Here is a 144179-nt window from a genome sequence, read left to right as displayed (position 1 = left end):
GGAGCTATTAGTCCCTAAGGATGAGCTTCAAGATGTGGATCAGCCACAAGATGAAGTTCATGGAGTGGAAGAGACCACTCATGCAGTGCTAACCATCAGAGGGCAAAAGCGCACTACAGAAGTTGAGCCACTGGCTCAAGATGCAGAGAAGGTTGTAGGACCACCTATAGCACAGCGCAAACAAAGACAGTCACCTAATCGGTACACTGGATACATGGCTCTTGTGAGAAAATGTGTCATGACTGAGCCATCCTCTTTCAAGGAAGCTGTGGAGGATCCCACATGGGTAGATGCCATGGTGGAAGAGTATGATTCGATTGTCAGAAACAATGCATGGGAGATTGTCCCAAGACCGGAGGGGAAGTCAGTGGTGGGTTCGAGATGGATCTACAAAGTGAAGCAGGCAGCTGACGGGAGTGTGGAGAAGTACAAGGCAAGATTTGTTGCCCAAGGCTTCTCACAGATAGAGGGGATCGATTATGAGGAGACCTTTGCAACTGTCGCAAGGTATTCTTCCATATGGAAGATTCTTGCTCTCTCAGTGCAGATGGGGTGGCACATCCATCAGATGGATGTGAAGACTGCATTCCTCAATGGAGTCATTGAGGAGGAGGTGTACATAGAGCAGCCCGAAGGTTTAGAGATATTCAGCAGTGAGTCACATGTGTGCAGGCTCAAGAGAGCGTTGTATGGGTTGAAACAAGCACCTCGTGCTTGGTACACACGGATAAACAATTATTTCACTGGACTTGGATTCTCCAAGAGTGAGGCAGATCCTAACTTATACCAGATTGTGGTGGAGGGTAAGTTGTTGATCATTGTACTTTATGTAGATGATTTGATTTTGACGGGAGATGAGCTGTTGATACTTTCATGCAAGGAGGATCTTGCTAGAGAGTTTGAGATGAAGGACTTGGGCCTCCTTCATTATTTCCTGGGATTGGAAATTTGGCAACACAGTGATGGACTATTTGTTTCTCAGGGTAAGTATGCCCGGGAGATACTGGAGAAGTTCAAAATGCATGGCTGCAAGCCTGTTGATACTCCTCTTCCTGGAGGTTGGAGGAAGGAGGATGCTACTTTAGTGGAGGTAGTGGATGCCACTGTTTATCGACAGTTGGTGGGGTCGCTTATGTATCTGGTCAATACACGACCTGATATATGGTATGTTATTAACCAGCTTTCGCAAGCTATGGTTAAGCCAACCAAGCTCTTCTGGAAGGTAGGCAAGCATGTATTTTGTTATCTCAGAGGCACATCGGGATATGGATTGTGGTACAGACAGGAGGATGAGGTAAAGCTATGTGGCTTCATGGATGCAGATTGGGTAGGGAGCCCAACTGATAGAAAGAGCACATCTAGAGGGATCTTTAGTATTGGGTCGACAGTAGTTTCTTGGTACAACAAGATGTAGAGATCCGTGGCACTCAGTTCAGCAGAGGCCGAGTATATGGTAGCAAGTTTGGATGCATGCGAGGCTATATGGATGAGGAAGATCCTGGTTGGGTTTTTCGGGTCACACTTGGAGCCTACTGTGATTTATTGTGATAACTAGAGTTGCATTAAACTCTCGGCTAATCCAGTATTTCATGATAGATCCAAGCACATCGACATCAGGTACCATCATATCAAAGGTTGTGTGCAGCGGAGAATCATGTTACTTTCATACATACCCACAAAGGATCAGGATGCTGATATCTTGACGAAGGCGCTCACCAGGAGAAAATTTGAATGCCACAGAGATAGGATAGGGGTTTCAGATAATCCATATCTTGTTGAGAGGAAGTGTTGAAAATGCAACAAGATGATGGAGCTTAGTGAAAAGAAGTCGCCTTCACTAAGTGGGCCCGCAAGCTATTTTTGGCGCAAAGTCTATTTTTAGACTATGTCTATTTTTAGACATATGGATCATGGTCTATGAGTTGCAGGATGCTTTTCATGGATGATTGGTCATGTTGGTAAAAATATATGGACCTCTATTTTTAGACATATGGGCGAAGTCTATTTTTAGACTGCCAGTGAAAAAAATAGAACAGTCGAATATTATTAACTCTTAATAATATTTGGACTCTAAACATTATCTTATCCTCTTGCAGCACTTCAGTTCGAGCTACGGATGTGGCACATGCAACTACCAGAAGGAAATACACTTTTCCTATGTGTTAGTTGAGCTATTGCATGATGGACTTCAGTTAGAACTCAAGTGATTGAGTTTGGTGGAGTTGATTAAGGAGTTGATGGAGTTGTGTTCAGTTTGACTTAGTTGAACTAGTTGTATTTAGTCTAACTGCCAAATACACTAGTGATGAGTGATAGGAATTAATTATTAATTAATTCACAAATTATTAGCTCATAAATCAACTAAATAATACATCAATTAACTCAATGCATAGACAGTTCAGTGGAGACAAGTGTTAGAGGTGGGTGAAAGGGTGAGACTACTATCAGTTGTGACTATAGTTGTGCATGAGATTTTCACAATCATTGATTGAGATTGCCAATGAGGATTGTGCAGTACAAGCCAAAAGGAATTTGAACTTGGATCTGATCTATTCTCAACTTGGATTGCGCAGTAGAGGCAGGAAAAACAGTGGAGGAGATTTGAACCCGTGACTTTTTCAAATTTGAGCTAGTTTTGTGTGTAGCATGTGGAGATAGTACTGAGTACTTGTGAGGAGTATTGTACTATGTATTGTTACATGTTCTCTATCATTATAATATACAGATAGTTGGGGGTTTTTGGCTGTATGCTTCCCCCATTACATACTGTGTTGATATGTGTGATTGATGTTTCAATGTGCACATGCGATTGTTTTTTTAATTCCGCAAATTGATGATCAATGGTAGAGGAGGTTATGTATTATGCATGCATTCCAAAAATAGTGTATAATTAGGATAATCTCTATGAATAGGTGTTATATTATTCAAATTTCTACAATATTGAGTGATAGACTTGATTAAATCTATCTGAAAATTGCTATACCGTTTCATCTGGATGTCTTTTTAACTGATTATATTCTTCTATGATCATGAGGAGATTGACTTTGATTATCCATCTATCAAGGAAGAGTTTGAGAAAATGCTCAAGATTTGAGATGCTTGCCTCAGGCAGGGTTTTGAACCACCTCCTGACTTTGCCTTGAAGAGAAAGAGCAAAAATCCTAATACTAACATCCTCTTCATCCACTTCAAATAAGTTAAGATAATCTTCAAAAACTTGGATATGCTTTTGGGCAGTGACACCATTCTCTCCATCAAATCTAGGGAGATACTTGGGATAATTGTTAGGGAAAGCATGGAGTGTAGGAGGTAAAATGAGTGTTTTATACCTATCAGGAACTTTATGAGGTACCAGAATATGTTCAGGGATTAGCTAATTAGTCTCAATTTTTGGGTTCTCCTTAATTAAAAAATGATCTTCATAAGAATTAGAAGTCTGTTGTTCAAATGTGTAAGGAGGCTTTTCATCTACATTTTTGGAAGGAAAATAATAAAAATTTAATCTAAAATCATCTCTAAAATACAATATACATTGAAAAATCTTATCAATGAGAAAGAACATAATGTCTTGGATAACAATCCAAGTTAAAAGCCTGATCTTTTCATACAGTTCTTTCAGGTTCATTTTCTCCATTGGAGTCTTGATTGTGAAATTGATATGGAGTCACCAGGTGGATAATTTTAACTTTTGTGTGTCTGATCCTTGTCCACCATCATAGATCAGATCTAAACCTGTAAAATAATTCTGAAGACAAGGTTTAGTTCTCCAGGAGACCGAATTTTTTGAGTATTTTCTGATTATTTCGATTTTTTATGATTTTTTAAAACAATTTTTATAATTTCTTTAAGAGGCTTTAGATATGAGATTTAAACTTTCTTAAAGACTTTATTTGACAAGAGGAACTGATCAAGCATTTGAAACCAACTGTTCAAACCATAAGCTAGACCGGAGATAGACTGAAGTAGCATTTATTTACTTCTGCAGTTGCAAAGTAAAAGTAGTTTCAAAGGCTACTTGGCTAACTTCAGGCTCCATCTGTAGCTTATACAGAAAACAGTAGCAACAAACAATTATTCAGGTCCCCAGTGGAGTCGCCAATGATGTTATCACTCAGGTTGTTCCAAAAAGTTGTAAGAAAGGGAATACGGCCAAGGTAACCACAAACCAATCTTTTAGATACAGATTCTAGCCAATCTGCATCGAGAGAGGGCTCTCTCTTTATGTTTTAGCTTTGTGTTTAAGGTATTAGGCTAGTTATGAAGTTCAAGGGTTTTGTTTTTGGTGGTAAGATTCAATAGAACAATGAGGTAAAACAAAATAGTTCAGTCCATTGGGCATGGAGTCAAAGAAGATGGATTTCTGGATTTGGTTTCTCAATAGAGGATGGCATCACATAGCAAGGTACTCAAACATGGAACAATTAAAAGGCTGGAATCAGATGGAATGGACTCAAATGGATGAAGGGCAGTTAAGAATATTTCAACATATTGAAAGAGGGAAAATTGATGCTTACCGACAAGGAACAACTAAGAATTCTTTATCAAATAATCAACATGAGAGAATCAGGAAATAGGAGCAATTAAGAATTCACTGTTTATGCTAATTCTGAAGAAAACACAGAGAATAATAAAGACTGAAAACAGAGTGTAGTTAAGCAAATTCTGAGTTAATCCTTTTCTTTATCATTCAGATTATGAAACACAGATGATATAAAAACTTATAAAACTGTAAAACATAAGATATAGGGGACTCATTGATCCAGAGTTTGATTCAAGAATTCTATGAAAAGTCCTCTACATCAATTCTTCATCTAGTAGACCAGACAACAGTTTGTTTCCAACAGCTCTTTATTCTAAAGTTTCAGTATTACAACAGAGTCTAAGAAATATACACATACCCAACCTCTTTAAAAATCTGATGAAGGGGGTATTTATACAACAAAATATGTCATAATAGTTGTGAGATAATATCTAGATTTAACCTAAAGTGACTTACAAGTAACATATAAGCGGCTAACTTATGCTGTGCTGGAGGCTGGCTCTTTAGGGTTCGACTTGCAACTGTCCTGTGTAGTAGTTCTGTGTGCTTGATACTCTTTAATGCTACTCTGCCCCTTTTTAATGTTGATCTGCTTTGCCTTTAATTCTTTGATACACTTTGACTTATGATCTGATACACTTTAACGTTTGAACTGATACTCTTTTAATTCTGATCTGACCCTTGCTCACCACTGTTTGATAAAACGCCCAAAATTTCCCTTTTCCCAAGGGTAACAGTGCACCGGGAAGAACACCTGTTTGTTGGGGCATTGGAGGTTGTTCTGCACCTTTTGATTCATTTCCTTTAGATCTTTATGTGGCTGCGGAGAATGCTGAGAAGTTTTGGCATTTGATGTGCTGATAGCCATGTTTTAAGAATTTTTACAGGAACCTGTGTCAAAGAGGAGTAAACTGTACACTGGAGGGTCGGTTGACAGGCGGAGGAGCTCGTCGATGGAGCTTTTTTCTGGTCAGAGGCGGTCGAAACACCTAAAATGTGAACTTAGTGATCTTACTTTGCAGGAGAGCGCGGAGCGCTATATGCTGAAGAACATAACAAAAATGGTCTTTTTCCCTTCTTTTTGACAAAATGAAGCTTGGCGGGAAATGTTGGTTCGAAGGACGGATGACGTCAGCATGACGTACATGATAGATGACATGGCAGTGACATGGCAGGTGATGTGGCAAGTGATGTTAGCAGAAGGCGATGTGGTAGGGTGACATCAACAAATGACAGCTGACATCAGCGGATGACGTCAGAGGGGGGAGGGCGGTAAGTGGTTTTTCCCACACCACTTTTAGGCTTGGGCAATTTCAAGCGGAGGCGCAATGAACACCCCGGGCACGCGACGCGTGTCCATGGTATGGAGGTAATACCGCCAGTTCCACGGGAGGTAACTTTCGGAAGCAGAGGGGGTCGCGAAATAATCATAGACCGTTGGATGTGAGGACAAAGATCTAACGGCAGATGGTTTATGAACAAGGCGGAGGTTTAATGCTGTGCGGGTCCAATATAAACCAAAGTTTTTAAGGGTATCGGGCGGGTTTTGATGGGTTGACAGGCTTGGTTTAATTAACCTGGATGGCTAATTAACCCATGTTTTACGCGACGAAGGTTATTAACAAGCTCCGAATGAACTTATTAATCCTCGACTTTCAAAATAGTGAATATGGTCGTTTTTCGACTGGGGAGGGGATATTAAAATATCGGGATTTATTATATATTTACATACGAGGATGGGGAAATAGCAAAGGATTTGTATAATAAAAGTTAATGTTAATATGAAAAGATGCAATGAACCTGCACTAAGTCAATATGTAAAAAAACTTAAGCAAAAGGGGAAAAAAGTTTAAATGCGGAATGTAGCCATTTTCCTAAGTTCAATAAAGTTTTACTTAGGCAAATGTTATGAAATGAAATGAGTTTTTAAGAGGGATATTAAGCAGATCTTAATATCTTTGGGGGAAGATTAGTAAGTGATTGGGGAGAAGTGTGAAGGGGAATTAGTCATGCCTTGCTTGAGCTGCTCCGAGTGTAATGTCCACCAAAAACTTGTGATAAGAGTGAACTTTTAACACATTTTTTAGAGACAAAACTAGCACAAGTCTCATTCTGCAACAACAATCTACTTACCCAACCTACTTTGCCTAACATTTTTTCCTTCTTTCACTTGGGTGCACTTAGACTAGCAAACCCTTTTCAACTTTTCTTTTCTTTTCATGGTAAGCCTACCTGAGTCTGCACTTATTACTTCCAAGGGCTCAGATTAAACTATTGAGCTCCTTTGCTTCTCTAACTATCTACTTATCTACCAAGATTAAATAGTTTGGACAAATTTTTATTCTCTATCTCTAAAATATGAAATTCAAACATGCACTAGCCAAGATTAAGCTATTTGGCCATTCATTAATTGTGGCAAAACGTTCAACAAGTTATACATGATACTTTATTTACAGAAAATGAAATAGTAGTGGGCATTTGGACTTGCACACTTTTTTGGTCTTTCTTTTTTGGGGTTCATTTTTTCTCATTTTTTTTTTTGACCATCTATTTTTTTTTCACCCTTTGATTTTTCTTTTAGGGTATACCCTCTTTACATTTTTTACATTTTATTTTTTATTTTTTTTGATAATATGGAAACCTTTACAACAAGGAAAGGTATGAACATATTACAGAGCTCAACCAGTCAATCATGAAATATGACACCTTGTTAACGGGAAAAGTGTCTATTCAGAACGACCCTATCCCACTGAGGTGTGATAGTGACCTCAGAAACAAACAGGGAAAACTACTTTCGTATTCTCCTTTATGAACTATAAACGAAGAGGAATAGGATAAACCAACCCGTGTCTTGCGCTAGTCCTTTGATCCAATCTCTCTCCTCTTTGACAGCTTCTAGCTACCTGCTCCCTTACTTGCCCAGCTTCACCAAGTTCCTGTAAGGTCACAGATAAGGAAACTACACAAAGACATGGATTTATATTCATAAATAGCTTAGGATCAGATTTAAGCTAAACATACAAATGTAAACAACATCAATGATATACGAGCATGTAGGAGAAACTAAAATAGTTTTATTGATAAAACAAGAAGATCCAGGAGGAGTTACAACCGATGATTCCTGATCCAGCATCAACCTCCCAGCATAGAATCCCCTCTTCACCTCCAACAAAGCATAAATCACCCAATACTCTGATATCTATCTCAAAACCAACAACAATTCTCTGCAATGTACAAAATTCCAGCCTCTGGATCTCTTGGTGAGGGATCCATATATAGATGTATGCAAAGAGGATGAGTCAGCTCATGAATTGATTAGTGGCTTCTCTCTGTCAGTTCTTGCTTCCACTTGGAGACTAAGAGCCTCTTACTCATCACTGGTCGAATTCAGTGAGGAAAGTGTCATTGGGGAAGATTCTGGAAGCTTCCATTGTCTCTCCACCTCGTGGAATGACTCTGCCACTTGTCATTTCCCGCTCAACGCACCCTGGTAGTGCATTTAGGTGCAGTGCAACACACCTAGCTAGTGTATTTGGGTGCTTTGCAACGCAGCTAGCTAGTGGAGCAGCTGAAATGATCCTAATTTGACTAGTTCTGAGCAGTTTCTGGTGGAGAACTTCTGGGAGAAGCTGTAATTTGTTGACCTTGTTTCTTTAGGAGCTGGAACAACACTTTTAGGGACTTAGGATCCCTTGGTTTATGGACATTTCATGCTTAGAGCTGTAAGGCACAAAAATGTCTATAACAGTTTCCCCCTAAAGTATGAGGCCGTTTATCGGGTGAAATGCTTTATTAGGAGGATCTGAAGTTCTTTCAATGTTGGGAGGAGACCTGTAATAAGATACAATACAATACATTATCTTCATACTGTTTTCATGATCTAGCTGAGGCGGGCATTCCCATGCTCAGCTTTATAAATTCATTTTCATGTACATAGGACAGACAATCGTCTAATGGTAGACTGATGATTCTGATGGAGTCATCATCCTTTTGGTAGGATGATTATCTGTGCTGCAATGCTGTACATTTCAATGTCTTTATTTTTCCTGAATATATATCGCAGCCCGGATGGATGAAACTAGATCCGGGGTCTTTAATCTCGTCCGATCTTCACTCGAAGTACAAGTCGATCCATGTGAGAAATGTTTTGAAGTCGAACATGGAAAGACATTGCTTGATTACCAGTCAATGATGTAAACTGTTAACAAGCGCGAGAGGAATCACCGATAATGATAATGACCCTCAAGGTACTGCAGTACAATTCACGTGGCGTGAATAAAGGACTTGGCGTCGAACACCACGCAAAATCTTTCGGTCGAAGGTCATTGATGTATACCTGTCGCCGGAAGTGAGAAACTTGCCATTGAGGCATGCAAGCTTCAAAGTACTGAATGGGGTGTTCCTAGATCAACTTCTTGGATAATGAGCTCATGTCGACAAGAAGCGATCCGTCAAAGGAGGGCCTTAATGAATCCCACATCAATGACACGGAACAGAGCAAATGATTTTGATGGAGGTGAAAATAATCTAATGATATATGGTTCAGGGTGGCGGTCATGAAGGAATGAAGTATAATGTATGGTAGTGGATGGGACACGGGTGACTTCTTTGGATGACTTCTCTTGAACATGTCGGCGACACTTATGTGATGGATTGGTAGCATTTACCCCAAATGTGGATGGTATGGCGTGACCATGGTGATGTGACCGGTGAATGAAACAACCCAACCCGACTCAGGCACGGAGTGGAAGTGTCATGTTCAAGAGCGACTTGCTACTAATAAAGTTTCTTTGAGTTTTCTTCCCAACTTTTCCCCAGTCATTGCTGACCAGTGCCTCTTTATTTTTGTCAAGCTTGAGGAGGATAACATATGCTTGTTCTATAATTTTCCCTTCGGGCAAACCCATCGCTATGTTTTAACGAGCCTAGCGATAGTGAAACTCGTTCTCGCCTAAAGACAAGTTTGTCGCTATTAATCTTTTTAACGAGTCTAACGACAAAGATAACTCGGTCCTTTTCATTTTTTGAGAGTCTGAAAAGGTACGTAAAGGTAACTCCAAAATTCCTTTTTCGTCATCTAATCCCTTAAGTCCGAAAAAGTATAAAACAATATAGAAGGGATGAATTTTCGATCGCTTTAACAAACCGAACAAAACAAACGCTCGATCTTTTTGTGCAATAATCCCTCAGGTCCAAAAAGATTAAATCTAGAGGAGGGATAGCACTTCCCGTCGCTTTAACAAGCTGGAAGGCCAGAACTTGGCAATCTTTTCATATTTTACGAGTCAGAAAAGAGCTTAAAGAAGACTCGTCTTTTGAGGAACGAGTGATAAAATGGGTAGCAGCTGATTCCAGGTAAGGATTGAAATTTTCCAATCACGGCAGTGTCACAAGGATGGCTAGTGAAATCACTCTTCGTAGCTGTTCCTCAAAATGGGTAAACAATCAAATGGAGGTGAATGATCGGCCAATGGAAAAGTGGAGGTGACGATGCAAACACGACCAAGGCTTTAATGGCTGAAAATGCTTCATTCACGGTGGTTATTTACCGGGGGATAGTTCATTTTTTAACGAGCTTAAACGCGGGTGGAAACATTTTCTCGGTCTTATGTTTATTTTTTAACGAGCTTGAACTATGTGCTAAAACTGCTCGATTAATCCAGTCATATGATAAGAATGTCTCATAAAAACGGCAAACTTTTAGATTTTTGCCCCACATCCTTTCTTAATGCAAGTTAGGAAATGAATAATCCAAAAAACGGATAAATAATCGATCTTTGCTTGCACGCCAAAAGGTTTGCATGCCCCCAGGTATAAAACAGAGTTTCAAAGTTACCTCTCAATTTTCAGACAAACATTTGTTCCATCGGGAGAGGCCTACCACTTACAGGTTACCCAAAGATTGTTCTATTCGCACAGCAAATAAAACACTTCTTCAGCGATGTCTACCGAGATAAAAAAAGGTGAGTGACGATGCCCGCCAACTCACATAACTTTGACAAGAGAATCTTATTCTAGAATAACCCCTCTTCTAATCACGGACGGGGTACAGACTAGTCATATTCTCCCGCAGAAACCTACTCTATACCCGAAGTTCTCCTGCTGAAGCAGACCAGGATGCATACCCCCTGGGTTTCAGTCATATCCCTCCGAATTACTCGTGCTCATCGGGAGGACAGACTGGGGATTGAGACATTTCTTGTGTGAAAAGACCATTTAGGGACGGTATATGACTATTTGCTATGTGTCATCCGGGAAATGAATGCTGGTCCATGAGCTTGACCACTCTTCCTTCGTGCGGAAAACACATTACTCTAAAGAGTGAGGATACGATGGCTCCCATGCAATAAATATAGTCTCTTCCAAGGAGTAGGTTATAATCCAAGGGTCCTTGAACTACCATGACGTTCATGCGAACTATCTTCCCTCTCAATGTTATGGGCACATCGGGAAGGATCCCTAAAGGTCGACTGGTTCCTTTATCAAAGCCTGTCAGATTTCTCATTTCAGGCAACAATGATGGAGAACCAAGCGCTTTCCAAGAAATAGAGGAAAGGATACTCACAGAAGCCCCCTCATCTATGATGGTACCAGCCATGACCATTCTATATATTTGAACGATAATTCGGAATGGTATGCTTGCTGGCAAACGGGGTCTGCCTAGTTGATTCCAGTCGAAGGATACAACTAGGTTTCTTGGAGGTGGGACCGAGTAGACGACCGGGTATGGCTCTGACGAGCTTCCTTCCTACGGTAAAGGAATGGGTGGATTGCCCCCATGTTCATCGGAGTCTGTGTTGATGAAAATAATTTGGACGGTGTCATCCTTGTTCTCTTCAGTGACTGTATCATCTGAAGATAAAACCTCTGAAGGCAAGACCGGGTCAATTGCCGCCTCGACCTTTTGACTTTTGTCTGGTATGGATTCAGTTGGTTTATCTTCAATGACAGGCGGTTCAGCCGACCACCTAGCGGGCCAGCTGGGTTCTCAACTAGTGACGAGCTCGGCAAGAGTTTTTTATATCCAGGAGGAAGTCGTAACGGTGAAACCGGACGATCATCCAAAACTCTTTTAGCCTCGTCTAAGAACGGACAACGGTGGAGGGCATGGTCGCCTTCACACAGTTTACAAGGAAATCTAACTTTCCCTTTTCGTCCTGGGGCTTCACTTTCACTAGTTGACGGTGTGCTTTCAACATGATCTCCAGAGAATGATGACACTGGATTGTGCAAACGAGGAGACCAGTCCCTTAGTATCCGGGGGATGCAAGGACAATCTCTGTGAAAGTGGTCTCCTCTGCAAATGACACATGGCGATTTAGGCCTGGTCGGTGCTGTGTGTGGATTTTCGTTAGACGACACTCATTTTCCCCCATTCGCCTTTGGCTCCTTCTTCTTTTTCTTTTTCTTCTTCTTTTCCTTCTTCTCCTTAGGAACTTGGCTTTTAGCTTTACCAGTCCCGTCAAGCGAAGAGGAAGGAGGAGAGGAAGAATTAGAGGATGTAGAAGGCTGGTGGGTAACTCTGGACTCGTCTAATTGCTGATTCGATTGTTCAGGAATAGTGGTGTTCTGAACGACATTGGTTGAGAAGAGCCATACTGGCAAGCCAATTGTCAGTCCTAGAAGCGACAATGTGGCCATATGGGGCGCACCAGCATCTCCCCAAGAGGAGAAGGAACTAGGATTTCCACCAAGGGGAATTCCTTGGTTGGTAGGCTCCATTTTCTCAACCCAAAGATCAACGTAGGAAAAGGGGATGAATATTCCGTTTAAAATAAATTTTAACACGCTTTGACACAACTTGTTTTTTCAGTTTTAAAGAGTCGAGAAAAAACAAAAGATGACTATAGTCTCCTTCAATTTTTAATGAGCCTGAAGTGACAAGTGCTCAGATGTACCTTTTCCGTTAAGGAGTCTGAAAAGGAACGAAAGGGACTACTCTGGAGATCTAGGTAGAGGGAGTACCAAACCAATCACAAAACTGCAGAATACTTTTTACGGTACGACAATCAATCTTCCCGAATGCTGTGTTCGGTGCATTGCGATCAGTAAGGCGGCCAACACGGCTTCCTATGGATAAAGGTTTTATGCCTATAGGGGTCTCCCAATATATACTCGACGGTACGTGGGAGCACAAGTCCGTACTGACACTTATCGTCTCAAAGTGGAGGAATCGCCCAACCATCAGTGAGGACAACAGTTACCAGGCTTTACAACGCCGGAATACGTCTCTAGCCTAGACCTCTAAATGTTGTGCGTTAAGTTACAAAGCGTTGTTAAGTTCATTGAATTTATTTTAGGTTGATCTTTCTTATGAAGTTTTCCTTTTGGGTTCACCACGAGATGTAGATGTAATTCCTAAAATGCAATCTAAAGATGATAAGCAAGCTTTTATCTCTTTTCAGCAATGAAAATCCTAGCTACAAGGGGAAAAGAAAGACACAATCTTTTCTCAAAGAGCAAAGAGCACACTGTAAATGCACTTTTCCTAAATCAAGCCAAACATATTGTCAATATGCAAATGCACATGTGCATGTATTTGTTTTTCACTTTCTTAATATTGATGCCTAAAAAGAAAGTTGTTGTACAAATTTGAATTCATTTTCAAGTGAAAAACACAAACAAGCTTCTTTTCGAAATCAAAAGGTAGAGACGATTACGACACTTTATGATTTTGAAATAAACACTTGTTTCGACACTAGAAATTCACAAATTCAAGCCAAAGGCAAAAGTAAAAGCATAATCAACTGCCAACGGCAAATAAACTTTCTCCTAAGATCAAAATCGACACTTACGACAGATCTAAATCAAAGGACGACAGTATGACTATTCTACTTTTGCAATGGGAAACTGTAAATGACGCAACAAACACACAAAAACACATACAGTTTCTTTTATACAACTGAGGTGGAATTAAGGCAAAGAAAAGGGGCTTTTAAACAGACACACACACTGATCACAGGCTGCAAAAATCAGAGACAAAACTGAAAAATTGAGCAAAGAACCTCAGCTGCACAAGGCTAGGCTGATCAATGCACCTGCTACACAAAGAAACTAGATTGCAACGCAAGTTGCCCTCTCGGGAACTGCGCTGAAATGCAGGATCTCTTCACAGAGCTTGCGCTGGGGCAGAAACGAAAATTCTATCCGGGTTCTGGGTCACGGTTTGTAGTTTAATCTATGGTTTTTGGCCGAGTAAAAGCAATCAGTAATGCACAATCAGAGGGTAGATTTAAAAGAGGTTTAAGAGCTATCACAAAGGGTAATCAGATCATTTGTGAATCAGCTGTTCAAATCATAAACAGATCCAGTGAATGGATTGAAGTAGTAGATGTCTACTTTGCATTTGTTAATGGCAAATGCAGTTCGATTCGCTACTTCTAAGTTTATGAGACGAACAACAAGAGAAACACAAACAAACTAACTAGACACGATCCCCAACGGAGTCGCCATTTTGTTAACGGGAAAAGTGTCTATTTAGAACGACCCTATCCCACTGAGGTGTGATAGTGACCTTAGAAACAAACAGGGAAAACTACTTTCATATTCTCCTTTATGAACTATAAACGAAGAGGAATAGGATGAACCAACTTGTGTCTTGCACTAGTCCTTTGATCCAATCTCTCTCCTCTTTGACAGCTTCCAGCTACCTGCTCCCTTACTTGCCTAGCTTCACCAAGTTCCTGTAAGGTCACAGAAGAAGGAAACTACACAAAGACATGGATTTATATTCATAAATAGCTTAGGATCAGATTTAAGCTAAACATACAAATGTAAACAACATCAATGATATACAAGCATGTAGGAGAAACTCAAATAGTTTTATTGATAAAACAAGAAGATCCAGGAGGAGTTACAACCGATGATTCCTGATCCAGAATCAACCTCCCAGCATAGAATCCCCTCTTCACCTCCAACAAAGCATAAATCACCCAATACTCTGATATCTATCTCAAAACCAATAGCAATTCTCTGCAATGTACAAAATTCTAGCCTCTGGATCTCTTGGTGAGGGATCCATATATAGATGTATGCAAAGAGGATGAGTCAGCTCATGAATTGATTAGTGGCTTCTCTCTGTCAGTTCTTGCTTCCACTTGGAGACTGAGAGCCTCTTACTCATCACTGGTCGAATTCAGTGAAGCAAGTGTCATTGGGGAAGATTCTGGAAGCTTCCATTGTCTCTCCACCTCGTGGAATGACTCTGCCACTTGTCATTTCCCGCTCAACGCACCCTGGTAGTGCATTTAGGTGCATTGCAACGCACCTAGCTAGTGTATTTGGGTGCTTTGCAACGCAGCTAGCTAGTGGAGCAGCTGAAATGATCCTGATTTGACTAGTTCTGAGCAGTTTCTGGTGGAGAACTTCTGGGAGAAGCTGTAATTTGTTGACCTTGTTTCTTTAGGAGCTGGAACAACACTTTTAGGGACTTAGGATCCCTTGGTTTATGGACATTTCATGCTTAGAGCTGTAAGGCACAAAAATTTCTATAACACACCTATTACTATAGGAGTATAACAGATCCCAATTTCATTTTATCGTTATAATAGAAAGTAGTAAAACATTTAGAGTTTGGTTATCTGCTTTCACACTTCTAATCATTATGGTTTAAGTGATGTCTTAAATTTGAGTTTTGGTGTAACTCCACTTTGGTGTGGATCTTGAGATTATTGCAAAACTCTTGAGTCTTAATATTATTGTAGAACTATTTACACAGTTAATAATATTAGGAAAATGGATTTTATATGCTCTTAGGAATTTCAATCTTTCTATAAAACCAATAGAAACCATTGAACACGGTATAAGTCATTCTTAACTGACAAACAAGTTCACAAAATCATATAGCTCTAGCATGTTACATAGGAAATATAATCCCCTCGACAAAATTAAGGTAACAAATATTTTTTCATGACCAACAATGTTGATTTCATGACAATACACTTTGCTAAAGTTATAGTAAGTCATTTTTTTGCAAATAATTAAAGCCATATAATGCACATAGTTAGAAAACTGCTCAAACTTATGAAAAAGGATAAATATAAAATCCCGAAGTCATCACCTAAAATCCTAAAATTATAGAAAGCCTAAAATTGCATAACTTATTATCGAGGAAGAAATAAAAGTATTCCAAAATTTAGTTAAAACAAAACCAAATCTAACTATGACCTACTCATTGATGTCGAATGTCATCAATTGACAAGCTTATTACTAAGAGAAGAAGACTCTAGAAGCAATGTGAATCTTTCTTATGGAAGGTTCCCAAGTTTTGGTTAACTATTTGATATTTTATTTTTTGGAACATTCTTGTTAACTTATTTTTGTTTGGAAAATTCTCATTAGCTATATTATTTTGTTTTATGTAGCTTGATTGAGTATTTTATAATGTTTACATGATAGGACGTGACAATACATTACAGCTCTTATAAAGTGGGCTGGAGAGCACCTATGGGCACAACTATAACCAACATGGATCCATCTTAACCTGGATCTATCAAGCACCAAGAGGGATCTAATCTCTCGAGGCGCAAACCTCTTTTTTCAGCGCAAAACATGAGGAAAGGTTTGCACCTCAAAAGATTTGACCCCTCTCGGTGCTTCATAGCTCCGAGTTAAGATGGATCTAGGTTGGTTATATAATACTATATAATATTTATATTTGTATCTAGGTGTGTATTCGTCATTCCCTCTCTCTATCTCACCCCCCAAACATATGCACTCTCTCTCCATATCTCTCTCTCTCTCTCTCCCCCTCCCTCTTCCTCTTCGCCTCTTTCTCTTCCCTCCCACTCTCCTCTCTCCCTCATTCTCTCTCCACCACTCCCTTGTCACTCCCTCTCTCTCTCTATCTTTCTCCCTCTATGTCTTTCTTCATCCTTCCCTCACTCTCCCCGTCCAACTCCATCTCTCTATCTCTCCAACTTTATCACTATCTCCCTCCCTGTCCCCTTCTCTTTCTCCCTTCCATATTTGTGCCTCCCTCTCTCCCTCTCACCCTTCTCTCCCTATCTCTCTCCCCTCATCTTCTCTTTCTTCCCTCCTCTCCTCTCCCCACCACTCTCTCTATGTCTCTCCCTTGTCACTCCCTCTCTTTCTCCACCTCCATCTCTCTATGTCCTTTTTTTCCTCCTTCTCTCTGCCCCCCAAATTCATCTCTCTCCCTCTCTCTCTCTCTCTCTCTCCCAACTCCCTCTCTTCGTCTCCCCCCATCTCTCTCTCTCTCTCTCTCTTTCTCTCTATGAAAATATTTTTAGTAGTTGTGAGGATAGAGGGTTTAGATATATCTCAAAATTAATTATAACTTTTTTCTTATTAGCTTCAATTAAAAAAATGTTATAAAATTAAATTAAAATAAAATATTTTTATTGTGAATAAGTTATAGTTTTGGGCATGTGGTATTGATAAGCCATGGTATTGAGAACAAAGCCTATTTACAATTTAATAATATCCATGGTAAAGTGGGGGTGAATATCCATGGTTAGGAATCTTGTCATATTGTTATAAAATATTTTGATTGTGAAATAAGTTATGTTTTTTTGGCATGCTGTATTGATAATTGTAACAAAACCTATTCACAACTTCATAATGTCAATGGCAAAGTCGGTTGAATATCCATGATTAAGAATCTTGTCATACTGTTAAAAAATATTTTAATTGTGAAATAAGTTATGCTTTTTGGGCACGTGGTATTGATAAGCCATGGTTTTGGCCCATGGTATTGTAACAAACCCTGATTTTTACAAGTTAATAATATCCACAATAGAGTGGAGGTGAATATCCATGGTTAAGAATGTTGTCATATTGTTAAAAAATATTTTGGTTGTGAAATAAGTTATGGTTATTGCCCATGGGGTATTGATAATTCATGGTATTATTTCATGGTATTGTAACAAAGTCTATTCACAAATTAATAACAAAATCAAAATATAACAAATTGAATTTTAGTGTTTTTATTATTAATTGAGCCAATATTTAAATATTTGTACTCATGCCTAATCACTTTTTTTTTTTTTAATTAAGCTGACATTTAAAATTGTTTATATACTTACATTACACCTACACATATACTCTATGTAAAAGAAACACAATATTAAAAAAACATAACAAGCAATTATATCCATAAATTATGAGAAAAAAAAACTGTGAAAAAATTTATTTGTAAAAATGAACCATAACATTATCTTATATAAATATTGCAATGAAACTTTTAAATCATAATCAAACAAATATTTGGAAAATATTTATTTTTAATAATATTAAGAAAATATTAAACATTTTAAGTTCCATTTCTTCCATAAAACTTTTACCTAAGATTTTCAAACTGATGGTATCCCTTTTTTTGCAAAATTAGTGGGATCATAGATTCCAAACGGATCGTATCATTTTTTTTCCCAAGATTAGTGGGATCAGATATTCCCACACCGAACGTTCACTCCAAGTTAAAGAAAGCATTATACCGTAGTGAATAAACCAACCGAAGTCTTAATATTTGTGATTCCGCGGCAACGTCCCAGTCGATTGACATCTTCTCTTTCCGCGTCCCAGTCGATTGACATCTTCTCTTTCTCTTTTTTTTTCTATGTTATCCAATTATTGCCCGTTTAGTCGATTGGCGTCTTCTCTTTCTCTGATTTTTGTATGTTACCCAATTATTTTGTACGTTTTATTTTTCCATTCACAACATAAATGGGTACCTAGTACGCAAGCAATGAACATACAATATAAAGGAACTACAAATTTTTTAATTGTAGTATTGGCTCATGGTATTGTATTACAAATTAATAATATTCACAGTAAAATGGAGGTGGAGGTGAATATCCATGGTTAAGAATGTAGTCATATTGTTATAAAATATTTGGCTGTGAAATAAGTTATGATTTTTTCTCATGTGGTATTGATAAGCCATGGTATTAGTTCATGGTATTGCAGCGAAGTCTATTCACAAGTTAATAACAAAATCAAAATATAACAAATTAAATTTTAGTGTTTTTATTACTTTAAATTTTTATTACTAATTAAGCCAATATTTAAATATTTGCACTCATCCCCAATCATTTTTTTATTTATTAACCTTACATTTAGAATTGTTTACATACTTACATTACACCTACACATCTACTCTATGGACAAAGACAAAATTATTTTTTATTTTTTAATTAAATTGATATCTAGAATTGTTTACATACTTACATTACACCTACACATCTGCGCTATGCAAAAAAATAAAATATTAAAAACCATGACATGAATATGGCAATTATATCCATAGAAAAAAAAAAATTAAGACTTATGGATAACATTATCTTATGCAAATGTTACAATAAAACTTTTAAATAATAACCCTATCAAATATTTGGAAACTATTTATTTTAATAATATTGGAAAAAAATTAAACATTTTAACTCGCATTTCTTCCATAAAACTTTTACCTTAAATTTTCAAACTGATGGTCTCCCTTTTTTTCCCAAAATTCGTGGGATCCTGGATTCCCTCATTTTTTTTCCCAAGATTAGTGGGGTCAGATATTCCAACACCGAACATTCACTCCAAGTTAAAGAAAGTTGTATACCGTAGTGAATAAGCCAACCAAGTTTTAATATTTGTGATTCTGCGGCAACGTCCCTGTCGATTGACGTCTTCTCTTTCTCTGATTTTTCTATGTTACCCAATTATTCATGCACGCGACATGTATAAATGGACATACAACATAAGAGAGTTCGCAGGCTTTCCAAACGTTGGAACTACAAATCTTTTAATTGTGTGATCTCTGTGACGCCAGAAATGGATAAAGGTGTTACATTGCTTCTGTGGTTTGTGACGGCAACCATACTAGCGCTGGCCACCGTAAGTGCCACCACAACTACTCATTATTAGTTGAGAATAATTAATATTATTTTGTTATTAATGGAGAAAATAGTTACGTTGTTGTAACTTTCTCCCTAGTTTAGGATTAGTTCCTATAATTATGGGGTTTGGGTGCAACTTCTTATTTCTTAGTATTGTATTTAATGATGTAATCTTTGATTGATTGCATATAGAGTGGACGAGAGTGATCTCTCAAGTTTTGTGAGTGTAGTCTCCAGGTGCAGGCCACACCTGAGAGCTACATCTCTTTCTTTTCAATTATGTTCACATTTTATCTTGGTATCAGAGCTCAGATTGAGTGAGCCTGATCTTTTGTCACCTGTGAGGCTGAAGTGCCTGTAGTAGCTAGCTTGCCTGTGTGGCTGGAATAGCCTGTGTGGCTTGAAGTGCCTTTGTGGCTGTGTGTACACGAAAGCTCTGTGCTCGATTGAGCAGGTGGACTACAGAACACCTGGCTCGGACTCGAAAATTTTGGCACGGATTTTGCGCGGATTGGCGCGGATTTTGCGCTGACAGTCGCGCCAGAAGAGGAATTAGCGCAGATTTTGAGGGATAAATCACGCCAAAACGCCAGAAAGCTCGATTAGCGCAGGATTTTACCAGGAAAGTCGTGCCAATTAAAATACTCTAAGCGATTTTTAATTAGCGCGGATTTTTCTCTCGGGGTAGCGCCAAGGAGATCTGCGAATAGCGTGAACTTAGTTTGGCGGTTTGCAAACGGTGCAAATCAGCGGGGTTGCAGATCCGTCTGGGAGAGACAGATCGAGAAAGCGCCAAAGGAGATCTGCGGGAAACCTCGACTTCGTTTGGCGATCTGCAGGGAGAACAAGATCGGCGAAGTGGCAGATCAATCCGGGAGAGTTGGATCAGATCAATTGTGATCAGATCATTGTTTCGGCTGTGTTGGAAACACCGAATTTGCTCATTGGAGCGGGAGTGCCAGACACTGCAGATCGGTGGCAGAGGTGACAGATCGATCTGACAGGTATTGTTTTTTGTTGTTGTTAAGTAGATTCACAATGAGTAATACGATGGAATCTTACCTTAACGAGTCTGGTAAACTCAACGGGTCTAACTTCACGAATTGGAAGTTTAAGATTCAGACCCTGCTTGAAGGTGCGAATGGTTGGACTATAGTGACAGGCGATGAGTAGAAGCCGACTGCAACCACACAAAAGGAATATTGGGAAAAACGAGAAAACAAGGCCAAAGTCTTGTTGAAGATGTCTGTGAAAGACAATGTCATTGCACACATCAGAGATTGTAAAACGTCCGCAGAGATTTGGACGAAAATCAAGAATCTGTATGAGACCCAGAATACAAACAGAGTTTTGGCTCTGAAAAGCAAGCTATTTTCAATGAGGATGGACGAAAGGGAGTCTGCTATTGCATTTGTCGCGCGAATTAAGGATGTTAGAGACGGATTGGTGGCCATTGGAGTGGCAGTGGCTGATGAAGATCTTGTTGCAATTACAATGAATGGGATGCGAGATGATTTCCAAACCTTCATCACTGGAGTCTCAGCAAGGGAGAAAACACCCACATTTGATGATCTCACTGCGATCTTGCAGCAAGAGGAAGTGCGACGACAAAACCTGAATCTGAACCCCCAAAGTGACGATCTCACGCTGGTGGCAAAACGACGACTATCTAAAGGGAAGCAGTCACAACAGCAATCAGTCCAGAAAGGAGGAACAACACATAAACATCATTGTCATAAAGGTATGCTTGCAAGTCATTCTGAAAAGAAATGCTTTTATTGTGGAAAGAAGGGTCATATACGGAGAGATTGTTATTATAAGAAGCAGGCTGATGAGGCAAGGAGGAGACAGGTAAATCCAAAACACAGAGGATATTTTGTTGAAGAAGAAGACTTCAGTCATGAATTTCGATTGTTCACAGTCGACTGTGCCCTTTCTGCATCAAATGAAGATGACATCTGGTATGTCGATTCCGGAGCATCCTCTCACATGACAGGTAATAAAGAATTTTTCGACAGTCTTGAAGAAATTATAAATGGATCAAAAATATATCTAGGGGATGATAATGGATATCAGATTAAAGGTCATGGGGTGATTTCAGTTAAGTTACCAAATGGAAAAATTAGTCACCTTTCAAATGTTTTATATGTACCTAGAATAAAGAAAAACCTGATATTTGTATCCATGATGGCTGATCAAGCTATGCATGTCGAATTCTTCAAGACTCAATGTGTGATAAAGGATTGCAGGAATGAAATTGTTGCAACAGGCATGCGAGTTGGAAGCCTATACAGATTGGATGAAAAAAGTATATCAAAGCAAGCCATGGTTGCAGGAGAGTCGACAGCTGAACAACTCTGGCATCAGAGGTTTGGTCATCTGAATCTGCAGGATCTCATGTTGTTACAAAAGAAAGGTATGGTCGAAGGTCTTCCCATCTTTCGTAACATTCAGTTAAACTGTGATGGTTGTGCCTTAGGAAAGATGCACAGAGAACAGTTCCCTGTGCATGATAGGAGGAGGCAAACAGAAATCTTAGAGCTAGTGCACACTGATGTATGTGGTCCCAGGCAGACAAGGTCGCTAGGGGGAGCATACTATTTTTTGTTGTTTACTGATGACTGCACTAGGTATTCATGGGTTTATTTTTTAAACAAGAAAAGTCATAGTTTCCAATGTTTTATAGATTTCAAAACCCTGGTGGAAAAACAGTTTGGAAAAAGTATTAAAATTCTCCGATCTGATCAAGGAGGAGAATACAAGTTAAAGGAATTCATGAAATACTGCAAATCTCACGGGATTGTTCAGCAGTATACAGTGCCTCACACACCACAGAAAAACGGAGTTGCAGAGTGTAAAAACAGGACCTTGGTGGAGTGTGCAAGGAGCATGCTGCAAGGTAAGGGTCTATCTAATACCTTTTGGGCAGAAGAGATAAATATTGTTGTATATTTAAAAAATAAAAGTCCTACTAGGTTTCTTGGCTTCAAAACCCCTTTTGAAACCTTATATGGATTTAAACCAGTAGTAAACCACTTAAGAGTCTTTGGGTCAAAGGAATTTGCACATGTACCCAAAGCTGATAGAAAGAAACTAGACCCTAAGGCAGTCAAATGCATCTTTGTTGGTTATGGCACAGAGTTTAAAGCATACAAACTGTTCAATCCTGAGTCTCGTAAGACATTTGCAAGTAGATATGTAGTCTTTCATGAACAGGTACAGGAAAGAAAAGCTGATGTTGGAGATGATTGGCACATTCCATTTCTGTTGGAGGAAAGCAGCGAGGATGAAAGGGAGCAGGAACAGGAGCAGAAAGAAGAGAATGAAGAAGAACTGCAAGAAGGTGAAAAAGCAGGCCCAGTTATTGCAGAGGAAAACAAATTTGAGGTAAGTCCCCTACCAAGGAGGTCAGGTAGGAAGACTCAATTACCATTGAAGTTGAGAAACTATGCTTTGATGTCAAAAGTTTTGAACATTATAGAGCCCTCTAATTATAAAGAAGCTAGTCAATTTGAGGAATGGAGAGTTGCAATGAATGAGGAGATGGAATCAATTCTTAGAAATAATACTTGGGAATTAGTAGAGGTGCCTAAAAATAAAACACCTATAGGGAGTAAATGGTTGTTTAAACCCAAAATTAATGCAGATGGAAGTATAGATAAGTTAAAAGCTAGGTTGGTAGCAAAAGGATACTCGCAGCAGGAAGGTATTGATTTTGATGATACTTTTGCACCTGTAGCAAAGCTAAATACAATCAGATTACTCATTGCTTTAGCTACTAAATGTAATTGGGAATTACACCAACTAGATGTTAAATCTGCATTTTTAAATGGTGATTTAAAAGAAGAAATTTACTTAGTACAGCCAGAAGGATTTGTGAAGCAGGGGCAGGAACAACTTGTTTGTAGATTGAAAAAGGCTTTATATGGTTTAAAGCAAGCTCCCAGGTCATGGTATGAAAAAGTTGATTCTTTCTTTATAGAGCATGGTTTCCATAGAAGCTTAAATGACCCAAATTTGTATACCAAGTACAATAATCAGGGGCAGATTATTTTGATTTCTCTATATGTGGATGATATGATTTTAACAGGAAATGCAGAGGATTTAATTAGAGGAATCAAAAGGCTCATGGCACAAGTTTTTGAGATGAAAAATCTCGGAAACCTTAACTATTGTCTGGGATTAGAAGTATTCAGAGATACTGGGCAAACTTTCCTTACTCAAGGGAAGTATGCGAGAAATCTGTTGGAAAAGTTTGGGATGGATCGGTCTAGATCAGCAGCGAAATCTTTGCAGCAAAATTTGAAATTGAGCAGTGACGATGGAACTAAGGAGGTAGATGCCACAATGTACAGACAGCTGGTTGGAAACCTTATATATCTTACAACAACCAGACCCGACTTGGCATACTCAGTTAGTGTATTAAGCCAATTCATGTCAAAACCGCGTGAAAGTCACTGGACAACAACAAAAAGCGTGTTGAGGTATCTTTGTGGTACTGTTCATTTTGGTAGTTTATACACTGATGTATCTGATGTTACTCTAGCAGGTTTTCAGACTCAGACTGGGCAGGTAACCTGGATGATCGGAGGTCCATCACAGGTTATGCATTTAACATAGGTTCCGGGGTAATTGCATGGAGCAGCAAGAAACAAAGTACTGTAGCTTTGTCTTCATGTGAAGCTGAATATCAAGCATTGTGTGCAACAACATGTGAAGCAATCTGGTTGAGGAGACTTCTTAACGATGCAGGAAAAGAACAGAAGCAACCCACTTCTATCAAAAGCGACAACCAGAGCACTATCAAATTAGCATACAATCCAGTGTTTCATAAAAACACCAAACACATAGACACCTAGTTTCAATTTGTTAGAGAAAAAATACAGTCAAAAGAAATTGCTGTCAAATATTGTAAAACTTGTGACAATGTGGCTGATATTTTTACAAAGCCTCTTGCATGAGTGAAATTTGAATTGTTTAGAAAGATGCTAGGAGTTCAGGAGAATCCTTTCTCCATTAAGGGGGGGAGTTGAGAATAATTAATATTATTTTGTTATTAATGGAGAAAATAGTTACGTTGTTGTAACTTTCTCCCTAGTTTAGGATTAGTTCCTATAATTATGGGGTTTGGGTGCAACTTCCTCTTTCCTAGTATTGTATTTGATGATGTAATCTTTGATTGATTGCATATAGAGTGGACGAGAGTGATCTCTCAAGTTTTGTGAGTGTAGTCTCCAAGTGCAGGCCACACCTGAGAGCTACATCTCTTTCTTTTCAATTTTGTTCACATTTTATCTTTATTCCCATCAACATGAAGATCCGTATGACCGCGTGGGTGGGAATTCAGATTTCAATGACTATTTTGGTTTCAATGAAGGCGATTTGGGCGAAGCTTAATTTGGGAAATTTTCATCATCAACCATGGATGCCGAAAATAGAGACGTGGAAGCTCTTTTGTCTTTCAAAGATGCCATCATAGATGATCCAACTGATTCTCTGTACGGCTGGACAGCTGACAATGCAGAAAACGTATGCCAGTGGACGGGGATTTCTTGCACGTACACAGAGAGAGTTGTTGCCATAATACTTCCTGGATTAATATTGTCAGGTGCCCTTCACCCATCTCTATGTAACCTCTCTTTACTGAGGACTTTGGATCTTTCTCATAATTATTTGAGAGGTGTGCTCCCCCCATCTCTATGTAACCTCTCTTTGCTGAGGACTTTGGATCTTTCTCAAAATCATTTGATAGGTGTGCTCCCCCCATCTCTATGTAACCTCTCTTTACTGAAGACTTTGAATCTTTCTCAAAATCATTTGACAGGAAGAATTCCGCCAGAATTTGGGCAACTTAAAGTGCTCTAAATGCTCGACTTGTCGCGTCAACGGGTGCTCATGTTTGACTCAAGGGAGGGATCCCATTCGCTCTCGGGACTCAATAGAGAGATCGCACCAGGACTCAGTGGAGAGATCCCATCAGCTTTCGGGAATTGCAGTCAATTACGGTTCATCGACTTTAGCTATAACAACTTCAGCGGGAGAATTCCATTGGAACTTGGCTATCTGCGCGACTTAGAGTACCTGATCCTGGGTTCCAACAATTTGGAGAATAGCATACCTGCATCTCTCGGAAACTGTAGCAATATTGTGTACCTCTATTTAAATAACAACAAGTTGGAGGGATCCGTACCCATGAGCATATTTCGGCTTCCCCTTTCCACTTTATGTCTTAGTTATAATATGTTGACAGGGACCTTACCAGAAACCATTGGCAATCTGACCCACTTGAACTACTTATATCTTAGTGGAAATCGCTTCACTGGGAAATTACCTGAAGCTATTGGAAATTTGAGCTCCCTCACCGGCTTAGGTCTTTCTGCATTATTTTCAAATGGTTCGACAGGAAGGATACCTGACTTCATTAATAGATTAAGTGAATTGACCTACCTATCATACTGTAGAAATGATCTCAGAGGACGGATACCAGAATCCATTACTGGATTGAGTCAATTGACCTACCTATACCTTTCTTCTAATCTTCTCACAGGGGGCATACCTGAATCCATTACCAACTTGACTAAATTGACCCACCTAGACCTTAGCACAAATAAACTCAGTAGCAGCATACCACATTTCATTAGCAACTTGAGTTACTTGACCGTCTTAAATCTGGGAGACAATGCCTTCACCGGGAGCTTATCTGAAGCCATTGGCCATTTAAGTACTTTGATCCAGGAGTTAAATTTAAGCTCAAATAGCCTCGTAGGGAAAATCCCTGAATCCATTGCCGGTTTGAGTCAATTGCAGGACCTATATCTTGATAACAATAGCTTGACAGGGAGCTTGACTCAAGCAATTAGCAATTTGACCAACCTCCAATGGCTTGACCTCCATGACAACAATTTCACAGGGACAATTCAAGCAATTGGCAATTTGACACATCCAATTGACGGAGTATATCTATCAGGCAACAATTTTAACGGCAGTATCCCAAAACGTTTCTGTGAGTTAAAGTGGCTTGAAAGTTTAGATTTATCAGAAAACAGGTTAGAGGGATCCATTCCCCCCTGTTTTGGCAATCTTCAATATCTCTCTAACTTGGTATTAAGCAACAATTTGTTGTCAAGCGTGCTACCACGAACATTAAATAACATCACTTATTTAGCGAGGTTGAAGGTCCACAATAATTTGTTTAATGGAAATTTGGACATAGGTTGTCCAATTTATATGGAAATTTTCTCTGCATATTCAAATAGTTTTTCTGGAGATCTACCGACATCTTTATTTAATTGTGGTCAACTTCAGCTGTTGGATTTAAGAAGAAACAGATTGACAGGTACACTCCCAGAATATCTAGTCTCTCTTCCTGAGTTAAAGGTTTTAAGCCTAGGTTATAATAATCTTCAAGGTGTTTTACCTTCATGGATTACAAATCTCGCCAAATTGCAAGTGTTGGAATTATCCAACAATAAATTTAGTGGAACAATACCATCTAATCTTTTTAGACTAGAGGGATTCCAAATCAATGGATCTTCACAATTATTTTCCAACACATTATATGCAGAGGTGGAGATGGATATGAAAGGACATCAATATATCTACAATTACATATTGCTGACAAACACAGTAATTGACTTGTCTAGCAATGATTTTGTAGGGGAAATACCAGCAAGCATTGGAAGCTTACATGGCTTAAGATTGTTGAATGTATCAAGAAACCATTTAGAGGGAGAAATCCCTAAATCTATTAGTGAGATATCTTTTTTGGAGCAGTTGGACTTGTCTGTAAATAACCTCAGCGGGATGATTCCTCAAGAATTGTCTAAATTATCCATGTTGGCATCTTTCAATTTTTCATGGAACAACCTATGTGGGCAAATCCCAATAGGAACTCAGTTTGACAACTTGGATGTCACTATATATGAAAGCAACAAGTGTCTATGTGGCAATCCTTTACAGCCATGTAAGAGAAAGCAAGTGACACCAGTAAGAGTGGCTAAACAGGTTCCAATGAGATCAAAATGGTTTGATCAAGTGGATGAGAAAATTTCTCTAAATGCATTGGGGTTGGGATTCATAATTGGATTCGTAGGAGTTTATTTTGTGATACTCACATGGGAGAGAGCTAGGCATTGGGTAGTGCCTCCTAATAGACGACCCTTCTATGGTGTGTATAGATTTCCTACATAAAATTCCCATCATGCCAAATAGATAGTTGATAAATAAAAATATATAAAGATAGTGCTTCAATAGAGGGACTTCAGGATTGAGATGAAACCCTCCCTCACTCTTGATGTATGTTTGCATAATTAAAACAGTTTGATGCTATAATTTTCTAGTTAGGGTTGCTTATTCCATGTTAGAAGGTTATTTTAGGTAATGAAAAAGATTAAATGTCGAACATTTTGGTTCTATTCATGTTATGAGGAAATAAGATTTGAATATATGATGTATTATTGATATTATGTTCAATGTATACTTAATATATGGTTTCATATATGAAAATTCCTTTATTATTCATGGTTACATGCTATTAGTTGGTAGTGATTCCATGGTTTTATATAAGTGATCTTACTTATTATCACACATTTGAAAAAAAATGGACTAATTTAGGTGAATCAGTGAATGTATTTTTTTTTCCCCTAGGAAAAAATCGTAATTTTATTCATAATTGATAAAATTACATTTTGTAGATGCCATAGGCATATGCAGATGGCTGAACCTGTAATAACAGGCAGCAAAACAAAGAAAGAAACACTAAATAGCAAATGAACAATTCCTGTAAGGACAGGATCCAACAGAGTAACAGAAAAAGAAATTATGTTCCAGCAAGCCTATTCTTTTCTTCCCTTCTTCTTCTCCACCCGGCGCCATCCTCCCGAATCAGCTGTGGGTGTAATTGTAGCTAGCTGGTTTTCCATTGTGATCATTTGTTGTTCTTTGTCTGATTCTGAGCCCTCCGATCCATGGGTTCTCTTTATGCCGCTTATTTCCATTTTCAACTCTTGATGTAGATCTGTAATGATCAGCCCCGTATGAGTAGAAAGGGTATTCGCTTCCTGATTTTGTTTCTGTCCCATTTGAGATTCTGGTTCCATCTGGTTCTCTGTGGGTTCCTCCTTTATGCCCTCTTCTTCCGGTGGTTCTGTGTGTTGCCAGCCTTTGGGCTTTTTTTGTTGTTTTTTCCTAGGGTCCTTTCGAGCTGTTGGGCAATCATATTGAAGATGCCCTGTCTGCATACAGTTCCTGCAACGGAATGTTGTGTTTTCGTAGTCAAGCTGCTGTATCCATTGAGTATTATTGAAGTTTAGCGCGATGTGGTCAGGTAGCCCCTGACTCAAATCCACTTCTACACATATTCTGGCAAATGTGAAGATTCCCCTGATTGCTCTGTCTTCATCCGTTTTTAGGAATTTCCCTAGAGAATTCCCAATGGCGATTAACACTTTTTGATGCCAGAAGTGCAATGGGAGCCCATGTAGCCTCACCCATACTGGCATGGTTGAGACTATCATTGTAGTAGCATCAAAGTCCGAGAACCAGGGTGTGGTGAAGAGGCCAGCACTGCCCCAGAACCAAGGCCCCTGTTTGATAATGCTGTCCCTTTCCTGTTCTGTATCAAATCTAACTATGAAAAACCCTTTAGGGCAGAGATAAATTTCACAGTTAGGTGTCCATGTTGAGTAGATCCATTGATGCAGGGCATCTGATTTTGGCCAGAAGCCATTGAATCTACATATAACTGCAGTATTAGATAAATCAGTGTATAGTTCATTTACCTCCGGCATAGATACTTGCAGAGTTGGTGATTCTGGCTTTTGTTCGACGATGTAGGGTCCTGGCAATTCTGATGTTGGTGCTGCTTTATTTTTCATTTTTTCTCCCTTTCCTTTTACTGCATCCCGAAAGGAACCTGTATTTTTAGAGCTGGTTCCAGAGCTTCCGCCACGCAGTCGGAGAGTTAGATTAATAGTTGAATCATTGGCTATGCCATAATGCTGCAGGGTTTTGTTGTCTTGCAGACTGAACCCTGAGTAAATGAGGTTTTGTAGTCGTTCTGGGATTCCATGGCGACCCTGTATTTCCTTTTTTAATTCATGGATGCTTGTTGTCGTTCTGAGCCGCACGCAGTAGTGTTTTCCTTCAATCAATTTGATGAAGATCTGAATCAGATCTGCATCTGTATGAATTAGATCGGTGCTGTGGAGTCTTTTTTGAGCCAGATCTGTACCCCTGCACAGTGGATTGCTCTTATACAACCCTGTCTTTGCAGGATCTGGTCGGTTGGGAGGCGTGTCGATCTGTGCGGCGTTTGTTGGAGCGGTCGTTCCCAACCAGGGCGCTTTGTCTTGTTGCATGACTGAAACTAGATAGGTTTGTAGATCTGATCGAAGGCGTGTTGAAACCCCTACGCCATATCGAAGTTTGTTTGGTTCTGGCAATACCTGGGAGAAAAAACCTTGGGGCAGAGGATGCGCCTGAGACCTGTAAGAAGGTCGATCTGTCGTCAGGAGCCGATTTGCCATGAAGAATTTGTTTTTTGGCCCGCCGCGGAGCCGACTCCATCTCTGCGCAGTTGATTTCGGCAGCCCTTCATTCGATTTCCTTTGCGGGCTAGCTGCTCTCGCGCCCCCAACCTCTGCCTTCACCGTGGCTGCGTCGCTCAGATCTCCGGGAACCCTCGCCATTGTTTCAGTTCCCGTCCATGACTTGTGAACAAACCGTTTTCCATCCGCGGCTTGATTCGTTGCAGAGGGTTTATGTTCTCGACCTCTGCTGTACCAGATCCGTTTCGGCGTGTTTAGTTGGGCTGGTCCGGTGATTAACCTCCATGAAAGCTCGGTCGATTCTGCCTCTGTGCTGCGCAGTATGTCGGCGGCGTCCAATACCCTAGCCATCTTGCTTCAGAGCTCAGTTCCCAAATTAACTACCTTCCAAAACTGAATCAGTGAATGTATTAATTACATGTTCTCCAAAATATTCAATTCATCTTGTTTTTATATCTCAATTCAATTTCCCAATTGAATATGCATGAGGCTTGGTAATCCACCAACCCATTATTTCTAAAGAATATCAAAAATATTTTTGTAAATTTCTCTACTTATAACATAAATAAATTTTAAGTAATTGAATATCTTTAAGTGTAGGTCCAAGAGGTAAAAACTTGACACCATTGTGAGGGACAAAGTCAAATTGTTGAGATTTAGTAGATTGACTAAAATGACTTGAACAGGGAATTTATATGAAGATCTCATTCTCATTTGGGGACTCCACAATCTCATTCTCATTTGGGGACTCCACAAAGGAATGAAACAATGTTCTTAAGTATTTTTAAGTCACATGTTGTATGTATATGTGTGGAATCAAGATTGAATGCATTTTAATACTAACTTGGTGAATCCAATGGTATTTAAATAGGGTACCATTGTAATATGTTTTAAAATTTCCATATCAATAATTTATGTTGAAGAATTGAATCTGAAGAAACATGTTATTTCCCCACAGGAGGCCAAGTGATATCCCTTATCTAATTTCTTGAGTATCTTAAGATTTTTGAATGAGATCCTATCTCATTATTGGGATGATAACATTGCAAAATTCCATGGACATGTCCATTCAACTACATTGTATAAACATTCCGCATAAAAATTATTTCATATATTGATGTTTTCCACTAGGATTTCATGATGAGAATGTTTGTATGTACCTTCGAAGTTTTTTCCAAAACATGGTTTGAAAGGCTTGGTGGAAAGGAAATGTGCTCATTTGAAATTTTATTCAAATCATTGCATAGACATTTGGATCTTAGTTATGAAGAAGAGGAAATGATTGAAAAGCTTGTTGATGAGCCATCTATGTATGAGATTTTGATTGTAGGTGAGAAGAAGTTTGATGAAGTTCTTAACGGAAAATAATACATTGAATACTATGCATTTCATATTGATTCAAAAGAAACATACTTTGATGATGATGTACACTTACCTAAGGACATTCTAGTAGCCATTACAACTTTGAGGGACAAGGCTTTGGTAAGTTACGTTGAAACTTCCTTCAAAATTGATAAAAATGATGAAATTTTTGAAATTTTAAAGGAATTGATCTTGTGGAAAAACCACTGGAGGATGAATAATTACACGTTCTTTTTCTAGCTCATGTTATGAACAATATGGTACCCAAGAGGATGATGATATTATCATTCATTTTGTGATTGCTAGATATAAATGAGATGTGAATTTCTAGTTTTTTATGGAGACATTATCTATGACATGGATGGTGAGAGTTTGATAGGTGAAGCCATGAATTGGAACCTTTCTTTCCCGACCCTTGAGAACCGCCTAAGGAAGAACAAAGAGAAAATTGCTAATCCATTTTTTTTTTTTTTAATACTAGGAAACCAAACTATGTTGAGCTATAAGATGCATTATATATTTTTAATCAACATCTAAGTGTCTTTTTCCTTGGGAACTTTTTTTTGTATTGAAAGGAGAATTTTCATCACACTATACAAGCATAAACTTTCCATTAATAAGCATCTTCATCTTGTTACGCCGTAAGGCGTTTCCCTTTGAAATGAATTACCTCAGCCTTCGCGGTGTCATATTGTTCACCGTAGATCTGTGGTGTTAGACAATTTAACAAAATTTGATCGTTGATCCAACACTGAAACGGTTCGGTTCATGAGACTGAAACGGTTCATGAATTTTCGTCCTCGCCGTTCACCCTGAGATCTCGCTCATGGCAATGGCGGTCAGCAAGGGCACTCCAGTTCACAGACGAGACGATCAATGGACACAAGAATTTATCCTCCATCTGAGTTCCATGGTGCCCTTCACTTTGCTGGATCATGCAGACCAAACCCTGGTCGTGGCAGCATTGGCTTCCTTATCTATAGCGACCTTGATGGAGCTACTTTGGAGAGGTTCAACGCGTATGTCAATGATCGCTTCAGAATATGCAGCACTTCTGCTCATTACAAAGCCTTAATTGCTGGCCTCCAACATGCTCTGCGGCTTGGAATCACCCACATCACCGCCATTGGAAATTGTGATGTCGTTCTCAATCAGGTAACAAGCCCTGTCCTCTCTTTGCCGTTAGAATTCATATATTAGCGTTGATTTCAAGAGACAATTGTTTCACTTCATGGCAATCACTGTATGTTCTGTAGGTAATGGGTACGTGGACTGTGAAGAAACCCTGGCTGAACAGGTACTATGGCAGAGTCAGGAGTCTGGCTTCACAGTTTAGGAGTTTTAAATTGCAGTATACACATCGTAAATATAATCTTACCGCGCGTGTCTTAGCCGAGCAAGGGTTTGACAGATCTGTTATACTCTGGAGTAATAGTGCAAAGGATGAGATGTTGCGAAGGTGCAGCGATCCAGAAAATGCCAACAATTATGTGATGGAGCAGAGCTGCGATGGTTACAACAAGATCAAAGAAATCCTAGACATGATTCAATATCACTTACCTGAATCCTATGCAGCCATTCAAGAGATGTGTCTTGATTTAAGTAAGGAGACAGGTGGGTGACGTGTGTTACGGGATAACAGAATTAGGGCTTCTTTGTTAGCTATATACTAGGGTTTCTTTATCTGGCTATGAAGCCAGGGTTGAAGCTAGGGCTTCTTTCCCATTTTGGAGCAGATGTGGTTACCAGTTAACGAGCAGTTTCCCTTTCTAATCAAACTAAATGCATACATCATTGAAATAAGTGGAAACAGAGTTAGCCCTAAGGGTTTGCTTTAAAGTTAGCCCTTTATTATTGCTAATGACCCATCCCAGTATCTAACTTAGACTAGGCCCTTAATCTGAGGGACGATTTACAGTTATGTTGTTTTGTTTCTCCTATACATTGTTGGAATAATTGGGGGCCTCGATCTGTAAAGATTATAATGGTCAAAATATAGTGGTTTCCAAGGACAACTCTTGGCTGATTAAAAGCATAATTCAGATTTTATACTTGACTAAATCATGTTTTAATAGATACTGGAATTTGATATATGAACAGTGTAAAGATAACATTTTTGTTGGGAGAGGCCTATGTTCATGAATGTGATATCAAGGCAGAGTATAAATTCATGATATTTTTGTGGGATGGCCTCGGGGAGAATTTGTCTGACAATGAAGCTGTGCAAATTGTGCACAGGTATAGTTTCAATGGAAAAGCCAGGTTGTTAGATTGAGCTGCTCTTGACAGGAGAAAAACTGGGTGGTTAGATCGAGCTGCTCTTGACAATGCAGCCAAAATGCATGGTTTTATCAGCTATGATGATCATGGAAAATATGAAACATATACGCGGAAGCAGCCTGTTATTTCTTGTCAGTGTATATATATGCATGTGTACTACTGGTTTGGTTGCTGCTGAAGGTTTAAGTTTGGCGCTTGCATCTCTGATGTTGTTAGCCTCATTCCTGTTTAGGTGCAATGAATTCATGCTACTTGGAACAGATCCCTCAATGGGAAGAAGAGGTTGACTCACGTCCACAGAAACTATTGAAGGTACAATGATCCCATACATACTGTTCCATCCAGAAATAGTCGTGGAATAACATTTCATGAAGACTTTACAAATAGTGGATATGAGAAGGTTGCTGCAACATCTACTGATGCAATAGAAGCAAGGGTAAGACGTTTGATTGTTTCATCCGAGACTTTTAGCGGGTAGATGTCCTGTGTGATGAAGAATTTCACTCCATAGACATGATGCTGGAAATGAGTTGTTCTCCATTGCAGTTATATATAGACTTCCTTAAATTCAACATATTCCTGTCAAGTTGCAATTAAATGCATCAGTAATTAACACTATTAATGTTATAATGGAGTTGGGAGTTGCATGTGAAGATATTGAATTATTTCTCTAATGTTTTATTTTATAACGGAGCAGTTGGCTAACAAAAGGATACCAAACTGCTTATCCCTTCTCGTTTTGGTACCGATCTTAAAAGGTGATGAAGGGGAAAGAGGGACAGGTTGGTCCACAAGGACATTGGAAAATCACAAATTGCACATTCCGGATTCCTGGAGACACGGGTTTTTTTCCAGAGGACTCCGTTTGCATTGTGCATTTTTATATTTCTTTTTACTTAAATATTCTCATTGCTGGATCAAAATGGGAAGTAACTTGTGTTTTGTAACAGTGGCAATGCTACTGGCCGGATTTTCTATGTTTATCTATTATTTTATTGAATGAAATAACATTTGAGTATCATTATTATGCTATCTTTATTCTTGAAATCCTTAACATTTCGGTTAGCTCTCAGGACTATAAAATTGTTCTGTTATTAAATCAGTTGGTTGATCAAATGCATTTTCGTGTTCCTATCTTTAAATTCATGGGCAAGTAAATACATAATAATGTGACTTTATAAAGTCCCCCCCTTGTTCTCCTGACCACATTTAAATCTAATCAGATCAATTGTTCTCCTACAGTGATTACTCGGAAAAGAGACATGGCATTACATGAATTCTGAAAGCAAATGGCTACCATCCATGACTATTGACTCGTGCATCAGTGAATTTTGGCCCTAGAGAAATAAATGCTCTTGCTTTTGAAGAGTATGGTATAAAATCAGATTCATCAAGCACTCTTGGAGTATCTCAAGTTATTGAGTGGGAGGGCCAATCTTTTGGTACAATCAGTGCAATGGCATTGTTTTTCTATGGGGCAGGATCTGATTTTATTAAGCAACATGTCTCGGTTCAGAGTGAAAGTAATGTCCCATTTGAGAATTTGGTCAGAACCTACTGCACAATGGCAGGCCATGCAAAACATAAGGCTAATGAAGGAAAATGCAACTTTTTTGGAGAGGCATGTATTCATGCTGGTACAGTAGGGCTTACAGATTTGATTGGTCCACCATTTGATTCTCCCAGCTCGGAAACACAAGTGGATTATAACAGCCCTCATGCTGATCCACTTTCAGAGACTGGAGGTATGGCATAAGTTTGGATTGCAAGCAAAATAAACAAAATACAGTGCACCATATGGAGAGAGGAGTGTGACCACTACTGTATGCTCAGCAGAATCAATCATTCATGTAAATGCATTAGCTACAGAAGACTTGAGGTATGGCATAAGATTGTATTGCAGACAAAATGTGCAAAATACAAACCATTCATGTAATGTTTTAGCTACAGAAGACTTGAGGTATGGCATAAGATTGGATTGCAAACAAAATGTGCAAAATACAAACAGTGGGCGTTATGAAACGAGGAGTGTGATCAGTGCCATTTCTTCAGCAGAATCAATTATTCATGTTGTTGTATGGTCAGTTACATAACTAGCAAAATTGTATTTTATGGCAAACATTGGCAACTGCAGGGCTGTTTTAGGGATTTCTGGAAACAAATCAATCAAGGCAGAATGATTGACTAAAGATCACAGTGCAGCCATGGAGGAGACTCATAAGGGCTTCAAGCACTCCATCCAGTTGATCAAAATATAGTGGTTTCCAAGGACAACTCTTGGCTGGTTAAAAGAAAATGTGCAAAATACAAACAGTGCACGTTATGAAGCAAAGAGTGTGATCAGTGCCATTTCTTCAGCAGAATCAATCATTCATGTTTCTGTGTGGTCAGTTACATAAATAGCAAAATTGTATTTAATGGCAAACATTGGCAAAATCTGGGCTGGTTTTAGGGATTTCTGGAAACAAATCAATAAGGGCAGAATGATTGGTTAGAGATCACAGTGCAGCCATGGAGGAGATTTGCAAAGAGCTTCAAGCACTCCATCCATATGGTCAAAATATAGTGGTTTCCAAGGACAACTCTTGGCTGATTAAAGGCATAATTCAGATTTTATACTTGAGTAAATCATGTTTTAATAGATACTGGAATTTGATATATGAACAGTGTAAAGATAACATTTTTGTTGGGAGAGGCCTATGTTCATGAATGTGATATCAAAGCAGAGTATAAATTCATGATATTTTTGTGGGATGGCCTCAGGGAGCATTTGTCTGACAATGAAGCTGTGCAAATTGTGCACAGGTATAGTTTCAATGGAAAAGCCAGGTTGTTAGATTGAGCTGCTCTTGACAAGAGAAAAACTGGGTGGTTAGATCGAGCTGCTCTTGACAATGCAGCCAAAATGCATGGTTTTATCAACTATGATGATCATGGAAAATATGAAACATATACGCGGAAGCAGCCTGTTACTTCTTGTCAGTGTATATATATGCATGTGTACTACTGGTTTGGTTGCTGCTGAAGGTTTAAGTTTGGCGCTTGCATCTCTGATGTTGTTAGCCTCATTCCTGTGTAGGTGCAATGAATTCATGCTACCTGGAACAGATCCCTCAATGGGAAGAAGAGGTTGACTCACGTCCAGAGAAACTGTTGAAGGTACAATGATCCCATACACACTGTTCCATCCAGAAATAGTCATGGAATAACATTTCATGAAGACTTTACAAATAGTGGATATGAGAAGGTTGCTGCAACATCTACTGATGCAATAGAAGCAAGGGTAAGACATTTGATTGTTTCATCCGAGACTTTTAGCAGGTAAATGTCCTGTGTGATGAAGAATTTCACTCCATAGACATGATGCTGGAAATGAGTTGTTCTCCATTGCAGTTATATATAGACTTCGTTAAATTCAACATATTCCTGTCAAGTTGCGATTAAATGCATCATTAATTAACACTATTAATGCTATAATGGAGTTGGGAGTTGCATGTGAAGATATTGAATTATTGCTCTAATGTTTTATTTTATAACGGAGCATTTGGCTAACAAAAGGATACTAAACTGCTTATCCCTTCTCATTTTGGTACCGATATTAAAAGGTGATGAAGGGAAAAGACTCAAGAGGGACAGGTTGGTCTGCAAGGACATTGGAAAATCACAAATTGCACATTCCGGATTCCTGGAGACCGGGGTTTTTTTTCCAGAGGACTCCGTTTGCATTGTGCATTTTTATATCTCTTTACTAAAATATTCTCATTGCTGGATCAAAATGGGAAGTAACTTGTGTTTTGTAACAGTGGCAATGCTACTGGCCGGATTTTCTATGTTTATCTATTATTTTAGTGAATGAAATAACATTTGAGTATCATTATTATGCTATCTTTATTCTTGAAATCCTTAACATTTTGGTTAGCTCTCGGGACGATAAAATTGTTCTGTTATTAAATCAGTTGGTTGATCAAATGCATTTTCGTGTTCCTATCTTTAAATTGAAAATTTACAAAAGCTGTAAAATAGTGATTCGAAGTAATTTTGTGTCCTGGGTATGCAGACCTGTATCTCAGGTACAGATCCTGGATGGGGATGTTGGGTACATGTTGGATGTGGCTGGGTTGTATCCAGTTTGGGAGGGTATGTGGGGGTATATCCCCCTTCCCTATTCGCCATGTCATGGACACCTGAACATATCCTGTGGGTTGAGGGATGTCCACACATCCCCTGCATGCGGGTGCACCCCATTCCAATAAAAGAAAATAAAGGAAGAAAACTTTATCTGTCCTGTCCTTTTCTAATTGATTCATCAACCCACTTCCTTGTATTAAAATCTATTCAAATCCCAAGTCGGATGACTCACACCATTTGCTATCCATTTTTTGGAATTCGCTGGCATTGGACATTCCTTTGCGATTGGGCATTTCTTTGGAGCTGAAAACACACATTCGCAGATGAGTTTCTGAGTGTTCCCTATGGATATGACATCTGTGGTGTTGGCGAGGCACTCCTGGGGCATTGGAGAAGCATTCTTGGGAGTTTGAGATGTTTATTTTTCTCATTTTACACACAAAAGAGTTTCTTTTGGCTTGGAAACATGTCTCGGCAGATTTTTTTCCACTCCCATCATTGATTAAGTGTTTCTCTGTGATTGGAAACTTGCCACGCCAGTTTTTCTCAAGCTTGAGGAGTCTATTACATGCTAATTTCTTTTTGGCCTGAGACACCTTTATTATGCCGTAAGGCGTTTCCCTTTGAAATGAATTGCCCCAGCCGATGCCGTGTCCTATTGTTGACCGTGGATTTGTGGTGTTGGACGATTGAACGAAGTTTGATCGTTGATCCTCACACTGTCCTTTTGTCTCCCAACCCAATGGCCTCTCTGTCTTCAGAGTTATTGTTCGGGGATGTTTCCTTTGGAGGTATGCGAGCTAGGGCTGCAGCACGCAACTCTTCTTTGGCGGCAGAGAAAAATCCGGAAACTGTTCCCCCATGAACCAGCTAGGTATTCCTTCTACCCTTGCGATCTGCTTAGTTTATTCTTCGTTAAGTTCGTCATTTCGACCTTTTACGCTCTGTTTCATTCACCCAATCTCAGGTTCTCGCTCACTAATTTTCGGTTCAAAGGTTTTATCAGAGCTTTCCACCACTGTTTGCTATGAACAGCATCATTCATTACTGCATCTTCCTGGTCATCCACTACAACAGGCTTTGCTCCATTTGAAAAGGTTGATGGTTTGTCTTCTACAAGAGTATCCACATCATTGGATGCCTCAGTGTCATCCACCCCAGGAGTAAAATTGGGCAGTTCAGATGTATAACTGTCACCAGCTGGAAGTTCTCCCTCTTCAACATCTTTTTCAGGTGGTGGCAAGCCATCATTTCCCTTGCTCAAATTGAAACTCTGAATGGCCTGACCCTGCCCTTCTGTAGGTATATTTCCTTCATTGTCACCATTTTCTTGAGTCACTTTCTGTTGTTTCTTCAGAATATCACTTAATGGCTTTGGATCCTGAAAGTCTTGTTCCCCACTTGAATCACTAATTACCTTGCCCAATCTCATCTTCCTTCCTTCCCAAGGAAGATTTTGTCTGTGTTTGTCTGGACTCTTCATAGAGGGATTCTGTGAGGATCCATGCTCTGTTGATTGTGCAGTAGAAGGTTCTTCACTGCTCTCACGATTCTTTTCTTGTTTGATTTGTGCAAGAGTCTTAGGCCCAGCAAAATTTATGGCATCTATCACTGTTTCAGTGTTCCTAAAAGTTTGACCTCTAGGTACCCTGGATTCTGATGATATAGAACCATCTGTAGGCATTCTGCCCCTCTCCTTTTCATGATACTTGCTTCTGAAATGGTCATTTAAGCCCCGTCTGCTTGGTGAGCTTCTCAACCAAACCCTCTCTAACTTGCCTTCTTGATCAACTTCTATATTGTCAGATGGCTCTCTTTTGAAGCCATTAGCCTCTACTTGAATCCTACCCTGCAATCGCCTACTACTGTGATTCATACCTTGCCTTAATTGGTCCCTGTATATATCTTGCTAGCTACGGTCATCATCTTGTTGCCTAGAGCCACGGTGAAATTCACCATGTTGACTATCCACATGTTGTCTCTTTGAGGGGCTATCCACTACTTTAGCCTCACCAGCCCTCCTATGTTTTGAAATCCGGTGGTGGAGATCCTCCATATTGTTCCGTTCAGGATCATCTTCACTAGACAAGGACCTCCTTTCTTACACAATCGGTCTCTCCAGAACCCTGTCATCAAAAGCATTAGACTGCTTTCGGCCACCACGCTCATATCCCCTGTTTTTATATGGTTCATAAGCTCCATGGTCATACTGAAATTCAGCATCATAGTAGCCAGTTCGGACAAGCTCTCGTTTGTTGTGCATATTTCTTTCTCGACCATTGATTGCATCTCTTCCAGATTCCATATCATGTTTATAGTAATCAGCATCCTCTCGGTGGCTTAGCTGGTCAGGTCCATCATCCACAAGTACATCAAATATTGGCGATGATCCACCCGACAAATCCTCTGATTCTAATCCATTTTGTAGTCTCTCTTCTGAAGGATGAGACGGGCGTATCCGAGACCTGTTTCTTGAAGCATCATGTATCTTTTGTCTTGTAGGTTCAATATTTGGCAAAAATTGTTCGACTTCATGTGGACTTCCCTTTATATAGGTAGGCTGAGATCTTGATTGAGAGACATGTCTAGCTTCTGGTTGCATCTGGGTTTCCTTGACATTTATTTGACTGCAGTGTTAAAGGATTGCCCAAATGCCCTGCTTGGAAGTTATTGGACTGCAATGCAACAGGGTTACTTGACTGTGACGCCTTGAAGTTATTTGCCTTTGCTAGCACAGGGTTTCTTGAATGCACTACCTAAAAGTTGTTTGACTCCAATGTCATGGGGTTGCTTGACTGCACTGCATTAGGATAAATTGATTGCACTGCCTTGGGAAAGCTTAAATCAGATGGATGTTTTCCGTCTCTGTTGCTTTCAGTTTCATTGACTGTTTGTTTCCCCCTTGCCTGAGGCTTTGTAACTATTGGACTTGGTTTTGTTGTCTTTTGAGAAGTTAGATTAGCTCCTGAAAACGGACCATGCACAAAAGGGAACTTATCACCCTTTACACAATATCCCTGCTGGAAAAAATAGCAAGGAACTTTCGGTTTGTTTGCAGTGCCAGATGCCGGTAATGATGCTGAGGACGATGGTGGCACTATTGCTGGTGTTGGTGCTCCTGACAAGCCATCTAGTGGCTGAAACGGAAACACAGATACACAAGTTAGTGTCATAAATAGATTAAAAAAATTATAGAAAGAAATATTTACAGTCTTGAAAATTACCAAAAGACAGACATACCACAAGAAACAACCAAAATAGGTCGCAACCTACAAGCCTATCAGAAACACACTACAATTAGGTTTATTTATTAGAGATAATGGATGAGAAATTAAAACACCCGTAATTGAGTGCACTACTTGGATCTATATACAAACACTAATGCAGAAATGAATGTATAAAGTCATCAACACAAAAATAATAATAATAATAATAATAATAATAAAGTACGAGGAAAATATTCTTCACAAACCTGTATGAATATCAAGAAAATTCCTACGGAAAATGTGAAAAGAATCCGCAACCACATAAAATACAACATGACAAATACAAGAAAACTAATGCCCATAAAAAAAATGCAAACAATAAAGAATACAGTCCAAAAAGAAAGATCTGTGGGACTTTTAAGTTAACAATTTTGAAGCTAGAAAAACAAACTAGATGAGGTGATAATACTGCACAACAAAGGGACATCTACCATGTTAACAGATAGGCTGAAGGGATCCCTAATGTTGAAGAATAATTGGAAGGGCCAAGAAGGCGTAATGAACAATCATGCTAGAAAGGATCAGAATAAAGATCATTTAAGGGATTGTGAGAGATTTCATCAAACAGTCTTATTGCTAATGGACTATATTACAATGGAAACTTCAGGATCAACCTTTTCTAGAAAATCCATCATTAATGTGACTTAATTAAAAAGTTCTTAATAATAAGAGAAACTCACAGGATGTCTAAAAGCGCAAGTAGGATTTAGAGAATTGCCCCCAAGCCAGTACCAGCAATCTCTAGGATTGATCCTGGAACTTTCACTGTGCCGATATTCACAATCATTACCCTACAAAAAGATAAAAGCTCTTAGTACATTTCAAGATTTTTATGAGCAAATGTAACACTAATTTACTAATAAAGCTACCTCAGTTAAAAACTTAGAACATAGATACCAAGCAATGAAAGTCTGTATAAGCATGGTATAGTTACAATCACTGGGATTTTACAACACGCAAACAAATCACTTATAAATAACCAATAGTTTCAAGCATCCATTTACTCAGCGTTTAAGGAGTCATAGGAAAATTCAAAGCCTTCATGCAGGTCCCACGCAGGTCACATTTGGATTTGGATTTGCGGCAGAGTGCTTTGAAGCCGGTTGATAAAAGTGCTGGCCCATCTTGGCTGTCCTCACGCTGTCCTTGTGTCTCCCTGGAATTGGATTTGCGGCAGAGTTCTTTGAAGTTTCTTGTTGATAAATAAAAGTGCTAGCCCATCTTGGTTGTCCTCACACTATCCTTTTGTCTCACAACTCAATGGCCTTTCTGTCTTCAGAGTTATTATTCGGGGATGTTTCCTCTGGAGGTATGCGAGCTAGGGCTGCAGCACGCAACTCTTCATTGGCGACAGAGAAAAATCCAGAATCTGTTCCCCCATGAACCAACTAGATGACGACATGCCAACTCTCCAGAAGCTATGGATATGCGAGGGGTTTGAACACTGATTTTTTTTTCTAAGAGTGGAAAAACCTATCATAATGCAGTTGTCATAACTCAGTTTTCAAACCAGCAGTGACCATAGTTACCTCTGGCTACTATCAAAGTGACGACAACTATCTCTGGATACTATCTACTAATGCAAGGTGACTCGTCACCGTTATTCAAAAAAACCATGACACCTAGAATAACCCACTTGTAGTCTATAAGGTGGCAAGCATTCACTCCTGCCAGATGCATATGAGTCTTGGGCCATTAACCTGTTTCTTTAGGTCCAAAAACACAAGCTCTTAGGCCATTAACCTATTTCTTTAAGTCCAAAAACACAAGCTCTTAACCAAGCAGCAATTTTAGTGGCCGAGGGGATTTGAACACTGATGTCCCTCCAGTCCTCCAACACTGATGTACCTCCAGTACAATGTTTTTTATTTTCTTCAAATATTTTATCCACATTGTAGTGTAATTTTTTTGTCGCCACGGGCAGTATACCTGCTTGATATGTAGAATCGACCAGAGCAGAATAGCTTGAAACTGGCTATGACTATTTTATGTGAAGGCTGAGGTCCGTGTTTGTATTACACCACTGACCAGTTCAACTACAACCCTCTCCTAATGCAAAGCATAACCATTACTGCTCAAAAAATATGTTACAAATACAACACAGGTATATACAATTGTTTTCTCTAAAATGCAAAATTGATCGCAACTTAAGCATTTGCTCTTTTGAAAGCCATTTTCCAGGTTTACATGAACGTTGAATTATAAAAAATGTCCTCAAAGTCTCTCAACCTAACATTGTTCGATCAAATTGTCCTAAAAGTCTCAAACTAACGTATTCTGCCGAGGTCTATGTAAATATTTTTGTGCATATTTATATTATTAATGAAATTCCCTAGTACAGTAAAAAATGTGCTAGATGCGTCTTCGAAAATCCATCCCAATATATACTTTAGCCAAGTGTACACCAATTACAATACTGTCCATAGATCTACTCTAGTTTCTGTGAAAAAAGGGTTGTTTCAACCTTTGAATAAGAAAATATTGCATCTATTCTAAATACAGTTGCAGCAACGCCGCCACTTTCTGGAGCTCCCAAAAAATAGAATTGAACAGGGGCTTATAATTCCCAGTTATTCAGTGGATGATTGTCCCATTTTTAACGGAAATTATGGCATTTACACAATAAAATAATGAATTATCTTTTTTTATTGATAAAATAATGAATCTTTTTGTTGGCACATTTCGGCATAGAACTTCACAAAACTGCATAAATTTTATTTGGAGATGTCATCTTCATTCAACTGGCCAGACAACCAACGTACTATAATAATATAATTTATTTAATAGAGGAATTGTAACGGATGCTTCACAAACAACTTCAAATGAAACAATTTCTTTTACAAAACATGAAAAACCATAGATATCCCAATACTATATAGTATATACCCATTTCATATCCACCACAAATTAATAAATATATTAAAACAAACAAAAAAATACCAAGGTATCTTCAGCTATGGAGACAACGAAATAATTAACCCATGGTGTTACTCGAATAGAAAAATACTTTCATGTAATTCAAATATTATTGAAATTTTGGAATGAGAAGCAACTGTAAAAATTTCCAAGACAATATGTTTGAAATTCTTCCCCACTCTATGCCTTACGGCGTTTCCTTTGCAACATAAGGTGCAAATGCTAGTAACTATTTTTTCCAACTATTTTAAGACGATCAAATGGCTAAATTTCTTCTAATCGTCTAACTTTTAATCCAATGATGCACAAAGATGACAAGTAGGAAAAAAGGAAAGTGTTTTTCATAAGGCATAATTATAATTTGAGGGACCCATGGATCTCAGGTTGTGATGGAGACAGTTTCAACATTCCATAATAATTTCCGAGTTGACTAATCATTTAATTTTCTTTATTCTGCAAATCAAAATACAAGAGCCGCTGGTATAATTAAACAAATGATGTTAAGGATCGCCACTGGAAACTACCGGACGATAATGTCAAAAAAATAAATTATTTGTGGGTCGTAAAATATACCCTTGCCTCGGCAACTGTATTCTTTCTGAAAATCGGACAGGATCCGCAATTTACCATAATACAAACTCCATTAAGTTATGGTAATCATTTTAGAGCATGGTACATATTGCATCAGAGCATAATATGTATTTCAGAGTATGATACAGGTATAATAAGAGTCTATCCAATCAATTTCAAGATAAATAGCTCAAAATATTATTTAAAAATAATAAATTCTAATCTCTAATGTTAGACTATAACAAATTTTCAGTTTTTTTTGGCCAAACCCAAACTAATATGGGTTTGACCAAAAACTGAATACTATATTTTCATAGATATTTTAATACACATTTTCATTTTCATAGATATTTTAATACACATTTTCATCCATACTAATGTACATTTGCTAAAAAGGGACTATGATAAAATATGCTATAATATATGACATAATATATGATATAATATATTAATTGTTTATTGAAAAAATGAAAAATATGCTATAATGTTTTAATGAAAAATGAAAAATAATATTACTCATAATTATTCGATTTTTGGTTTTTAAGATAATTTTTAAAATAAGGAAATATATTTTTTCTCAAAAAAGAGATTTGACACAAATTAAACAAAGATTAATACCTTCCATGTAGCATAGTCCTGTCTCTACCTATCGTTATAACTATTTGATTGATTAATGATTGTGTGGAGTGCGAGACAACTCAAATTCTCTCCTCACAATGAAAATTGTCCACACAAAGCTCTCCATAAAACAAAAGCTTTCCGCACAAAACTCTCGACACAAGTTTCAATGATAGTTTAATTGACACGAAATGTTCTATGAAATTTTCAAAGAGGGGTATGCTTTTGGAAATTGCGATAGTTTTATAGATATCATTTGTTGTAGCACCTCCTGAAACATTGAATCATTTTAGGTCTTTGGTGATTCAAAATGTGTTATCAATTGGCTTGCTCGAAGAAATGTAATTTAGGTTCTTGGCCTTCAACTTGGGATGGAATGCATTACCAAACTAAAACTCCAATTCCAAATCCTTGTTTTTCAACACATTTTTAGGGTGAAACCATCAAGCCTTTCAGCTATCTAATAAGGGTATCACTGTGGCAATGGGGCACATATTTTTAGAGAAAAGATAGGGAGATCAGGTGCTTTGTCAAGGGAAAACCAATCTCTCAGATGGTCACCTAGTTTGGCTAGAATAACTCTGGTACTTTTACCTCTATTCCATTTTTGTTGCACTTTGAAGGGTTTGTGTGACTTTTTTTTATCTTCAGAGAGCACTGCAGTATTTTGATTTTAGTTTTTTTTTGTATTTGTATGGATAGAAGTTGCCTTAGATATCTAATGTCTCTTACTATTTAGTTATATGTTCTTACGATGTATGAATATTTTTCTTCACGATGTATATGCTTGTTTTTTTTGATGTTTTTTCAACATTGGCAATAAATGCTGGCATGTAATACTCTGAGATGTTTTTTATATGTGTAAATCTCATGCTACTATACTCCTTTTTTCTTCTGGTAATAGAAAAGGATGGTTTTTTTTCCCTAGAAAAATATAATGATCTTTGAATTGTATTTATATTAACTAATACACAATATAATAGTAATATATAATTATATGATTTATATATTATTTAGAAGAGGAAAAAATGTTGGATACTCGTGGGAAATCTTAACTCGTGAATATACTATATATAATTTATCAATGGTCAATTTATTAAGAGTAATATGAACTTGGATGAGGGTAACAATTTTCTTTGTAACTACTCAAGTTGCACCAATGAGATATGTAAAAGGCTTAAACTTACATAAATGAACTAGAGTTAATTAACTACTTAGAGTGAATGGTCTCTCCATGTTTTATTTTAACAAGGGTTTACTCAATCCCTTATTCTTGTGGGATTCCCTACATTGGGGAAACTAGTCGCTCCATTAACCAAAGAATCCAAGAACATGCAGTAGACATTAAGCACAATCATTCCCGCTCCTAGCTTTAGCTGAACATGTAGAGAAATCTAGGTACCATGTATGCATTGAGGATTCCTGGGTCATCACAAGGTTTGATCACTTCCATTATAGGAAGCGAAGAGAGGCCATTGAGATTGAGAAGCATGCAATCAATCTCAACATGGACGATGGTTGGAAATTAAGTAGGAGCTGGATTCTTGCCCTCTCTTCTTGATTGCCCCCTCTTTTTTCTTAAAGTCCCTTTTAACTTTCTTAATTAATTATTCCCCGCTATTTTAATATGAAATAATAATGTTTAAAAGTAATGGTAGAGTAATATTAAACTTATTTTATAATTAGTATACATATATAAATTTTTTGGATTTTGGCCAGAACCAGTACATTCATAAGCAACATCATGGTCATCTCCCCGCAAAATTGCTCTGGCCATAGGCAAAATATATTCAAAGATTTCTTGCCTATTTCTTCTACTACATTATTCTTATATAGTCGCCAAAAGTTCCCATTAAACATTACATACTTGCATTGCATTAAAAAACAAAATGAGATAACTTACTAGTCTACATCTTCTGAAACTGGTTGTCTTACTTCGTCCATCTCTGTTGCCTTATATTCTGTTGACGTTCCTACATCCTCTGCTTCTAGTTGCGTAATCAATTGTTGAATGTCCAGGTGAACCGTATTCTCCTGAGCAGGAGCGTCCTAAGCACCATTGTTGTGCTTATTATCACCATCCTCCCCACGCCCAAATTCCTCCTTCAAGACGGAGACGACTGTTGTTTCCACCTTTTCCTCTGAGTTTTCTACCCCTCGATCTAGGTTCTTGATTTTGGTCATAATTACATTCGAGGCGGTCTACGCAATTTTCATATCTTTACTCAGACTTTCTATTTGACTCATTACAATACAGAAATGGGATCTAGCTTCAGAAATGATTTTCCCTCCTATGCGTGATATCATTTGTTCTATTTCATGCTTGAATGCCCCCCGAAGCATTCTTAGTTGAATCTCTCGCAACATTTCCTTACGAGGAAGCCATTTCTTTGTTTTTAATAGGATGAGTAGCTAACCATAAAGCAAAGGACCTCGTCATCCATCTCCTTATAGCTGAGATCAACTCCAATTTGATGGTCCCAAGGGTTGCTTCAGAATCAATGCCTCTCGTTAATGCTCTTCATGCAAACAAATTCTTTTCCATTGCTTCCTTCTCCAAAAAAAATTCCCACACGATCGACCGATAACAACCCTCCTCGAATTTTGTATGTTAATGTCCTTCACATCCCCTTCACATTAAATCAAGGTCGCCTGCCTTCCAGCTGTCTGGGCTCCTATCAATCATTACCATAATTATCCAACTGGGGGATGATTTATCAGTCCTTTCTCCGTTCCTTCTTCCGCATGTCATCTGAACCAGGTACTTAAAACAACAATTATTCCATCTGACATTTGTTTCACCCTTCTCTAGGCCACTCTTGCATATGGAGGAGATGCATTTATTTCGTATCATGGAACTTGACACATAGTTGTGGGACCTTCATCTATCGTCAATTTGCCTTGCTTAAGGGTGGCGGCCTTATTGGATTGTTCATCCGCCATTTTGTTAAACTCCCTTTTTATATGGAAAAATTCAATAAATTTGAATTTGTCCAACATAAGAATTGTTATTTGCATAGTTGGACTTAGCTCAAATTCTTGATGTTTGGACCACTTGATACATTTTTGAATAGTTATAAGGGAGTCACCAAAAATAGTTAAGTGAGCGATGCCATCGTCAAGAACTTGTTTCAATCCTTGCCATAAGCCAAGTTCTTCCGCTCTATTGTTTGTGGCTACTCCCAAACCCCATGCATACTTTTCCTAGAATTTTTCATCGGGGCATAGAATTACCCCCTGCTCCAACCTCCCCCTACATATATAAATTCTTAATCTATAATTAAATGTTAATTTAATTCAATTTTATTAATATAATTTAATATTAAAATAAAAATAAAAATAATTATTTCAATTCTTCTAACAACTAAATCCTAACGGCTAACACCTAACAACTATTTCATAACTGATAATTCTTATTTTATAATTAAATATTAATTTTATTTAATCTAATTTAATACCAAAATAATTATAATTTTTATTATTTCAAATTTTCTAACAACTAATTCCTAACGGCTAATTACCACACAACTAACTCTAGACCCAGATGCATCTTTGCTATTTAAACTTTTGGATAGATTGATTTTTTTACCTTTGCCCCAAAGATGAACCACATTAGATGGTTCGAAACATCAACAAGTCTTATTGATGTGATTAATCTGAAAGACAATCTCATTAGCACAAGATCTTTATTCAAATAACATTTCATTAAATATTTGGTTAAAGCTATATTTATATTTCTTACACCTAATATTTATTTAAAACTTATTCCACAGTATGTGTAGTTAAATAGCATTTGTATTATCAATATAATATGTTTGTTATCTTTACTAATTATTTGATAATAATATTTCATTATTATTATCCTGCACTTCTTTTTTTTCAATCACTTCAACATTCCCATTTATCTATTTAAAAAATATTCTAATTTTTATAAACAAAATAAAAATAAAATTACACTCAGAACATCACCTACATTATCAAAATTTAACTAACATTATTAAAATTTCAAACCATATTGATTATATTGGCATAGATCCATCTTAACCCCAGACCTAGCAAGCGTCGAGAGGGATCAAATCTCTTGAGGTGCAAACCTATTCTTTGAGTGCAAAACTTGAGGAAATGTTTACACCTTAAGAGATTTGATCCCTCTCGACACTTGATAGATCTAGGGCTAGGATGGATCTATGATGGTTTAATTTTAAATCTAACGATTTAACATGAACATTTCCCTATACTAAATTGTAAAACACCTCTTAACACAACCAATTTTAAACAAGGAATTAAAACTAAACACTTCTTAAAACAAGTGTAACTACATGATAGCTTGCCCCTGCCGCTTAATAAAAAAATAGTAAAACTATCTGATCATGGTTGCTATATATTAAAAGAATTAGTTACTATGCTTTGTAAATGTATCTTTGGGACATGGATTGAAAATATAAGTTTCAATCCATTTCAGAGTTTCAAAAATTATAATTTAAAATGTAAATTAATATTAGCACAATTTTTGAAAGAAATATGATTGGTCAACCACTTGTTTGATGGATTCACTACTTATTTGAATTAAAATGTGATGAAACATTACTTGTTCATGGATCATTTACTTGTTTGAAAAATTTGCATCTTAATTTTAAAAATTAAGAAAATAGTACAATGTATTATTTCGTACAAGCCCATTACTTGTTTGGAAAATTTTACGGTGAGTACCTCAAAAGTTTTTACTATTTTTATATTAAATATGAAGGATCCACCTCATTTGAAATGTTTGACCCTCAAGCCACTACTTTAGGGAAAAATGTACAAAATAAATTATTTTTTTATGAATCCATTGCTTGTTCATGTTGCTTAAATAACCATTTTTTTCAGGACAAATTGCAATCATGTATGGGTTTGAGGGACTCACATTCAAAATCCATGGAGGATACATTGAGGCAATTGTACAAGAGTACCGATCGGGTTTGTTGACTGTGGTCAATTACAATAATTTATGCCAGTGCGAGATGTTGGAGAATGTTAAAATGCATCTTGCTACCATTGATTGCGGTCCATTATGACCATTGTCAGGCCCACTGTGCCCACTACCAGACCATAAATAATAATGTTGATGCAACCCTTGTACTTATGGGTTTTTTAATCGAGGCATTAGTCAATAACATATGTAAATTGATAGCCAATCAAGTTGAAGATAAAGAAATTAAACTATTAATAAAAATTAATAAATTCAATATGCAATGTTAAACTATAGAAAGTTTACAAATTTTTTTATTTATTTTTTATCAAACCCAAACTAATATGGGTTGAATCGAAAACCCAATACATTATCAATTGCGCGTGGTAGGGATAAAAAGCTAATTATAGAGTAATTAAAATTTACATCTCAACTCTATTCTTACATCTTAAAGTTAACGATAATCTTACATCTTAATTCCACTGTAATTAAAATTTGCAAGTTGAAAGTTTTTCAAAAATCATCAAAAAAATTCCAGAAGCAATGAGATATAGAATATTGACCCTGGATGCTTTGTGAGTTCTACATTTCACAAAAATAATTATTATTAATTTGGGGAAGACATTAAATAAAATGAAAGATAGTAGAAAAAATTTATCTGGGTGAAGTGGAATTCCAAGTTTGAATGAAACAAAACAACTCAACTAAGGTAAAAATAATAATGAAAGTTTTAAATATATTACTAATTTGCAGAGAGTTTTGATAGGAGACACATACCAAGTCAATGACTAAGTGGGGGGATTCAAAATCCTCATAAAATTACATCTTTACCCTATCAAGATGTAGAGGACCAAATTTCTTATATTATAGTATATACTAGCACGGATGGGGAGCGGTTCGATGGCGGACGGATCTGGTACAATCAGGCGCCTGTAGCATGGCAAGAACGGAGTTTTTTTTGGCGTAACAGATAGGCTGAAGGGATCCCTAATGTTGAAGAATAATTGGAAGGGCCAAGAAGGCGCAATGAACAATCATGCTAGAAAGGATCAGAATAAAGATCATTTAAGGGATTGTGAGAGATTTCATCAAACAGTCTTATTGCTAATGGACTATATTACAATGGAAACTTCAGGATCAACCTTTTCTAGAAAATCCATCATTAATGTGACTTAATTAAAAAGTTCTTAATAATAAGAGAAACTCACAGGATGTCTAAAAGCGCAGGTAGGATTTAGAGAATTGCCCCCAAGCCAGTACCAGCAATCTCTAGGATTGATCCTGGAACTTTCACTGTGCCGATATTCACAATCATTACCCTGCAAAAAGATAAAAGCTCTTAGTACATTTCAAGATTTTTATGAGCAAATGTAACACTAATTTACTAATAAAGCTACCTTAGTTAAAAACTTAGAACATAGATACCAAGCAATGAAAGTCTGTATAAGCATGGTATAGTTACAATCACTGGGATTTTACAACACACAAACAAATCACTTGTAAATAACCAATAGTTTCAAGCATCCATTTACTCAGCGTTTAAGGAGTCATAGGAAAATTCAAAGCCTTCATGCAGGTCCCACACAGGTCACATTTGGAATTGGATTTGCGGCAGAGTGCTTTGAAGCTGGTTGATAAAAGTGCTGGCCCATCTTGGTTGTCCTCACGCTGTCCTTGTGTCTCCCTGGAATTGGATTTGCGGCAGAGTTCTTTGAAGTTTCTTGTTCATAAATAAAAGTGCTAGCCCATCTTGGTTGTCCTCACACTGTCCTTTTGTCTCACAACTCAATGGCCTTTCTGTCTTCAGAGTTATTATTCAGGGATGTTTCCTCTAGAGGTATGCGAGCTAGGGCTGCAGCACACAACTATTCATTGGCGGCAGAGAAAAATCCAGAATCTGTTCCCCCATGAACCAACTAGATGACGACATGCCAACTCTCCAGAAGCTATGGATATGCGAGGGGTTTGAACACTGATTTTTTTTTCTAAGAGTGGAAAAACCTATCATAACGCAGTTGTCATAACTTAGTTGTCAAACCAGCAGTGACCATAGTTACCTCTGGCTACTATCAAAGTGACGACAACTATCTCTGGATACTATCTACTAATGCAAGGTGACTCGTCACCGTTATTCAAAAAAACCATGACACCTAGAATAACCCACTTGTAGTCTGTAAGGTGGCAAGAATTCACTCCTGCCAGATGCATATGAGTCTTGGGCCATTAACCTGTTTCTTTAGGTCCAAAAACACAAGCTCTTAGGCCATTAACCTATTTCTTTAAGTCCAAAAACACAAGCTCTTAACCAAGCAGCAATTTTAGTGGCCGAGGGGATTTGAACACTGATGTCCCTCCAGTACAATGTTTTTTATTTTCTTCAAACATTTTATCCACATTGTAGTGTAATTTTTTTGTCGCCACGGGCAGTATACCTACTTGATATGTAGAATCAACCAGAGCAGAATAGCTTGAAACTGGCTATGACTATTTTATGTGAAGGCTGAGGTCCGTGTTTGTATTACACCACTGACTAGTTCAACTACAACCCTCTCCTAATGCAAAGCATAACCATTACTGCTCAAAAAATATGTTACAAATACAACACAGGTATATACAATTGTTTTCTCTAAAATGCAAAATTGATCGCAACTTAAGCATTTTCTCTTTTGAAAGCCATTTTCCAGGTTTACATGAACGTTGAATTATAAAAAATGTCCTCAAAGTCTCTCAACCTAACATTGTTCGATCAAACTGTGCTAAAAGTCTCAAACTAACGTATTCTGCCGAGGTCTATGTAAATATTTTTGTGCATATTTATATTATTAATGAAATTCCCTAGTACAGTAAAAAAATGTGCTAGATGCGTCTTCGAAAATCCATCCCAATATATACTTTAGCCAAGTGTACACCAATTACAATACTGTCCATAGATATACTCTAGTTTCTGTGAAAAAAGGGTTGTTTCAACCTTTGAATAAGAAAATATTGCATCTATTCTACATACAGTTGCAGCAACGCCGCCACTTTCTGGAGCTCCCAAAAAATAGAATTGAACAGAGGCTTATAATTCCCAGTTATTCAGTGGATGATTGTCCCATTTTTAACGGAAATTATGGCATTTACACAATAAAATAATGAATTATCTTTTTTTATTGATAAAATAATGAATCTTTTTAGTTGGCACATTTCGGCATAGAACTTCACAGAGCTGCATAAATTTTATTTGGAGATGTCATCTTCATTCAACTGGCCAGACAACCAACGTACTATAATAATATAATTTATTTAATAGAGGAATTGTAACGGATACTTCACAAACAACTTCAAATGAAACAATTTCTTTTACAAAACATGAAAAACCATAGATATCCCAATACTATATAGTATATACCCATTTCATATCCACCACAAATTAATAAATATATTAAAACAAACAAAAAAATACCAAGGTATCTTCAGCTATGGAGACAACGAAATAATTAACCCATGGTGTTACTCGAATAGAAAAATACTTTCATGTAATTCAAATATTATTGAAATTTTGGAATGAGAAGCAACTGTAAAAATTTCCAAGACAATATGTTCGAAATTCTTCCCCACTCTATGCCTTACGGCGTTTCCTTTGCAACATAAGGTGCAAATGCTAGTACCTAATTTATGCATAAAAACTCAGCAAGGGAAGGCAATTTTAATGCTTAGACTATATGTTTTAGTTAGTGACATGCTCAACCATTGATGTATCATGGTTTTTTTTCATCCTTCCAAAAGAGGGCATCAAGCCTCAAGTCATGAGATGATTTATTTTTCGACATCTAAAATTTTGTGGCACACTTCATGTGGATGTTTGATAGAGCATATCAAAGAGAAGCATGAAAATTTATATAACTTATCTAGGAGTTGTCTTCCAAAACCTTAGTGTGAAACACTATTATAGATGACTTTGCATAGTATTGAAGGAGGTTGATTTTTGGAGAATATACACTAGTCTTTAGAGAGGCAATTTGTAGTGCATGGATGTGATTCCTAACTACATGATTGATTGTACCGTTTATATATTGAAGGAAATAACCATACCAGCCTTAACAAAAAAATTCAAAATAGTCATGAAGTATCACATCAACCTTGGTGTAATATTCATGTTTTATATTGTATTTGGTAGCTTACTCCACTCTTCGTCCATACTATGATTGAGTTTCAATCTTATGCTTACAACATGTTTGATATAACATTGTTTTGGTTTTTCTTTTCAAACACAAGGGGAGATAGTATATTGAGGTGATGTGGCAATTGCACTGCTTCTTTGATTTCACTTATAATTTTCATCTTCCTATTATAGACTAGGGTATAAAGAATATTCTTAATGTTCATCAACAATAGATTTCATTTATGCTCTCTTTCAAATTTTGAGCTCATGCCTTCATTTGCAACACCCATTGAGAATGAGTAATTAGATGGAAATCCTCAAGTTGTTCCAATGAATTGGGATTGAATATAATTTGTAATATATTTTGTTGCATCATTTATGATGACCCTTATGCCTTAGTTATGTGAGAGACACTAGACCACATAGATGGAGGATGTAAATGAACAATAAAACCCTAAGAGATGAAAACCTTACCTTAGGAAGAATTAAATTTGTAGAATTTTACTTGTAGATTCAAATTGTTTATGTAATATGCTAGAACAAAAGATTTGAATCTATTGTACTCATAAGTGAAAAAAAATGATTTATGCAAAAACTAAGCAGAAAAGGAAGAATTTCAATCACACATAACACAATATTTTTCTGGGGAAAGCAACTGCTCAAAACCCCTACTATCTATATTGCATTAACCATAAGATATGAGAAGAAAATAAAATGCTTGTTCAACCCAAAAAATCTCGGCACAAGTACAAAATATCTCCCTGCTTCACAACCCAACTCAAGCCAACACTTAGCCAAATATGCTGACTTCCAAGCCCCTAATTCCTTTCCCTCAGAAGCTCCACGCAGAAAATTGTGCTTCCTATTGCTTAGTCTCACCAACTCGTGCTCACCAAAACAATGATTAAACTTGTGCCTCCATTCCTCTTTTTAAATGACTTCTTCTCACTGCATGCACCACCTATATAATTTGATGATTACACAACTAATAGTACACTTCACTTTAACTCCAATCTCAACTAGGTCTTCCTCAAAACTAACACAGAACAACTATTTATAGTGAATTATCAATTATATGATTGATCACTACATGTGAATTAAATCTAATTTAATTCACTGGACCTCTTACTAGTTCCTCGATCAAATAGAACTAGTTAAATTGATTTTAACTCAAATAATTAATTTAAATAATTACAACTCAAAATAAACTGCAACTGGACCCCGTAAAACTTAGGGAGAATTCTACATGCCTCTAGTTTGACACTCAACTTGAATTGATTGAGCTAACTAAGTCTTCCTAACTTAGTTAACTCGTACAAGTTGTCATGTGATGTGGAATTACAAATCGCTTCTAATTAATTAAGGGAAAATTAAATTAGAAGCATCTTCTTGCTGCCATTTTCAATATTTCTTGTTGCAAATTTCAACACTCCCTCTCAACAAGAAAGGAATTCAACTCTATCCTGATCTGGTACCTTTGGAATGTTCTGAATGCAACTCTTCTCTCTAATGTTGTTGCTACTACAACTTCTGAAACTGAAAAGGCATCCAAACTAAATCAGTATTATGCATCTATCACTAAAGTCTTTGACTGCTACTAGCTACTGCATTGACTACTGATAACTTTGTGTTGTTGTTGACTCTAGTTTGTGTCATTTGCACTACTACTAACTCTGCTCTGTGCTCCCCGGTATATGATTGTTGCTAATCTTTGCCTCTGTCACTCTAACATATGACTACATCAATCACCACTAGTCCATCCTACTACTTTGTACTGTGGGCTCCTGTAGTAAGGTAATGATCCATGAGACAAGACATCTCAATGGACATTGCCCAAATTTCTGAACTCTTGGGACTATTACTTCACATCACCCCACCTCTCACCTGGAGATACAACTGCATGTGCTCCCTCTACCCACTTGGCTCGAAATTTCCCCCTACTGGAGGTCTATGCTTGAGTGGATTCCTCCACTCGGTCTCCTCTTTGCTTCTCTAATTCTGGCTTCTCCATAACTTTCTGAGCTGCATGTTAAGAGGTAATTCATTCTCCCTCTCAACCACCGAGTCTCTAACCTATACCTTGCTCCTCAAAGCTTTGCATGCATCTTCGACCTCAAGAATACAAGTTTTGGACTCTCACACTGATCTGTTTCATCTATCTTGTGGTGATGTGTCTAAGGAAAACCTTCCCTTTGTTAAATATCACATCGTCTGCTCACTTTCGAAACTCAGGTCTGCATTGTAACTATCCTACCATCACAAAATTTTCTTAAAAAATAGTTGATTTTAAATCGACGATATTTCCCTCATCCGAACTTTTTGCCAATTTGTTTTTTGAATTTGGGTATTTTTTTTCTATTTGTTTTTGAATTTTTTTCACAAAAATTTTCAGATCTATTGTGCAAACTCGTCCCCCAGAACATTCTTTCTCTAATACCATATAGATTTTTACTTGTAGATTCAAACTTCTTATGTAATATGCTAGCACAAAAGACTTGAATCTACTCTACTCATCAACAAAAATAAAAATTGAGTGATGAAAACACTAAGAAGAAAAGGAGGAATTTCAATCACACATAATACAAAAAAATTCAGGGGAAAGCAACTGCTCAAAACCACGACTATCTATATTGCATTAACCAGAAGATATAAGAATAAAATACAATGCTTGTTCAGCCTGAACAATCTCTGCACAAGTACAATCTATCTCCCTGCTTCACAACCCAGCTCAAGCCAACAATTAGCCAAATATGTTGCCTGTCAAGCCCCTTCTTCCTTGCCCTCACAATCTCCACACAAAAACTTGAGCTTCCTATTGCTTGGTCTCATAAACTCGTGTTGACTAAAACAATGATTAAACTTGTGCCTTCATTCCTCCTTTTAAAGGCCTTATTCTGACTGCATGCACCACCTGTACAATTTGATGATTATACAACTGATAGTACACTTCCCTTTAACTCCAATCTTAATTGGGGATTCCTCAAAACTGACATGCAACAACTATTTATAGAAAATTATCAGTTATCTAATTGATCACTGCATGTGAATTAAATCTAATTTAATTCACTGGACCTCTCATAGTTCCTCCATTAGTTAGAACTAGTTAATCTGATTTTAACTAAAATAACTAAGTTAAATAATTACAACTCAAAATAAACTGCAACTCGACCCTCTAAAACTTAGGGATAACTCTACATGCCTCTAGTTTGACCCTCAACTTGAATTGACTAACCTAACTAAGTCTTTTGAACTTAGTTAACTCGTACAAGTTGTCATGTGATGTGGAATTACAATTTACTTCTAATTTAATTAAGGGAAAATTAAATTAGAAGCCTCTTGTTGTTGCCATTTTCAATATTTCTCGTTGCAAATTTCAACATAATTTATGATTTATGAAAAGTTAAGGGCTAGACATAGCCATAGTAAAGGGATTCTCTACCTTACAAGTGCTTAGAGCATGGCATGTGACAAGACAAAACCAAAGGAGAAAAACACCTTACTTTGGAGGAAGGCCACTCATGATAGGTGGTGAAGAAAAATAAATAAAGAGGCAATACCTTGCTTAAAATGATGATATGTAATGCTTGGATGGAAAATTAATGAACATTTGATGTGGAACATCCCATTCCATTGGTAAAAGGATTTTTTTTTTTTTTGCAACATGGATATACTCCATTTAAGAGGGGTTTTGTACAAGAAGGTATTTAAAGCATATTAAAATGACTTTATGGGGATTTACATATTATTCAAGCCATATACATATTCGATTCATGTCTCCCATTTGAGTGGAACTTTTCACTTATAGAAGTGTTTTTCACCTTTTTTTCCCTTTTAAACATACTATTTTGTTATTTCGTGGAATCAAAAAAAGTACAAAGAAACATGTTGGAATAAATTCTCAACAAAACACTAATGAGCTGCATAAAAGAAAATATGTAACCATGAGATTTGGAAACCAACTTGAAACATGTAGTTGTTAACTAAGGGATTTATTACAATAAGACTACAACTTAAACAACATTAAAACTAGATGAGTTTCCTTTTACATTCAAAAAATATGCAACAAATATTGAAATACTTGAAAGCATATGAGCACGCAAAAATGAATAGCAACAAAACTGGAATTCACACAGAGAGTCCATCAACTAGTTTTATCAAACTTGGAGAAGTCTTTTTAGGAGTTGTTGTTGAATTGTTATGTCTACCCCTGAAATATGCAACTCAATTTAATTCATGTGAACAATAGGAGTTTCTTTAATGCTCTGGATTTTGTTTTCTATGTAACTGTTACAGGGAAAAGTGTCTATATAGAACTACTCTATCCCACTAAGGTGTGACAGCTGCCTTAGAAACAAACAGAGAAAAGCTACTTTCGTTTTTCCTTTATGAATTATAGATAGAGAGGAACAGAAAGACCAACCTCTGTCTTGCGCTAATCTCCCGATTTGATCCCTCTCTTCTTTGATAGTCGTCAGCTACCTGCTCCCTTGCATGCCCAGCTTCACAAAGTACCTGTAAGATCACAGAAGCATAGCACTATACAAAGACATGGATCTATAATCATAAACAATCTAGGATTAGATGTAAATTGACCATACAAACGTAACAAGCATCAATGACACAAAAGCATGGAGGAAAACTCAAATAGCTTTTATTGATAAACAAGAAAAGAGCCAAGAGGAGTTACAACTAGTTGTTCTGACCCAGCATCAACCTCCCAGCAAAGAAGCCCCTCTACACCTCAAACAAAGCTTAGATCACCCAACAATCTGATGTTTGTCTCAAGAAACCAACAACAATTCCTTACAAAATTCCGGCCTCTGGATCTTTGGGATGAGGGATCCATACATAGATATCTGTAAGGGGGATGAGTCAGCTTGTGATTTGATTAGTGTCTTCTCTCTGATAGTTCTTGCTTCCACTTGGAGACTGATGGTCTCTTACTCATCCTTGGTCGAATTCAGTGAGGCAAGTGTCACAGGAGAAGATTCTGGAAGCTTCCATTGCCTCTCCACCTTGTGGAATGACACTGCCATTTGTCATTTCTCACCCATCGCACCCCACAGAAGGGATTTTTGAAATGCAACGCACCCACATAGTGTATTTAGGTGGGATGCAACGCACTTAGCCAGTCGAGCAGCTGCAATGATCCTGTTTTGATCAATTCTAAGCAGTTTCTCATGGAGAACTTCTGGGAGAAGCTGTAATTTGTTGACCTTGTTCCTTTAGGGGTTAGAACAACACTTTTAGGGACTTAGGAGCCCTTGGTTTATTGACATTTCATGCTTGGGGTTGTAGGGCCCAAAAATGTCTATAACAGTTGCCCCCTAAAGCATGAGGCCGTTAATCTTTTGATGTCGGGTGAAATGCTTTATTATGAGGATCCGAAGTTCTTTCAATGCTGGGAGGAGACCTGCAATAAGATACAATACAATACATTATCTTCATACTATTTTCATGATCTAGCTGAGGCGGGCATTCCCATGCTCAGCTTTATAAATTCATTTTCATGTACATAGGACAGACAATCGTCTGAGTGTAGACTGATGATTCTGATAGAGCCATCATCCTTTTGAGTGGATGATTATCTGTGCAGCAATGATGTACATTTAATGTCTTTATTTCCTTGAATATATATCGCAGCCCGGATGGATGAAACTAGATCCAGGGTCTTCAATCTCGTTCGATCTTCACTCGGAGTACAAGTCGATCCATGTGAGGAATGTTCTGAAGTCGAACATGGAAAGACATCGCTTGATTACCAGTCAATGACGTAAACTGTTAACAAGTGCGAGAGGAATCACTGATAATGATAATGACCCTCAAGGTACTGCATTACAATTCACGTGGTGTGAATAAAGGACTTGGCGTTGAACACCACGCAAAATCTTTCGGTCGAAGGCCATTGATGTAAACCTGTCACCGGAAGTGAGAAACTTTCCATTGAGGTATGTAAGCTTCAAAGTACTGAATGGGGTGTTCCTAGATCAACTTCTTGGATAATGAGCTGATGTCGACAAGAAGTGATCCATCACAGGAGGGCCTTAATGAATCCCACATCAATGACACGGAACGGAGCAAATGATTCTAATGGAGGTGAAAACGATCTGGTGATATAAGGTTCAGGGTGGCGGTCATGAAAGAATGGAGTATAATGTATGGTAGTGGGTGAGACAGAGGTGAATTCTCTGAATGACTTCTCTTGAACATATCAGCGACACTGATGTGATGGATTGGTAGCATTAACCCCAAATGTGGATGGTATGGCATGACCATGGTGATGTGACTGGTGAATGAAACAACCCAACCCGACTCGGACACGGAGTGGAAGTGTCATGTTCAAGAGCGACTTGCTACCAACAAAGTTTCTTCAAGTTTTCTTCCCAATTTTCCCCAGTCATTGCTGACCAGTACCTCTTTATTTTTGTCAAGCTTGAGGAGGATAACATATGCTTGTTCTATAATTTTCCCTTCGGGCAAACCCATCGCTATGTTTTAACGAGCCTAGCGATAGTGAAACTCGTTCTCGTCTATAGACAAGTTTGTCGCTATTATACTTTTAACGAGTTTAACGACAAAGATAACTCGGTCCTTTTCAATTTTAGAGAGTCTGAAAAGGAACGTAAAGGTAACTCCAAAATTCCTTTTTCATCATCTAATCTCTTAAATCCGAAAAAGTATAAAACAATACAGAAGGGATGAATTTTCGATACTTTTAACGAGCCAAACAAAACAAGCGCTCGATCTTTTTTTGTAATAATCCCTCAGGTCCAAAAAGATTAAAATCTAGAGGAGGGATAACACTTCCTGTCCCTTTAACGAGTTGGAGAGGCCAATGGCTCGACAATCTTTTCATATTTTACGAGTCAGTTGAAAAGAGCTTAAATGAGACTCGTCTTTTGAGGAACGAGTGATAAAATGGGTAGCAGCTAATTCCAGGTAAGGTTTGGAATTTTCCAATCACGGCAGTGTCACAAGGATGGCTAGTGAAATCACTCTTCATAGCTATTCCTCAAAATGGGTAAACAATCAAATGGAGGTGAATGATCGGCCAATGAAAAAGTGGAGGTGACAGTGCAAAGAGTTTCTTAACTTCAACTTTATGTGAAAAATCTCTCGTCCGATGATCCTCATTGCATATATGACACCCTGCAGGGGGTTTCCTTTGCCCAGAAGGTTTTGCAGAAGCTTTTTCAGGAGATGACTCATCCTGCTTCTTTTTCCTCCCTTTCTTTTTCTTCTTGCCCCTTGGTTGCTTCAGTTTTTTGCCCTTGTCGGTTGACACAACATTTACTTCCGAGGCAAGAAGTTCCTCATTTGCATTTTGACTAGAAATCTTACGGACCTTTTTAGATGTAGCCTTTGTCGATCTTGTGTCTATTGCGCCAATCACGCCATCGCTGGCATGAGAGTCATTGTTTGATTTAGGAGGAGGAGGGACCGAGAATTCCGGTCTGGGAGCGTTAGGTATTTTATCGTAGAGCGTGCCAGACTGAGTGTAAATCAAGTCTAAATATTGCGCACGAGCAATAACTTGCTCTTCGGTGATGACTCCCCCTTTTGCCACATATTCCGTGATGGAAGGCAATAATGACTTAATAAACCATTCAGCTAAAAGCTGATCAGGAACATACGTTTTTACCATTCTACGACGACGTCGCCACTCATGTATATGATCAAATATGTGAGTGGTCGTTGTTTGCTTGAAATTGGTAAGGAGTTCTGTTCCCATTTCATACCTTATCGGTAACTGAAAATGGGTTAAAAAGGTTGTGGCTAGGGTACCGAAGTTGTCAAACGAAGCTCTGGGTAACTCGATATACCGTTTTGTTGCCGGACCAGTTAACGTCCTCTGGAAAAGGCAAAGCCTAATCGAATCATCGTTTAGGGTGTTTGATGAACACCACAGATGAAATGTCATCACATGATTCGACGGGCCTTCACCCAGATTTACATTAAATTTAGGAATATCTGACGGAAGTTTATGCGGAATCGTTGGCCACCAAGGGGCATAAGCAATTGGATCATTCGTCAGCCGGTTTAGATATGGTAATTCTAGAGTTGCTACAAAGGGCAACTGTTGATTCAGGTTAGGCGAAGCATACCCAGGATAAGATGGAATCGCGTGAGCAGTGGGTCTTTTCATACCAGCATAATGTATTTGATGCTGGCAAATTTGACAAGGTTGATGGGCATAACCATTATAATATGGTTGTTGATAACCACTTTGGAAATGCGGTTGCCCATTACTTACAAAGACTTGTTGCTCAGGTCCTTGATATGATTGCTGGACCAGCCATGGTTGTTGAGATTGAATCAGCCATGGTTGCTGGACCATTGGCTCCAGTACTGGATGATTGACCAAGATGAGAAGTCATAGTACTTTTTTGAACCTGAGTCGCTCCAGATAAGGAGGCACTAACCTGAGGTTGTGATTGAGTCGTTGAGACAAGAGGTTGTTGTATTGCAACCTGAGAAACTTGGGGTTGACATACAACATGTAGCGCTTGTACGTGCGATGCAGTCACCATAGCAGGTATAGTGGGAATATTCGACACAAGGTTGACTGGTTGCATTGAATATACAACCCTTGGTTGTTGAGGCAGTATTGGTACCCAAACGCTGGATGTAATTCCAGTTTGACCTGAACTTTTTTGTAAACTTCCACATGGTTGTTCTCCAGGAGGGAACAATGAAAAGGCATACTGCCCTCCATATGGTGGCAATCCAATACTTAAACGGTAGATTGGCCTTTGAAGACACATTGGATCAATTTTTTGAGTTCCAACATAAGAAATACCAAATGATAATCCAGATGAAGAAATAGGAACTGACCATGTCGTCGAAACAGTCCCTGATTCGACTCCGGCTTGTTGTTGATAACTTGTCGAGACAGATGGTATACCGGCGAACATCGTTGGAGTAGCAGCAGGAGGCTATGCTACTGCTGCGTCGGATGACACAGTCCTGGATGTCGACGGTTGTTCAGACATATCTAGTCTATCCAAAATATTTTCTAGCGATTTCGATTGGCCTTCTTCCACCATTGCGGATTACTCGATCAACTAAAAATAAAGGGGAAATATGTTTCCAAATTAGATGAATTTTAGACGCTTGACACAACTTGTTTTTTCAATTTTTAAGAGTCGAGAAAAAACAAAAGATGACTCTAGTCTCCTTCAATTTTTAATGAGCCTGAAGTGACAAGTGCTCAGATGGACCTTTTCTGTTAAGGAGTCTGAAAAGGAACGAAAGGGACTGCTCTAGAAATCTAGGTAGAGGGATTACCAAACCAATCGAAAAACTGTAGAATACTTTTTACGGTACAACAGTCAATCTTCCCGAATGTTGTGTTCAGTGCATTGCGATCGATAGGACGGAAGACACGACTTCCTATGGATAAAGGATTAAGCCTATTGGGGTCTCCCAAAATATACTCAACGATACGTGGGAGAACAAGTCCATACTGGCATTTATCGTCCCAAAGTGGAGGAATCACCCAACCATCAGTGAGAACAACAGTTACCAGGCTTTACGACGTCGGAATACATCTCTAGCCTAGACTTCTAAATGTTGTGCGTTAGGTTCCAAAGAGTTGTTAGATTCATTGAATTTATTTTATAGTTGATCTTGTTTATTAAGTTTGTCGTTCAGGTTCACTGCGAGATGTAGATGTAATTCCTAAAATGCAATCTAAGATGATAAACAAACTTTTTATCTTCTTTGTGTAATGAAAATCCTAGCTACTAAGGAAAAGAAAGACAAAATCTTTTCACAAAGAGCAAAGAGCACACTTTAAATGCACTTTCCTAAATCAAGCCAATCAGACTGTCTATATGCAAATTCACATGCATGTATTTGTTTTCGACTTTCTTAGTATATGAATGCTAAAAAGAAAGTTGATGCACAGATCTGAATTTCTTTTCAAGCGACAAATATCAACAAGTTTATTTTCGAAATCAAAAATGGAGACGATCACAACACTTTACGATTTTGAACTGAATACTTATTCTTGACACTAGAAAATTACAAATTCAGACCAAAAGAAATAGTAACAGGGTAATTGACCATCAACAGCAATCAAGCTCTTTCCTACGTTTGAAATCGACACTTTCGACAGATTCAAATCAAAGGACGACAGTATGATTACGCTACTTTTGCAAAGGAGAAATGTAAATGACTCAATAAACACACAAAAACATCTACAGTTCTTCGTACAAAGGAGGTGGAATAACAGCAAGGAAAAGGGGTTTCAAACAGACATATACTGATCACAGGTAGCAAAATTCAAGAATAGAACTGGAAAGAATGAACCACAGAAGCCACAACTACACAGAGCTAGTCTGATCAGCGCACATGTAACACAAAGAATCTGAAATGCAGTGCAGGTTGTCCACTCGAGAAGTGTGCTGAAATTCAGAATTTCTGAACAGTACTTGCGCTGGGCCAGAAACGAGACTCTGTTCAGGTTCTAGGTCTCAGTTTGCAATTCACTTCTTGGGTTTTGGCCGAGCAAAAAGCAATCAGTAATGCAACAATCAGGGGTAGATCTAAGGAGGATCTAAGAGCTATCACAAGGGAAATCAGATAGTTTGTGAATCAATTGTTTAAATCATAAAAAAATCCAGTAGATGGATTGAAGTAGCAGTTATCTACTTGGCATTTTTTATGGAAAATGCAGTTCGAATGCTACTTGTAAGTTTATGAAATAGACAACAAAGAATGATAAACAAACAAACTAATTATCTCCCCAGTGGAGTCGCCATTTTGTTACAGGGAAAAGTGTCTATATAGAACTTCTCTATCCCACTAAGGTGTGATAGCTGCCTTAGAAACAAATAGAGAAAAGCTACTTTCGTTTTTCCTTTATGAATTATAGATAGAGAGGAACAGAAAGACCAACCTCTGTCTTGTGCTAATCTCCCGATTTGATCCCTCTCTTCTTTGATAGTCCTCAGCTACCTGCTCCCTTGCACGCCCAGCTTCACAAAGTACCTGTAAGATCACAGAAGCATAGCACTATACAAAGACATGGATCTATAATCATAAACAATCTAGGATCAGATGTAAATTGACCATACAAATGTAACAAGCATCAATGACACAAAAGCATGGAGGAAAACTCAAATAGCTTTTATTGATAAACAAGAAAAAATCCAAGAGGATTTACAACCAGTTGTTTTGACCCAGCATCAACCTCCCAGCAAAGAAGCCCCTCTTCACCTCAAACAAAGCTTAGATCACCCAACAATCTGATGTTTGTCTCAAGAAACCAATAGCAATTCCTTACAATATGCAAAATTCCAGCCTCTGGATCTCTGGGATGAGGGATCCATATATAGATATCTATAAGGGGGATGAGTCAGCTTGTGATTTGATTAGTGTCTTCTCTCTGATAGTTCTTGCTTCCACTTGGAGACTGATGGTCTCTTACTCATCCTTGGTCGAATTCAGTGAGGCAAGTGTCACAGGAGAAGATTCTGGAAGCTTCCATTGCCTCTCCACCTTGCGGAATGACACTGCCATTTGTCATTTCTCACCCATCGCACCCCACAGAAGGGATTTTTGAAATGCAACTCACCCACACAGTGTATTTAGGTGGGATGCAACGCACTTAGCCAGTGGAGTAACTGCAATGATCCTGTTTTGACCAATTCTGAGCAGTTTCTCATGGAGAACTTCTGGGAGAAGCTGTAATCTGTTGACCTTGTTCCTTTAGGGGTTAGAACAACACTTTTAGGGACTTAGGAGCCCTTGGTTTATGGACATTTCATGCTTGGGGTTGTAGGGCCCAAAAATGTTTATAACAATAATCTTCATATATAATGATGTTTGGGTCCATATATAAATATTTTTTGGAAATTTTGTCCGATGTTCTATTGAACTCCCTATAGATATGATGAAATATGATAGAATGAAAAAAGGATTTTAATTCTTCAATTCTTAGTTTCTAGGCTTAAAGATTTAAGACCTATGGTTGAGAAGAACCTATCAGTCAATCTATGACAGATTTTGAATCCCCAAGAATTTGAATCTTTTTTATATCATAAATATTGGCAAGCGTCATGAGAGGCCAAAATGCCATCAGTTCAACTTTAATATTTGTCCCAAAACCAATGCCTATTATGAAGTGGAAAAATCTATTAGCATTTATTTTTATCATACCCCCTCCTCCATAGACCCTCACTTGGGTAGCTCTGTAGAAAAAACCAATAGGGATCTCCTGAAAGAAAGAGGAACATTAGACTCTTCTTCGGGAGTTTAAGTTTTGCTGAGGAAGATATTTCGTAAAGAGGGAGATGATCCTTGTTTATTGGAGGAGAATAAACATATTTCCATTGTTGAAAATTACATTGTTTCTTAGGAGCCATATACCTCAGGTAACGAAAATAGGTAGGGCTTTGATATGTTTGAATTTCTTTGGCCAATAAAATAGAAACTCTTCAAAAGTATTCCTGCTCAAGTCTTCTTTTATATTTAGAATTTGAAATTTTGTCTTCCAAATATTCTAGGCAGCAGTAAAGTTAATTAGCAAATGGTCTACTGATTCTTCTTGCTTTCTACAAAAAACACATCCATTAGGACCCACAAAGCCCCTTTTTAAAAGGTTATCCTAGGTCAAGATATTATTATGGAGAACCATTCAACTGAAGCATTTTAATTTAATAAGAATTGGCCACTTCCAAATAAGCGTATTCCACCATCTATCATTGTTTGTTATCGCAGAATGAGTTATTTCTTTGTAGGTTGATCATGCTTTGATCTTCCCTCTTGTGAAATCCTAGCTCTAGAATAGAGTATCCATGGAATTAGTGAGCCACACTTCATTGAGGTTTAATTCTTTCCTAAAAGAGTTCCATTCCATGTCTAGGATTCCTAACAATCCAAGCTCAATTGAGTTTAACCAGTATTTGTTTGAAGGTTAGGATGCAACAGTTTTCCTAATGTTGTGAAAGAAGAAGAGACCTTTGGAATAAATACATTGTCTTAGATTAGCAGACAACTTGTAAACTCGTTCCAAAACGGTCCTTGCCAAGGATGAATTTCTCTAGTTTAAAAGTGTTTTTCACCTTTAAAAAGGGCTTTGGGGTGAAACAACTATTGAAAATAGCAACAAGAAATGTTAAAAATAACATCAAGAAAAATCCTAATTTAATTTGTCCTTTAATTAATTTAGGAATTAAATTGTAATTTCAATTCTCATAGAAACTTGTAATAGTTAACTAAGTTAATTTGACTTAGTTAGCTCAGTTAATTCAAGTTGGGAGTCTAACTAGAGTCATGTAGAGTGTCTCCTACTTTTTAGGAGCCCTAGTTGAGTTTACTTTGAGTTGTAATTATTTAATTCAGTTTAACTAAGTTAAATTCAGTTAAACTAGTTTCAATTGATGGAGTAATTAGTGGGAGATCCAATAGTCGGGTGTAATCTTCCGCAGTGGGTTGTAAGCAACGCTGCTCAACTAGTAAACTAAATATTCTCTCATAATTAACTCATGCATGTCAAATTAGAGAAGGACTCAGTTGAAATTGGAGTTCAAGGATAATGTACTATCAGTTGTATAATCATCCAAATTGTACAGGTGGTACATGCAATCAGAGGAACTCCTATGAGGATTGCACAATTCATATTTGTGTAATTTCCCAACTAAATATGGGCTAATTCCCTAGGAAACTGTGTAAGGAAATAGAGACTTGGGCAAATAATAAATTGGCTACGTATTAACTTGAGATTGTTTGGGAAGCAGTGAGATAGATAGAGATAGTGCAGAGGCTACTCGAGCTTGAGAAAAGCATTGTAATCTTCTCATATTTTTTATTAATGGGATATACATATAACAATGGTTTTTAGATATGGCTTTCCCTAGAAAATTATGGTGTTATGTGTGATTGAATTCTTTCTCTTTATGATTCGTGATTTCATCGATTATTTATTCTTTCCACTGATGAGTAGAGTAGATTCAAGTCAATTGTTTTAGTATATTAAAATATGTAGTTTGAATCTACAAGGAATTTATACATGGCATCACAGCTAAAATCACTATAGAAGAGGAGAATATGAGTTTGTCTTTTGCAGGAGAAATCGAATTCGCAGTATCATACTTTAGAGCCAACATGATGTCGTTCTATGGATCAAGACTCGAATATGTCCTTGAGGGTAGTTCAAACTATATTTCTTGGAAGTGCAGGATGGGGGCAGTGTTGGAAGACAACGGGCTTAAGGAATTCATAGAAAAAGATATTTCTAAGCCATCTGATGCTTAGGATCATGCATAGTGGAGAAAGTGTGTGGCAGGGTGAGAAGGATTATCCTAGAATGAGTTCAAGATCATATTGTATCGAACCTCCACAGTAAGAAAAATCCATTTGAAATTTAGAAGGCCTTGATAGACCTATTTCAAAACAATAGTGACCATAGGAAGTTGGCACTGAAGGACAACTCAGAAAAATCAAGATGGAGAAGGGTGATACAATACTGAATTACTTGACCAAGTTCACCCAATGTCGGGATGAGCTTGCAGGAAGTCTCGGTGTTAAACTTTTTGAATATGATTTGGTGAGCCTAGGACTTCTAGGACATCCCAAGAGCTAGCACAGCTACTGGGACTTAGTTAATGGGAGGAAGAAGCTACCAAAGTGGCAGCAGACTTAGGTCTCACTCGAAGTAGTATGGGGGGGTGCTGGAACTAGGTTTCTACACCCTTGAGATGTCTGAGAGGTTGATTAGGTCCAACTATTAGTCCCTTCACACACTTCCCTGGCCTTCACACTGTGATATATTCACCTTCGCGCAACCCTAACCAAGAGTTGTGGGGCTTCCATGCTGCAGGAGTAGCGATCTGCACTATTTCCCTAAGTCACACCCGAGATCTTACTTTTCTTCTTATACTCGTTAGTTATCTCTGTATAAACGGATGCCTTATGTTATATTTACTTATTCAACACATGAGTTCGTGCAGTAAATAAACATTAGACTTGCAATTCATACCCAATACTACATAAAATAGGAAAAGATACACAGAAATATGGTAAAACTTCTCTTTATTAATGCTTCCAACGGTTACAGACTCGACCTACCCTGCGCACTCATCTGCAGGGGTCTGCGCACTTATTTGCGGACTATTAGGCCTCTACACACTCAGCTGCAGAGCTTTCTCCTACTCTACGACCCAAAGATATGACTTACACTTTGACTCAATGTGTCCTCTCATGCCAATCATTCTCCTGCATTCGTGCCAGTCCTCAAAGCTTCCTTGGTGTGCACCCCACCACCTCGTGGGCATAGTGCGCAGTACCCATTTCAAAGCCTCAAAACATTGTTGTTCCAGCAGTCCTCTTTCGAATCTGTTCAGGAAGGCATCTACCTTGCTTAACCCATCATATGTAGGCATATCCCTTACCTCTATTGATACACAGTGCAACGATCTCGTCATCATGTTACAGTTCAACGTGGTTACCTCGTGTAACCGGTTCTGCCATTGCTCTATCTCCTCGTCAAAATCTGATGTAGAGGAGCTTTTGCGCTCCCATGAGATTCCCCCATCTACGGTGGGATTTACCCAGTCTTGCTCTCGCGTGGTTATCTTGCAGATGTAGTCTAAATCGTCGTCGTTTTCATAGTCGTGCACTGGCTCCATGTAGTGCAATCCTTCTGCAGGGTCCAAAGGTACGACTACGCATAAAGACTTTTTCTCACAAATCATCATGTGCTTCTTCAGATTTATCTCCCCATTCATGTCAGTGGCCCAATCTATCACTAATAGTGTAGGGTTAGGATTGTTGTCATCAACAATCTCTATCACTTCAAAATCTGCCAATGTGCTTGCTCCTTCAATGTCCATGGTGATTCCTTGCAATATTCCCATAGGTAGGATCTTTTTCTGGTTCGTCATTTGCAGTTGGATAGGAGACCATTCTAGCGTAGGCCTTCCCATGTGCTCCCATGTCTGCTTCGGTAGAACGTTCACGTCCAATCCTAGGTCTAGAATAAAGAGGAGCTAGATATCAATTTGTTATGGTGAAATTAAGATTTATTCAATGTAGTATATGTCTGAGATTTTAAGAGAACATAATGAGCATGTATAAGTATGAATTCATTAGTCATAAAAGAAAAGAAACACAAGCATGATTTTCCACATAACAAAGCTTAAATATAAGAATTTTTCCTATATGACTACAAGGAAAACCATAAGAAGAAGGTAAAACATGAAAAGAGAGAATATTTCGTAAATTAGAAACTGATATGAAAGGAAACTAACACCATGGACTCACTGAACAAGTATTCTTGAAATATAGTTGCAGCTGCTCCTTGATTAGCTATAAGAAAACATAAGGTACAAGCCTCTCCACAAAAGTCCAACCCTTCTCTATAAATGAGAAATGATACATATAGACTCAATCAAATAGCTTCCCCACCTTAAGGAGTCAAATTCCTAAGTGGTGAAACTGTTTCCAAGATCCTCTCAACCAACAGGTGAGAGTGAGAAGGTCAAAAACAAACTCTTCTCTTAGACTTTGATTTGAGTTTTGCTTCCTTTATGAGGCCTAATTAACCATAAAAACTACTTATAATGATTATTTATTTATTATTACATCATCTAAGCCTCAAACTACTGAAGTTACATCATGAGTTTGACTTTGACTAAGTCAAACTAAAAACCTAGGAAATTACATTGTGAAATTTTTAAATAAAAACTCAGAAATTTGCAGAAGCACATCGCCAACTTTGAGCCCACTTTAAGGTGACTTCATGAAGTCAAAATTGAGATCTGAGAGAATGGGAAACTATAATTGCCTGTCTAGTTTCTAGAACATCTTGAATTTTTGAAAATTCCCCATGGGAAGGCTTTCAAAAATACATTCTCCCAAGGTGTCTCTAGAAGCACAACGCCTGTCAAAAAGAGTGGCAGAATGATTATTTTTGACCCCTTTTTCTTCATTTTCTCAAAATTTGAGCCCTCTTTGAGAAATATGATGAAATGGGTTTTGATAAGAGGTCATAATATTTTCAAAAATGTAAGCAACTTGTCATTTGGAGCCCTGAGGAAAAAGCGCAGCACCTTGCTAGCCCAATTTCTGAATTTGGCACCAAAATTCTCAAAAAACCAAAAATGCTCAGAAAACCTTCAAAATTGGTAATGAAGTGAAAAATTAGGTATTTAATTCTCTCATGGATGCTTCATAAAGAATATCCAAGTCATCCCTCTCATTTTTGCCCTTTAGGGTTTCCTTTAGCTTGTTTTTCAATTGCTTGAGCTTGATGTTGCAAATCATGTTTCTAGTATGATAATGATGGGCCATGTGCCTCAATAGCTTATTATCCCTATTGGTTTTGTCACGAATCTATTCTAAGTATTCATTGACCTTACTTAACCAATACTCTCTATCTTCATTGATCTCTAAGGCAATTCTGTCTTCCATGTCTAAGTCTTCATCTAGCAGGTTTTGTTTTTTCTCTTCCTTAAATGCCCTTTTGAGTCCCTTGGTCCTTGGCTTCTTTTTTACAACTTGATTTTCATGTTTTTCATGTTCACCAGGCTCCAACACTGCTTTACCTTTGCCTCCTTGCTGCAACACCTTGGATTTCTCTTTCTCCATGATGAGTTGTTTAGCCTTAAGCTGATTGTTTTCTTGTTCAAGGAAGGAAATGATGAAATGAGGGAGTTAGGGAAGGGAGATGATGATAGGGGAATTTTGGGAGATGGATAGGGGTTGTAAAAATATTAGAAGTTTGAATGGAGTGAAATGAGAGAGAGAGATGAGTAGGAGAATTTAAAAATAGTCCTACTAGGAAATTGTACAAGATAATAGGTATGAGCTAGGGTTTGTGTAAAGGTGAGGTAAACTGAAGGTAAATGAGTTGATTAGTGAATGATAGGGTGATTTATATGTATACAGAGGTATGAGATGACACATTTTAAAGTTTTCAATTTCATAACTAACAAAACCCATCATTTGCACTAGCTTTGTAGCATGAAATTTCACGTAAACCCTAGATGAAGAAAACTCACATTTGCACTTACTTTGCCAAAGGAAGAAAGTGAGTTAGATGACGATACTTACTTGTAGAATGGATTAGAAGAGAAAAAGAATAGGAAAGTAATATTTAATTTGAATTTTTGGTTAGTTTTGGCAAATTTCGGGCTACTATGTCCCAAGCGTAGCGCCGCTGGTAGAAGCGTAGCGCAGTTCACAGAAGCGCAACACCAACTTGTAAACTTCTTTTGGAGGCCTTAAACTTCTCCAAATTGAAAAATTGGTATCTGGTTGTAAATATCTCGAATTCGACTACAAGATGGACACCTCAAGCATGTAATTTGGACTCTTCGGCATGGATAAAATTTGGTTTTCCTAGGGTCGCTCCAAAAACCAAGGGTGTCTCTAACAAAAGTGCAACGCCAACTTATAGAGAAATTTTGACTACCTTACTAGAGGATTTTTAGGCTAAAAGTGGTATGGCTCGAAATATTATGATGTCGGCTACACAATAGAGTCCTTAAGAACTGCCAACACCTGTTCCAAATCCCTAAAAAACGGCCTTGAAGTCAAGCTCTCAAGAAGTGTAACAACTCTCTTGAAACAAGTGTAGTTTGGGAATTTATCTCAAATCATAATATCTGTGCATAAAATGAAGGAGTTTTTGCTCCTTGGACTATAATTTACAAAACCTCTTTCACTTTTGTAAAATTCTTCTCCATTTTGTCAGAAACATATTTTGAAGAAAAAATGGCCCTATGAGAAATGATGAGACCAGGTAGTGTACTGCAACATTGTCTTGTTTGAAATAAAACATTACCTTTACCTTTATTTTTCTTTCCTTAAGCTTCTAACTCCCTTTGCCCACTGAATTACATGATGGACATATTTTTTTTTGACATATGGTATCATAATGACACATGGAGTGAAATCCTGACCATGACCTAAAATGAGGAATTTAACCATTTCATGAACCAAGACACTTAAATGAAGATATGATACCTTGAAGAAGACAATGACCATGATGAGTGATGAAGACCATGAGTAAGTGAAGGGAGAAGCAATGACTTAGACACAACAGCTAGTGACCAAATTTTTATTTGAAGACTCACTCAAATGACAAAAAGTTGACTTGACACCGTAACAACACCTTGTAAGAGCATATCTGATCACTGGTGACAGGCTGAAATGAGTGACACTAATAAGTTGGATCAGTTAATTCAAGTGGGGAGTCTAACTAGAGTCATGTGGAGTGTCTCCTACTTTTTAGGAGCCCTAGTCAAGTTTATTTTGAGTTGTAATTATTTAATTCAGTTTAACTGAGTTAAATTTAGTTAAACTAGTTCCAACTTGTGGTGAAATTAGTGGAAGATCCAGTAGTGGGGTGTAACCAACACTGCTCAACTAGTAAACTGAATATTCACTCATAATTAACTCATGCATGTCAAATCAGAGAAAGAATTAGCTGATATTAGAGTTCAGGGACATTGTACTATCAGTTGTATAATCATCTGAACTGTACAGGTGGTACAACTGCAATCAGAGGAAGGACTATGAGGATTGCGCAATTCATATTTGTGGAATTTCCCAATTGAATATAGGATAATTCCCTAGGAAACTACACAAGGAAATAGGGACTTAGGCAAGCAAGAAATTGGCTATGTATTGGCTTGAGCTTGTCTAGGAAGTAGTGAGATAGATAACTATAGTGTAGAGGTTGCTCGGGCTTGAGAAAAGAATTGTAATCTTCAAATATTTGCTTATTAATGCAATATACAGATAGTAGGGGTTTTTAGTTGTGGATTTCCCTAGAAAATTATTATGTTATGTGTGACTAGATTATTTTTCTTTTATGCTTCGTGATTTCATCGATTGTTTATTGTTTTTGCTAATGAGTAGAATATATTCAAGTCAATTGTTTTAGCATATTACAATCTACAATTTGAATCTACAAGGAATTTCTAGAAAAACTTTGTGTAAGGATTTGGTGAAAGAAATTTAAAGCATACTAAAGTGACTTATGAGGAATTGTACGTTATTCATGGTGTCACACACACACTAGGGAGACCTAGTCTTAGGATCATCAAATATTGTCTTCTAGATTGTATTCATTATGAAAAGAGGTTTCTACCTTGAACAAAACTATAGTTATTGGTTACTTATCATTTTAATGGTGCAAGGTTCATAACATTTGGTATCAAATGATACAAACCTTAGGTTTTTTGGCTTCAAATAGGTCATCTTGTAATTTTCACTATAACTCTTTTCTATGACGGTTTAGATGGTGAAATTGGAGAGTATTAAGGATATATCTTAGGCAAAATCAAGTTCAAATTTCATATCTTGGTTCTATATACTTTCATATATGTGCTCTAAGGAATTTAGGGTCACTGGATGCTTCTAAAATTAATTTCGAGCACATGATCTTGGAATTTTTTCTATAATTATTTTTACAAGAGGTTTCATATGGTGAAACTTAGAGAAAATTTTGTATAAATATTGCAAGAAGTTTGTTTCAAATTTCTGATATTGGTTAACTATACTTTCAAATATATGCTTTAAGGAAGTTAGGGTTCCTGAATATTCTTGAAACCAATTTTAAACATGTTAGTGTGGCATTTCAATATATATTTTTTTCCTTCTTGGGAAGTTTTGCATGGTGAAACTTGAATAATCTTATGGAGAGTGATTTGAGAATAAATGTTCAAATTTTATAATTTCTTTTGTACTTTCAAAGATTATGGAAGTTAGGGTTTGTCAAGGATCCTAAAGTTAGTTTAAAATAAGTTATCTTGATATTTTTTCTATAACTTATTTTCTAAGACTCTTCAAAATAATATTAAGAGATCTTACGAGACATATAGAACTACCTAATGTAAGAATTTTATAATTGAATTTGAATAATTTGACATGCGACACACTATACAATTTTGTTCAAAGAAAGAGGACAAAAATCATAATTTTTTTTTTTTTTTTCTGGAAAGTTATTATAACTTTCATTTAGCACATCAAATTTTGGTCAAAGCTATGGAATTTAGGAGAAAACAGATCAAAGTATTACAAACCAAAGTTTCATATTATAAGAGCTCAAATCTCAAATATATAACAAGAAGATTGCCAACCATCAAATATTTTCCAAATTAAGGTCTTAATAGTACGTAACTTACAACCAAACTTTTGATTAGAGGATCCATTTCCTTGAGTAACTAGAAATTGTGATAAATAGGAGTAATATTATTGTTATCTCACATGGCGCGAAAGAATGATACAAAAGATACTACAACTCATCCAGGTGTTATGAAGGAAATAAACACTTATAATTTAGGTTCTCCCAATTAGAAAGAAATTTAATGAAATGGATGATTGTATGTTGAAAAGAATGGATTTATATAAGGTTTTCAAGAAAATATTGATAAAATGGAAAATAAGATAAATGAAAATGTAAAATAATCCATTAGGGAATAAATAAAACAATTACAAACCATTCTCTTAAAATATCTCTCCAAAAGGGATGTGAAGATCCAAAGGAAAAAAGGAAACCAAGGAGAAGAGTGGTAACAAGACTCAATCACATATGGGGAGTATTATATCACAATCGGAAAGAAAAAATGTTGAATCATTGGACTATAGTTAAGTATTTTAAATCTAATATCAACATCATCAAGGATTCAATTCAACACCAAGGAACTACTACATTTCGAAGTTTGATGGTAACTATCCTATAATATAGATATTCTAGATTGAGCAATATTTTTTATCTATACCAAGTGGTGTCATTACAAGATGTAAATATTGCATCCATGTTTTTAGAGCAAGAACAATCTATAAGGTATCGGTGGATTTGTGAAAGGAAAAAGGATTATATTATATCTTGGTCCATTTTATAGTGGAATTGATCACAAATTATGGGGATACTAAGAGAAATAGATTATTTAGATAAGTGATAAATATTTCACAGAAATATTTGTTCAAGGAAAGAGTAACTAGGTTCGATCTTCATAAATGTACTTTTGATATTTGTACTTATTCAAGAAAAGAAATATTATTTTTATAACATATTTCAATGAGTTTCTTGCTCATTGAAATGGGTTTAGCACATGTCAAAGTGTTATAGGTGAGTCAAATAATCAGAAGGAAATGTTGAGGGCCTTAAGGGCATGTTACATCATGCATAAAAATATATTAAAGTCAAAGGGAAAACCTCCAAGCCAAGTCAAGTCCACTCCCATTATGGAACCATCAAGAAGCTCATTCAAGAATGCTACACCACCATGGAAACTATCCGAAGTCTGCTCAACAAAATATCCTCTAAGAAGCCCTCAAAGTTGGCCTACAAGCAGTCAATCAAGTCGGCCTACAAGTAAGCCTAAATGGAGGGACAATCCTCTATTTACAGAGGTTGTCCACTCCAAATAAAACACACTCACTTACCTCTGAAATCAGCGAAGAAAGATAGCCGAGAAAAGGTGAAGAGAAGATAGTTTGAGGAGCCTCTAGTGCAGCGAAGGAGAAGAATTTAAGACCGAAGTCAAAGGGATTGATTTTAGGGTGAAAAATAGTCACACCTGGGAGAAACAGATTCATATTTGTGGTCATAACAATAGTAATATAATAGTCTCACATCCATCATTGTTTGGGCTTCAAACTAGGATTACTAGGCCTCCTATCCAAGCGAAGAGAGAAGGACCTCAAGTGAAGTTAGAGAGAGCCCTATAACTACAACAAGAATTCTCACATGTGTGAAGATTAGGGCTGCATTTTTTTCACACTCATCCTACCACCATACATCAAGTGTTAGGTCACTATAATACTAGTGATTCCCCCATTACTATTGTCATTGTAGCCATTATTGTTATTGTTGTGCCCCTATTGTCCCTATATTGTTATTATTGTGCCCCATAGAAGACCACTATTGTTATTGTTGTGCCCTTATATTATTATTGTTATGTTGGCTTTGATTATTTTGCGACCCCTTAGACTCCTACATATAGAAAGGAGGTTTTATCACTTGTATCATCCAAGAATTGTTCATTTGTGCAATGTAAATGAGGTTTCCCCCTCTAAGAGGCTGATTTTTAAGGTGTTGATCTTTCTTTTCTTATATTTTGTGAGCTAGCTGCATAACATTAGGTATCAAAGCTTTGGATTCTAGGGTTTTGCTGCTCCAAACAGGTCATCATGGAATTTTCACTATAACATTTTTTTTTTTTTTTGGTGATGTTTCAAAAGCTAAAAACAAAACCCATTTGATCTAACTTTTGTTTGAACCTCGAGTCCAAATTTTAGATCTTGCCTCACTATATTGTGGGAGATACGATCCAAGGAAGTTAGGGTTTTTGTAAGATTCTGAATTATATCTCATATAGGTGACCTGGGGAAGATATTCATAACTTTCTTTCTGAGCATAAGATTGAAATTTCGTAAGAAGTTACAGAAAGAGGATGGCCTGTAGTTTTCTATGTATCGGTTTCAGGTCCTAAGGTCGAAATAGTGACACGTAGAACTTTGTACAAGTTTTCTCTACTGATCTAGTCGATAATCAAGTCATTGTGGGAGATTTGGAATAACTCTTCCTTGGAGAATCCAATCTTGATCATACTTGTGGGGTTGGAAATAGGACTCTCAAGGATACCACGAAATGTAATTTAAGACCTTGGAGATTTGAAATTAAGAGATATAATAGATTCAATATCGAGCTCCTACAAAGTGAAAAAAATTGTGTAGTTTTTTTTTTTTTTTTGATTAAGTTGGCTTGAAAAATTAGTTTGAAGGAATTCAAAGGGCATAGTGAAGCATTATTATCTTTAATTGATGCCCCAATGAAAGAAAATGGAAACACCTAGTAAGCAACTTGAAATATCTAGCATGACTCATGAAGAAGAGGAAGAAATGCAACATGATATATCAAAATTACGAGACCAAGTGCAAAAAAATTCACTCACAAAAAGTAACAGAAGCTAAGATGGATAGTTTAAAGAAAGACATGGAAGCTAAGATCGATGGTTTAAAGAAAGGTGTGGAAGCTAAGATGGATGGTATATAAGAAAAACTTAAAGGCAACATTGAAGATTTGAAGATAGGCATGGAAGCTAAGATGGATGGTTTAGAAGAAAAACTTAAAGGAAACATGGAATATTTGAAGACAATTCAAGGTAAAAACGGATCATGATCCATTTAAGACTATTTAAGACTATCATGATCCAACTGAGCTAGTTGAAATGCCACTTTAATTCCAAAAATGTAAAATTTTATAAGTTTTAAAACGTTAGTATATATGACTTATTCATTTTTTTATATGTATTTGATATGGCATAATGTGACAAAGAAAATTTGTCATTTTTTTAATAAATTCCGCGTTGGAACCAATGGCGGTGATTTACCCCGCCCAGATCTATGACGACTAGGTGTTTTTGCACCCCCCACCTCCCCACCCTGTTTGTGCACCTGGACCATTTATAGCTAAGTTGGAACCTTTCCTCATAGTCTTCTAAAGACTCATCATTTCCCATGGTCATCCGAAAGATTTCTCCCTTGGTTTCCTTTGACCTACAGTAATCCCGGTACTTGTTATTTAAGGCTTGCTACATCTGAGCCCAAGTAGTGATACTGTTTCCAGGTAACCCCATGAACCAGCGTAATTCTGCATCCTTGAGGGTAGAGGGAAAGAGCTTCAACTTTTGCTCATCTTGAGGGAAAGGATTGTCAGGAGGACCTGTCAATGACATACTACTGAAGCACTATTTCTCTCAAGGACAGATAGGTTTTTCATACATGTCATTGTAAATATCATTTTATCATTCTACTGCAATTGAGGGTGGCTAACATCAAGAATTAAAGCCCGCATAGAAGGCCCTAAGCTTCTGATTAGTTGCTGCCAGTATCTATAATAACAACAACTAATCAATTCAGTTACCAAATAATAACGTAGTACCCAATAGACAAAGGCTATTGATCTACAATGTTTTTGACACCTCAAAAGGAAGATGCCATCCCGAGTGGAGTCACTATTAGGGTCCTATAATTTATAGGATCAATTGATGATTATCTAGTTGATTTTCTCATAGAAGATGTTGTAAATAATGATTTCATTCTACAAATTATTTTCAAAAGTCCAAAAGAAGAAAAGGAAAAGTAAAAAATATATGATAAAGAAAAATAGAAAAAAAAACGAGAAAAGAAGAAAAATAAAATAGGAGAAATAAATAAATAAATATATCTATATCTATATATATGTGTGTGTGTGTGAGAAAAAGAAAAAAAAAAAGAAATGAAAAAATCAGAAAGATAAAACATAAGCCCCAATAACTGAGCTAGCTGAAATGGCACTTTAATTCCAAAAATGTAAAATTTTATAAGGTTTAAAACGTTAGTATATATGATTTATTCGTTTCTTTTAGATGTATTTTATATGGCATAATGTGACAAAGAAAATTTGTCATTTTTTTAATAAAGTCCGCGTTGGAACAAATAGCGGTGATTTACCCCACCCAGATCTATGACAACTAGGTGTTTCTGCACCCCCCACCCCCCCCCCCCCCCCCACACACACACTCTCGACAGTTAACACGATTGGGGATGATGAAAAATTGTTTTTTCTTAGACCCCCTAAGCTTATGTGGTAACTCCTAGGTAATTTTGAGGGGTCCCCTGCCTATTCCCCTTACCACCTACACTCCCCCCCCGCCCAACCCCCTCACCCCCGAAATACCACCTTTGCCTCCCGCCAACGGTTTGTCCCTCCACTTCTCGCCTTCCGCCATATGTCTCCCCCTTCACCACTCATATCTCGACACATATCTATTGCTTCATGCCACTTCTCTTTTGCCACTTGTCCTACCACGTCATTGCTTGTTCAATGTTCGAATCTCCCACCAATTTCTAATTGATTGTTATTTTATTAAATTCCCACGCCCTACCCATTTTAACACTAAATATTCTCCACCCCATAGCATTAATGAAGCCATTATCCAACCAATCCCATTGTTATAAAAGATCCTTTGGATCCAGTACTTCATTTCGGTTTTCTTGTCATTGATCCTGAAGGATGAAGGATGACACTGCTATCAACTGCCAACTTTCAACAACCAATTCCTTGCGCACAGTCATCAATTTTTCATCGTAACCCCCTTCTTTAGACCCTTTTCTGTCAGGTTTTCTTCTATTAGGTTTTCTACAACATTGTTCTCTGGTTCCCTGTGTTCATTTCCCAAAATGTTGAACCACAAAGGAAAAGGGAAGATCACAGAGTCAAATCCCCTTATTCCCCTTGTCCCAGATTTTGATAAATCCCCCTTAATAGACACCTTGCATAAAAATTTTGAAACCCAGTCAGAATTTGATCTCTATGAGCTCCATAACTAGGTGAAGAAAAAAAACCTGGATAGAATGATGAATTAAGTTTCTCGGAATCCTTTCTCCCATAATTTGTTTTCCCCCAAACTCACTTTTTTCCTGAGTTATCTATTTGTTGCCACCTTAGATATTTGTCGAGTCAAAGAGTTGTCATTTCCCATGACAATGAGGTCATTTTTCCATTTCCCCTAAAAGCATCTACCAGGCCCTGCAATTTGACTATCAGATGTCTCACTATCCTTTTTATGCTAATACTTTAATGGAATTATATAAAAAATTAACATTCCCTCAGAGAGCCCATATTTGTGAGTGTTTTCTTCCAGAAAATGTTGAATTACCCACGACCAATCCCCCATATCCAGTTTGAATGTTTCTTGAAATTTCCAAATAGGTAATATCCATGGTAACCCGACTAATTGGGTACCATAATGAACAATGGGTAGATGAGATAGTGTTAGGTGTTTTTATCTATTTTTGTAGTTGGAAAAAAACCCTGCATACTTTTCAATTATAGTCAGTTTTTGGCCAACTACATCAATGACCAGTTTTTCAATTTCAAAGCAGAAGGTATCTTTAAGTATTAATCAGTCCTAGTTTACCTTAAGCTATTTTACCAATGAGAAAAATTTAAGTTCCCTTTATAGAAGACAGATAGCGAAGGTAACCCCTAGTCGGCCATTCACTGGACTTCTATGGTTAGAAATAACTCAAAGGAGTATTCTTATTCTGATTATGTTGACAAGTTTTTGTATACCTAAATATGTTTGCTGAGCAGTGGTGTGTTCGCAAGGATTTCACCAGTGGTGTGATCGTTTCACCCGAAATATAGGATTTTTTTCATTTATCAGATCAAGCCAAAGTGGGAGACTGGTATTTATACCAAAACTACACTAAGATCAAAGTTTATGGATCAGAATTTCCTCCTCACGGATTACCAGTTTTTGTACCTATTAGGATCTTTGCATTAGAATAGACAAGGCAAATGTTTAATATGGATGATTTGCATTTTGTCTCCTACAAGAAGAAAGCGCATTTCAAGCTGAAAGCTCACATAGGGCTTTACATCATCAACACCAGAGTTTTAGAAAAGGATGTAGATGGTATCTTGAGTTAGATGAAATTCAAACTGAGTTTCTGTTGGTCCTATGATCCCCTGTGCATCATTTTAAAACTTAGATTAGAATAGAAAATTACCTCTTATGCACGCACACAAAGGCCTGAAATTGAGCGATATGAAAATTAGGAGGAATGGATAGAGGGTACTCTACTGGAAGTTGAAGAACAACTTTTTAGTCAGTCATCTATGCAAACAACTCTTCCCAAGGAAAAGGAGGGAAAGAAGGAAAGGGAAACCATGCCCCCTACTGATTCTGACAATCCAGATGCATAATTTATTATTTTTGAAAGAAAGAAGAAGGAACCAAATATTACTAAGAAGTTAGATTCTCCAGTTAATCCTCTCTTTAGGCCTCAAATAATAGCTATTTAAGATGAAACTCCAGAGGAAGGGGAAACACAACAACCAGATATAATGATTTTATCAGGGACCCCTATCACTCATTCTACTCAAGTAGAAAAAACATAACAATCACCTACTATAGAAGAAACAATCCAGTCTCTAGTATCATCCAGCTCACAGATTTCAACTCAGCAAAGTATCTTCTCAAGATACAAGGAGATAAAATTAAAGAATGAATATTTGAAGGCTTCCACCTACTCTGAATTTTGGAAGAAGACCACTAAGACATGACACAAATTACTCTTTGCATTTGATTCAAAGAAGGGACAGTTCCAGATGGCCTTCATGGAACCTCTAGTACCAACTCCCAGGAGTGTTGAAGTCTATAAAGCGTCCATTTTCTCAATAGATACCAGAAAAATGCATGAAATCGATCAAATTGATTTACATAAGCAGATAGGGGAGTTAATTTTTTCGACCCTCACCAATTCAGAAATGACTGCTTCAAAACTACAACCATCTTTAAACAACATGAATTCTCAATTAAAGATTGAGAAAATGTCATCTTTTTCCAAGGACGACATAATCAAATAGTTGGAAGACTTGATCATAAAGCCAGGACATGATCCTAAGGGTATTAAGGCAGCAGAAGAGCTCATAAAGAACAAGGAAGCAAACATTCAATCATTGAGGAAACAATTGAAGCCGCCCTCCACAGAACATCCTCAAGCTAAAGAGGTTGCCTATATAGAAATGGAAAAGAAAAACTATTTACTTTAGTGATTGAGAAAAATGCACTGATACAAAAGATGGAGCCAGGCAGGGAAGCATTGTTAAAAGAAAAAGAACGGTTGGAAGCAATAGGATCATCTACATTAGGCATAGGTAAATTAGCTAAAAACTCATCAAAAACCATAGTTTTAGAATCTATAGAAGAGCTTACTAGAGTTCTGGATGAATTAACAATAGTTCAGGTTGAGAAAGACAGATTGTCACTAGCATTGGCCAAGATGGAGGAGAGTAAGCTTAAAACTGACAATGCATATTTGTTAGAAATCCAGAAAAACTACAAACTCATATAGCATGTACAAAAATATGAAGTCCTGTCCTTTGTCATTCATATGTTGGCAGAGGATAAGAACAACATTTGGCGGAATATAAATGCCAACATAACAAACATGTGGCCTTCAATTCAGATTACTTTTGAGAAGGAATAACTTGTACACAGAGTCAAGACAATAATAGAAAATACAAAGGTAGATTTGGAGCACAGGCTAGAGGAATCTCAAACGATTATCAAGATGCTAAATTCCAAAACCAAGGAGGAAATAGAAGACATGAATATTCCGGGAAAAAAAAAAGAGCAAAAAAAAAAAAAAAAACAAAACAAAAAGCAAAACAAAACAAAACAAAAAAACAAAAAAAATGAAAAAAAAAACAAGAAAACAAAAATAAAGACAAAAAACAAAAACAAAAACAAAAAAAAAACAACAGTCATGGAGGTCAAAAGGATTTTGACAAAGAGGAATTTGATGATACAGTTGGAAAATAAATGTAAATATCTTGAGCTGCAGGTCAGAAGGTTCAATAGGAAATTTACATTGTTGCAGGAAAAAGGCTTCCCTGCTCTTAGGAATTATAATGAAAAATTGATCCCATTAGAAAACTGTTAAGACCAACTATGCAACATAGGTGTTGATGCTTCCAAGTTGGAAAAAGATAAAATAATTATCAGTGGAGAAGAATTCATACATGGGTCTAGTTTGATTTGAATATCTAGCACAAGATCCACCAATTTTTTGTAAATAAACCCACTTTTGACACTTACACCGAAGTGGATGAAAGATTCAGAAATATGGTTATCTTTTATATTCCAAGTTAAGAAAGGTGGGATTGGCTGCCAGAATTTATCGAGTGAAGTGAAAACAAAGCCACAAAAGTTTCAACATAATAGGAACAACCTTTTCAGGGAAGTAGCAATAGTCATCAACAAACTCCTAGATAGCCTCAACAACACAACAAGTTTTCAAAATATTTTCCTATTTTATCTTCTTCTATGTCTAAAAATATTTGTACCTCAAACAAATATTATTTTAAATATATTTTATTTTTGAAATCCAATCTGAGATGTAATAGTTTTCTATAAATATTTAGAAATAAGACTTAAAAAAGGTTGGAACTTGTATGAAGAAAGTAGACATTTGGATGTAAGTTGTGCATGTATTGAAGTGATCAATTTCAATAATACAGAGATTTTGTTCCACGATTCCTGTGTCAGGAAACTGGTGATGTCTCCTCTCATGTGAAATTTTTATTTTCCCAGTTTTCCATATGTTTTTATGTCTCTATTGTCTAAAGAAGATGAAGGGTTGAATTTTTTTAAATACACTATGTCCTAGCTTATAAACAATATTTATGTTTTCACTCTGATATTAAGTATAGAATTCATCTAAGCATGCTCTATATTTATTTGAATCTAAATCTTTTCATCCCATTCACTCCACAAATGCTCTAAAGATCCAAAAGATTGCCTACCTTTCCCTGTTACATTTGTTCCATCATTTTTGTATTTGATCACCCACAACTCATGACTCCATGCCCAATGGACTTTCCCTACAGTCTCCAACAAAATATTTCAAAAACCAAACTTAGAACTTAGTAACTAGCCTAATATCTCAGACATAGATATAAATCAAATATAGAGATCCCTCTCTGAAGATGGAAAGGCTAGATCCCAACTTTTCAAGTGGTTTTGTGGTTACCTCTAAGTTTCTCTCCAGAGCCTTGGGAAATTATGGAGTGATAACATAACTAAAGAGGAATGTAGATTTCCCAACCCAATAGTCATGGAGATGAAGTGAAAGAGTTTCATGTTCAAGAGAAAGTCACTACCATTAATAGGTGAAGTATCGTGTGTTCCCAATTTCCCCAACCATTTTTGGTCAATAACTCTTTATTTTTTACAAGATTCAGGAGGATAACATATGCTTGATCTATAATTTCATCCTTCGGATGAATCCTTTTTAGTATTTTTTACGAACTTTGAGAAGGAGTGGTTTAGCCGAGTCATGTTCGACGAATCCAACATTGTTTGATGCGTTTACAAGTCTAGTGAAGGTGTAACTTGAATTATTTTCCATGTTTAGAGAATTTGAAAAAGAGGCGAAAAAGAAAACTCCAAAGGTTATGTTTTCATAAAATTATCCTTTGAGTCCAGAAAGGCAGAAAATGATACTCATGAGAACCTCTTAGCCATGTTTGACTAAGGTATTCCTTTTTTGTAAATATTTTATCTCAATCTAGAAAAGGGTTAAACTTATACTGAGTAGGCGTATTTTCATTTACTTAACGACTTCTAAAAGGCAAGTTATCTACAATCTTTTCATATTTAGGGAGTCTGAAAAGAGTTGAAAGAGGACCTCAAGGGGTTCCTTTTTCGTGAGTTTACAGAGCCTGAAAATGTGATAAAAGTATGCTCCACTATCAAAATGACCCATTTTCAACTCAAACTTGTCATCAAATCCTTCAAACAGCTTTTATCCTACTTAGAACACCACAAAAGGATTAAAAAATACATGATATATGGTCAAATTAGGTCAAATTTAGGTCAAAATAATAAAATTGACCATAAATAGGAAACAAGTAAATTCATTTTTACCATTTTGATTTTTAACTCTTGGAAGTGAGCTCTGAGTGATTTTTTCCCCAAACATCAGTAGTTGATTGTGGCCAATCTGGTGGACCATTTCCAGTTCCATCAGTTCGAGGTAGGAGATCTTACATTTCTCTTTCTATTTGCAGTTTCTATTTTTGGTTTCATGCAATTGTCTTAGAGTTTTAAGTGCATTTAGGATTTAGATTTGTGCCCTAGATCCAGGGCACCCTCTTTATGTTGAAAGGTGTGTTGGGCCTAATGGATTAGTACTGTGAAGATCACTTTAGTGCACCTTCAAAGGAAGAGAGGGTGTGTTGCAGCGCTCTGTCCTCTTAAGGCAGGGTGCATTAGGCATAACATAAAAAGGGGGATTTTATTTTTCACCTAGATTTCTCTCAATTTTTTGCATGAAATTTGTTCTAAATTTTCTTCTCGTGGTATTGCAGTTATCTACTGGAGAAAAAATTGCCATGATTTGGTGAGAAAGAGAACATGAGCCCCATGACATGGATGTTTCCAATGATCCAACAACAATAAAGGCTTTAAGAAATTGTAGACTTCTAAATTTCTTTTGGATTCCTGGCATGAGAGCCTAGCTAGAATAATTAGAATATCTAATCTGGGCATGAGATATTCAGGCACAATGTTTTAGGCTTGGAGCACATATGCTTAGTATAAAGGTGGAGGATATTTATTTTTTGATAGGTTTGTCGAGGAGGGAAGCTCCTATCTTGTTATCTGGCATGAGGAGGGGCGGTCAAACTGTCAAATATTATGTTACTACACATTGTAGACCTCGTTCCCAACCAACAAAATATGAGAAGATAGAGATTAAGGATGTGGTTCGTTTTCTTCTCAGGAAAATCCTTTTCATCATGGCATGATTGACTGGTAGTGCTACTCTGCATTTGGATAACAAGTCCCAAATGAAATATGCATTAGAATGCATAGAACCAACCCTGTTCAATTGGAGTGAGGGGGTTCTAATGAATTTAAAGGAACAAATAAATTAAGAAAAGGATGGGAAATTGAATAATTTTGGATATGGTTCCATCTTAATATCATTTTCCCTAGATAGGATTCCACTACTCTATCCTCAACATATTCTTCTTGAGCTTCTAGATCCCAGGGCTCCACGTAGCAGGTGATGGGTTGAACTTATGTCTTGACATGCAAGTCCTTCTTCCATGAGTTCCAAACCTACCTTCTTTTGATGACTATGGGCACAACCCATTATGATCAAATATTATCCCTATGTAAGAGCATATTTTTTAGGAGATCCAAAGCTCGTTTTAATTGAAGGCGAGCAATGAGGTGACATAGGTAAAACAAATTAATTCTGAATGCTTTTGATTTTTTGGTTTTACAATTTTTTTGTTGTTTTTCGATGCATCAAAGACAAAATATTAATTTCACAAGCAGATGTTGGACCTATTCGACTAGTGGGCTCATCCTACTTCAATGACATGGAGAGTCACTACTTGCACAAATTGGAGCATAGGTGGTTGCAAGAGAAAAGGAGGAGAAGCAGGATCTCAACATAGTTGAGACTCTTGTAGAGTTTGAGTGCCATGTTGAGGGATTGACCCATAGCATACTAAAGACCAGGGTCAATCAAATCCCTATGATACCACAACATTACACCACTAGAGTTCTAAACCACATTCGGTAGATGTTGTGCGATATTTCCCATGCGGTTTTCTGTTACCATGATCATCATCAGGACTAGTCTACTAGGAGGCCTCAGTGTCATATTTTACTACATTTATTTTCTATATGATAGGTCATGTGGCTATATGTGTCTCAGACATAGCTTTTGCAAAACCAAACTTTATATACCATTATCTACCTATTGGTGTTTCTTATTTCCTCTATTACCTTGTTCAATCAATGTGTGATGTGGATTGAATTTTATTTACATGTGTCACAAATTTACATCTAAAACATGGTTTTTTAATGCATTAGTTAATATGTTTAGACTTCTAGGAATGTGTTGATATTGGATGTAATCAAAATGTCTTTCTAGAAGGTGAATCCTTAAAGACATATGTAACATAGTTGGAATTCATATTGAATAGATGTTAATTAATTGTAGTACTACAAGTTGTGAGTCAAGTGAGACTACTATACAATGGATGCCATGAGAAATAACATTAGAAAATAGCTCAATCATTGCAGTATACTCAAAGATGTTATCGATAGAGTGACTAATACAAATCCCTTGTAAACTCACTAACTCACCACTTGGATCATAAATAGCCCACGTTGTAAAGGAAAGGTTATGAGTACTATGACTAGCACTATCAACATAACCAACATATGGCTAAGGGAATGCTGACATATGAAAATCAAATGTAAAGAAAGATTAATAGAGACAGTAGGAAACTCCAAAGGGAACACAATGAAAACACACTCAACAAACCTTACACAATATGTACATAGTGACTACACAAAAGTGATTTAATCATAGTATTTTTTGAGGTACAACCCATTTCTAGGTTACGCAAAGGGAATTCCATCAAAATAAATAAGCTCGTAAGCCCCTTTTGTAAGAACACATTTAACTATGTATGGGCCTAGCCACATTGGCTTGCACTTCCCATCCCCTAACTTATCGACTTCCTAATCATATAACAGGACTGGGACACCTTTTGAGAAGGCATGAGGTTTAACATTCTTGTCATATTTTACTTTGACACCATTCTTGTGGACCTCATCAGCCATTACAGCATTGCACAAGGTTTCATCTAAGCATGCTAGATGCAAGAGGCACTCTTCTTCTGCGGAAGTGGTAGGAAGAAGTTCAACGTCAAGATTCAATGATGGAATCTCACATTTGATGGGAAGGATTTCCTCTAGACCATACACCAATTGAAAAGGTGTGAATCCACTTGCAGCCTAGATAGAGGTTTGATATGCCCACAAAGTTGCATAAAGGATGAGATACTAATTCGTTTCGTGAATATCTATTATGCGTTGTAGTATTATTTTCAAAACTTTGTTAATAGCTTCTACTTGCGCATTTTCCTATGGGTAATAGGGTGTTGAGCTATCATGTTGAAGGCCCAACTTGGAAGTAAGCTCAAACATCATGTGATTCTAAAAATGTTTCCCATTGTCTGTAATAATAGCTTGTGGTACATCAAACCTAGCAATGACAAGATTAAAGAGAAACAAAGCAGATGTTTTGTCCATGTTATTATATGTAGACATCGCTTCAATGCACTTGGTAAAATAATCTACCGCCACAATGATGTAGTTATCCCCTTGCCTGAGTGAGGGTTACATATCATAAAGTCAATGCCTCATTTTGTAAAGGGTCCAATGATGATAACAGGATGTAAAGGAGAAGGTAGAGGATGGGTTTTATGGTCATAGATCTAGCAAGTGTGACACTTTTGGACCACGGGGATGTAATCTTGAAACACAATGAGCCAAAATTAACCAACACGCAAAATATTGTGTTTGGTGGCATAGCCAAACATATGTCCACCACATGCTTCAGCATGGCATTCGTTTAGAGCTTTCTTGCCTCCTCATGAGTGAGACGCCATCTAATGATGCTATCAATACCACAATGATAAGGTGTGTCTCCAATTATGATACAATTTTTAGCCTAGTATCGAATACATCATTGGTCAGAGCAAGAGGTATTGTGCTAAAAAGTCTAGGTCTGGAGATAGATGATGATATATTCATACCAAGGATTAGATGAATTGATAAAAAAAAATGAATCAAAAGGAATAGAACCATCATACATAGATGCAGTGCCAGATGAGGGAAGGTTGCAAATTAGTTTAGAAAAGACTAAGGATTTCTTGGATTTGGACTTGATTAATTATAAATTGAACTCATAAAGAATACAAATCCATTTGGAGGACTTCCTCCATAGAAATTGTCGTGAAAATATGTATGTCATTGGGTTGCAATCATAAACAATTATAGTTTTGTGAAGTAGAATGTAGTGGTGAAACCTTTGGACAATTTGGACAACTGACTAAGCTAACTTTTCAACATGATTATATTTGATTTCTATATTGTTTAGGTTCTAAATCAAATAATAAATGAGATGTTTGTCCCCTACGCCATCTTCTTAGACGAATACCATAGCAATGGTAGTAACTGCAACAACAAGACACAAGAAATAATCTTGTTGATAGTCGGGGGTATACAACAATGATGGGTGAACCACAACATCTTCCAAAACATCAAATGCCTTTTGGGTAGTGTCATCCCAATGGAAGGGAACCCCTTTTTTCAAAAATCAAGTAAATCATTCGGTCAATTCAACATAGTTGGGAGAAAATATTTGTATAAAGTTAGCCTTCTCTCAGAGGTATTGTAACTGAAAAAGCTATAAAGGAGAAGGAAAATCAAGGATTGCCTGTACTTTAAGTGGATCTACATGAATCCCTTGCATCGACACAATGAAGCCAAGAAGTTGACCAGATTGAACACAAAACATGCATTTGTCTGGATTTAACCTGATATATATATATATATATATATATATATATATATATATAGATATATATATATATATATATATATATATATATATATATATATATATATATATATATATATATATATATATATATATATATATATATATATATATATATATATATATATCTGTGTGTGTGTGTGTATGATAACCCTGAGATGCATTGTACATAATGTCATGGAAGGAATCATTCATAGCCCTCTAGAAAGTTGCACCATCATTTTTCAAACCGAAAGGGAACTTTCGATAGGAAAACATGCCCCATGGAAAAATAAATGTGGTTTTATGTTGGTCCAATGGGAGTATGTTGATCTGGTTGTAGCTGGAAAAACTATTCATAAATGAAAAAACTTTTCTTCCAGCTCAATCATCAATAATATGGTTGATAAATGGGGTGGGATAGTTGTCGTTACCACAAGCATGGTTGATATCTCGATAATCGACAAACGCATGAATCGTGCCTGGTTTATTCATTACAGGAACAATGTTCGAGACCCATTCAATAAGAGGAGCTGGGTAAATGAAACCAACATGCAATTTTTTTTCTTAGGATGGACTAGACGCAAGTTTTTTCGAACTAACTTAGTATCTAGATACGTTTTCATCTCATATACAACAATATTTGGATCAATACATGGAATCTCTTCATATGACCATGCAAAAACGTCTCAAAATTCCTAGAAAAGGGTTTTGTAGATATTGACCTCATTGGGAGAGAAAGATACACCAATATGTACATTCTCGACAATTCTAGGTTTAGTCAAAATATCAAGAGGAGCTTTCTCTTTAATATTTGATAAATTCATCTCAGAATCGATGTCATGAATAGATAGGGAATTCCTAGATATCTCAACAATATTGTGTGCATATATATCACCAATATTATCCTCAGAGGTATTAGGAAAGGAGGAAAGATGATGATTATCATCCCACGACACATCATCTAACATATGATTTCCATGATGCTTTCATCAGTAGAGAATGTACCGAAGAAAGGATGAGAAGAAGAACCATAATCTTGGGAATGATCAACCCAATCTATCAAGGAGGAGAAATTAGAATGTGTCGAATAAGCCAAATAGATTCATATTCGAGATCAATATGATTGAGAAGCATATGATCACCAAATGTATCAATATTAGAAGTGTTTGGTACTATCCAAGGATCAGATGGAATAGTACAATAAGAAATCATGTTGATAAAGGTAATCAAATTCAACTTGTCAGGAGGAAGAAGGGAAATAATTCCCATTAAAGTGGAATCCTTAAGCAATCTAACTCCGACATGTTGATAAGAATGTGGGGTTTCACCCACAAGAGGGATGCTTCTAGTATTTTGAGAATTATTGGCAAAAAAGGTAAGCTCCTAGATGTTGGTGGAACAGGTTGAGTTAGATTGACTTACACCTGCAGCCTACATAAATTGACTTACTTGAGATAAAACTTGAGCAGGTTAAGAAATAGTTTGGAAAGTAGGAACCTATGATGTTTTAGGTGGAACAAGTTGAGAAGTTTGGATTTGATTCATAAAAGAAGAAGGTTGTACTAACAACATAGGATGCCAAGTGGTGACAACCATTCTTGGAAATGGGGAACTCAAATAGGGTAGAGCACCAGCTTACAATGTTTTATCAGTAGACTGGAACATTTAGCAACAAGTTTCCCCCGTACTAAAAGATAAGGGGCATATGGAGGCAATTTCCCTCCTGGAGGAGGGTACCAAGTGTAAGGTGGAGTGGGTTGTCGTATATGTCCATATCCACTGACATACAAACCATATTGCTACTCTACTAAACGTTGAGATGGACGAGGAAGAGAATATTTTGTGGTGATCATCGAAGAAGTACTATATGGAATTCAGATGAGGATGGCATGGGAGAAGTCCATGGACTGGTAAATGCACCAAAAAAGTTACCAGATAATGATTAGTAACTATGTGGAATGGACATACCACCATACAAATGAATTTATCATGATGTTACAAACATGGAATTAGTTGCAACATTGGTTATCTCTCTCTTAGTGGAAGATGTGAGCTGAGAAACCATAGAAGAGCCATTCATAGTAAAATTTACAAAAGAGGATTGCTGAGGGAAACTCTGTTAGATCCCTATATTACTAGTGTAACCCGTTATTTTTATTAGTACAACTCCATTATTATATTGGTGTGCCCATGTAGTCCCCATATTGTTATTACTGTGCCCCATAGAAGCCCACTATTGTTATTATTGTGCCCTTACATTATTATTGTTATGTCGGCTCTGATTATATTATGACCCCTTATACTCCTATATAGAAAGGAGGTCTTGTCATTTGTATCATCTAAGAATTTTTCATTTGTGTAATGTAAAGGAGGTTTCCCCCTCAAAGAGGATTATTTATAAGGCATTTATCTATCTTTTCTATCTTTTTGTGAGCTAGTTTCATAACATTTGGTATCAAAGGTTTGGATTCTAGGGTTTCGCTGCTCCAAAAAAGTCATTGTGGAAATTTTGCTATAACATTTTTTTTGCAACGTTTCAGAAGCTAAAAAGAAAACCCATTTGAGAGGAATCTCGCTAAACCTCGAGTCCAAATTTCAGAGCTTGTCCTACTATATTTTCGGAGATATGATTTGAGGAAGTTATAGTTTTTACAAGCTCTATAATTTCATCTAAAACAGGTCATCGTGGAATTTTTGCTATAACGTTGTCACTACAAAGTTTCAGAAGCTAAAAAAAAAAAAACCCATTTGAGAAGAAATCTGTCTGAACCTTGGGTCCAAATTTCAGATCTTGTCTCACTATAGTTTCGAATATATGATCAGAGGAATTTAGGGTTTTTGCAGACTCCCGAATTACATCTTAAACAGGTGACCTTGGGAAAATCATCATAACTTTCTCTCTGAGCATCAGATTGAAATTTCACAAGAATTTACAGAAAGAGGATGAACTTTAGTTGTTTGTGTGTATTTTTAAGATCCCAAGGTCAAAACAGTGACATGTGGCACTTCTTACAAGTTCACTATTATGAAAAGGTATATAATCAGGTCATCTTGGGAGATTGTGCATAACTCTTTCTTGGAGAATACAATTTCGATCAGACTAGTGGCATTGGAAAGAGGACGTAGAGGTCTACTGTAAGTCATAATTTTAGAACTGGAAGATCCGAAATTACAGAGTTATAGTCATTTCAATATCAAGCTCCTAAAATCAAGAAAAATTGAGATGAGGAAGTTTGATGGCAAGGATCCGGTAAATTGGATACTACAGATGGAGAAATATTTTTATCTACATGGCGTATCACTGTTACAAAAGGTATGTATTACATCTAATTATTTAGAACCGAATCAATTTTTATGGTATAAAGGGATTTGTTCTTGTAAACCACTCGTCAGGTGGTCAATTTTCACGGACGAAATGATAGCACATTATGAGGGCACAAAGAGAAACACCTTCTTTAGCCAATTGATAAATCTCAAACAAAAGAGTTCAATGGCATAGCACATTGAGGACTTTCAAAAATTGAATATAAGGGAAAATGATATTCCAGAGAAGCAGAGGATTGATGTCTCCATATAGACTTTAAAGGATAACATTCAACATGAGGTTCGTCTTTGGGAACCTGATTCATTGGAGAAGGCATTCAGGTTGGCAAGAAAAGTGGAAAGCAAAATTATGGCAACAAGGAATTCTACCCCTCATAACTATAAACATGGAAGTGTTGTTTCTCCTAGCCTTCCACAACCTACAAGGGTGACACCACAACAATTGGAAGAGAAAAGAGCAAAAGGACTTTGTTACAATTGCGATAACAAATACATTAAAGGTCATAAGTGTGTTGAGAAGAAATTATTTTACATTGATTGTGAAGAGGAGGAAGAAAAGGATCAAGAAACATCAAAAGAAGAGGATATACATGAAGAAGCAACCCCAGAGAAAGAAGAAATTATTTCGACCATATCTTGTAAAGCATTGGCAAGAATTACCACTCCTCGAACTCTTAATATAGAAGGACATATCAATAAGAAAAGGTTCAAGAAGTGAAAGATCACATCGAGAAAGAAGAAATGAATCCAACCATATCTTGTAATGCATTGGCCAGAATTACCACTCCTCAAATTATCAAGATAGAAGAACATATCAAGAAGAGAAATGTTCAAGAAGTAAAAGATCACATCAAACCATATCTTGTAATGCATTGGAAGAAATTACCACTCAAACTCTCAAGATAGAAGGACATATCAAGAAGAAAAAGATTCAAAAAGTGAAAGATCACATCGAGCATCAACAACAAGTTCTCCAACTTTTAAAGGATAACACCACTTTGGTGTAGAATCGAATGAAACAACAGGCAAATCAGCATCATAGTGAAAGAAGTTTTAATGTAGGCAATTGGGTATTTTTACAGCTACATCTTAAGCAAGCTATTTATGAGAAGGAAATGTTGGCAATACTACATGCACTTAAGAAATGGCGACCTTACCTAATGGGATGAAACTTCAAGGTAAAAATGGATCATGATAGTCTTAAATACTTTTTAGAACAAAGATTATCTTTAGAAGAACAGAAAAAATGGGTCACAAATATGTTGGGTTATGACTTTGAAATCATCTACAAAAAAGGGAAGAAAAATGTTATTGCATATGCATTCTCAAGAAAGGATGAGGATGTGGAAGAATTATTTTGTGCTTTTTCTAGTATCCAACCAGATTGGATAAATGAAGTAAGGGATGAATGGAAGAAGGATGAAGAAGTGTGGCCACTCTTTCAAAAGTTGCAGAAGATCCCAGTTCAAGAAATATTGCCAAAACTTGACGAGGAAGGAAAAATCATATTAGAACATGGAGCATTCACAGAAACGAGAACCCGAAAACTATGAAATCAATCAATTTCAGAGTATCTCATCAAATGGAAGAACTTACCTACTCAAGATTCCACATGGGAGGACAAGAATTTTATACAGAAGCATCAAGAACTACTCAATCATTGAGGACAACACTTTTTTAAGGAGAGGGGCATGTTATGTCCCTATACTACTAGTGTAACCCCTTATTATTATTAGTACAACCCCATTATTATATTGGTGTGCCCATGTAGTCCCCATATTGTTATTATTGTGCCCCATAGAAGTCCACTATTGTTATTATTGTGCCCTTACATTATTATTGTTATGTCGGCTTTGATTATATTATGACCCATTAGACTCCTATATATAGACAGGAGGTCTTGTCATTTGTATCATATAAGAATTGTTCATTTGTGTAATGTAAAGGAGGTTGCCCCCTCAAAGAGGCTTATTTCTAAGGCATTGATCTATCTTTTCTAACTTTTTGTGAGTTGGTTTCATAACAAACTAAAATGTGAGTTGAAAAGAGAAGAATCATGAAAAGGAGCCTATATCAGAGTATGAGGAGGAGGGACTTGATAGATATGAAGCCCTCTTAAATGAATAGGAGAAGAAGGTTGAGACTCTTCTTGAGGAATTTCCTCAATACTCAAAAGACCAGGTGGAATTTTTTCACCACCAAGTCCAAGATATATAGCCAGGAACCCATCCCATAGAGGGAGACTGGTAACATATATTTTCTCCCTTGATAGGTGTTATAATAAAATCATTCTTTACAAATCTGGTTTCCATTAGATATTTTGGGGTTATTACTCTTCATTTTACTGTTTAACTATGATTGTAACATAGATCAAGATTTTGGGCAGGTTTTGTTTCTATCAATAGCTACAGATCTACAATGTTTAGCAGTCATTTCTATTGTTGAGATCATTTGTCATCCAGGATCTTAAGTGGGTTCTTTTCGTACATCATTGAGAAGAAAACACTAACAAATTTGCGACTCCACTGGGTTTTATACTTCAAATCCAGAAACTTGGGTGACCTTTGGTTTTTAGCTTAGGATTTCCTCTTTTTCTCTTCTATTAATGTTTCCTAGTGTGTTAACCCTATACCTGATAAATTTTTGACTTTCATAAGCTTTCTAGTCGTTTACACAGGTCACGAGAACCAGTCACGGCAAAGGCGACACTTTTTTCTCAAATTTGCGGACCGGAAGTCTAAGAGCAGAAATCACAATTTTCAGCCCAAAAGGTGCGATCTAGGATCCAAAACGCAACTTTCTCCCCAAAAAGTGTGAGTTCATAAAAAAAAAGTCAGAACCTGCGATTTCAGGGTTTTAGGGTTTTTCTCAGATCTATTTCTAGGTTTTGTTGAGAGTTGTTTGTTGGGTGTCTGACCTTTGTCTCATCCTACTCAGGCCTTGACCCATTCTATTTTACTCGTCGAAGTCAAATTTAGCCTTCTTAATGGATTCTAGTACACTTCCACCTTTCTAGGAGGAGTTTAGCTGAGTGAGAAGTCTGAGTTTTTGCAACACTTTCAGCGACATTTTCTAGATCTGTAACCTTTTGTTTTAGATCTGATAAGATAAGTTGATACCATCCATAGTTTTACATTTAAACTTGTTTGATCATTCCCTTAGGGTCCCCTCGGTTGCCCTAGCAGTTTCACCCATCTCCCTATCTTTTTGCAGCGATCTTCCCCTCGGGTTTTTTGCTGTTGCTGCACCACTTTCCAGCAACTTAGAGTCACTTGATCCTAGTTAAACCGACATTCAGATCTCTTAACCATTGTAGTCTAGTTTCCATTAGTTTATCCACCTAGCAGTGCAGTGTTTGCAAACCTAGTTTGGGTGGGGTTTAGTTAATCGTTTTGTTGTTTATTTTATGTTATTTAGTTTAGTTTATTTACAACAAACTTTTTTCTTTTTTACAAACATGATCTGGGTTTAATCAATTAATACACTTGCACACAAGCACACCTTAAGTGAAGGGCGCTTGGTTAACACTACCAAGCCAAGACTAAACATAATAAATTTATCTCACCACATCAGAGGCAAAAGATATATTGTTGATCTCCCTTCACCTTTTCCGTGTTCTATGTGTCCTTCCATCATTGCACCACCAAGGTGTCAGTCACGGAGACTATTATTTGTTCGCCTCCAGTCTCTACTTGGGCATATTACTCCTCCCCATCGGGTTCGAGTTCATAGTGCTCCAAGTCCCCATCTTGACTCTTTTCCTGGTCCTTCTAATTCCTCATCTAAGTTCGAACCTCCTTCACCGCATATCGTCACCATGTCTAGACCCACAGCAGGTGCAGCACCCCAATTTTATGGTGCCTCCAATGCTATACCGGTGGTCACATCAGGCAGAACAGTCTCAAGAATCGTTTTGGCAGCCCCCATGCTCCCATTTATGGTTGGGTTAAGTCTACCGAATCTTAACCAGTTGATAAAGGACCCCATACACCATGATGCTGGTTGGCCCTCTATGCCAACTAAGCTTCCCTCATACATCCCAAATTTTGAGGGTATTACTAGAGAGGATCCTACCAACCATGTTCGATCCTTCCACATGTGGTGTTCATCTAACTCCACATCTGATGACTCCATTCGTCTTCATCTCTTCCAACACACGCTCACTGGAGACGCTGCAAAATGGTATGTAGACCAACCCTCCACCTCTCATTCCATTTTCGTGACACTTGCTAAAGCATTCTTATCATATTTCCAGTTACCTCTCCGATATGACATTGGTACTGACATTTTGACCACATTCCATCAATCCTCCACTACTCACCTTTTTGACCATCTTCAAGAGTCACGTCGAAGAAGGAGCACATGTCACACCCCGCCTTTCGAATAATGTGTATATCTAGATTGGTTTCTCAAAAGCCTTTTATCCCCCACTGGGAAAGATGTTGCATCCCATTTTCCTCAGACCGAGGAAGAAGCTCTCCATACCTCTTTGAGATATGATCTGATTTATGCTTAATCAGGTTATGTCTATATTGTTATTCCATAAATCCCTCATCCTGGGAGTGTTAATGCACGAGGGGAATCTCATATTGTTGATGTTATTCACGATATTCTCATAATAGTTAGGCTATGTGTAGGGGGGCACCAATTCCTCCAAAATTTATGCCCCTCCTGCTAGCAACATGTTTCCAAGGCCCCAACCCGTCTACCAAACTATTGCTCCTTTGTATGCACAACTTGGTGCTCCAGCCCCTTAAGCATTAGTGCTGCACCCTCCCATGCATCCTCAGCCCCAGAATCCACCACCTCCTCAGGGTCAAGTGTTTGCACAGCAGAGTGATACCAATCCCCAGAATTCGAAGAAAAAGAATAAGGGGAAGGGTAACAAGGGTAACCAAGGTAACCAACCTAGTGAACCCCAGGGTAACCAGCCTAACACCAACAACCAGCAATAGGGTGGCCAACCCAAGAAGAACAAGGCTATTCGTACAAACAAGCCTTGTGCATGTTGTGGTGTACATGGAAATTATACACATGAGTGTCCTCTTTTACCCCAGATGCGCCAATTGTGGGAAGCTTAAGCATCTTTGCGAGGTCAACAATTGCCTCAAAATCCTACACCACCTCAATCGTCCATGCTCACAAACCATTTCCCTCAACAAGGATTTGTTGTTGCTCAACCCCAGCCATGTCAAGAAACCCACCTCCCCCAACCTTTTGGTCCCGGTGACTACCAAATCTTGATGATGAACTCTGGTGAGGTTAACCCCTCCAATATCAACCTACAAACTTGGTCGCGCCAACATGACAAGCTGTCCACTTCGTCAGCTACCAAGTCCAAAACCAAAGTGTCCATTGAGCCTCTTACAACACCAAATGGTCCTTTACAGATCCCTCAATCCAAAGTTGAGGCCATACCCGAGATCCCAAATGGACCATTACACCATAATGCACTTCTAACAGAGTTGCCCATACATACAGTATAGTAAATGACTTGGCGCAATCACTTGCCGCCATGTTGACACTGGAAGTCCTCTAGTGGTGCCCTTCCTAAAAGAAGGCTCTACTAACTACCTTGGATGTAGTGGACCCTTCTGACAATCATTTGATTGTCTTTTCGGTTGATACATCAATACACCCCCCATTGCCTTCATCAGTTGCTTTCCAAATACCAGTTAGAGTCTGTAATTCCATCATCTCCAGATGCATTATTGACAAAGGTGCATCCACCTATGTGATGTTCGCTACTATTTGGAAACAACTCAAGTCACCCGAGTTATCCCCCTCCACCATCACTTTGCGTGCATGGGATGGACACTCCTCCCAGCCCCTTGGCATGTACTGCAACTGTCCAGTGGCAGGAAAGACTATCCATGTCGATATTGAAAACATCGATGCCCCTTTAGATTACAATATTCTCTTAGGTCATAGTTACACATATGCCATGTTAGCTATCGCATCTACGGTGTTCCGTGAGATGTGATTCCCCCATGAAGGGAAGATCGTTACCATTGATCAATTGACTTACTATGAGCCAACGTCCGTGACCTCCCCCGAGTACATCATCTGATCGATGTTTGACAACCAGTCTTCAACTCCTTGCACCAGTGTCTCATCCAGAGTCTATAAGGATTCCTCATTGTTAGGTGCCTTCCCTGTTCCTCCCCCTCCCATTTCTGAACCTACTTCCATGAGTGTTTGCATGTTACTAGCGTCACAGGTTGCCCTTAAATAGTACGACACACCTGATCAACAGTCAACTCCTCAGCATCCTACTATTGTTCTTCCAACTGAACTCTCTGGACCCACTCCCCCAGGACCTCCTCCATTTGTGGGTGCCTCTCCTATGTTCCCACCAAGAATTATTCCTCTAGGTATTAACCGTCCAGGAGCTATTCCACTGGGACATCATTCGGCAGGCCAGATAACTTTCTTATTCCCCCCTTCGGGAGTATTTTCTATCCCTATCATGGCTTCACTTGTCCTTCCTAATGTGACTTTGGGGACCCTAGTATGGTATACTGATCCCCCAACAAGCACTCTGACTGGTCAACTACGACCATGTCATGCTTTGACTCCAGTTCAACCGGCCCCCATGACCCCCGCCCCTGCTTCAGTACCATCACCACCTCAATAGGAACCAAATCCTGCGGTGAAAGCATCTGGATAGGGGGCAAATCCAAAAAGAAATATTTGAAGGACAAGGCTCCCCAAGCTCTTGCAGCCCCTAAGGCACCAAATCCGAGCACTTTGTGTGAAGTTGTTGGGCATGAAACCAAGAATTGTCCCGAACTTCCTCAACTTAAACCATTGGTTCATGAAGCATTCCCTGGGTCGAATATTCTGGAAGTCCATGTTGACATATTGGTCCCACCTAAGAAACTAAAAATGCTTTACAAAAACCACCCTTGTGCCCTTTGTAATCTTCATGGTCACTATCCCATTGTTTCCCTCGTCTCAATGAGTTTCGCGATTACCTTGGGGTGATTCATGAATATGAGGCCACTCATAGTAGGGTTGCTACTCATCTACCTATGGATTCTAGTACCACGAATCAACCAGAACAGGGAAACATTGGCCCCTCTATTGTGATTCCCTCCCCCGATGTCGAGATGACGGACAACACAGGCCCCATTCTTTACCTGTCCTCATCCTTAAGTTCCTTCCTGATGTTGCTGCATGCATTTCTATCAAACATTTTTCAATAGAATCCAAGGTGTTAACATCAGTAGACCCTTCATCTACCAGCCCGTCGTTTGCCATCCAAGACAATGTTTATGTGAACCTTATTCCTCAATTTCATGCACTTGGTAATGTTGTCACATCATGTAGTCAGACTTCCTCTTGTCTGCCCATCTCCTAGCCCAATGAGGACACCATGGAAGTTATGGCTACTCCTGATTACCCCTACACTTGAGTAAGGGGGCATTCCTTCATGAGGATTTCAAAAGCCATCTCCTTCCTAGTTCTCACAATGCGCTCTACCTCCATAAATGTTTCTCATAGCACATCCCTTTGATTTTCATGTCGTTATTTCTGCCATGTAGTTTAGGTCGATCACATCATCTCATCCGTTTTCTTTTACACCTTTCAGATGGATCATCATCCACACCATATATCGGTCATGTCGATGGTACAATTCGCTTCTCCCAGAATCTAGCCTTGGCATCCTGGGCCATTTTTACTCCCTTGCATACGTTAGTCCTTTCAAACAGCATGTGCATTGGATCTGCCACAAATAATTAGGCGAAATATGATGCAAAGATAGGTTTTTTAGTTGATACCCTCGCTCATTGCATCCTTCATCTTCATGTTTGTTTAGATTCCTTACTACTTGTTATGCGATTGAATGATGTGTATCATGTGCATAACCAAGTCCTATTTAGAAAATATCTACGAGTGAAGCTACTAGTACGTGAATTTGAAACCATTACATTTAGTCATGTGCCTAGAGCCAAAAATCACTATGTAGATACCATTGCAAACAACATTCTAGATTGGCATTTATCACATGTATACCACAAAAGATAACCACAAAAATGACGAACCATCATCGTCATATAAAATGCATAATCATATTATGTATCATAAAAGTGTTTGGATCCATAGCTCTAAATACATCCGGTACGCCCATAGCATACTGGGCGGGGGGGCACATAGGCCCCTACATCTCCTTTGGAGGATCTCATGCCGAGTTGGGACGAGATGCTTGAATCCCTTTTTCGAACACTTGGAACAATATGGCACTCCACAAACTCCTCCTACTCGGGGGCATCATTCCCACCTTCACATACCAAATCAACATCCCATGCTTGGGGGCATGATGGTTTTCCCCTTTCCATCTTCTCAATTAAGTCTCGGCCTAGATCCCATTGGATATAGGTATGGTTGATTATCCTCCCATTCCTTGGATCCTTTTTCCTACTGGCCTCTCTGGCAAGCCATATGCACATCGCATATGGTAGATGTTTAATACCATATCTTCAAATATTCTACGTTATGTCCACATAGTACCCATGTTTGACTTAATGGATGAGGATGATTCTAGACCACCTCTAGTAGTTCATTCTCGTTTTCCTCTTCTCTTAATTCTTCATCAGGAACCATCATTCCACGAAGTATTAAGGCCATATTTAGACAAGTAACGCCACATGCCTGAAAGTCGTAGATCCCAATTCTGATGGTTGGTTTATCCGCTATGATCTTCATAGCTCAGTTTGAAAATTGTCAACACCATTGGAAAGTTCTCACCAAGCTCCATAATGGGTCTTCCTCAGTTTTTGATGATTTGACTCTTCACTAGGAAGCCTTTTTTCCAAGTAGGTCACTTCGTCGTCTCTCAAAATTGAATTTCATCATAAAGTGACACTTTTACTTTGAGGTCCACCTCCTCTTAATACTTGTTGTACCATATGTCAAATTTCATCATGAGTAACCATCATTTACTCATGTTTACATGGTCCCCACCGGGCCTTGTCTGTGTGGCAGCATCATTGAGTCACCCTTATTCAGAGCATCTCCGATGAGTCACCCTTGCATCCTTGGAGTCTGTTTCATGTCCCATCATATCATGTCATAGTATTCCATCCATATTTTCATATTGTTCATCCTGTGTTTCCCATTTTGACCCCCAGTCATATTGTCCCCATCCCCTCCGGAATCGAGTCAGTTGCTGCCATGTCAACCATGCACTTTATGCTCTAACAAGGGTAGTCATATATTTGTCCCTCAACCCTCTTTTCCTCATTATCCCTGGTGTTAGTCCATCAGTCACATTACTATTTTCCCTCATTCTTTAGTTGAGGACCCTCATTGCCTCATCTATCGCGTGCCATATTATGTTGAAATCAACTCATTTATTCCAAAAGAACTGCCTAGAGGGTGGTGTATCTCGGTTCTAGCTTCCATTCTTGTTTGATGCCTTGGATTAAGCAGAGGGTATCATTATTTCCTTTTGACTTGGTCATTTCATGTTCGTGATCCATACACTTGATGGTCCAGTGATGCAGCAGATTGTACCAGTGATTCCTGGGTGTGTATGAGGTGTTTCATACCTCATGAGGGGGTGGCCCTTTAGGTAGCCCCCCACATGCCCAAATGCATAGCTACTATGCTACAACCTCAGATGCAGTTCCGCAAAGTTGATGAGTTCGGTTCCTATCGATCACAGTGTTTATAGCATGCACATCTCCTCCAGATGATCCATTCAATTTTGTAGAGCCCTTCCCTATTCAATAGGGCTTCTCCAATTGTTCTACCCTCCCTCCCACCCATTTCTTGAGGGAAGGGGCTTTGTATCTCATGTACTCAAATATTATTGTATGCACTCCTGGCTCATGTTTTTACCGGGGGCATTATGTATATGGGACACATTGTATTATTTTTTGTCTCTATTATGCCAATGTGTCATGTACCATTCGGCATGTATTGTATTGCTCAGTCTCATATTTCTGGGTGAACCATTATTTTTGTACTAATTTATCTCGGGGTATGGGTATGCCTCCCCCACCTCATTGAGGTCTGGTACGACAACATAAAAGGATACTTGCATTAGTCTCTCCCCCTTTGTCACTATCCTCTCTCAGATTCAGCTTCATTGGTCTCTCTCTCTCTCTCTCTCTCTCTCTCTCTCCTTGACTCCCCTCTGTTGTCTAAGTGATTGTGTCTTTACAATGTACTTCAGTCATATGTCTTTCTCCTAACACTCGTACATTGGGGGGCAATCTATTGTCACCAAAAAATTGATCATCAAGCCTAATTTACTAGATGAATCGAAGTATATCATGTAAAGCCAATTTTACCCTAGTAAAACTTCTTTCATTGTGAGAAATTACCTAATAAACCACCTTTATTAAGTAATTTATAGTTAGACCGATGAAGAATAATTAAATAAATCATTATTTATTTGATTTTCTTCTAGGAATAATTAATTTAGCCACTGTTTTATTATTATTCCTTGTCAAATTTGACCCAATCATGAAAAATAAATAAATAAATCATTATTTTTCTTATTTTTCTCTAAGAATAATTAATTAATTACTAATTAATTATTATACTTTGTTAAATTTGACTAAATCCCCTAGGAATAATTAAATAAATCCTTATTTGTTTATTATTCCTTAAATAATTCCTTGAGATAATAAATAAATCATTTATTTATTTATTATTTCTAAATAAAAGTTTAAATACTTTTTCTCACCTAAAAAAATATAATAAAATATTCCAGGTGGTTTTTTTTTTTCCGTGGAGAAAATTCGTAATATTCATTAAAGAAGATTACATATTGTAGATGCTTGAAGCATATGCAGAAACGTGGGCAGAGCCACTTACAAAAATACTCCAAAAGAAGTATCCAGAAATGCCCTCAGACAGGGCAGCAAATAAAGGTATGAAAAACCCCAGCAAATTTGCAATACAGTGCCCAAAATATACCCCAAAAGGTCAATATTGCGCCCTTGAAAAAACAGACCTGAAGAGGCAACCCAACCTATTACAAAAATAAACAACAAAGAGCGCAGAGGTGCAGAAGATGACACCAATGCACCACAAGCAGTAAAAGCTCCTGTGGATAGAAAATGAAGAAGAGCGCTAAATCTAGCCGCCCAACCAAAGAGGAGAGGCACGAAATGAGGAAGAGAGTAGCAAAGGTGGCCACTCCTTCCCCGCCCCATCAAACTCTCCACCCGAATCAGATGAAAACAGAGGTAGAACAACTGCCTCAAACATCCACTGCAGCCTGCAGAAAACACCAGCGAATTCAACCATAGATGCAGCACGAAACAGTGCAGAGTCAGAAAAACATGTTGTTGTTCCCTCAACGCGCCAATGGATAAGCCGTGGCGAAAAAAAACCAAACTGTCACCGTAAAGGAGAAGCACCAACCAGAGCAGAGGCGAGACCGGGTGCAGAGGCGGCAAGGGCAGCCACCTCGCCCCTACTCAGAGAAAATATAAAAGACCAGAGACAACAAATCCCGCACCCGTGCCACTGCCAAGGAAGAACTGTGCCTGCGAGTCAAGAACAGAGGAGAAACTCCATGGTGTCGCTGGTGTAACCCTAGCCTCTTCCAAATATTCCAGGTGGTTATTTCAAGAATGAGATCAACAATATTTTATTATTGCTCATTATTCGAGGATAACTCAATATTTTGTTATAAATAGAAAGGTTTTGCATTCATTATTCACTTTTGATTATTTTCATTGTTGCACTTATTGTTGTAACTATGATTATTTTCATTGTCACACACCATATTTTGTTGGGTTTATGCATTATAGAAGAGAGAGACTCTACAGAAGCTGAAAGCGTTTGAGGATTGCCAAGAACCCATCCCGTAGAGGGGGACTGGTAACATATATTTGTTCCCTTCAAAGGTGTTATAATAAAATCATTCTTTACAAATCTGGTTTCCATTAGATATTTTGGGGTTATTACTCTTCATTTTACTGTTTAACTATGATTGCAGCATAGATCAAGATTTTGGGCAGGTTTTATTTCTATCAATAGCTTCAGATCTACAATGTTTAGCAGTCATTTCTATTGTTGAGATCGTTTGTCATCCAAGATCTTAAGTGGGTTCTTTTCGTACATCATTGAAAAGAAAACACTCTAACACATAATCCCCATGGGCACTTTCGGATTTGAAACTCTAGAAACACGTGTTAGGGTTAAGATATGGGAAGAAGTTATTTAAGATAAAAAGGTTCAAGTAGAATTCATGGGCTCAGCCTATCATCTGGCCCTCCTTCTAGCACCAAAAAATTTGTTGATGATGTTAGAAGCCGCCAATGGGGAGGGGGGTCTCCTCAGTGTGACGTCCCAATTAAACCCCACACCATATGGAGTAGGAGCCCCAACATGAATATGGCTAGTTTCCAAAAGTGGTGGTTTTAAAGATAGGCCTTGGCTGCAACAAACACATAAGATGACATATGCATGACTTTGGTGATAAAATGTGTATGACTTTGTGCGATATCAAGTGCAATGTATTAAATATTTCTTCACATGAAAAGGGAAACAATGAGCCCCTTAGAAGAAAGTAATAGTACATATCTTAAAAGAGAAACACGAGCACCGTTAGTTAACTAGAAAAATATTTCACAAAATAACAATGAGCATAATAACATAAACAACACACTTTCAACAAGATACATACTAAAGGTAACAAATTAGTTCAATAACATTAGCATAAATGAAACCACATACATTGCAAATATATAAATAATAGTCTTATAGCATTCATGACATATGCATGAAATTGTTTCGGCTCTAAAAGCTTCTCATTAGTAAAGTGAAAGTTCCAAGCACACAATTACATTGATGTATCACTAGCCCCAATAATGGAACATGAAGCAACAACTTTCTTCTCTCCAAAGAATGATACTCTTCCTATGCTAAACAAGAGAAGCCAAGGCTCCAAAACTTAATCTCCAAGCCTCTTTGGTCCCGAGCCCTTTTCTTGAGTTATCAAGGTTTATTTATAACAAATGAGATGACCATTCATCTCCCTTTGTGACTTTTGGGCATCCCTTGTGACTCTTTTATTTCTTTTGTCTTTTCCTAATGAATTTCCCTTCATATTCCAAATTTAATTACTTGGACTTCCATTTACATTTTATTACCAAATATAACAAGACAAAAACCCATATGAGACAAAAAAGGGTGGAGCCTAATAAAACAAGCCTAATAAGAAAAACTCGAAATTAAGCTTGAGTTTGAGGAAAGTTTAGCTTGACAACTTCAACTTGAAGCTTTTATATTACATAGTGATTCCAAGATATGTATTGTGTGATGATATCCTCAATTTTTGCAAGAAGGTTAGTTTGAAAGAAGACTCTAGCTTCCACCGCATTTGGATAGACAATTTTGGAACCAGTCTGAATTTCCTTCTTTATAAAGAACAACATAGTGTTGATCTTAGTAGGGCCACCAATATACTTTTGCATGGTATGTTTTTTAATATACAAGTATTCTCTGGTAGATGTCTACTTTAGCTGGTCCAAGTATTCCACAACTTCTTGCCTGATCGTGTTTTTGTCCTTAGCCTCTACAAATGTTCTGATTGAGGGAATCTTATGAGTTTCCACTAGGGAATCCACACTGTTGTTAATCATGCATAGAAGGATAAGATATTTGCTATGAATGTGCAAAGTTATTTTTTTCTTTGCATGAGCATCCTAACATCAACTTTCTCCAACTTAGGTTGTTGCCTCATTTTCCTAACTAGTTTCAGTGGTGCACCTCTATACTTCATTCCCCATTCATGAATCACAATGACAACTGCATGAATAAATTTAAGATATTTTTCATTCTCTCACAATTTCTTCTGCATATCGTGCATGGGAACAATTTCCTTATGCACGATGATGAAATCCTCATAAAGGTTCACCTTAGTACCTACCAATGCCTGAAATTCGCCACATATGGTTGCCTAAATCTCCTTCGAATAGAATTTTGTGGAATAGTTATGATTATCCACTTGGAGTTTCTCTATTTATTGTCTCGTAGTTTCTGATTCCTTTTCAAATTATTTGTTCTTTGTTGGTAGATAATCTTTGTTTGCCTTTGAATATCCCGTAAAGGCCAAGTTAGCTATGGAAATAGCTTGAGGATTCATTTTGGTATCTGTGTCAATCACCCTCCCTATTCGTGAAAGCAAGATGTGTAAGGTCATTGGGGAAAGTCCTCTTCCTTTCTTGGACAATTTTCCTTTGAAGCTCATTGAAAGTCAAGCTACAAATATCCATGACCGAACTATCATCTAAAAGTGAAATTTCTTCTTCATCACCTGAAGCTTGCTCATCTATAGGAGGAGGCAGATACAATGATTATTTATTTAGTACTAGGCATAAAATCCACATCTTGGTTCTACTGCCCTTGTTCTACCTCCATGTATTGTACAACTATTCTCTTCAATTTCTTGGGCAAGTTCTTGATGCTATTGCTATTTATTTTCTTCTTCCTACAGTTGATTATGTCTTTCTTCTTCTGCTTGCTTCAACATTGCTTCTTCTTCCCGATTCTTTCTTAATTACTCTTCTTGCATCTGCCTTTCTTCATGTTCACTCTTTTCCTATTCTTCCTTTTGATTTTAGTCTTCTTCCTACGTCTTCTATGCTTATTCTTTTCTCTTTAGCTCTTCTTGTTGTGGCTTCCTCTTTATCTCTGCTGCGATACCCCCTTTCAAGATAGATGGATCTGCTTTGAACTTATGGATTTTTTCTATATTTGAATATGAGTAACCTTCCTTTCATATTTAATACTCATTAGGTTGTTCTCTTCTAATTTCGTTTCTTCCGGAGTGATGTTCTGCTTTGGAGATCCATGGGAAGGGCCTACTTGGTCACATGGTGTGTGGGGCATAGAAGCATTATAACAATTCTTGCTCCTTTCCTCCTTTGTCCTGGAGAAATTTATGCATGGCCAAGAAAAATGAACCTTGGAATGGTGTTGAAATTACCCTAGGATCATACTAATGGTAATCCATAGTGCCAAACCTAAAGCTCTCAAATTTTATCAATTCAAATTTTGTAGCCTTTAGGTTCTTGATTACATAAGAGCCGACTTGCACCGGAAAAGTAGGCCAAGGTTCTTTCTTCTTTCTCTATGGTACTGCTGATAACCTTATGGAAGGATGATATGTGACCTCTTCTATGACTAACTTATGTGTGGCATACGTGGGTAACAAATGAAATGGCTTTTGGAAACCAAACAACTTGCGATAAGTTCCATTTGATAAGGTGAACCAATCAACAACTTCTTATATTGAATTCATCGCCTCTTGGTACATGCAAGGTGGTTCTCCTTCAAATATCATTCGATAAATTTTTTTTAAGATGCAATCAACCACCTTATCAAAGACTCCTCTGTGACTACACTCTGCTAATAGTTTGCAATAAATATGGACAGGAGGTTCTCTGGGTTTCCAATTCCAACTCATACTAGGAAAATAATTTTGAGCACATACGTCATCCAATAAGTAGCCATACATAAAAATATTGCTTTCCTTCCTTTGGGTGGATTCTTCACCTTGTTTACATTGATTCTCAGTTGTTGGGACAAAAGGTCAGAACAATTAAATACCTTCCTGTATGTGATGATATGATGCAACATTTAGACCCATCCTTCAGGAAAGGATGTTATATCCTTTTTTCCATAAATATGGTAGTATAGCACTATCAAGTATTGAAACACCCTCCTGAGAGATCTGGTCTGGTTAGTGTTGTTGGGTTTCTAGTGAAACTTGGATGGATCTTTCATGCATGTCTTGATTACATCCTTGGTGTTTAAGTAGCTTGTGAGATAATAGAAGTGTGAATGGATATACTCCTCATGCTTAGGCAAGTCATACATCCAATGAATTTCATGGGCTAAATAGGAAGCAAGTTGTTGTCTATTAACACTATTGAGTGACATGTTATTAGTATCCACGTCCTACAGGATCCATTTGATGATGTATGGAAAAGGTAGAACTTGGAATATGCAAAGATGCCTTGTGAAATCTTCATCATTGGATACTAATGTACATATCTCTATCTTCCTGGTCTGCCTTCAATTCTTTAGTTGTGAATTTGTATTTGACCATGTTCCATGTGATATCACTATCCTTTTCAATCAAAGGCTTAGTATCAAATAGAATAGGAATGGTTACTAGAGGAATCTCAACCACTTCATCGCTACTACTCTCTATTGTTTCTTTTGAGGATGATCTCTTAGGAAGCATGATGATGACTATTGATGAATATTTAGAGATGAGATTGAAACCTAAAGTACCTATAACAAGTTAGATAAAGCAAATGAATTCAACAATCAAACTTGAAGTAGGAAAAATTGATCAAGGGGGAGGTTTGTGTAGTTGTTGGGTTCTATGAGGAATATTGAGCACTAAAGTTGCACACTTCACAGTGGGAGAAGGGACTGTGTAGTCTTAGCAGTTAATGAGGAGTCTTGAGGCTTATGACTATGCAATGCATAGTCTCAACTCAGTAAGAGAGAGAAGGAATTATGCAATGTGCAGTCTCATAGGTCAAGGCTAAGGGTTGAGTGTTGGATCTATGTAATGCAAAACTTGCCAAGCCAATGAATATATCGTGCAGTCTCATAGGTCAAGGAGTGAGCTTGAGTCGTCAAGATGCGAAATGAACAGTTGAGGAAGGGAAGTAGTTGTTAAGGATTACACAATTTTGCTATAAAGAGAGAGAAATTTCTAGATCTTAAGGTGGGGTAGGAGTAAATGTAGATCAGCCTTAGGATAATTTATATCAATAAATATCAAAGGCTAGAAAAGATCATGCAAAAGGAAAAACATGTATGCATGAAAAGTCCCAGCAGCGACGACTGTTGGTAGGCAAAAATCAAGAAGGTGATGCAACACTTATAAAAATTGAACCATGGACCGAAACAACACTTTTAAAAGCTAATAATAATAGAAATTCAAGATACCATGAAAAGAAATGGGAAAAATAACACTCAGAGAGAAAAAAATGACAAAAGGTATAGAAAAAGTAGCAAAAAGCAACGCATGAGAAACTTACCCAGAAAAGCATTGCAAACGAATTTTAAAGCTCATTGATATCGTGAGGAAGTATGGAGCTCCAAATTCGAGTGTGAAAATGAGCTCTATAACCTCTATTATGTAGATTTTTCCTCATGAGGCTAGGGTTAGGGTTTCTGACAAACGTGCCTAAAACCAATAAGGAAGTGACACTTATATTCTAGATCAAATAGAAATTTTGTGCCTCTTTTCAAACAATGATTGTGATACAAATTTAAATAGGAACACAAAAAATTAAAGATATAACCCAAATATAGAGATGCAACAGAAATAAGACTTCATTTCATTAATATCAAATTATGAAATATGCTTACAAACAAAATGGCAATAAGACTAGCTCGGGCGATGGTAGCTTATCTCTGAGAAGAGATGTGGTGGCTGCATGCCTCTGAACTATGTTACAATGAGTCTTGAAGGCTTATTTATTATTGAGAAACAATGGAAAACCAAAAACATCTAAAAACCTAACCCTAGGAGATGAAACACCAAACTATGGGCCCCGTTGGGGTAAGTTGGTACATCAATTTCCCAGGGTTGTAACTTTTGAATACGATCTATGTTTGACACACACAATACCTCATTAGAAAGATCTAACTGAGGACTACAACTGTTGACAATGAATATTGAGATAAAACCTTATATTCTTTGCTTGTGGTTTTCCAGAAAAACGTCATTTAGGGCCTCAAAACGACTCCCGAAATTTAGGAACCCAAAAACTGCCAAAAATAGTAAATTGTGCTACAATTAAGGAAACTGAAAAACTAAAAGAAAAAATGGTGGCGGTCCAAGTGGAATAGGCGGGTGGCCATCAATATTCACCTGGATCAGATTGTGCACTCCCTATTTTGTAGGGATGCACATTAGCGTACTCCGGGAAACTGTGTCATCTCACTCGCAGAAGGGACTGCACAATTCCCAACAACAAGGGATTGTGTTGTACACTGACTCAATGAATTACACCCGCCTTGAATCTGAGAGAGAGATTGCGTACTTTTCAAGCTCAGTGGATGATAATCTTCAAGCTTGCATAGTTCTAATCATGAAGGTGTTGTGCAGTTGAGATCCTTAAGGGGTTGCATAGTCTCCAATGGAAGGGGATTGTGCAATTCCAAGAGGCAAGAATAACAGTTGGTGAACAATCAAGACCAAAGTTGTTTTGTGTTTGGAAGTCGTTTAGTTTCCATCAAGAATACTTTGTCATTAAAAGGTGATACCGACTGTAAACAACAAGAGGAACACTTCACAACCATGGAAGATAAGTTTGTATACTCAGAAGGTAGCCTCCAAAATAAAAGTATAGGAATTTTTTTTGGAGGGGGGCTGTAGTAGCTCCAACGCGCTGTAGAATCAATTGCTCAAAATGGAAAGATTGATCCACTTGAAAAATAAAATGTAACGGTTTCTAATGAACCATATGAAGAGGAAATAAGCACTGCTGAAATATATTATATTGGTCTTGAAGTGTTTATAAATATGCTTCTCTTAATCAAAATAATTCTATTGTCCAAAATTATGATAAGTCTATGGAAAATGATGAAAATAAACAAGCAACAAAATCAATTATTGGGTGTGTGTTATATTTTTTCCATGACTAGCCACAAGGATGGGGGTGTCATAGGGGGTGGTGATAGCCTCCCTTATTCATTGCGTCGAGTCCATTAGGGGGGTCACAGGGGGGAGGCAACTCCCTTGTCAGGGGATTTACGAGGGGGTGGTAGCCCCCATGCATGGGGTCTATGGTAGCGCCCCAAGATTTTTTATTTTATTTTTCTAAATATATGTAGACGCAAGGATGGGGGGAGGACCCAAAGATGGTGGGTGAACCTATCCATGGTTTTGTGCATGTGTTTGTGGCCAATGGTATTTTATAGATTCAGTCAAGGGAACTACAGTTATGCTCTAATATAGGGTTAATGGATTGAGTTTTATGAATTATTCGACATATATATATATATATATATATATATATATATATATATATATATATATATATATATTGTAACATTGAAAGGAATATAATGAAAAATTAATCTGGTAGTCACAGTTTTTGGATCCAGGGAAAAACATTTATTTATTTGTTTTAGGTTCTCGTTGTTGTATATTTTTTGTTTTAATAATTCATTTGCAGGTAATTATTGTACATAGTTAAAACCTACATTTGGTATCATAGTTTTTTTAGATTCACAGGGATTCCTTTTTTGATAAGGGGTTTTTCTCGGGCCTTGGGTAGACCCTATTCACTGGGATATCTTCGAGATCGATTCTTGCAGTGAAAGAAGATGGTGAGCAATGGAAAGATAGAGATTAATAAATTTAATGGTCAGAGTTTTGGGTTCTGGAAGCTCAAGATGGAGGATATGTTGAAGGATAAATATCAGTGGATAGCAGTAGGTCCAAGTACTAAATCAACGAAAATGTTAGCATAAGACTAGTCGAAGTTGGATCAGAAGGCAAAGAGCACAATACGATTATATATCTCATATCCAATATTGTTGAATGTATTAGGGGAAGCCACAGCAAAGGATTTGTGAGTCAAGTTAGGGACTTTGTACTAATCCAAGTCTGAGGTGAACAAATTGATCCTGCGGAAGAAGTTGTATAACCTGAGGATGAAGGATGAAGACTCGGTGACAGAGCATCTAAACACCTTTAACACTGTGGTAAGCCAATTTTTATCTATTGATATAAAAGTTTAGACAAAGATAAGTACATCATTTTTTTGAGTTATCTACCAGATTTGTGGGATAGTCTGGTTGTTGCAATAGGTAGCAAGACAACTACATTGAAGTTTGATGAAATAGCCTCATCTTTGCTATCAGAGGAGATTAGAAGGAAAAATATGGAGAACCAGAATGGATATGCCTTGTCTGTACGAGGAAGGTCCTAAACATAAATAAAAATAAGACCTCAAGTGGGAGATCTAAATCTAGAGGGAGGTCTAAATCTCCAGGAAAACATGTAAAGGTATGCTGGAAACATGGAAAGGAAGGGCACTACAAAAAGGACTATATATCTAAAGCTTCCGAGAAAGGAAATGGATTTGATGATGCTCCTTCTAGAGAGGCAAAATTACCTCAGATAAAGGTCAGGATGTGTACTTGTCTTCTTCTTCAAGTACACATGTAGATCATGAGGCATGGTTGATTGACTCAGGTGAATCTTTTCACTTCAATTCCCATTGGGAGTGGTTCTACGAGTATGATAAATATGATGGTGATGATGTCTTCTTAGGGGATGATAGGAAGGCCAAAATCATGGGACGTGGAAAATTCAAGCTAAATTTTCAAGGTGGAAGGATTAGAACACTTCCAGGTGTTATGCATATTCCTGCATTGGCCAAAAATATGATTTCTATGTGCAAGATGGATGACGCATGTGTAAAAACAATGTCCGAGAAAGATAACTACAAGATGGTTCGGGGAGAACTAGTATTGATGTGGGGAGGTTGGATTGGAACTTTTTACAAGCTTCTAGGTAGCACTATTATTGATGGATGCAATAGTTCTTTGGTTCCTAAAAGTGGAGCAGAAAACCTAGTGGTCTCTAGAGAAAATACCGTGTTATGGCATCAAAGGCTTGGAAATATTAGAGAGAAGGGCCTTCGAATATTGCATGGTAACGATATGATAAAAGGTATGTCTAATTTCTCTTTGGATTTTGATTTTTGAAAACATTGTGTATATGGCAATAAAAGTCAGGTGAGTTTCCCCTTTGGTGCTAAGAGGGCGAAAGGGATATTAGAACTTAGTGATGTGTTTGGATCTGTGTCGGTTCCATCACTGGGTAATTTTGTGTACTATGTATCCTTTATATATGAATTTTCAAGGAATACATGTATATATTTCCTCAGGAACAAATTTGAAATCTTTGATAGGTTTAAAGAATTTAAGGCTTTGGTGGAAAATCAGACAAAGAAGAATATCAAGGTGTTGAGGATAGATAATGGTGGAGAGTTCTACAAGAAGTAATTTGAAGAGTTTAGTAAGAAGTGTCGTATAGCATGAAAAAATACTACTCCATACACACCTCAGCAAAATACAGTTTCAGAAAGAATGAACAAGATGTTGATGGAAAATGCAAGAATCATGCTCAGTGGCGCCACGTTAGGGCAAGAATTCTGGGTAGATGCATTAGAGACTGCATGTTACCTAGTTAATAGATCACCTACATCAACGTTGGAGTATAAGAATCCCCATGATGTATGGACTAGTAATAAACCCTCTCTTTCACATATGAGGGTATTTGGTTGTGATGCATGTGTACATTTTACAAAGGAAAAAAGAACCAAGTTGGATAGTAAATATGAAAGGTGCATCTTTATTGGGTATAAGGATGCTTTAAAAGGTTATAAGCTTTGGAACTGGAAACAAAGAAGGTTGTGTACAACTAATATGTGGTGTTTAGAGAGGTGAAAGATGTTAGTAAACATGAATTCCTACCAAAGTAATATGAGAAGATAGAATTTGTGCTAAAGGAGAAAGAAATCAGAAGAGGAAGAGCTACAAATGTCATCTTTGAGAAGATTAGTTCGATAGAGAAGGCATCCACAAAGGTATAGTCCATCTTATTTTGTTTCAATTTTTTCTCTATCTATTATTGATGATGATCCTAGAACTGTTAGGGAGGAAGTAGATTCAAAGGATGGAAAACTCTAGGAAGAGGCCATGGTTGATGAAATGACATCTTTGGACAAAAATGAGGCTTTGGATCTGGTGGAGTTTCCGGCTGGAAGGAAACCCATTGGAAGAAAATGGGTGTTTAAGAAGAAGATGAATGCAAAAGGCAAGATGGAGAAATGCAAATCTTGGTTGGTAGAAAAAGTTTATTCCCATGTGATGAGAATTGATTTTGGCGATATTTTTCCTCCTGTTGCCAAATCAGCTTCTATTAGAGTAATTTTATCTATTACTATTGCTTTTGATTTTGAGGTAGAATAAATGGATGTGAAGACAACATTTATTCATGGGGATCTAGAAGAAGAGATCTACATGAAGCAACCTGAAGGCTTTGCGGTGAAGGGTAAGAAAGAATTGGTATGCATGTTAAAAAATTATTTGTATAGATTAAAACAATCACCAAGGATGTTGTATCAGAAATTTGATACATATATACAGGTACTTGGATTCACCAAAAGAAAAGCAAATCACTATGTTTATTTTAAATTAATTTTTGACTATGTTATTTATTTGGTCTTGTATGTGGATGATATATTGTTGATTGGAAATGACAAAGAAGTTATCCATGATTTGAAGACCCAATTGTCCTCTGAATTGGACATGAAGGATCTTGGTGCTACAAAGTATATTTTTGGCATGGAAATTAAAGGAGAAAGGAAAAGAGGAAGCTTTGGTTAAACTAGAGGAAGTATGTCGAGACAATACTACGAAGGTTTTATATGCAGAAAACTAAAATAATGAAGGTTCCTATTCCTGTAGATGTAAGGTGATTAATACAACAAGCTATAAGGATATATTGTGACAACCAAAGTGCAATTTTTTTTGCAAAGAACCCTACTTATCATTTAAAGACAAAGCACATTGATGTTCAGTATCACTTTGTGAGGGATATGGTTGAGAACATAAAGGTGTTGTTGGTAAACATGGACACTTTGAAGAATGTTGCAGATGCATTGACGAAGTCTGTGAGAACTGAGAAGTTTTCTTGGTGTAGAGAAACAATAGGCATTGCAGGGTTGGACCAATGACTAAATTCTCTTGTTACCCCTTATGTGGAAAAGAAAACAACAAGCGGGAGAATGTTGGGTGTGTGTTACATTATTTCCACGACTAGTCGCATGCGCGGGGAGATCACATGGGGCTCAATATCCCCCCTTGTTGGGGGATTTACAAGGGGTTATTTCCCCCCCTGTTCATTGTTTCGGGCACAATAGGGGGGTCACAGGGGGGGTGGCAGCCCCCCCTATTGGGGGATTTACAAGGGAGCAGTAGCCTGCCTGCACGGGGTCTAAGGAAGCGCCCTAGGAAAATATCTTTTTTTTTCTCTATATATGCAGACCCAATGATGCGAGGGGGACTCAAAGATGGTGGGTGAACCTACCCATGGTTTTGTGCATGGGTTTTCTTCCCATGGTATTTTGTAGATCTGGGTAAGGGAACTATGGTTATGTTCTAATACAAGGTTAATGGATTGGGGTTTATGAATTCTTCGACGTGTATAGATATGTATTGTAACATTTAAAGGAATATAATGAAAAATCAATCTGGTACTCCCAGTTTTGGGATCCAAGGGAAATCTCTGTGTATTTCTGTTATGTTATTTCCATTGTATAGTTTCTATTTTAAGAATTCGTTAGTAGGTAATTATTGTATAGGGTTAAACCTACATCAATAGGCAACAAGCAGCGAATAAATCAATAAACGAAAATGTGAATTGAAAATTCCATCAATGTGTAGACTCCAACAAATAATTCAGATTTTTCTCTCGTTGAAATTAACAATCAGTCACAAAGTGTAGGCCAATTATACATCAATCTCTAAGAAAGTCTACTCATCCTAAAAAATGATCAAAATTTTTGTGAATAAAGTACAACATTAAAAAAAAAATCACTAAAATAAGAATTAACCCAAAAAATTTACTCAAACACAGAACACAAAATTTACGTGGAAAACCCCATTTGGGGAAAAACTATGGGAAAGGTTTTAGTATATTTTTATTATCACAATGAAAATATTCTTAAATTTCATGTGCTTCATTCTTTCTCATCAATGATTACTTTTTAATCACAACCGTATATAAAAGTATTTCATTACAATAACATGGGCCCAATACCATGGGTTGTGATTTACCATGGGCACTAATAAATTTTACTTGATTTTGTATGACACCTAACAATCTCCCACTTTAGACCAAATAGAAGCTTGAGTGAATGTTTTTGCAATTGTTTTATCTTCTTGGTACTAACCCTTTCCCAAGATGCATTTCTATCAAGTTTTCATTGCTCCAGCCAAGGTTCTAGAAAGGTTTTGTTTATCCCTCTGCAAAGTCTTCGTTAACATATCAAAAATATTTTTTGTAGTGTGTATTTTCTCTAATTGTAGCAACCCATCATTTAACACTTCACGAATGCAATGATATCGAACATCAATGTGCTTTGTCTTAGAATGATATGTTGGGTGTTTTTCTAAATGAATAACACTCTGACTATCACAACGCAACAAATATTTATCTTATCTTATTCCAAACTCTCCTAAAAATCATTGCATCCAAAACATATATTTTCAAGCTTCTGTGGCAGTGATGTATTATGTGTCTATTGTGGAGATGGCTACTATTTTCTGTAATCTGGATTTCCAAGATACAAATGCACTTGCAAAAGTACATAAATAACCAGTGGTGGAATTTCTAGTATCCATATCTCCAACCATGTTTTCATTTTTGTAAGCTTCAAGAATAACATTGTTATTATAAAACATAAACAACAATTACTAGTAGCCTTGAGTTACCTCAAAATCCACTTTACTACTTTCCAATGTTGTTTGTTTGGATTTGCAAGGAACTTGCTCACTACTCCCATTGAATGTGCAATATCTGGATGAGTACACACCATAGCATACATCAAGATACCAACGACTCAAGCATAAGGGATTTTACTCATTTCCTCCTTCTTCTTGTCACCATAAGGGCACAAATCAACACTAAGTTTGAAGTGTGATGTTATGGGTGTACCGACTAGTTTGGCATCCTTCTTTTTGAACCTACCTAACAACTTTTAAATATATTTTTCTTGTGACAACCACAACTTTGTATTCCTTTTGTCACAAATAATCCTCATGCCCAGTATTTTTTATGTTGGACCTAAATATTTCATTTCAAATTGACTTCCCAAATCTTTCTTCAATCTGTTAATCATATTCTTATCATGTCCAATAATTAGCATATCAACCACATATAATAGTAGTATAGTATATATTTCTTGTTCAAACCTCTTGATGTAGACACAATGATCAACCTATAGTCTTTTGAAACCGTGATACAATATAAATGAACCAATTTTTTTATACCATTGGCGAGGTGCTTGTTTCAGCCCATAAAGGCTCTTCTTCAACCTATAGACAAGATTCTCTTTACCTTTTACCTTGGATCCTTTCGGTTGTTCCATATAAATTTCCTCCTTCAAATTCTCCATGAAGAGAAGTTGTCTTCACTTCTAATTTTTCACATTCCAAGTCTAAAATAACAAAAAGACCAAGGCTAACTCTTATGGATGACATTTTAACAAGAAGTGATTTTTTTTTGTAAAGTCAATATCTTCTTTTCATGAAATCCCTTCACCACCAACCTTGATTTTTATCTTCTTCTCCCCACCCTCATGTGTAATCATGTATACCCATATTTTGTGTAGGTAATTTCTTCCTTTTGGAAGCTTCAGTAATTCCCAAGTTTTACTTTCAACAAAGAGTCCATTTCTTCCTCCATTTCTTTTTTCCACTTGGTGCTAGTTTCCACTTCACAAGCTTCTTGAAAATTGAATTAGGTTCAACTTCATTAGTTAGAAAAACATAATTTGAGGGTAGATACCTTTCTTAAGGATTTTGAGGCCTAGTAGACCTGTGAACCAACTGTGGTGGTGTGTTTTCGACTTCAATCTCTTGTAATGACTGCAACAAGTTTTATTCTTCTCATTTTCCATCTCGTTCTTAAGTTTGGTGCTCAGATTCTTCCAATGGTGGGATATTTTCTTGTTTTTCTATAAACCTGTCAACAATTTTCTTAACCTCTGTTCACTTGTAGGCCTTTTATACATATCAAATTTTGTAAATATTACATCCTTGCTTATAACAATTTTGTGATTACTAGATCCCATAGAAGGTAACCAAAAGCACCATCCACATATCCCAGAAAAACATATTTCCTTGATTTACCTTCTAATTTGCTTCTATGCTCTTTGGGAATATGCATAAATGCTTCATATCCAAAAAAAATTAGGTGAGAATAATTTACCTTTATACCGATGAAAACTTCTTTAGGAATACCACTATCTAGGAGTGTAAAAGGTGAGAGATTTGTGAGGTAACAAGTTGTCTTTATTGCTTCTGCCCAAAAATACTTTTCTGATCTATAATTTGACAACATACTCCTCACCTTCTCCGTAATAGTGTGATTCATCCTTTCTGTAGTACCATTTTTCGATGGAGTACCAGGCATAGCCTTCTCATGTTTAATGGAAAACTTATTACAATAATTCTAGAATGCATTGGGGAAATACTCCCCACCATTATCTGTCCTCAAACACTTGAGAAAATTATTAAAGCAACAAGAAATTTTTGAAATATCTAAAACACCTCACCTTTATTTTTCATAGGGTAGGCCCAAACCTTCCTAGATGCATCATCTATGAATGTAACAAAATATGAGGACCCCCTTAAAGACTTACATTCAGCAGCCCAAACACATCAGTGTGTTAATTCTAACAAAGTTGTTTTCATTTTATGACCACCTCTCGTAAAAGAAACCCTTCTTTTCTTACAACAAATACAATGCTCGCTAATATTAATTTCATAGGATTTCAAACCTGGAAGTAGATTTTCACCAACAAGAACTTTTAGGCCCTTTTGCCTCAAGTGGCCCAATTTATTATGCCATAAATCCACTAAGTTTTCTTCTTTTGCAACAAAAATTGTATCTAATATCTCTATTGTTTCACTCATTATATACAAGTTTCCTGTCTTAGATCCTTTAGCCAAAACCAATTACCCTTTGGTAATTTTCCAGCTACCTTTCCCAAAGGTTGTGGAGTAGCCTTCATCAGCCAATCATCTCATAGATATCAAACTCATACACATCTCTCGGACATGCCTAACCTATTTTAGCAAGATACATTGTCCATCCTTTGTCATTATTCGAACATATCCCACTTGCATTATTACAAAAATGAGTATTTCTTGAATGTACTCTACCATGATCAACTTCTTCATACGTAAAAAACTTGATTTTACATGGGGTCACATGGTGAGATTCTCCAGATTCAAGTACCCAATCAATGATACTACTAGAAATATATGAATGGGATTCTTCTACTGAAATAGTAAATAAAACTTCACTTTCAGAAGTTACAATAGTGGTCTCACCTTCATTTTTGTTGCTTGATTTTTTATTTGTGTTGACTGATGTTTATTCCTTCTGTTCCTTTTGTTCCTTCTTCCGAAACCAACAATCCTTTTTCTTGTGTTCCACTCTTCCACAACGAAAACATGTAAGTCTTCATGTTTTTTATTTCAATCTACATCTCGATTTTAAATGCCCCTATCTACCATGTTCAATTTTCCTTCCATGATCAGCTAATACTAGAGCTTATCCTCCCTAGTTTTCTGAAATTGATTTGTGACACAACTCCTCGTTTATTAAATTTCTACTAATGGCATCAAACTTAAAGGTCCCTGCAGGTGTTGAAGTGTTGATAGCTACTATCAAATTCTCCGATATTTCTAACATAGAGAAAAATAATAAGATGGCTCTAATTTCATTATCCAAAATAATTTTGATAGAGGAAAGTTGACTTTTGATTAAATTAAACTCATTCGAATGTTCCAAAATTGAAGCAACTTCCTTCATCTTGGGATTGTACAACTTCTTCATCAAAAGACTTTGTTTGATGTCATGTTCTTCTCATATAGATCATCCAACCTTTTCTATAGCCCTTTTCTTGTATTCTCTCCAACGATGTTAAAATATACATTCTTTGCCAAATACTAATGAATTATGGTGATTTATTTTCTATCCAGTTTATACCATTCTTCGCCCATCATCGATGAGGGATTCTTTGCTGCTCCCTCAATTGACAAATAAAAGTTCTTTAAAATCAATATTTCCTCCAACTGCACCTTCCATAGGGAAAAACTAGCCTAATTTAATTTCTCCATATCATGTAATGTCACTATCTCCATGCTCATAATAACCTAGAATAAACCAAAAATTAAAAGGACCAACCTCACTCTGATACTAGTTGTTAAGAAAAGACAATAGAAAAAACATTTAACTGATCTTTTTTTTTCACTCACTAAAACAAGAATTAACTCGGAAAATTTATTCAAACATAGAACACCAATTAATGTGGAAAACCCCATTTTCAGGAAAACCACAGGTAATGGCTAAGTATATTTCTATTATCACAATGAAAATTTTCTTACATTTAAGTCACTTCATTCTTTCTCACCCATGATTCCTTTTTACTCATACCCCTATATATAAAAATATTTTATTACAATAACATGGGCACAATACCATGGGCACAATACCATGGGAAATACCATGGGTTGTGAATACCGTGGGCACTAACAACTTTGACTTGATATGGTCTCATGTCTAACAAAATCTAAAATTTTCATTATGGAAAATGAGCAAGAATCTCCAAGCAGATAATTTTTTAAGTGCATATCTTTGAACAATCATTTCTCTATTTATCCCAATTTGTTTGATGCCAACAATTATTTTTCTAATTATTCTTCAATCCCATCTGACACAAATGATTTTATATAAACAAAGGAATTTTTCTAGATTTTATTAGTGAAAAATTGTTTCTCAAATTTAATTGGGTTAATCCTCTATCAATAGAGCTCACTGTTCATTATCTTGAGAGTTCTCACAGTGTTGAATTTCATCATTTTTATGAGTCTAATTTATTCCGTGGAAAGGGAGAAAACGCTAATGCTAAAAGTGAATTTATTTATGATTACTTGAGAATTAAGAATAAGAAAACACCTTACCCATCTATGATGGTTATGTCGGATTCTCATATTTTTAACCCTTCAATTCAATTCATATTTGAAGATGAGCAAAACACTATTTGAATAAATTCTCCAATAAATTCTCATTCCAAACTTCTAAACATTTTGATGATTTTAATGTTCAAGAATCCATCCCAATTTATGATTATTATGACGATCATGTTCTCATTCGTGTTCATGGTCTCGTTCCTCATTCACTTCCCCAAGTAGATGTGAGTAATAATTTTAATTGCATTCTCTTAGTTGACACTTGTGAGAAGGAAATATCTTCAAATAAATCCTAACTATCTTGCAACGTTATTTGTAATATTAGTATAAATAACCATGTAATTGAATTTTTTTCATGGTTCATTTCTAATTTTTATTCAACTTTTATATTTCATCCTTTTGATAGCTTATATATATGTTGGCATTTTGGGCATTGAGGCACTCGACACTCATGAAATGCATTAATGGGCCAACATACAAGTCAATTTTAAGGCCTTAACCATGAGTATCACAAACTTTTAATTTCTCAATCTTCTTTGATGTTCATGTCATATCAATTCATTTCTTCTTTCCTAACAATTTTTTCATGACCTCTAGCACTTGAGAGTTCATTATTAAAATCTGACCAATACTCTAATCTATATAAAAATTTCTGAAATATTAATTATATTTCCATCTACATTTCTTTGATCCATCTGAAAGTTGTATGGAAAGTTCAATTTTCAAGAATATTTCTTCTAATGTTCTTTCTTTTGTACAAAGTACTAACACTTTTTTCATAGGCCTCTATTGCATTTAAAGATACATTTTTTGAGGATGATATATTATATTTCCCTCTTTTAAATCTATTTCAATCATTAGCAGATACCCATCCTAATTTTTATGATCCCCTAGTAACATAGTTGGAAAACACTTTTCAAGAGAGAAATCTTGTAAATAAGTTTATTCTGATAGATTTATTAGAAATAAATGTACATATTAGGGTTAAAGTTTCTTTTAAATTTTTAGCAATAACTGTATTTATATTACTAATTTTTTATATTTTCATTTGTGCATAAATAAAGCTAATAGAATGGCTCCATTGAAAGTATGATTTTACTTAGTTTTGATCTGCCTTGTTAGATTAGGCTAGGAGTAGTAATAGTTTAGTTAGATTTCTTTTTTATTTTGTTTGAAAAATGTAGGTAAAAGAATTAGTGAGAAGAAAGCCTTTTCATTTTTTTGGAGAAAAATTATTCAACATTATTCCAATAATTTTTTCTCATGATCATGTTCATGGAAGTATTCATCCATCCATCATAGTTTTACATTTTTAAAAAGATGTGCTATATAAGGGTGCTTTGATTCATATTTTATTGGAGTTATTAATTTACAAGATAATTCATGATCATATTTTGCTTCTTTTATTGATACAAATATAACAAAATGCATGCCTCGTGCTTGTCTTTTTATGTCGCACACCTTTTCTTTCTAAAGTTTTTCATGCTTAATCAAAGAATGGTTCTTCAAGGTAAACAAAAATCACAAGCAATTGTGAAGAAATAACTTTGATTGTGCTATTTTTATTTGCCCTCGGATGACTCAGTTCCCACACAACCATTCAATTTGGATGTCATATTTTATTGTTTCCTTTTTTCTTGGATCTAATTTTTTTATATGGAATTTGTTTCCCTTTTTCCATGTCATCTTGAAGCTTTGTCATCTTGTCTATCCTTTATATTTATCCTTTGTATATTTTGGGCTTTATTTTCTAGGATAAAGTAAGCACAAGGCGTGGGCCCATCTCCACATGGCTTCTCCTCATAATCTCTCTCTAAGATTTGTATTAGCCTACATGCCACATCTTCCCGCTTGTTTTTTCCTTGGTAGTATCTTTCGTAGCCTCTTCTATTCCTTCTGGAATTTTCATCCTTTCAGGATGACATGGAAAAATGGACCATTTTCTTCATTTCATTCTCCTTGTGTCTGTTACAAGTTACTCAACTCACCTATTATTATTTCCCTACTCTACCACGTAGCCTAGAGGTTCTTTATCAAAGCTTTCATAAACTTCTCCTTTCCATCCTCCTAGGGATCACCTTTCAGGGTGAAACAATCATTCACGATGGTATAATACGGTGGATCCCCTTTCTAAAATGCCCCTTTCTAACTCACCCTCCGTTCTCTTTACACCATCATCTTCTTTCCACATCATCCCGACCCATATTCTAAGATGTTACACGACTCATTTATATGATATACCATTGGTAAAACTCAACATTGGGACTATTCAGCATCACATGTTACATGTAGGCTCCACTCATGCCTTTCATTCAAATCGTATATCACCACTTGTCACCCCCAAGTAGTTTTTATATTAATGTGGAAAATTAGTAGGCATGCCTAGAATATGCAAAGGTAAATTGGAGTGTGGTTAATTTATATTTTTTTGGGGGATTCTCTTATGCTATGATTATATTTATACTACTCCACTCTAATGTACACTATGAAAAGGTCTAAGTCCTCTCCATATTTATTTAACTTGCTAGATGGGTTGGGAATTTTGATTGATTCCATGGGATTTTATCAAAACTTTGGGGCTGATATAAAATCAAAAGAAGCAAGAAGAATAAGTGCAACTACAATACAAAGTGAAGTACATCTAGCATATATTCATTCTTTCCATTCTTATCTCTGACGATTTTTATGCTTGATTCCCTGAACATGAACTATTCTTTTCTGGTTTAATGCTCGTTCTAGTTTAGATTTAATAAGTTCATGATCTCAGGCATATGAAAAACTTTGTTAAAATTTAACTTCTTTGTAATTTTCATCTCAATCAAAAGAGGAAGACACTGTTTTTTTGGAGAAAATCAATATCTTTCAGCCAAATCATAACAATATTCTTCAAGGTAAGACTCATACACTTCTATTCATCTTTTCCTATTTTCCTTATGCTTATTTTTATTTTATATTATTTTCCATTTTAATTTTAGTTTCAGTTTTGTTTTAGTAAATTTTGATCTTAGCTATGTTTTTATAGGTCCTTACTAGTTACATTGAAGGTTTAATTCTCCCAACAAGATTTTTTAAAAACTAATTCAACTTACATTGCATCACTCTGGACTCAGAGAATTAGTTGTGATGATGCTTAAATGATAAGCAAGTGATAGAAAGGAGTCTCTTTATTCTACTTTGTGTTCTTTTAGTTTCTAGTTCTTTATTTTCTCAAGGACTTGTTTTAAAACAAGAAATTTACTAAATGAGAGACATCTGAGGCAACTTCATCTCTTATCCATAGCTTCCCTCTAGTTTCCAAACCCCTTTTTCAATTAAAAGCCTAATCAGTTACAACTTGACAAGACATCTTAACAAGATATCAACTTAATAAAAACATGCTTCATTTCCACATATTTGTTCTTCTGTTGAGACATTTTCAAAATTGGTCTTGTTGAAGTTCTCTTTAAGTCGTGGCTTTTAATTACCTTTTCTTTTGGGTTTTCATTTTCTTTCTTCATTTGGAATTTTTGAAGTGTATTGATTTCGTTTTTTCTTCTTGTTTGGATTTTTTGATATTTCCAAAATCGATATGGGGGAATTTGTCTCACCCATTATCAATTGGTTAACATGGGGAAATATTTACTCTACAATTTCAATAGAATTTCATTTATCTAAAGATCATTTTGATCAATTTTTCACTTTCTCATACATCCACCATTACCTATGGGGAATATTGAGATATGATTCAAGTGGTATAAGTTTTCCTTTATAAAGGAATGAATTGTTTATAGTCTTTGCCATGAATCACTCTCATACCCCTCCACATTAAAAAAAAACCTCTACATTCGTAGAGAAAGAAAAGTCTTGTGGGGTCAAATTTTTTTTTTTCTCAATAAGACTAATTCTATTATGGATACAAAAAGTTACAGCGAGGCAGTGTCCTTGAGAGTTCAACCTGATGATGGCATTTTACAAAAACACATAAGATCAGTGCAGTTCTCTGACACATTACAGTTTTCCATAGTGACCAGACCAGTACATTTTGATAGAAAACACCCTGAGACTGACAGAAACATGGACAGACCCTGCCCAGAGACAGACAGAAACAACTGATATATGTAGAAACGACACATTAACTTGCAATAACCAGAGCCAAAACATAGCAACAAAACCAGAATAAGCTAGGCTAGTCATCATCTGTGGTATAGGGCTCCTCAACAACCAGACACCCGTACCGAAGAAGGTCCTCCGAGTCCGAATGAGGAGCAACCGAGCCGGTGGGATCGCCATGCACGGACACACCTGGGCTAGCGGGGTTTGCCAGAATTGGCAACGAAGCATCCTCCGAGACTGAGCGCAAGCGCTCCTCCGGGTTTGCAATTCTCTGCTCCATAGGTTCAACAGCTTAGGCCGCTCCCAAATTGTTGTTGTCTTTAAGCTTTTCAATAGAGATAGAAATAATAAAAATGGTGTTGTCGAACGAGCAAGGGAAGCGATACCGCGCTGTCTGGTGAGCGGCAAGCTCACTTACCACCTCTCCTGATCTACCGCGACCCCTTCCTCTGGCACTCCTCGTTGACGGAGGACTTCGTCATTCAGGTTCCAGAGTGTCGGAGGAGCGCTGCGAGACAGCTCGACCACCAGAGGCCCCCCTTCTGCTCAGTAGCCTGACTCTTTCGTGCCGCATGTTGGCTTGCTGTGCGCTGGGTAATTGCAGAACCTCCCAATAACCATACAATCTCTGCACACTAACAGTGTTGTGAACCCTTGCAACGGGATGCAGAGAAACGCCCAAAACAGAAGGTGAAACCTCGACGGCGGAATGTATTGGAGCTGGAATGCGATGAGCGTTTAAGGAGCAGCAAGACGCGGCGATAATGACGGCAGATGAACACCATAATGGCCGCATTAATGTGGTTATGCAGGCCCGTTCCCCTTCCCAAGTGAACTTACTCGTGGCGTATGCGAGCTGATAGATGCCCACATGAAACGCCGCCCGAATGTCCTTCGAACATTTAATCACCCGCATCCGGGGGTCTTGTGGGGTCAATTTTAACTAGCGTTGCATTTTTTCTTTAAATAGAAAGCCTCTTATACCACTCTGCTCTCTTTACCCAATTGCTAAAGGAAATTCTCTAAACATACCAATCAAAAGGGTGATATAAGAGGGTTGAAAGCACACATGTGTGGGAAGTGTATGCAAATTTGTCGGGTACTGAATAGGCTTGATGGAAGTATGTCAATCCATACATGGTATCAAGACAACTTCATCGGGGTAATGAACAAGCCTACTCGCAACAAAGTGATGTCGAGAAAAAGAGGTAACTCCATTTCTAATATGTGCATGCTAATCTTAAAAGCCTCCTAGCTATCTTTACTACCAAATTTTAGAGGAGCAATTTAAAAATAATAATTATTTCTTATGTTTGGATTCATTTTTTAGATTGGGCATTCAAGTACTTTCATTTTATGAGATTATCTACCTTGATTCATCTCATGTGAGACCCTTCGAAATGATGTGATGTGCGATAAATTTTTGAAAGATTTTATTTGGATCTTTGGTAAATTTAACCCTATTATGTAAACCAAAGATAACTGCTTCATCCTCGTGTGTCACCAATTGTTGTGGCTACAACATCCCCATAATTTTTCAAACTTATTATGGGGATCCTCCCAATAAATTTTGGTCAACTCACTCCTATATTGCTTTAACTAGTTTATTTTGAGGGTTTTTCACATTGTTTGGATTTTCATTTTGATGACTCTATTATGTGTGGTTTCTTGTCGGCTTCTCAATGAAAAAAGATTCATTGAATTAGGATTTACGGTTTGGAAACTAGGCTCAGTCAAATTTTGGTTGAATTTCACTACCTTGCCTTAAAATATGTAAAAAATGTATTTTATCTTATTTTATAAATTTAAATAATTTACATATGTAATTATAATTATTTTATTAATCTAAATTAATTAATTTAATTAAAATTTATTTAATTAATTTGTATATATTATTATTTAATTAATTTCTTTATTAAATTAATTAATGATTTAATTATTCTACATAACCAAAGCAACTAAAGACTTGTATATATATTAACTATATAATTAAGAAAACTTTATTGTAACCATTTAATATTATACATTATATAAATAAATAAATAAATAAGTTAATTAATATATGATTTCATCCCAGTCGAGGCACCTCAGAGGTTTAATTTTTGAAGTATTTCATGCCTATCATGATCCCATCCCCAAGATGACATAAGTGGGAGGGGTTGGAAACGTTTTTGTCTTATATATGTAAGTGGGAGGGACTTATTTCATGTAATAAAAAGTGGGAAAGGACCCACTCTCCATGTGGGCTCCCCTCCCCTTAATTCATTTAGGAGTTGTCTATAGTGCGATTTTTTGGAGTTTCCAATGCTGAAATCTAGTGGAAACATTTGAGGTGAAATCTTTATTTGTGTTATTTAAACTAGTTTTTTACTGTATATATGGATTCAACACCATGAAAAAACCCTAGGGCACTTATATTGTGCAGGATTTAATAATCAATCTTGTGATTTCAATGAATTCCAACTGGATTTTAGAGAAATTAAACCGGAAAAATCCACCAGAAAAGCTTCCAAAAAGTTGCACTAAAGACAACTCCATTCATTTAATTCCTTCCTACATTTCAGTTAAACCTCCCATGGACTCCTTTTGTTTAGAATTGCATTTATTATTTTTTTCTTATTTCATAATGTTTAATGTTTAAGTTTGAGTATTTTTTTTAATTTATTTATTCTTATATTATTTAATTTAATTTTATATATTGCATTTTTTTGTTTTAGTTTAATTTTCATAACTTAATTATATATATATATATCTACATATCTATATATATATATATATATATATATATATATATATATATATATATATATAAATGAAATATTATAAAATTGCTGAGAATTTTTAATTAAATTCCCAACACTATGTATTTTCTAACATGCAACTAATTTTAGCACCAAGAATTTGGAAGGTTTTAATTTGAGATTTACTCAACCAAATGAGGCTAAATGATGCCCAGGATGGCTTGTTAGAAAGATAAATTCATGGGGAATATTTTGGGAGTGGTTACATGACTAGATTTGGTCATTTACTATGCCTAAAATTTATTAGAAGTTGGAGTTATGAATTTGTAACAAGAAATTCATTTTCTGAGCCTTGTTTTTAGAATTTGATTGGATAAAACTTTTATTTTGTAAATTGGCTTAAAGACCACCTTCTTGGGCCAAATAAATCATTATAGAAAGCAATGAGAATAAATAATAAATTTTATTGAATTTATTCAATTAAATTTTAGTTTATAAATGCCTTCATAATTTTATATTTTAAATTTTGATATGAAATTTTAATTGGTTTTGCAAGGAATTGTTGAATATAATGAGGCAAAGAAATTTGGACCAATAGAATGAGAGCAACAAAGAAGAAAATGGGGGATTTGCAGCTCCAAAATTGACAGATCTAAACACTTTCAACAACTCTCCTATTTGGAGATTTCTTTTGTAATATAAATAAATTGGAGGAGGAGCAGAACAAGTTCATGTTTTTTTCAATTTAGAGGCTCTTAGAAATTTTGTAAGGAGAATTTTGTTCTATATTGCAAGGAATAAATCAGATCTGAGCTTTGGGGGTTTTCCTCTCAAAATTCAAACTTTGTTGAAGAAGTAGATCTTGCACTATTATAACTTTCTTTGCTAGTGGAGCTCAAAGTTTTGTGAAGATCATAGAATAGATATATTGTAAAGGTAGAGCACAACATCCAGTTTCATCATTGTATTTCAAATACTATTAATTGAAAATATAATTTAATATTTTAATGACAGATCTATGTCAATTATTCCCTTGTTTACACTTATGTTAAACAGAGAATGGTTATTTGTTGGGTCAACTATCTGATCTAATGATCACATAGATCTGTTATTTATTTATTTATTCTCAACTAGCTCTTTCATTAAAACAAATTTTCGAGTAACTATTTACTAAAAAAATTTCCATTTAAAACTTGATTTAATTATCATTAAATTGTATGAACTATTTCTACATTTTGATGGCTTATATTTCATTGTTTCGATTCTTCAAAATGGAGCATGTATTGCAAGTATAATATCAGTTATTAGAACTTATTCAACAACTTGATATTCATCATCAAAGAAAAACATGTTAAATCCCCTTCTAATTATATATTTGCACTTGGTACTTAAGAGTTATCTCTTAGATATCGAGTTAAAGTAGTTTGCTTTGTTTTTCTACATTATTAAGTAGGCTTGCATTTAGATTTAGATTTAGATTTAATTCTCTTCTTTTGGAGGTTGTTGGAGCCTTTGCTTTGAATTTTGGATTTTGGTGGGAAGAAAGGTTAAGAACAGGTGGTGGGCACTGTTATAGACATTTTTGTGCCTCGCGACATGGAGCATGAAATGTCAATAATTACAGGGATCCTCAGTCCCTAAACATGTTGTTCTTACCCCTAAAAGAACAAGGTCATCAAACAACAGCACTTCCAATCAGTTCTCCACCTGAAAACACTTCAAAACAGGCTAATTTTGGATCATGTCAGCTGCTCCACTGAGCATCTGCGCTGGAATGCAACTGCTCCTCCTTGTACCTATGCTGGAAGTCAAATCTAATGAAGGCTACCTGCGCTGGGCGAGATTGGCCAAGTGGCACAGTCATTCTGCAAGGTGTCAACTGCCCAGGAAGCTTCCAAACTGACACTTGGTTCATGAGATTCGCCCTGTGATGAGTAAGAGGTACTTGATCACCATGTGTAAGCAAGGATCTCCAAGTGGACTCAAGAACTGAAGATTAACTGAAGAGGGAGAGGACACAAGGCAGCTTCATGTCAGTCTCAAGCTGACTCATCCTCTCTTCTTCTCTCCTATATATAGAGCTCTTCTATGAGGTCTGAGGGGGCTGGAATTTTGTGTAAAGCAAGGAGGTGCTGTTGGTTTACAGTTAGAGCTATTGGGTGATTGTTTTACTAGAGGTGAAGAGGAGAGTTCTTGCTGCTGGGGAGGTGCTGCTGGATTGGAGCCATCAATGGTTGTAACCTTCTCAGAACCCTGTTACTTCTATCAATAAAGTTTTGCATGTTCTCCTATATACTTGTATTGCATTGATGTATTGTATTTACTTGTATATTTGATTCACTCTAATCCATGCATCAGTTATGAGTACATGTATCTTGTAGTTTCCTCTCTTGTTTTGTGCAGGATCTGTGTGTAGCTGGACCGGCCAAGAGAGCAAAGAGCTGGGAACAAGAGACAAAGAGAGAGGATAAGGATCGACTAAGCGAAAGACACCAGGTTGGTTAATCTTTTCTTCCTTCTCTCTGTACTTTCATAAAGGAAAATATCGAAGCTTTACTTTCAGTTGTTGCTAAAGACTGTCACCTTTAGAGTAGGGATAGGGTCATCCGCGTCGGATACTTTTCCCCACAACAAACTGGCGACTCCGCTGGGGAGCCTAGTATCTTGTTGGTGTTTGTAGTATTTTGCTATTCATTTCTTGAAGAAAAGAGTACCAAATCGAAAAGCTTTTGACTATATCAAAAGCGAAGTAGAGGGACTGCTACTCTTGCTCATTTGCTGAGCAAATTCAAGATTTGAAGAGCTTATCTACAAAAGACTCTTTACTCTTTGTGATAGCTTTTCATCCTCTTGATCATCCCTTAGCCTGTACTTGACCTATAGCTTTTTATTTCAGCAAAAACAGTGCATTTTTGAGCTTTTTATGACCCGGAAAACTTTGTAGACGCAACTCTCGTGTGTCAGTGCAGGCTGTCCACAGGCAGTCTGCATTCCAGCGCAGGTACTCCCTTCGGGAACTGCGCTGAGAATCAAACTGACAGACCAGAGCCTGCGCTGGTCCAGTTAGCCAGTGTCTTGCTAAGGTTTCCCTTTGTGTCTGAGCCCTGTTTTCACTGATTTTTTTTGCTGATTGCTTGCTGGTCATTGTACTTGCTGTAAACCATTCTCCTTGACATTATTCCGCCTCAGTTGTGTGATGAAACTGTGAATGTTCTTTCAGTATTTCTTGTTTCAGTTACAGTTTCCCATTGTGAAAAGCGAACCAGTATAGCTGCGACCTCTTAGATCCTGAACTGTAAAGTGTCTTTGTGATCTTAAGAGCTAGTTTTATTACTGTTCATGGCTGTTTGAGTTTGTTTGTTTTTCATCTTATGGTTTGAATTCGTATATTTTTAGTGTTAAAACAAGTACCTGTAAGGTGTCTTTTCATTATAGACGAAACTTGTTTGTTTACGCTTCAAATTGAATTCGAAAATAATACAACAATTTCCTTTTGTCTACATCAACATTAGGGGAAAAGAAAAGAAATACATGCATCTTGCATTTGCATTTTTGATAAGTTTGTGTGTCTGATCTAGGAGAAAGTGCATTAGTTTGTGCTTTGTGCTCTGTGTGGAAAGATATTGTTTTTCTCTCCCCTCAGTAGTTAGGATTTTCAAAGCTAAAAAGATTGTGAAAGCTTGCTTATCATTTTAGCCGCATTTAGGAATTTGTACCAATACATCTCGTGGTGATCCTGAAAGACAAACTGCTAAACAAGATCAACTTAAAATATATTGAATGAATCTAAAAACGCATTGTAACATAACGCTCACAATAGAGGTCTAGGTAGAGACGTGTTCCGGCGTCGTTAAACGTAGTGACTGTCGATCTCTACGAAGGTGGGTGATTCCTCCTGAGGGACGATAGCACTAATACGGACTTGAGCTCCCGCGTACCGTCGCGTATATTGGGAGACCCCTATAGGCAATTATCCTTTATCCTTAGGAAGCCGTGTCGACCGCCCTACTGATCGCGATGCAGTGAACACAGCATTCACGAAGATCGACCACCCGTACCGTAAAACGTATTCTGTGGTTTCGCGAAAGGTTTGGCACACCCTCTGCCTAGATCTCCAGAGCAGTTTCTTTTGGCCCTTTTCAAACTCTATAACTGAAAAGGTCCAACCGAGCATTTGTCACTTCGGGCTCGTTAATACATCGAAGGCGACTAGAGTCATCTTTAGCTTTTTCTCGACTCTTAAAACATGAAAAAGCAAAGTTGTGTCTAAAAGCGTCTAATAAAATTCATTCAATACGGAAACATAATTCCCCTTTTTGTATTTTAGTTGATCAAGTAATCCGCAACCGTGGAGGAAAGTCAATTAAAACTCCGTCGTTCGGGGAGACTCGCGAGTCAACCGTCTTTGTCTCCGGAACCGAGAGTAGTACGGACGAAGCGAACTCGCTGGACCAGGTCAAAATCTCCTTTTAAAGTTAGAACGGAAGTTCCAACAACATCTGAGATTCTGGTCACTCCCGATATTTCTGGAATCCCTGCCTCTATTGAAGAAGTTCAACAGCAACAGAAGGACAGTTGTACTGATCCTAGTCTGAAGACAAGTACTTGCATAACTGAACCAGTTCCATCTGAAACCGGTCCACAGAGTCTTGTTGTTCAAACAACTGTCGCTGTCGAAACAACCCCTTCTTTGGCACCAGAAATCTTTTACGGACCTGACGGTCTTCCTCTTCCTCCTGGTCTGATTGCAATAGAGGAAATCGTAGAGGACCAGCAAGCAAATACTCCAATTCATTTTGGAGTAGGCACCACTCTTTTTCCTTCTGCGTCAGAAGTTTGTCCATCGCCACAGGAAGTTCCTGTAGAATCGATAGGAAGTTTATTGGATAGACTTAAAATGTCTGAACAACCGTCGACATCTAGGACTGTGCCAAATGACACAGCGATAGCAGAAGCTCCTGCTGCCAACCCAACGATGTTTGCCGGCATACCAGCTGTCCCAACTAGTTCTCATCAACTAGAAGGAGTCCACCCAGGGACTATTATGACAACTTGGTCTGTTCCAGTTTGTTCTTCCGGTATAATACCCGGTAATTCTTATGTTGAAACTAGACAAATTGATCCCTTTGGGAATCAGTTTAGACCATCCAGTCCTCAAAGGCAATCCACACCCTTGAGCTCCGGATTGTTACCGTATGGGGGGCAATATGCCCTTTCACTTCCTCTTCCGGGAGGATACCCATACGGCAGTTTTCAACCACATTAAGGTTTGACTGAAGTAACGACAAGTAGTTGGGTACCTATGTTACCCCAACAACCAAGAGTTGTATATTCCATGCAACAATGTGTACCTATGTCTAGTATCCCGACGACGCCAGCAATTGTAACCGTGTCGCAAGTTCAATCGATGCCTGTTGTATGTCAACCCCAAGTTGTAATGCAACAGCCAATTGACCCTGCAACACAACCACAATCGCCAACTGCCGGGACGACACAGATACAAACGGGAACCATAACCCCACATCTTGGTCCGTCGGTTAGTGTCGCACAGCAAAACATGGCTTCACAACCATGGATGGTGCAATACCAACAACCTCAGTTTCAACAGGTGTACCAGGGGTCTGAGCAACAGATCTTTGCAAATAGTGGGCAACCCTATATTCAGAACGGGTTAAACCAACCACTTTACAGTGGCCAAGCCCACCAACCATATCAGTCATATCAACATCAGTTGCATTATGCTGGTGTGCAAAGACCTACTGCTCAGGCAATTCCATCGTATCCCGGGTACGCCTCGCCAAACCTGAATCAGCAGTTGCCATTCGTGGCGACCCTAGAATTACCAGATTTACATCGATTAACAAACGATCCAATCGCCTATGCCCATTGGTGGCCAGCGATTCCTCACAAACTTCCTTCGGACATTCCTAAATTCAATGGAAATCCTGGCGAAGACCCGTCGAATCATGTGATGACATTCCATCTGTGGTGTTCGTCGAATACCTTGAATGATGATTCGATAAGGCTTCGTCTTTTCTAGAGGACATTGACTGGTCCGGCGGCCAAATGGTATATTGAATTACCTAGAGCCTCTTTCGACAATTTTAGTTCCCTAGCCACGACTTTCTTAACGCACTTTCAGTTACCTATAAGGTACGAAACTGGAACAGAGATCTTGACCAATTTTAAGCAGACAACGGCCACACATATATCAGATCATATACATGAGTGGCGTCGTCGGCGCAGAATGGTAAAAACCTATGTTCCAGATCAGCTATTAGCTGAGTGGTTTATAAAGTCGCTTCTGCCTGCTATAACAGAAGATGTGGCCAAGGGAGGCGTCGTAACAGAGGAGCAAGTTATTGCTCGTGCTCAATATTTAGACTTAGTATATACTCAGTCGGGCACGCTCTATGATAAGATACCTGACGCCCCCAGACCAGAATTTTCAATCCCTCCTCCTCCCGGATCGAATAGTGACTCTCATGCCGGTGATGGCGTGATTGGAACTGCAAACGCTAAGTCGACAAGGGATTCGAATAAGAAAGCCCGTAAGACTTCGAATCAAAAAGCAAATCAAGAGATTCTTGCTTCGGAGGTAAACGCTGTATCTACGGATAAAGACAAAAACTCCAATCAACCAGGAAGCAAGAAGAAACAAAACAAAGGGAAGAAGAAGAAACAAGGTGGGTCATCCCCTCAAAAAACTTCTTCAAACCCTCCTGGGCAAGGGAAACAATTTTATCCATGTCAAATATGCGATGAAAATCATTTAACAAAGAACTGTCCGTTCAAAGCTGAGTTAAAGAGGTTCCTAAAGAGTTCCCAAACTTCAGCTGTGTTGACTGATCCTTTTCCCGCCCCAGGTCAAAATATGGTTGATAGTGGAAATGCTTCCCCGTCTCAAGTGCTTATGTTGTCGGTTTCTAAGCAAAATGATGCTTTGATCTCGACTAGGAATAAAGATTACGGGAATCCGCCGGTGTCGAACGACAAAGGGAAAGATCAACCCAGTAGTTCGACAACAACTTCGGCAGAAGTTGTACCCCCCCTCACGCATGAATTAACAATAAAGCCACCTAAGGGAGTAGTACACAAGTCGACATTTAACCCTCGCGCCAGAGCGGCGCAACACTATAATATAGTGGAGGATTTGGCCCAATCGCCATCTGCTATGTCAACTCTTGAGGTACTACAAAATTGTCCATCCCAAAGGCAGGCATTGTTATCAGCAATTGGTGGAGTGGATCCTAAAGATTCCAATCTTGTATCCTTTGATCACAAAGGATATGATCCTCAGTTACCAGCGCAATTAGCTTTCCTTATTCAAGTGAAAGCACTCAACAAAACTGTTCATAGAACGATTATTGATGAGGGAGCATCGACATGTATCATGTCGATGAGTTGCTGGAAAACTCTTGGATCTCCAACCTTGTCGCGATCTTCGACGACATTGAAAGCATTTGACGGTAGGTCGTACACTCCGTACGGAATCCTAAATAACTTTAAGGTGGAACTAGGAGGAAAAACAGTGGAAATTGATGTTCAAGTCATTGATGGCAATCTTGACTATAACATCCTACTGGGAAGACCATGGATATATGCCATGGCAGCTGTAGTGTCGACATATTTTAGGAAGATCGCATTCCCGTTTGAAGGAGGGATTACGATCGTCGACCAACAGAATTTCCTCCCTAATGGTTCACAAGTTACTGGAAGCATTCCCCTGATCCATGGGAGCGACCATTCAATACAAGATATTGGAGTAGGCTTGCTGAAAGATCCCACAATGATGGGAACTTTCGCGTTGCCACCTCCTTTCCATGTAGGGAATATCATGTTTGTAGCAACATGCAACATGGTATCTTCGTCAAAGGTCGCAGAAGACAAAGTCGTCATGGATTATCAAGTGGTTTTGCCACCTAGCCCTATTGAAATATTGTAGCAATCAATGTTTCAGGCATGGGAGGCGAGCCCAAATGAACGCTCGTCAAGCGTTTGGGTAGATAGGTCCGAAGAATATGGTACCCCATTAGATCCATGGTCAAAAGTTCATGGGACTGACGAAGGGATCTTACAATCATTAATGATTGAGGGGGCACCATGGAATGATCACCACCATCGTTCCCTTCTTCCAGGATGTGAAGAAGAAACTCATCACGACCTATATCACCCTTCAGTGTTTGAATTCCTAACAAATACTGTAAATACGGTGGATTCAGAGAGAAACCTATCCAATATTGAAGAGACCGTAGCCGTAAACATCTCGACAAAATCTGATGTTGTAGAGAATATTCATGTCGGCAAAAGTTGTTCCCCTTCAGAACTGGAAATATATAGTGCTCTCTTTCGCGAATTTAGAGATGTCTTTGCATGGTCATATGATGAAATGCCAGGCATTGACTCGAGCATAGTTGAACATGAGATTAAAATGTATCCTGATGTCAAACCAGTAAGACAACGGCTTCGCCAGGTTCATCCTAGGAAAGCCGCTGCCATTAAGGCAGAAGTTGAAAAACTTCTCCATGCTGGATTCATCTACCCGGTTCCTCTAACCGATTGGGTATCGAATATTGTCCCTGTTATGAAAAAACAAGGGACGATAAGAGTGTGCGTCGACTATAGGGATGTAAACCAAGCTTGTCCAAAGGACAACTACCCTACACCCTTCATCGACAATATAATTGATGAATGCGCCGGATGTGAAATCTTTTCCTTTATGGATGGATTTTCCGGGTATAATCAAATAAATATCCGCCCACAGGACCAGTCTAAGACTGCGTTTATTTGTCCGTGGGGCACATTCGCTTATCGAAAATTACCCTTTGGTTTAAAGAACGCAGGGGCGACGTTTCAGAGGGCAATGAATTATGCCTTCCATGACATCAAGAACATCGTTCAACCTTACCTCGACGATCTTCCGGCTCATTCGCGGAAGCGGACTGATCATCCGCGGCATTTGAGGGCAATATTTCTACGTTGCCGGCATTACAAGATAAGACTCAATCCGCACAAGTGTGTGTTTTGCGTCGGATCTGGTCGTTTACTTGGCTTTGTAGTCTCTAAGGATGGGATTCGTCTCGACCCCTGTAAGGTTCAGGCAATCATTAATTTGCCTCCACCTTCAAATTTGCTTCAGATTCAGAAACTCCAAGGGAAAGCAAACTTTCTGAGGAGGTTCATTCCAAATTACGCAGAACTTGCCAAAGGTTATACTCGTCTTTTGAAAAAGGATGTACCTTTTGTCTGGGACCAGGTTGCGCAAGCTTCCTTTGACGCTCTGAAAGATTCTCTAGTAAGAGCATCATTAATGTACGCCCCGGACTATCAAAGAGATTTTAACCTGTATCTAGCTGCAGCAGATACGACCATTGCGATGGTCTTAGTGCAAGAAGTCGATGGAATTGAACATCCTATTTATTATTTAAGTAAAAACTTAAATGACACAGAAAGTAAATATTCCTATGTTGAAAAACTAGCGCTTGCTGCTGTTCAAGCGATTCAAAGGTTTCGACATTATGTCCTCTTTAGGAAAACTAACATTCTGTCAGATTGCAACCCCATGACGTATATACTGTCGCGACAGTTGCTTGGGGGCAAATATTCAAAATGGATAGCCATCCTTCAAGAGTTTGATTTGGATTTTGTAAAATCCAAATCGAAGAAAGCTCTAGTTTTCGCGGAATTATTATGCGATCTCCCATCGTCGTCCAACGATGAAACATCAGAAGAGTCAATCGTGGATGAACATTTGTTTCTGATATCAGTAAGCGATGAGTGGTATGGAGACATCATTGTTTATCTCCAAACCCAAAAATTTAGGCCTAATACCTCACACTCGGAACGGAAGCGTATACGATACCAATCTAAAGACTACATGATCGTCGGTGATACACTTTACCGTCGTGGTATCGATACGGTTCTGAGGAGGTGCCTTACCCATGAGGAGGCCGAAAAAGCCCTGAATGATTGTCATTCAGGCGCGTGCGGGGGGCATCAATCTGGATATGCAACAGCACAAAGAATCTTACGAGCAGGATACTTCTGGCCAACTATGTTTAAAGATTGCATAATAGCTGTCAGAAGTTGCCATGCATGTCAGATCTTTGATAGCAAAACCAGGAGACCACCCGCACCCTTGCAGCCTATAGTTGCTGTTGGGCCCTTCGCCAAGTGGGGCATCGATTTCATGCAATGTAACCCCACCTCGACCGGGGGGCATGGGTATATTATAGTCGCTGTTGACTATTTTACCAAATGGGCCGAGGCGATGCCTACATTGGATAACACTGGTGAAACAGCTGCCCTTTTCTTTTTCAATCATGTAGTCGCCAGGTTCGGCGTTCCGCAAGCTATAGTGACAGATCATGGATCGCATTTTCGCAATCACATGATGGTTGAATTAGCTGCCAAACTAGGGCTATCTCACGACAGCTCTACCCCATATTATCCACAAGCCAACGGACAAGTTGAGGCAATCAACAAAGTCCTGAAGCGTATGTTGCAAAGGATGATCGGGGTTCACAAGAGAAGATGGCATCTAATCCTGTACTCAGCATTATGGGCTTACCGAACCTCGGTAAAAAACGCCACTGGGTTCACACCATTCCAATTGGTGTATGGCCTAGAGGCAGTATTACTGATCCAGTGCGAAATTTCGTCTCTTAAACTCGCAATTGACCTCCTCCCCGGAACCTCAGAAGAAGAGGCTCGTTTCTTGGAGTTAATCCAATTGGATGAAAGCCGTCGTGACGCCGCTTTGGCGAACGAAGCCCATAAGAAACGAGTCAAAGCGCAGTTTGACAAGAATGTCAAACCTCGTATCTTCTCTGAGGGTGACTTGGTTTTGCTTTACGACCAAGAATCCGACAAATTAGGAGCAGGAAAATTTCAGTCCTTATGGATGGGTCCTTATATTGTTAAAAGGGTGTTAGCAAAAGGAGCCTACGAGTTAATGGATTATGACGGAATACCACTGGCGCAACCCCGTAACGGGTTGTACCTCAAGCGTTACTATGCCTAAATAGTAACCTGAGTGCTTTTGTTGTATTTTGTTTTCGCTAAAATGTTTGTTTCGGTTAAGTAATCCACCCTTCTCATTTGTTGCAGATGTCGAATTATTCTGAGACATATGTGGGATATGCTGACGGAGCGAGTCGTAGTACGCGGAATTTGTCCTCCGCAGCCTGGGCCATTTTTGATCCAAGCGGCGAGTTAGTGAGTTTCAGAGGTGTGTGTATTGGACGGTCAACGAACAATATCGCTGAGTATAGTGCGTTGATTGAACTCCTCTCTGATACCATCGCTCATGGTATACGCCAACTAATTGTTAGGCTAGACTCACAACTTGTGATACTACAACTCACTGGTATATATTCAGTCCGCAATCCAGCTATTTATCGTATGTTTCTAAGGGTTAAGATTTTGGAAAGAGAGTTTGATTTAATTCAATACCAACATATTTCCAGAAACTTGAACACATTAACAGATTCATTAGCAAACTATGTATTAGATAGACATTTGCAACATATATAAAAAGAGATGCATCGGTGCTATGCAAGTGGATCACAAATAAACTGAAATAAACTCCGAAAATCAAAATATATAAAGCTGTTTATAGTTTGTACATAATGTGCTGTAATCAAAACAAAATTGGTCATATGACCTAGAACTCAAAAAGATGCTAGGGGGCACCCTAGCCTAGTGGTGCTCATGAAAGTACGTCATGGTCTGTGCAATCATGCGCAAGAGACGAGTCCATCGTCTAGGCACGCCGATAGTGTGCCGCTGCAACTGTAAAGGTAACTCGTCAATCTGTACATCCGGAAGACCACGAGTAAGGCTCTCAACCTGCTCCTGCACAGCTGCAAGTATCTCAGTATCACCAAGGTCGCGAATAACAACTCTCCTAGCAGGCTCTGCTGTTGGGGCAGCAACTGGCGATCGTGGACGAGCTACTGGACGAACAGGACCAACATCTGCATGCACCCAAGAGTTTGATCAGTTTTGAACAGTAACATCATGAATAAAAACATTAAACAGTGATATGGTCGGAGATTTTACCAATAGCGCCCCATTGCTCGCCATCCGGAAGCACCAAGTCCGGATCACCTCGGTAGTCCATACCCACGTATGGATACTCAGAAAATGCCATCTCCTGACGCTCGAACCACCTAAAGAAGGACTCAGTGAAAGTAATATGAGGTTGACCAGCATGCCGGGACATATGGTCAACCCACCTCTGCATGCGTGGCTCGGTCGGAGAAGGCAAATCAAGCATGATGTACTGAGGTTGCATCAATGGGATTTTCTCCAAGACAAAGGCAGTCAGAATAGAACCAAATCCAAAGTTCTTCAGCCCCCCGTCCTTTACCTTGGTCAATTGACTTTTCATCTGAACGAGTACTGCATCACACCAGTTAAACACTTTCGGTTGGAGACACTCCAAGGCGTGCTGCATGTAAGATCTGTTGGCAACATGTAAAGCTGCGCTACCGGCCATCCTACCAATGGTAAACAGAATGGACCTGAGAGACCTGTCAGTGATGTCACGGATATTGATCTTGCCGTCTTTGCTCGGCTGTGAACCTTCCCTGCAATACTGACGAATGTAATCTCTGGTGGAATTAGTCCCTCGGACCGTACCTGACAAAGAAATGGGGGCACCCCGCCTTGACAACCCAGTCAAGAAGTACATGTCCTCTATGGTCAAGGGGAAGGATTTCCCCCTAATCTGGAATACTTGGTTAACAGGATCCCAAGCATCAAGCATATACTGCAGTAAAGAAATCTGTGCTCTCATGCTAGAGATACGGAAGAACTTCAGCAGGCCACAGTTCCGAAGCGCGTTCACCGTGACTGGGTCATGGAGTGCAACCATGTCCTCTGCTTCATGTTCTCGTTCTCGCCATGTAAGGGACATTTTGTTAAAAGTTCCCTGCAAGCAAACAAGAGAAGGAGTAAGTTCCTCATTTTGATGAAAAAACTAGCGAAAAAATCATCAAAAAACACATGCAAGATCAGCTTTTCTAGGCCCAGCGCAGGCAGAGAGTCTTCCCCTTGCGCTGTAAGGCAGTCTGCCTTAGAGCCACCTGAAATACAGCGCAAGTTTCGAAAGGGGAACCTGCGCTGATGCCAGGGCGCCCTGATGAAACCCCTGGGGCTCAGAAACCCTAAAAAACATGCATGAAACTGAAAAAGGAAACCATGAAAGTGAAGGGCTAAGGTTTAGCTCCTACCTGGTCCAAACGGCGCCGAAAACCGTCCACAGAATCTCCCGGAATCAGCTGGTGAAAATCAAGGAAGAAGAGGCACCTCCAGAGCTCCAACAAGCAAAATGCAAATGAAATGGTAAATGAGAGGTAAAAACCCCTTTTTATGACTTTTTACACAGTTTAAAGTTGAATATTAGGGTTATAATCTCGTTTTCATGCAAATATTGTCCATTTCTAACAAAATTTGTTGCAGCAATTGAAGATGAAGTACTACATTTGAAAAGAGAAAAGCTAGTAAAAGTAAAAAATTAAATTCGACCATGAATCGAGCAGTTTTACCACAAGAATTTATGCTCGTTAAAAAATAGAAAAGTGTGAGCAAAGTTTTTTCGCCAAAGTTCAAGCTCATTAAAAAATGAACCTATCTCGGTAAATAACCATTGCGATCGTAAATTTATCAGCCTTAAAAGCCTTGGTCGTGTTTTCATCCGTCACCTCCATTTCATTTGGCCGGTCGTTCACCCCCATATGTGTGTTTACCCTTTTTGAGGAACAGCTGCGAAGAGTGATTTCACCTAGCCATCCTTGTGACACTACCGTGATTGGAAAATTCCAATTTGTACCTGGAATCTGCTGCTATCCCTGTTTATCACTCGTTCCTCAAAAAACGAGTCTTCTTTGAGCTCTTTTCACTGACTCGTAAAATATGAAAAGTTTGCCGAGTTTTGGCCTTCCAGCTCGTTAAACGACCGGAACGCTATCCCTCCTCTAGATTTTAATCTTTTTGGACCTGAGGGATTATTGCACAAAAAGATCGAGCGCTTGTCTTGTTCGGCTCGTAAAAGTACCGAATAACCATCCCTTCTGTATTGTTTTATACTTTTTCGGACTTAAGGGATTAGATGACGAAAAAGGAATCATGGAGTTGACTTTCTGTACCTTTTCAGACTCTCTAAAAATGAAAAGGACCGAGTTTTCCTTGTCGTTAGACTCGTTAAAATGATTAAATAGCGACAAACTTGTCTTTAGACGAGAACGAGTTTCCCTATCGCTAGGCTCGGTAAATCATAGCGATGGGCTTGCCCGAAGGGCAGGTTATAGAACAAGCATATGTTATCCTCCTCAAGCTTGACAAAAATAAAGAGGTACTGGTCAGAAATGACTGGGGAAAAATTGGGAGAACATCAAAGTTTAATGGTAGCAAGTCACTCTTGAACATGACACTTTTCCTCCGTACCACATCGGGTTGGGTTGTTTCATTCACCGGTCTCATCACCATGGTCCTCGCCAAACCATCCACATTTGGGGTAATGCTACCGATCCATCGCATCAGTGTCGTTATATGTTCAAGAGGGGTCATTCTGAAAGTGTCAACCGTGTCCCATCCACTGCCATACATTATCCTTCATCCATTCATGATCGCCACCCTGAATCATATGTCACAGTTTGTTTTCACCTCCACTAAAGTCATTAGCTCCGTTCCGTGTCATTGATGTGGGATTCATTAAGGCCCTCCTTTGACGATCGCTTCTTGTCGACTTCAGCTCATTATCCAAGAAGTTGATCTAGGAACACCCCCATCAGTACTTTGAAGCTTGCATGCCTCAATGGCAAGTTTCTCACTTCCGGCGACAGGTATACATCAATGACCTTCGACCAGAAGATTTTGCGTGGCGTTCGACGCCAAGTCCTTTATTCACGCCACGTGAATTGTACTGCAGTACCTTGAGGGTCATCGTCATTATTGGTGATTCCTCTCGCGCTTGTTAACGGTTTTCATTATTGACCGGTAATCAAGCGATGTCTTTCCATGTTCGACTTCAGCGAAATTCTCACATGGATCGACTTGTACTTAGAGTGAAGATCGAACGAGTTTGAAGACCCCGGATCTAGTTTCATCCATCCGGGCTGCGATATATATTCAGGAAATATA

At 37.6% G+C, this 144179-nt stretch overlaps 1 protein-coding gene and 1 pseudogene across 2 annotated transcripts; one reads left to right on the top strand and one right to left on the bottom strand.

The window, feature by feature from the left end:
* The first annotated feature begins 32499 nt into the window (after positions 1 to 32499).
* LOC149194746 (uncharacterized) lies at positions 32500 to 35142 on the top strand. 2 transcript variants are annotated; one of them, XR_016254562.1, is made up of 3 exons: positions 32500 to 32906; positions 33531 to 34008; positions 34815 to 35142. XR_016254562.1 is itself a non-coding variant. In XM_089405154.1 (2 exons), the coding sequence occupies exons 1-2, from the start codon at positions 32552 to 32554 to the stop codon at positions 33560 to 33562; spliced, it is 387 nt and encodes a 128-aa protein (XP_089261280.1). In that variant the 5' UTR covers positions 32500 to 32551; the 3' UTR covers positions 33563 to 34299. The 2 variants fall into 2 exon arrangements, 1 of the variants encoding a protein (XP_089261280.1); XM_089405154.1 differs by lacking the exon at positions 34815 to 35142 and having other exon boundaries at positions 33531 to 34299.
* A 3507-nt stretch (positions 35143 to 38649) lies between these two features.
* LOC149194745 (zinc finger CCCH domain-containing protein 32-like) lies at positions 38650 to 126571 on the bottom strand (annotated as a pseudogene).
* Positions 126572 to 144179: the final 17608 nt, after the last annotated feature.

Source organism: Pinus tabuliformis, chromosome 2_2, assembly GCF_031772625.1.
Source record: "Pinus tabuliformis cultivar Carrire ecotype Pingquan chromosome 2_2, CPIR1, whole genome shotgun sequence".
Lineage (NCBI taxonomy): Eukaryota > Viridiplantae > Streptophyta > Pinopsida > Pinales > Pinaceae > Pinus > Pinus tabuliformis.
Note: the sequence above shows the minus strand (reverse complement) of the source record. Positions and strands in the feature narration are given on the sequence as shown.

What these genes read in the sequence shown, in the direction of transcription:
- LOC149194746 (XM_089405154.1), top strand. Translation starts at nt 32,552, where the DNA reads ATGGGTACGTGGACTGTGAAGAAACCCTGGCTGAACAGGTACTATGGC. An exon ending in TGATTTAAGTAAGGAGACAG is followed by an intron (nt 32,907 to 33,530) that starts GTGGGTGACGTG and finishes AATTGTGCACAG; the next exon opens with GTATAGTTTCAATGGAAAAG.